This window comes from Pseudophryne corroboree, chromosome 1, assembly GCF_028390025.1.
Source record: "Pseudophryne corroboree isolate aPseCor3 chromosome 1, aPseCor3.hap2, whole genome shotgun sequence".
NCBI classification, from domain to species: domain Eukaryota; kingdom Metazoa; phylum Chordata; class Amphibia; order Anura; family Myobatrachidae; genus Pseudophryne; species Pseudophryne corroboree.
In genome coordinates, this window is record NC_086444.1 from 462,726,057 (window position 1) to 462,870,235 (window position 144,179).

The 144,179-nt window shown below is 45.3% G+C and overlaps 1 long non-coding RNA gene across 1 annotated transcript; it reads right to left on the bottom strand.

Moving 5' to 3' along the window:
- Positions 1–34,655: 34,655 nt before the first annotated feature.
- LOC134903492 (uncharacterized) lies at positions 34,656–87,660 on the bottom strand. The gene is made up of 3 exons (XR_010175751.1): positions 87,404–87,660; positions 70,927–71,043; positions 34,656–35,315 (listed from the first exon to the last, which is right to left on the bottom strand). It is a non-coding gene; the product is annotated as an uncharacterized LOC134903492 (long non-coding RNA).
- Between the last annotated feature and the right edge of the window lie 56,519 nt (positions 87,661–144,179).

Here is a 144,179-nt window from a genome sequence, read left to right on the forward strand (position 1 = left end):
AATGAGTTTCTGCAGGCCAATGAAGAATAAGGCAGCTACATAATGGCAGAAGTAGATGTTGACTGGAGTAAAGCAGACTGAGGAGCCTATTTACTAAGCGTTAGATGGAGATAAAGTGCACGGAGATAAAGTACCAACCAACCAGCTCCTAACTGTCATTTTTCAAACCCAGCCTGTGACATGGTAGTTAGGAGCTGATTGGCTGGTACTTTATCTCCATCCACTTTACCTCCATTCAAGGCTTAGTAAATAGACCCCTAAGGGGCCGATTTTGAGCAGAACACAGTCGCGTCTGCATCTTATGTTCATAGTACTGTGGCCAGTCTTTACAAAACTGAGATGCCCACTTGCAACGTGTGGAAAAATTGCATTTCTGTAACTGTGGGTCTTTAGACCTACCATCTGTGCACCATCGGTGGTATCACCAACACTTCCATCAACCCTATGGCAGGTGCAATTTCACTGTCTGAGTATGGACTCCAGTGTGCACAGCTGTGCATCCTTGGACAGGCCAAGCCCACGTCAGCTTAACCACCTCTCTGTAACCTCCTAGGAATGCCAATGAAAATGACAGAGCACACGTCTGATTCTATATTGCATCTCTGATCGCTGACAATCGGGACACATGTGCTGTGCAGCTCATACATTGTGCTAGCGGGTGGTCTTCTGTTTGCCAGTGGCTGGGCTCCCAACGACCAGCATACCGGCGCCGGAATCCCGACCGCCGGCATACCAACATCTTTTCTCCTTCTTGGGGGTCCACGACCCCCCTGGAGGGAGAATAGATAGCGTGGCGAGCGTAGTGCACCACCGTGCCCGCAGCATGGCGAGCGCAGTGAGCCTGCAAGGGGTTCATTTGCGCTCGCCCAGCTTTTGGTATGCCGGCGATCGGGATGCCGGCGATCGGGATGCCGGCGATCGGGATTCCGGCGCCGGTATGCTGGTCGCTGGGAGCCTGGCCAGCGGCATACCCTACTACACCCGTGCTAGCAGTGCAACACAAAACGTTTCTTGGACATTAGAGAATATGCAATGTAACATTTCTCGTTTTTATCAGAGCAATGGTCCTGGTGAGTATGTTGTTGGGTCATGCCTGGAATAAATATTCAAATCTTGATAGAAAATTCATTTTAACTTAGATAATTTGGACAATCTATGAAATAAATAAATTATTCCATGCTTAGAAGTCTGATTTGATGGCTAAGGGGAATACAATAAAGAGAGACTGCAATTTCTTAATTACATATATTTACAAATATTTAAATTTATTTGATTGCCAGTATTACTTCATTTCAAATAGTTATTTAGCAGTGGTAGGCAAAAATGAATCCAGGGTTTCAGTTTCATCAGAGTTTAAATTAGAGAGAGCTCCAAATTTATGAGGTTCTTTAAAAACATTGTGAAGCATAATCATTGACTAAAAGGTGGATAGTAGAATGGCACCTGGGTACACAGCTATATTATGCCCAGAGTGACCTACCATAACACTGTATATCAGGGTTCGGGCTAATTCTGCTAATCTGGGTTTGATTATAACAAATTTAACAAAAAACAAAGATCCAATATCCCATTCGAAAACTCACCCTCGAAACCAAATGACTGAGAAACCTGCAACATGAACGATATTTAATGATACCAAGATAGTCATTGATTAAATTGTAAAGTATAAAAATGTTGGGAAAAAGTTAAAAACATCTAGTTTTTAAGTAGTATTAGGAAGAATGAAGTGCAACAGACAATGTCATGTGGTCCTTGTTTCAAAGCAGCCAACAAGACTGGACTCTTCTTAAGGTGTGTACACGTGGTGAGATCCTTGCTATGCCCGATTTTGACTATGTGATTTCCCTTGAACACCCCCAGAGCCCAGATAGCACAGATTGTACAGATTTTGACTATCTGAACTTTCGATTTTGTCTATGTACGATTTTGACTAAGTGCCAATTTTGACTGTACTTTGTACTAGATAGTACACTAGATAGTCAAGATTGACTTGCCTGCACAGTCTATCTAGCCTTACGATACCGACCCCATGGGAGTGCGCATCGGGATCGAATCTGTATTGCAAGCTGCCTAACACCTTGAGCTATGCACTAACTTTCCTTAAGATTTTGACTATATAGTCAAAATCTTACAGATTTATCTCTCCGTGTGTACACACCTTTAGAGGAGTTAAGTCGATTCACATTTATTGAATGGAGCTTCAAAGGCCTTTAGATTAAAAAGGGGCATATGTGTGAAACCTTGGAGAAAGATGAAGTGGAGAGAGATAAAGTACCAAACAATCTGCTCCTGTAATCAAATACAACCTGTAAGATGGCATTTAGGAGCTGTTTGATTGGTACTTTATCTCTCTCCACTTTATCTCTCTAAAAGGTTTGCCTCATCTCCCCCAAAGTTGCATAGGCCTACCAAAATCTGACTGGTACAAGGATTTTCAGCAAAAGACAATCATAGCATCAAAAGTTGAAGTAGAGTATTGTCTAAGAGACAAGAAAGTACCTGAGAAATGGTAACGGAAGGAGGGGAGGTGAAAAAGATAAAATAATGGCAAAATGATGCTCTTGTAGTACGACTCAAACTTAACTCTGATATACCTGGGGCAGGAACATTTATCTTTCAGGGATAATTATAGGTGGACATATCGAGGGTGGAGGAGTGAGGAGCGTGCATATTATTTTCGAACATTAAGAGGGCCAGAAACCAGCCTCTATTTTTAAAATGTATGTAAAGGCTATAATGGGCAAAGTATAACCAACAATGGGAGAAACTACTGCTTTATCTAGCAGTTTGATATTGAAACACCTTTTAATATCTAGAAATAAAATAAAGACTTATAATGCTCAGTTACGAGAAAATGTAAATGCTGTGACCCAAGTGATGGAAAAATGGATGCTACTCTAAAAATGCATAATCAGGAAGTCCAGCACAAGTCCACGAATACTTAGCAGACATACGTTTCCACTTTCACCACACTTTTAGCCGGTCATATTTAATAAGTTCTCAGTCAGATACTACTGTGATACCTCTGTATCTGTGTCCAGCAACAGCTTATTCTTTGCAAATCCTGTAAAAGCCAAGTTCTACACCAGCAAAAAACATCTGGGATATGAGTCCTTACAAATGTTTTGAATATGTTCTCTTATCATTTATGGTGATCTTGTAATCTGCATCCATCTAGCGCTTATTTTGACTATAAAGCACGGCAGACTGCACGACACTCATACGCACACTATACATTCAATGTTTTCATTCACTTCAATACATATTCCCTGAAAACAACATTAAACCAGCATTAAGTGATGATAAAGCTAGTCAGAAAATGTGCATGGATGAAACAAAAACATGGAAATAGCAGATATATATTATATATACTTTGTGCTCGGTTTAGGTTAGACCATCCCTCCTTTACCATTTCACCTCTCCAGGCACAACTGGGCACAAGTGTCAGAATGGCATAAGTCCAACCCAACATCAGCCAGAGAGTGAGAGACTTAGGGCAAGTGGTAAGGTCATGCATATTTAATACTAAAGACAGTGGCTGAATGCACTAAATTATCAGCATAAATAAACATTTGATGCATAACTGGTTCTAAATATTATGGCAAGTGATTTTTGCTCCTTTTTTTGAAAGAAAATTTACATATAGATGTTGCATCAGGAAAAATCTGATGGTAATAAAGCATTGGATCAGAATAAATCCTCTTTGAAACAGTGTGAATCTGTATAATCCCTCCATTGTTAGGATTTTTCATGTTGAAAAGGAGAGCACACCAGCCAGCAGTCTGACAGGTTTCTCTATTTGTCTTGACTGATGTTTTGTGTAAAGTTTCATTAAGTTCGGAGACATCCTACTATAATCAGGACATATGGTAAGCGTTACACCTGTCCTGTACTCCACACCTGCTTGTTCTTCTGCAGAAAGGAAGAGAGCCAGCTATACATTACAGGCCAGGGGGCAAATACACGGTTATTTACATACTGGACATTAGTCATGCATTGGCCGGAAAGTATTCATGACTTAAGGGGGGTACACACAGAGAGATCCGTGTTTAAAATTTAAGCAATCTGAATAGATTGCTTAGATTTTAAGCACGGATCTGTCATGTATATGCCCCCCCAGTGCATGCAGGCTCAATCTAGCGGGTCGCTCACTTCAGCGTTGTGTGAAGTGAGCGGCCTCCCGTCATACCCCCACCTCGTCATACCCCCATCGCACTGTGCTGAGCGGGAGGTAGAGATGTGTGCTGAGCGGTCTGTGTTAAGATCGCTCAGCACACATCTCTCCCGTCAGTACTGGCCTTTAAGAGGGGTACTCACGGAGCGATATTCTAAGCAATCTGACTAGATTGCTTAGAATTTGAGCATTATCGCTCCGTGTGTACCCCCTACAGCGATAGCGATGCGCAGCCCCGCGCATCGCTATCGCTGGTACTAGATTGGCCTGCATGCAGGCCAATCTAGCGGGTCGCTCACTTCACCCACTGGGTGAAATGAGCGGCCCCCCATCTCCCCCCGCACGCTCAGCACACATCGCGCTGTGCTAAGCGGCGGGAGAGATGTGTGCTAAGCAGTTCGCTCAGCACACATCTCTCCCGCATCGGCCCGTCTATATGGGCCTTTAGAGGTTGTAAGAAAATGTTATTTAGCATTGAGAGTCCAGCAATACAAACTATGCACTCAACTTAAGGGTGGTACACACGGAGAGATCCTTGCTTAAATTTTAAGCAATCTGACTAGATTGCTTAGAAATTAAGCACAAATCTCCCCGTGTGTATGCCCATAGCAATAGCATTCCGACGCTAAGGGCTGCTGGGAGCTATAGTTTATTGAGTGCATCTTCTTCCCTGTAATGCGGCGCATTGGGACACCGGCGCTAACAATAGTGACTGACTGCTTGGCTGCTGTGCGAGTCTCTGGGAAAGCCACTGCCAAAGGGAGGACAGCAGTTTAGCTGCTTCCAAGAGGAGAAGCAGGAGAAGCACTACCACCCCTCCCCCACTCACAGTACCTCCGAGCCCCATTTTCGGCACCCCCACCCCCCCACACAACCCCATCGGCCACCCGCGGTGACTCCGGACCCCCTCCCCCTCCCGCAGCACCCTCGCACCCGCCCCTCCCCCACCCATGGCACCCCCGCAACCAATCCTCCCCCACCCGCGGTGGCTCCGGACCCCCACCCGTGGCACCCTCGCACCCGCCCCTCCCCCACCCATGGGACCACCACACCAGCCACTCCCCCACCTGCGGAATCCCCTCAACCACCCCTTCCCCACCCACGGCACCCCCGTCCCCTTTCCTCCATCTGTGTCTCCCCCGCACCTGCCACTCCCCCAACCACAGCACCTACTAGGTGATTCATCAGGCCCTGCGTGCTCTGTTCACGCCATTGCAAGGGGCTACAACCCCTTAACCACTGCATGCCCTTTGTCCGTGCAATATTTAACCACTCACACCATTATGATTGGAGGTAATACTCCATATAATACAAACATTGCACGCCGCAAGTGCGTGCAAGGGTTAAGGGGGCGTAGCCCCTTACGACGGTGTAAAGAGCACCCGTAGGGTGCGATGAATCACCTAGTATATTGTATGTAGCTTGTTTGTGTTCAATACTGATATATTAAATAGTGTCACTAGCAGTACCAGTTGTTGCTGTTGTTTTTTTAATTTTGTCCTGAGATCTTATTTAAAAAAAAATAATGACAAGCAGAGTATGCAAAATACAGTCCTCTAGCTGAGCAAATGTTTAGCATGTTCTGTCTACAATATCTTTTTCCCGTTCTGGTTTATTGATGCTGGCTATGGAGAACTGGGCTATTAGTGTGTGCCCCGAGGCTCCTCGCTAGACAGACAAACTCAGTCCCATCTGTCGCTGTATCTGGGGCATCTTGGCTGTATAATTGGGAAAGGCTTGAAAAGACTGTATAGACAAGGCCATGTGGTAACCCAGCAGAGTACAGAGAGGACAGTGCTGATAGGAGGATACAGAAAGCAATACTGTGACAAGGCACTCCAAACCTTAGTTAAGCATAGCAGCTGATAGCTGGAGAGTGTTGCTATACAGTACATCCACTTGTATCAGAGCCACTATTCTGGCCAGTCTACAGCTGCAATTACACATTCAGAGAAGTAGCTTTAATTTGAAGCAGGGATTAAGGCTTTTCTCATTTGGCCTCACTGTGGTTACAAAGGCAACAGGCAGGGCCATTGTAATACCATTAGTAAAGAACAAAGGGAAGCTGACAGGATAATCAGAGTGAAAAGAGGAATAAAAGTTGGCATGTGCCAGAAATCGGGCTTTAGCTCATTATGCATGACAGCAGATGGAGCATGGCCTAGTTGCCAGGCAGAATTCTGGCATTCACAGGGGGATGGTTGTCTGATCTTACAACTATCACTACTACAACACACAGTTCTGCTGGCCAATAGGAAACGCAGTGTTTGTCAACAGGTTTGTTTCCTGCAGATTTTAGTAAATCCTATTACTGCTGAATATTTTTTACACATAAGAAACTATGCAGATGGTAAATAGATTTATCTTCTCTTTAGTGGTGTAGCCATGGCATCAGGAGAAACTGTGTGCTGTGCCTCCAATACCCCAGCCCTGAAGCGTGCCCAGATATAGCCAGCTTGTAGGAGGCTGTTGAAGTGAAAAAGAAAAAAGCAGAGCAGTGATGTACAGGGCCATAGAGGCCCCACCGAAGTAATACAATAGCAGGGGCCTATGAAATAGTATGTGCACCGCCAATTTTGAAGGGGCATGGACTTTAAAGCAGGGTACATACTAGAGCGATGTCGGCAAGATATGCCGTTTTTTAACAACATATTGCCTACATTGCTTAATGAGTTCGGGGGATTGCACGCTCCCGCCGTCGCTAGTAACAGGCGCTTGGTTTGATGTGCGGCACGTCCAACCAAGAGTTGTCGCTAGCGTCCTATAGTATTCTAGTGCAGAACAGAACATGTTTGTTCCGTCCTTCATTAGTATCGCCCCAGTGTGTACACGTGATCTGGGCTGACGGGGATTCGTTCCGACAATGTATAGGTTGACAGTGATTAGGTTGATACTGTGTGGTTGACATGCATTAGGTTGCAGGTACAAAAGCGTGACAGGTACAAAAAGTTGACATGACAATTGGCTACATGAAAATGGCCGACATATATTTTAAATGGTCGACACATGTTTTTTCAATTTCGGCTTTATTTAAAATCCACATGAACATCTATTGGGAATAGTAACTTCTGGTGACTTTCTACTGATGATGGTCAGATAACAGAAAATATTTGGGACAAAATAACAAAAAAAAACTTGTGTCGACCATTTATTTAATTATTACCAGTTATTTATATAGCTCACACATATTCTGCAGCGCTTTACAGAGAACCCTTTGAACCTGTTGACCTTCCATCTGTTGACCTTTTGTACCTGTCAACCTAATGTATGTTGACCATTTAGTGTCAACCTAAGAACTGTCGACCTATACACTGCCGATGTGTTAATCCACACCCGACTTTAAGGGAGCTATTTATTAATGTGATCCATCGTGAAAATGTAAACAGCAGTTTAGTTTCATAAGATTTAAGTATGTCAGTTTAAGGAAAGCCTAGTTCAAGAGATATCAGAGATATATTACATAAACCAGGCATGTCCAAACTGCGGCCCTCCAGCTCTTGTGAAACTACATATCCCAGCATGCCCTGACACAGTTTTGCTGTCAGAGAATGCTAAAGCTGTGTCAGGGCATGCTGGTGTCATAGTCAAAAATATTACATAGAGAGAACATACAAACCACACACACATTTAAGTCGCTATACTTGCAAATATGCGCAGCGAGCACAGCAATATATGGAAACACACGCATTTGCTCGGACATGGCACGGAGATGGATTCGGCGCTTGTTTCATACAGTACATGGTTATAATAATGTCAAGCACCAGACATCATGGAGATTTAGAATTGGCTGATGAATTGATGTCATGAATATGTATTATCTGAACAGAACCAGATGCGCCCATCATGTTTGGTATTGAAGCAAGCAGAATGATGTGTGGGTTAGTTTGATGCTGGATGTGAAGTTGTGGGACATTGCAGCGGATAGATATGATTATATGTATAAAAGCTAAGATCACTTTGTTGAGAACAATGGATGATCAAGCCAACCTTTTACTAAGATTTTCAGGGCTGAACCTGATTAACATATACAAAGGAGAGAGAGAGACCCCTCCCCTAGGAACAGACACACAGGAGGATAGTTCCTGTCTGGGGGGGTTGGGGGTCAGTTTTGCTGGTGGCCTCAGAGAACAGATGTAATGAAGCTACACTCAGAACAAAGCTCTCAGAAGCATGGCTGGATCATCACCAGGCACCAAAGGCTAAGTATTGAATTCACATGGCTAGATAAGGAAATATAGACAGATTGCTTTCTGGTTTAAATAGGATATGGTAACTTGGTTGTGTGATTGTTGGGTGTTTGTGTGATAGATCAGGGAATCTGTGATGGTAGCTGGGACATTAGACAACCTGTAGCATAGCATTTGTGGTATTTGTTTGCCTATGGTGATTTAAAATAGATTGTACTGGTTAGTTATAATATATATCTTGTTAATCATAAATACCACCATGCAGTTGCGTTTGGGCATGTGCTTGTGGCAGTGGCGGGCTGAGATGTGTGGTTACATTGTGATCTGGTCTTGTGATGAATATGCTCTGGTTATTGAGATAAGGAAGTTGTTTGGAATGTGAAAGTGAATAAGATGGTTCTAGGAAGTTGTTTGGAATGTGAAAGTGAATAAGATGGTTCTAGGAAGTTGGATTGAAATTGTGAAAGGTGATTTAGATGGTTTGGAATTGTAAAATCAGAACATATGCATTGTTCTGAGGCTTGGACATTTTGGAATAAAATGGAGACCTGTGTCTTCTGCTATGTGATTGTGGTGTAGCAGAGAGTGCCATGTGTTTGGACCTGCAAATCTAAAATGGCTGCTGCCGGGTATTTTCCCTTCCCCCTTTCAACCATGTGGTGCAGTCTTTGGAATCATGGGAGCTTTAATAAAATGGAGTCTAGCTTCTGTCCCATGCGGTATTGTAGGGTTGTGTATATAGGGACTGACAGTATGGGTAAGGTCAAGTATTTTCTCCACAAAGATTCTCAGCATTGAATAACTGTGCAGCGATTGTTCCTCACATGTGTAAGCTTCGCTGCAATCATATTGTCTGTATTGTTATGGTGAGCCATTTCTCTCTCTCTCTCTCTCTTCTCTTTCTCTCTTATTTTCCCTTAAACGTAATTGTATTGTATTGTATTGTATTTCCTGTGCAGTTATCTGGTTAGTTAGTCTATGTTATATTGGTAGTGTATAATTGTATTGTATTATTCTTTTGCAAGCATACCATCCATAATATATATATAAGGCGTTAGACCCTAAGCCCAGGTATCTGTGTATTTCTTATAGTGTTAAGTACTCTCAGAGCGTCGGTGACGCTCAAACAGCTTTGAAGTTAATAAGGTTACACTGTGTTGCATTTACACTCTATCATTACACTAAGGTTTTACTGCATAATACACCGTTTATGGTTTAGATATAAAGGTTTAACATTGTGAGCGTCAGCGCCGCTGGTGATCTCCTCGTGGTCCAGAGCGTCCGCTACGCTATAGCGAATCATTACGTTAGTCGGCAGCCAATAGCGTGCCTGCCTGTAATCTCTTGGCCGTGAGCGAACGTGACGCTTGAGCGTCTCGACTACGGCTAAGCGATTGTTACGCAAAGTGCGTACCCTTACGGTACTCCATACATAAATAGCGTACAGTGTTCTTAGACCTCATAAAGGGTTTTATATACGATAAATATTTAGCTTTATCACTGGGATGTGTAGTTTCTCGACAGCTGGAGGGCCGCAGTTTGGACATGCCTGACGTAAACCAATGCTGTAAACTGCAGTCTCCATTATTCTCAATGCGGACTGTGATCTGGACTAATTTACCAATCTCTGAAAAGCTTTGTTTGTCAGAGCTTGGCCCCGAAAGCTGACACCATCTGTGCATTAGCCCCTATAAAGCTATGGGGAGAACATCACTGGAGAGTAAGTCCACAGCAGGCATGATGCTTCTCCTGTCCTTCAAGTTGCACTTTTATTCTGCACATGCACAGCCTCATACTCCTTACTTATATGTAGTGTCAAATACAGCACTAAAGTAGAGTAAAAATAGTGACAAGACCTTATCGAAAATGCTGTTCCAGCAAGTCACTGTTTTGTTAAATACCGCCCTTTCTGCAGCCTGACCCTAACAACCCCCCCTCCCACTGCTAAACCCTAAACTAACCCCCCTGCGCGGCTTACCTCTCCGCCGGGCCAAGAAAATCCGTGCTCGGGATCCCGGCAGTCGAAATTCCAGCACCGGGATAGTGATCAAGTCGAGATCCCGGCGCCGCCATTCCAAGTAGTGTTGGGATTTCAGCGTCTGTATTTTGATTGCCGGGGATCCTGACTGCGGGGATCCTGAACGGATCCCACGATAAATAGACACTAAAGTGTATTAATGTGACTAACTGTATACCAGGGTAACCTATTGATCTCCAGCTATTTTTGAACTACAATTTCCAGCATGCCCTCTAGAAGAGCAAGCTGTTCTTTGTAGTTCTAAAAGAGCCAGATGCACTAATAAAAGGAGAAAGCCACCGACTCATGTCCACCTACCTTATCCTGGTCAGTCTGCTTCAGATTGGAACAGTCAGGGCTGTCTCTACCATTAGGCAGCTTTAGTTAACTGCCTTGGGCACCAGGATCTGGAGGGACAGCCCTGAGTCTGCTCATAACAAAATTAAGGATAACTCTGAGTAAACAATGCAGGTGGCGGCTTTTGAACTTCTAAGATGCTACCACCACACTTTCACTTCAGGCTGGAAAGTTGGTATTGGTGTGTGGGATCGGTGAGGGAGGGAATAGGCTGAAGTTTTGCCTAGGGTGCCAAGAAACCTTGCACCAGCCCTGGGAACAGTACAGGGGTTACTTTGTAAAGAAAAGCATTTTTTCAGCGCAACACCCATATGGGAAGCTGCATCCCTTTACAAAGTAAATATGATATGTAATCGGAAGTATGATATTTGAAGCTCTTTCTATACTAAACAAGACATGCCACAATAACAATATTTAAAAAAAAAAATATTTATTGATTACAGGTTGAGTATCCCATATCCAAATATTCCAAAATACGGAATATTCCGAAATACAGGATTTTTTGAGTGAGAGTGAGATAGTGAAACCTTTGTCTTTTGATGCTCAATGTACACAAACTTTGTTTAATACACCAAGTTATTACAAATATTGTATTAAATGACCTTCAGGCTGTGTGTATAATGTGTATATGAAACATACATGAATTGTGTGAATGTACACACACTTTGTTTAATGCACAAAGTTATAAAAGATATTGGTTAAAATTACCTTCAGGCTGTGTGTATAAGGTGTATACGTAACATAAATACATTCTGTGCTTAGACTTAGGTCCCATCACCTTGATAACTCTTTATAGTATGCAATTATTCCAAAATACGGAAAAATCCGATATCCAAAATACTTTTGGTCCCAAGCATTTTGGATAAGGGATACTCAACCTGTATTTGTGTTTTTCTACCAACATTTTGGTACAATAAAAAATTAGAGATGAAAAACGAGCCTGCTGAACTTCAGGGATCCGAAGGAATCTGAGTGCTGACTTGGGTTTTCCTGCCCTGCTAACATGTTTAATACCAACATGCCATTCACCACAGTGGTAAGAAAAGACTCAGGCCTTGATCTTTATTTATGAGTGGTGGTTCTGTAATTGTCAGTGAGGCATCTTCTTCTGCCTCTCATGACATGAGTATAGAAGAGGTGTCAATAAAATGAAAAACATAAAATAAGTGCTTAAAAAAACTAGATATGAGCGGGTTCGGTTCTCAGAGAACCGAACCCCCCGAACCTAGGGGATCCGGGGCCATCCGAGCCACAGCTCGGATGTCCCTGCCTGCCCCGGATCCCCTATCGATGCAAAACCTCAGGATTCCACTGTTGGATCCTGAGGTTTTGCCTCGGACGCTGGTCTCCATAGTAACCTATGGAAGGCCACTGATTGGCTGAGAAAGCTGTCTGTCACGGCTCTCAGCCAATCAGCGTTTCCCCATAGGCTACAATGGCCCCAAGATGGATGCCCCCACAGCGCTAATAGCGCCACCGCCCGCACTGCCATCACCACTACCCACACCGCACTGCCGACACCGTTGCCTACACTGTTGACACTGCCGCCCGCACTGCCGACACTCCCGCACAGCTGACATTGACAGCACCCCTGCACTGAGGACACTTCCACCACTCCCATACAGCTGAAAATGCCGGCACCCCTGAACTCCTGCACTGAGGACACTTCCAGCACTCCCGCATTGCCGACATTGCAGGCACCCCTGCACTGAGGACACTTCCGGCACTCCCACACTGCCGACACTGCCACATCCCTGAACTCCTGCACTGAGGAAACCTCCAGCACTCCCGCATTGCCGACACTGCCGGCACCCCTGCACTGAGGACACTTCCGGCACTCCCATACTGCCAACACTGTCAGGACCCTGCACTGGGGACATTGCCAGCACTCCTGCACTAAGGACACCTCCCACACTGCCGACACTGCAGGCACCCCTGCACCGAGGACACTTCCGGCACTCCCACACTGCCGATACTGCCGGCACCCCTGAATTCCTGCACTGAGGACACCTCCAGCACTCCTGCATTGCCAACACTGCTGGCACACCTGCACTGAGGACACTGCCGGCACTCCTGCACTGAGGACACCTCCAGCACTCCCGCAACTGCCGACACTGCAGGCATTCCTGCAGTGCTGACACTGCTGGCACCACCACACTGAAAACACTGCTGACAACCCCACACTGAGGACCCTCTGTCACAGTAAGTGCACTATTGGTGTATCTAACCCGCACTGTTTCTGACCTGCACTGTAACCCATGCTGTATCTGACCAACACTGTATCCGACCCACATTGTATTTGACCTGCACTGAAACCCATGCTGTATCCGACGTGCACTGTAACCCATGCTGTATCTGAACAACACTGTATCCGACCCACATTGTATTTGACCTGCACTGAAACCCGTGCTGTATCCGACCTACACTGCACCCGACCCGCATTGTATTCGACCCGCACTGTATCCAACCAACACTGTATTTGACCTGCACTGTATCCAACCCACACTGTGCTGTATCCAACCCACACTGAGTCTGACATGCGTTGTATCCAACCCACACTGTATTTGATCCGCACTGTAACCTGCACTTTATCCGACCCACACCGTATCTGAACCACAATAAGTGATGAGCGGGTTCGGTTCCTCGGGATCCGAACCCCCCCGAACTTCACCCATTTTACACGGTTCCGAGGCAGCCTTGGATCTTCCCGCCTTGCTCGGTTAACCCGAGCGCGCCCGAACGTCATCATCCCGCTGTCGGATTCTCGCGAGATTCGTATTCTATATAAGGAGCCGCGCGTCGCCGCCATTTTCGCTCGTACTTTGGAGATGATAGCGAGAGGACGCGGCTGCGTTCTCTCAGTTTCTGTGTTCAGTGTGCTGCAAATATCTGTGCTCAGTGTGCTGCAAATATCTGTGCTCAGTGTGCTTGCAAATATCTGTGCTCAGTGTGCTGAAGATATCTACGTTCTCTGCCTGAAAAACGCTCCATATCTGTGCTGCATTGTAGTATATAGTAGGAGGACAGTGCAGAATTTTGCTGTGACCACCAGTATATATATAGCAGTACGGTACAGTAGTCCACTGCTCTACCTCTGTGTCGTCAAGTATACTATCCATCCATACCTGTGCTGCATTTTAGTTGTGCGCAGTATATAGTAGGAGGACAGTGCAGAATTTTGCTGACCACCAGTATATATATAGCAGTACGGTACAGTAGTCCACTGCTCTACCTCTGTGTCGTCAAGTATACTATCCACCCATACCTGTGCTGCATTTTAGTTGTGCGCAGTATATAGTAGGAGGACAGTGCAGAATTTTGCTGACCACCAGTATATATATAGCAGTACGGTACAGTAGTCCACTGCTCTACCTCTGTGTCGTCAAGTATACTATCCATCCATACCTGTGCTTCATTTTAGTCGTGCGCAGTATATAGTAGGAGGACAGTGCAGAATTTTGCTGACCACCAGTATATATATAGCAGTACGGTACAGTAGTCCACTGCTCTACCTCTGTGTCGTCAAGTATACTATCCATCCATACCTGTGCTGCATTTTAGTTGTGCGCAGTATATAGTAGGAGGACAGTGCAGAATTTTGCTGACCACCAGTATATATATAGCAGTACGGTACAGGAGTCCACTGCTCTACCTCTGTGTCGTCAAGTATACTATCCATCCATACCTGTGCTGCATTTTAGTTGTGTGCAGTATATAGTAGGAGGACAGTGCAGAATTTTGGTGACCACCAGTATATATATAGCAGTACGGTACAGCAGGCCATTGCTATTGATATATATTACTGGCATATAATTCCACACATTAAAAAATGGAGAACAAAAATGTGGAGGGTAAAAAAGGGAAAAATCAAGATCAACTTCCACCTCGTGCTGAAGCTGCTGCCACTAGTCATGGCCGAGACGATGAAATGCCATCAACGTCGTCTGCCAAGGTCGATGCCCAATGTCATAGTAGAGATCATGTAAAATTCCAAAAACAAAGTTCAGTAAAATGACCCAAAAAATCAAAATTAAAAGCGTCTGATGAGAAGCGTAAACTTGCCAATATGCCATTTACAACACGGAGTGGAAAGGAACGGTTGAGGCCCTGTCCTATGTTCATGGCTAGTGGTTCAGCTTCACATGAGGATGGAAGCATTCATCCTCTCGCTAGAAAAATGAAAAGACTTAAGCTGGCAAAAGCACAGCAAAGAACTGTACGTTCTTCTAAATCACAAATCCCCAAGGAGAGTCCAATTGTGTCGGTTGCGATGCCTGACCTTCCCAACACTGGACGGGAAGAGGTGGCGCCTTCAACTATTTGCACGCCCCTTGCAAGTGCTGGAAGGAGCACCCGCAGTCCTGTTCCTGATAGTCAAATTGAAGATGTCACTGTTGAAGTACACCAGGATGAGGATATGGGTGTTGCTGGCGCTGAGGAGGAAATTGACAAGGAGGATTCTGATGGTGAGGTGGTTTGTTTAACTCAGGCACCCGGGGAGACACCTGTTGTCCGTGGGACGAATATGGCCATTGAAATGCCTGGTCAAATTACAAAAAAAAATCACCTCTTCGGAGTGGAATTATTTTAACAGAAATGCGGACAACAGGTGTCAAGCCGTGTGTTGCCTTTGTCAAGCTGTAATAAGTAGGGGTAAGGACGCTAACCACCTGGGAACATCCTCCCTTATACGTCACCTGGAGCGCATTCATCAGAAGTAATTGACAAGTTCAAAAACTTTGGGTGACAGCGGAAGCAGTCCACTGACAACTAAATCCCTTCCTCTTGTAACCAAGCTCCTGCAAACCACACCACCAGCTCCCTAAGTGTCAATTTCCTCCTTAGACAGGAAAGCCAATAGTCCTGCAGGCCATGTCACTGTCAAGTCTGATGAGTCCTCTCCTAACTGGGATTCCTCCGATGCATACTTGAGTGTAACGCCTACTGCTGCTGGCGCTGCTGTTGTTGCTGCTGGGAGTCGATCGTCATCCCAGAGAGGAAGTCGAAAGACCACTTGTACTACTTCCAGTAAACAATTGACTGTCCAACAGTCCTTTGCGAGGAAGATGAAATATCACAGCAGTCATCCTGCTGCAAAGCAGATAACTCAGGCCTTGGCAGCCTGGGTGGTGTTAAACGTGTGTCCAGTATCCACCGTTAATTCACAGGGAATTAGACAATTTATTGTGTTAGTGTGTCCCCGGTACCAAATACCATCTAGGTTCCACTTCTCTAGGCAGGCGATACCGAGAATGTACACAGACCTCAGAAAAAGAGTCACCAGTGTCCTAAAAAATGCAGTTGTACCCAATGTCCACTTAACCACGGACATGTGGAAAGTGGAGCAGGGCAGACTCAGGACTATATAACTGTGACAGCCCACTGGGTAGATGTATTACCTCCCGCAGCAAGAACAGCAGCGGCGGCACCAGTAGCAGCATCTCGCAAACGCCAACTCGTTCCTAGGCAGGCTACGCTTTGTATCACCGCTTTCCATAAGAGGCACACAGCTGACAACCTCTTACGGAAACTGAGGAAAATCATCGCAGAATGGCTTACCCCAATTGGACTCTCCTGGGGATTTGTGACATCGGACAACGTCACCAATATTGTGCGTGCATTACATGTGGGAAAATTCCAGCACGTCCCATGTTCTGCACATACATTGAATTTGGTGGTGCAGAATTTTAAAAAAAATGACAGGGGCGTGCAAGAGATGCTGTCGGTGGCCCGAAGAATTGCGGGCCACTTTCGGCATTCAGCCACCACGTGCCGAAGACTGGAGCACCAGCAAACACTCCTGAACCTGCCCTGCCATCATCTGAAGCAAGAGGTGGTAACGAGGTAGAATTCAACCCTCTATATGCTTCAGAGGATGGAGGAGCCGCAAAAGGCCATTCAAGCCTATACATCTGCCTACGATATAGGCAAAGGATGGGGAATGCACCTGACTCAAGCGCAGTGGAGAATGATTTCAACGTTGTGCAAGGTTCTGCAACCCTTTGAACTTGCCACATGTGAAGTCAGTTCAGACACTGCCAGGTCATTCCCCTCATCAGGCTTTTGCAGAAGAAGCTGGAGAGATTGAAGGAGGAGCTAAAACGGAGCGATTCCGCTAGGCATGTGGGACTTGTGGATGGAGCCCTTCATTCGCTTAACCAGGATTCACGGGTGGTCAATCTGTTGAAATCAGAGCACTACATTTTGGCCACCGTGCTCGATCCTAGGTTTAAAGCCTACGTTGTATCTCTCTTTCCGGCAGACACAAGTCTGCAGAGATGCAAAGACCTGCTGGTGAGACACTTGTCAAGTCAAGCGGAACGTGACCCGTCAACAGCTCCTCCTTCACATTCTCCCGCAACTGGGGCTGCGAGGAAAATGCTAAGAATTCCGAGCCCACCCGCTGGCGGTGATGCAGGGCAGTCTGGAGCAAGTGTTGACATCTGGTCCGGACTGAAGGACCTGCCAACGATTACTGACATGTCGTCTACTGTCACTGCATATGATTCTGTCACCATTGAAAGAATGGTGGAGGATTATATGAGTGACCGCATCCAAGTAGGCACGTCAGACAGTCCGTACCTATACTGGCAGGAAAAAGAGGCAATTTGGAGGCCCTTGCACAAACTGGCTTTATTTTACCTAAGTTTCCCCCCCCCCCCCCCTCCATTGTGTACTCCGAAAGAGTGTTTAGTGCAGCCGCTCACCTTGTCAGCAATCGGCGTATGAGGTTACTTACAGAAAATGCGGAGAAAATGATGTTCATCAAAATGAATTATAATCAATTCCTCCGTGGAGACATTCACCAGCAATTGCCTCCAGAAAGTACACAGGGTCCTGAGATGGTGGATTCCAGTGGGGACGAATTAATACTCTGTGAGGAGGGGGATGTACACAGTGAAAGGGGTGAGGAATCGGACGATGAGGAGGAGGTGGACATCTTGCCTCTGTAGAGCCAGTTTGTGCAAGGAGAGATTGCTTGCTTCTTTTTTGGTGGGGGCCCAAACCAACCAGTCATTTCAGTCACAGTCGTGTGGCAGACCCTGTCGCTGAAACTATGGGTTTGTTAAAGTGTGCATGTCCTGTTTATACAACAGGGTGGGTGGGAGGGCCCAAGGACAATTCCATCTTGCACCTCTTTTTTCTTTAATTTATCTTTGCATCATGTGCTGTTTGGGGCCTATTTTTTAAATCTGCCATCTTGTCTGACACTGCAGTGCCACTCCTAGAAGGGCCAGGTGTTTGTGTTGGCCACTTGGGTCGCTTAGCTTAGCCATCCAGCGACCTTGGTGCACCTCTTTTTTTCTTTGCATCATGTGCTGTTTGGGGACTATTTTTTAAATCTGCCATCCTGTCTGACACTGCAGTGCCACTCCTAGATGGGCAAGGTGTTTGTGTCGGCCACTTGGGTCGCTTAGCTTAGCAGTCCTGCGACCTTGGTGCACCTCTTTTTTTCTTTGCATCATGTGCTGTTTGGGGACTATTTTTTAAATCGGCCATCCTGTCTGACACTGCAGTGCCACTCCTAGATGGGCCAGGTGTTTGTGTCGCCCACTTGGGTCGCTTAGCTTAGCCATCCAGCGACCTTGGTGCACCTCTTTTTTTCTTTGCATCATGTGCTGTTTGGGGACTATTTTTTAAATCGGCCATCCTGTCTGACACTGCAGTGCCACTCCTAGATGGGCCAGGTGTTTGTGTCGGCCACTTGGGTCGCTTAGCTTAGTCATCCAGCGACCTTGGTGCACCTCTTTTTTTCTTTGCACCATGTGCTGTTTTGGGACTATTTTTAAATCGTCCATCCTGTCTGACACTGCAGTGCCACTCCTAGATGGGCCAGGTGTTTGTGTCGGCCACTTGGGTCGCTTAGCTTAGTCATCCAGCGACCTCGGTGCAATTTTTAGGACTAAAAATAATATTGTGAGGTGTGAGGTGTTCAGCATAGACTGGAAATGAGTGGAAATTATGGTTATTGAGGTTAATAATACTATGGGATCAAAATGACCCCCAAATTCTATGATTTAAGCTGTTTTTGAGGGTTTTTTTGTAAAAAAAACACCTGAATCCAAAACACACCCGAATCCGACAAAAAATTTTCAGGGAGGTTTTGCCAAAACGCATCCGAATCCAAAACAGGGCCGCGGAACCGAATCCAAAACCAAAACAGAAAACCCGAAAAATTTCCGGAGCACATCACTACCCACAATATATACAACTCACAATGTATGAGACCCATACTGTATCTGACCTGCACTTTATCTCGCATTGTATCCGAGGCGCACTGTATTTGACCTTGCACTGTAGCCAACCCTCACTTATGCAACACACACTGTATCCAACCTGCACTGGAGCCTACACTGTATCCAACCCACACACTGTATCCAACCCACACTCTGACCTGCACTGTATCCGACTTGTACTGTATCTTGCACTGTATCCGACATTGCGCTGTAGCCAACACGCACTTTATCCAACCCGCACTCCGACCTACACTGTATCCGACTTGCATTGTGTGCGATCTGCACTATATACAACGCGCAATGAATTCCACCTACACTGTATCCGACCTGCCTTGTATCTACCTGCACTGTATCTGACCCACACTGTAACCTGCATTGTACCCGACCCGCTTTGTATCCAACCTGCACTGTAACCTGCACTGTGTCTGACCCGCACTGTATCCAACCAGCACTGTAACCTGGTCAATATTTAAGTGTGTGTCCCAAAGTATTCCGCACTGTCCTACGCAGGTACAGAATGCTGTTTTTTGTGATTAGGGAGAATTTGGGGAGCTGCTCGACAAAATGGTTGATTGGGGCTTTACATGGGCACAGGGTGCCAGTCATCAGTGACCCAGGGCCCCCAGGAGGGAGGTACAGACTGGGCACTGAGAATAGGCATGTGCTGGGGGCATGTGCACCTGTGTAGGGGGCATCAATGTCCACTGTTGCTATTTTACACATGAGTTAGGGTTTTTTTTATTTGCTGTTTGGTAACTACTTCAGAGCAATGATATTGTACACACGATTCTTACGAAATTTCTGTGTTGGATTGTTTTCTATTGGTTTGATTGGTTATTGCTAATACAGTAGTAATTTGTAAAACATTTTTAAACAGAAAAAAACTGCCGTGTGTTTGTGCCGTGGCTCTGTTAGTTTAGCCAGCCAGGCTTTGGCCTACATTGGTGAACAATATTGTGAGGTGTGAGGTGGTCAAAATTGACTGGAAATGAGTGGAGATTAATGTTATTGAGGTTAATAATACTGTAGGATAAAAATCACCCCCAAATTCTGTGATTTTAGCTGTTTTTATGTTTTTTTAAAAAATCATCCAGATCCAAAACCAAAAGACAAAATGGTGGTTTTGGCAAAATTAACCCAAAACCAAAACACGAGTGGGGAATTAGAACCAAAACCAAAACACAAAACACGAAAAGTGCCCGCCGCACATCTCTAAAAAAAAACCACTAAGATAGTAGAACAAACTGTGTGTTCAGAAACATCACAAATCCTGAGGAGCGTCTAAGCATGTCCTTAAGTGCTATGTGTGAGCCTGACCTTTCTAATACTGCTCTCGCAGAGAAGCATCCTTCCACCATTCTGCACCTCTGCAAATGTGGGAATGAGCCGCACAAGTATAGCTGCTGTCATAGAAACTGAGGATCCTACAGTGAAAGTGCAACAGGAGGAGAGAGATATTTCTGTAGCTGATGCCAGCGCTAATGAAGTTGAGGATGAGGATGTTGTTTGTGTAAGTCAGGACCCAGTGAAAACAGTTCTTGCCCGTGATAAGAAGGCCATTGTCATGATGGGGAATAAGACCAAAAAATCCAGCTCTTATGTGTGGAATTATTTTTATCCAAGTCCTGACAACAGTTATCAAGCCATCTGTAGCATTTGTAAAGCAACAGTAAGTAGAGGTAGGGATGCTAACCATCTACTAACCTCCTCCCTGTTAAGTCATTTGTGTTGAGTTCATGCAAGTTATTTAGCAAAATCTGAAAAAAATAGTTTTGTGGGGGCCCAAACAAACCAAGCAGTCAGACACCAAAGTGGCAGTCCCTGTCGCTTAAGTGCTTTGTTTGTTAAACTGTGCATTTCCTTTTTAATATCCAACATAAGGTTAAGTCGGAGGGTCCAAGGACATTTCCATCTTGCACCACTTTTTTTTTTGCCACTCCTGTGTGGCAATATTCCATAGATGTGTTATAAACTGCTGTATGTTTGTGACGCTGCTCTGTTGCTTAGTAATCAGCAAACTCTTTGAAGCCTTTGGCTGAGATTGGTGAAAACAATATCATGAGCTATGAGGTGGTCAAAACTGACAGGAAATTAATGTTATTGAGGTTAAGAATACTGTAGGAACAAAATAGGACCAAATTATATGACGAATCAGAACCAAAACCAAAACATGGGGGGCAGCACACATGTCAATAAAATATATTAGTGCATAAATAGAATACTGTAGTATCCTTAATTATATTATATTCTTTTTTTTTTTTTTTTTTTCATTTTATTAAACATATTTCAAGCAGATAAAAGTTTCATGATTTTTAAGATTTATTTAGAACAGATCATAGTGGCTCATGTAAGGCTGGTTGTACTGTAAGTCCCAAGTTTTTAGTGCAAAATGTTTTTGTTTTATTAAATACTGCTCATAAACAGTAAATTGGCAAGACACGTTTGTGTATGTTAAATCATGCATATCGTAAATCTATAACTCAATATTCTCAAATTAGAGGCCAGAACATGTAGAGAAGGTGCAGGTTAGTGTAGACTAAGCACAGTAGGGACATGTTACATACCTTATAGGGGTGTCAGCAGCAGCATATGCTCTTCTTAAAATATATATCTGTTCCGGCTGCTTACTCATAGCAATAATAATAAAATAAACCACCCTCTAAAAAGTGAAACCATCTGCGAACCTACTGCTGCCAACTATTATTAGCAGATTTAGGACAAAAAAGTATGGTGACATAGGCAAACGCAAGGGGGGGGGGGGGGGGTTTACGATTGCCCGGAGACCTCCCTCCTATTGGCCAGTGACTGAGATTATGACAACAATAGCAATAGAATATAATCCAATTACAAGATCTACTGCCACAACATGCAGTTTAAGAGACAGAGCGGAGCTTCTGCACAAGCCCAATGGTAGCAGCTTCCTCTATCCAGTTTGCTGTGTGTGGAGATCTGAGTGCTCAATAACTGCACTGGACCAGAGAGTAGCTGCCAGGAAGAAGAAACTGGATCCTTACCATGAGCTGGAAGGGTTTGGGGCTGCGTTACCGGCGGCCGGGATCCCAGCGGTCAGCATACCGATGCGGGGAATAGTGCCTTCTCGTCGGCATGCCAACTGTCGGTATTGTAAGGGTTCGGGATGCAGGAGGAGTTAATGTGACCGTCAGTCACATAACTACATCCCAGTGGAAAAATGTGTGCTTAGAAAGTACACTTTTGTCTCCTACTGGTTCCCTAATGTTTGTGTATTTATTCATTATGGGATGTTTAACCTTTTCCTGAGCACTTATTTTATTTATATTAGTTAAATATGTTTGATACAGCCTATAATATAGTCCGTCTATATTGTTAAATATGAATACTGTATTCCATAACGTACTCAGTGTATAATAATAGGTTCTTCTACTGCTCCCCCAGACTCCCGCACTTGCTCCAATGTTCCGCAGAGTGGGAGATTGTGTACTGCATTTGGAAACCCCTCTCTGGAAATCCTGCATTTGTCACTGGGTGTCCCTGAAAATGCCAAAACCAGCACAAAGCTATGTCAGCCAGGCCTAGTGCAATATAGCAGGATGACCCATACCCTCCAGCTGTACCTTTTTAGCAGGTACAGTACCTTTTTTTTATGGTCTGTACCGATTTTTGGCTCTCCAAACTTCCATTGGAAGTATAGGAAAAGACCCGTGGTCACGTTCCCTTTTCTAATTTGTACCGATTTTTATTTGTAAAATGTTGGAGGGAATGATGACCTGCAGTGTGCTGTTGCCCTGTCATAGTGCAAACCAGCCCTAGGTCGTACAGCATGTGGCTGTATTTCATAGGGGGTTATCCCCGCAAAACAAGTTTGAGTCCTTCCCTTACAAAAAATAGACTGATGCCGACTCTTCTCATATCCTTGTTGCAGTGGGTGTAGGGGCATAATAAAAAAATAAAATTTTGGGGCCTTATTCAGCCCTGAATGCAGCCGCACATTTATAAGCAGCGGCCGTATCCTAGAGGGTCTGCGCACGTGCATCGACTGCAGTGCGCGTGCACAGGTTGTCATAATGCATTGCATCCTGGTATATGCAATCGCATCAAACTCTGGGCGTCGGGGGGCAGCACCACAGCGTTTGGGGGATGTGGTCTGGACAATGTAGGCGTGATGTCACGCATCCGCTGCGAGACAGAAGATGATGAAAAACCGCATGCTAGTGTAGCCAGGCTGCACAGGCAGGGATCATCCACTAGTAAATACATTCACAATTAAATTGCGATCGCATTGCTGGGGCGGAGCAACACACATGATGGACGCAGACCTTGCTGCAGATGCAAGATCTGCGTCCATCTCTGAATAGCCCCCTAAGTGCAAATAAGTTTTCATTATGTACTACTGGTCCCAGAATACCCCGGTTACCGTAAACTGTACAAGTGCCAGCATAGGCGATTTTTTGGTCCGTTTTGTATTGTCTTCCTCATGCTTTAATGAATGTTGGGCTTTATTCTTTATTCCTCATAAGCTACTGGAGGAAGGGAGGGGTTGACACATAAAAAAAATATATATTTTTTAACATTTTTCTCGCTAAAACAAAACCAATTTGCTACATGTTGCTACAAAACAACACAATAGGACCAGCAAGCAGATTTTTGTGTTTTTGTTTTTTTTCAGAACTGGGTTGAACTTTATTAAGCAGAGACAGAAACGACACGTGACGAGCCAAGCTAGCTTGCATCACGTTGTACTATAAATCAGCTGACCGTGACTTGGCATTTTCAGGAATATAGTGCTTACAACACTTTGCATATTACATCACAGTTTTCTAAAACCAAATACAAAGCAATGGGATATGTTTTCACTTTTCCTGTTGTTGTACTACTAGCAGAATGGAATTGAATACACACACAGCACAAACATGTTTATATTTCCCAGTTTCTTCCAGGATACAAAATGTGCTGAAGTTTATTTTTAATTCCCTTTTTATAACATACATGGATTACAGAGTTAAAAGCTACTATGGTGTAAAAGGGCAGGCTAGGTAGGACAGAAGCAATAAAAAAGAAACATAAACGGTAGAAGAACCTAGTAATGACCCTGGACATTAATGTAAACATTGGTCTTTTTATACACTGGAATCTTTATGGAATACAGTATTAATAAATATGTAACACTATAAATGGTCTATAGCGTAGTATAGGCTGTATCAATCATTTAGATCAGGAGTGGTCGGACTTTTAAGACCAGGGACCTACTTTTTTTTTCACTTGCTTACCGGTGATTAACCGGCGTCAAATAACACCAATAATAACACTCACATTTAAAAACAGAATTAATAATGATGCCATCAAATAACAGCACCAATAATAATGCGCACATTTAAAAATAGCATTAAGAATGACAACATCAAATAACCCCCTCTGTGAAAATCTCCCCCTTTGCAGATACCCCCTTTGTGCAGATACCCCCTTCCAGTCCCCTGCATGATAGCCCCCCCGTACAATAATCCCCTCTGTGCAGATCCTCCACCATTTGCAGATCCCCCTTGTGTAAAAAAAACCCTTCTTGAAGATACCACGCTCTGTGCAGATCCCCCCCTTTGCAGATTGTCCTTCCCCTTGTGAAGATACTCCCCTTTGCACAACTTACCTGTCACGCTGCCTAGCTTCAGTCCTCCCTCTCCCCGCAGTCACGGCTCCCGCTTTCACCCTGCATGGCCTCCCGCTGGCTGCTTCTCCTGTCATCGCCACCGCCGGCTGGATCAAACTGGATCCAACTAGCGCCCAGGCTCCTCACATCGCGGGTGATGTCACTATGTCACCTATGTACCCACACACTGCATCCCTGAGAACTGTGACGAGAAGCAGCGGCAGCAGGCTCCTTACAGTTATTTTCTGGTAAGTCTGTTACGATCTACTGGCGAATGCTCCACGAGCTGCTGGTAGATCGCGATCTACCTTTTGGCCACCTCGGATTTAGATAGTATAAATAAGTGGTCATGAAAAGGTTATACTTTCCATAATAAATAATAGAACCAGTACCGCACTTTCTAAGCACACGTTCTCCTACCTCATGGTAAGGTTCCTGTCACTTCTTCCTGGTAGCTACTCTCTGGTCCAGTGCACTGATTGAGGACTCAGATTCACAAACACAGCAAACTTGGTAGAAGAAGCTGCTACCACTGTGCATGTGCAGCAGCTCTGCTCTGTCCCTTAAACTGCGTGATGTGGCTGCAGCTCTAGAAATCATATTATATACTATTGCTATTTATTTCATAATTTGAGCCATATACCATGAGCAGGGTGTTAGGCGCGGCGGGTCTCGCCGGCGCCCGGCCGTTGCTAGGCAACGGGGCCGTCGCGTCACGTCCGCTGCGCCTCCTCCTGCTCCCCGAACAGCACTTGGCAATGGGAAGACGCTGTGCGCAGAGAGCCACTGGGTCCTTGGCAGTGGGGATGACAGAGGCGGACAGCGTTCCCCATTGCCATGCATTTTATAAATCCACCTGTCAGCTCTGGGTCGTGCAGCAGGGTAGCTGCACGACATCACCAATTTAGGTTCTCTGCAGCGATTGGAGGAGATCCCTGTTATATTCTGCCTGACACAGACGCCGGTGATAGAATCTTGTGAGCTGCTTCCTGCTCTGGAGTATTCCTGTCCGGTATCCTGTGATCTTGTCAACCTTTGATCCAGTAGTCCTGAGTTCTGGTGGCCGGAAGCCTGTTATTGGAGTCTTTCCAGCTTTCCAGTCATGTGAGTCTGTGCCTGCGACCTCTGGGTTCCCGTTCACCTGCGTGTATCTACCCCGGTGTTGTGAGTAGCGGCTTTGCCGCACCTTACGGCTTTGGCCATACCGTTCTCTTTATTTTTGCCTTGTTGTTTTATGCGGAGGTCTCCGCTTAAGCTGTCCTCGCCGGTATACGACGGTGTCGTGTTGGCGGGCGGACAGCATCGCTTTTGTTGTTGTTTGTCTTGGCGGCCGCGCCGCACATACTTTTCGTTAGAGTTCTTTAGTCGCCCCTAACTCAGTGTTCTGTGTCAGTTAGAGGTTCCTCTTGTTTTCGCCCCGTCTCAGTTTACGCCTTGTCTCCATCTAAGACCATGGGGCATCAGAGTTGGGCAGACCTAATCCGCCCTCAAACGAGGCTGCCGTGGGCCCAAGCAAACATAGTCTCGCAGGCGTAGGCTGACCACGTGGGTGAGATAACGGAGTCAGGGTTTCTTAGGGGTTGCTGCTGAACTTTCTCCTAACTACAGCATCACGTTCTTGTGCTTGGGGTATTTCCACTCAGTCACTCACATTCCACGCACAGTGAACGTAACACAGGGGGGTTTCCGGGCAACTGGAAACACCCCCTGCATTTGCCTATGCATCTTTGGCCACCCGGGCCTACCATACGCTCAGAAATGTGGGTGGTGTCAGGAGAACATGACCAGCACCGGGAGACTTGGATACTCTTGTGGGCGGCCTGGAGCACCACCCGAGATTCACTAGCCTCCCGACCGTTCCTGGAGGGCAGGCAGGAATGGTTTACTTATGTTTTAGACACTGTACTGTACCAGTAGGAAACTCATTATCATAATTTTGCTGGGATGTCATTGTTGCAGTGTCCATACTGTGGTGGCGCTGTATGCAATTAGTATTGCATACAATCCAATATATCATTTATTTGTAAGGAGCCAAGAATCTCTAAAAATGCATCGCTGATAAAAAAAAAAAGAGGAACAAACACAGATGACACTGACTAGGGAGGTGCAAACATGACACAAGGATAAAGAGGATATGGCCGGAGAGCTCACAGACTACAGTCGGCTGTTTCTAAACAATTTGGCTCCCAGTGCGAGATTTAAAGATGTGACACCCCCCCCCCCAATTGGCATAAAAAAGCACCCCCCATAGATACACGCACGTGCGCTCCCAATGAGGGGGCAGGTCCTCACTAAAATGGGTGTGGTTTTACTAAAATGGGCGTTTCCTCACAGGAAAAGATTACCTTACACCCCAGTTTTTGACCCTCCACCATCAGACCTCGGCCACCACAGTGAAAAAACTAATTCTACCATATTAAGCCCCACAGTAATGCCCCCTGCACCATATTATGCCACACACCGCAATGCCGTGTTACATTATGCCCTACAATAAAGCGTCTAATTACTTTTAAATTACCAGCTGGTTGCCAAGGGTCTCACGCGCTGGGTGTCATGCTCATTGCCAGGGGTTTTATGCTCTGGGACCCATGCTTGTTTACAGGGTTTCATGCTCTGGGACGGGTGTGATGCTCATTGCCAGGGGTAATACTTGTTGCCAGGGGTGTGTAATGCTAGTTGCCAGGGGTATGTAATGTTAGTTGCCAGGGGTAATACTTGTTGCCAGGGGTATGTAATGCTAGTTGCCAGGGTTAATGCTAGTTGCCAGGGGTAATGCTCATTGCCAGGGGTTTGTAATGCTAGCTGCCAGGGGTAATGCTAGTTGGCAGGGATAATGCTAGTTGCCAGGGGTGTGTAATACTAGTTGACAGGAGTAATGCTTGTTGGCAGGGGTGTTGTAATGCTATTTGCCTGGGGTAATGCCTGCCTAGTCCCACCAGCTTCAAGTTCCACCCTGCCAGCTGCCGCCCTCCAGCTCCCACTTGCCAGCATCCTCCGCTCCACCTCTCCCCCTCTTCCCCGACATACTCCGCTCCGGGGGCGGAGTCTCGTGGAATAACGCGTTTGCATCATTTTGGGAAAGTCAGGGAGGAGGGGGAGCAGACTGCAGTTCAGGGAAAAGTGATGCGGCAGGCGCCCTGTGCAGTTGCATGGCGCTTCCGCCTCTAGAAACGGCACTGGCTACAGATATTCATTCAACCAATACCATTTTATCAGGGGTTGCTAAAATAGATTTCACTATGTAATGTAATATATATGAGTGCATTCACTACTTATCAGTGTTAAATGTATTTCAAGGATGTTTGTATGAAAAACATAATAACCAGTACAGCATGGTTCTATAAATAACTTAAGTGATTTGTCAGATAGTCGCAGTGGAAAACATAATCAACTGGATAATTAGTCACATGAGACAGCTAAATAGATAATATTCAGGAGGCCACCTACATAGTATTGTTTTAGCTAAATGTGAAGATGCTTGGAATGCCAAGATACTGTGAGATTCTAATGCGGAATGTTTAGACACTCTGAGACTCTAATGTGGAATGTAGAGATACAGTGAGATTTTCTGTTGCAATCTAGGGTGACATGCTGTATAATTAGGGTCTTCTGGTCTGATTACCTTTCACGTCCAACACATTCTAAAACATTTAATGGTACTGGCACAGAAATATTATTCATATATCTGTGGTGAATATCTGTTTTACCTAATAGATGCATTTATTTGCACGTGTTTAACGTTGGTCTTTAACATTGGAAAGCTGAACTGTTTCACACACAGAGCTCATTTCTGCTGTGTCATAGTCACTGTATGACAGTCCCTGGTTTTGGGAATTTATCTTGATATAATGAACATGTTCAGAGGCGTAGTAAATCCGTGTGCAGCAGCCCTGGCACAGTGTCAGAGTTTTTGCTTACACTATATGGCACATTCTTCTTGAAGATGTCACTGGGAAGATGGCGCTGTGGAGGCGGATGGACTTGAGAAATTACCCCAGCCCCGCATCTTACCTTTCCATGGCACACGAGTCCTTCTTCCTCCGTGGCGCCATCTTCCCAGTCATATTCAGGAAGATACTACATGTACACAAGAGAGCAAAGGCTCTGGCACAGTGTCATACTCTTTGCTTTCACTGTACGGTACCATTTTTCTGAAGATGTCACTGGGAGGCAGGGCCAGCTCTGCCATAAGGCAGCTTTAGCTATAGGCCTTCAGGCTTCCTGAGGAAGTCTGAAGGATGGTACACAGCTCCCTCCTGGACGAAACGCGCTCGGTTTGCCATTTGCTGACATTCAGATAAGATGTTCATTCTTTTTTCTGATGTACTGGCACTCACCTGGTTTTTATACCATTGTTTTGAAAGTGGATTACACTATGTGTTTTTATTCTGTTTTATAGTGTATGTGTATGTTGGATTCCCATTAAAACTTGTGAAAAAATTTACATGCTGTTGGTGATCCTGTGTGGACCAGCTAAAGACATGATAAGCTTTTGAAAATTTAACTCTATGGTACGGGTTCACTCATAAGCTTTATTCAGCACAAAAGTGATGCTGTTCCAATTACTCCTCTTTGTTATATATATATATATATATATATATGTATATATATCTATATATGTATATATATACATATATATATACATATATATATATATACATATATATATATATATGTGTGTGTAGTATGTATATATATATATATATATATATATATATGTATATAAGCCAGCAGCAGCGGCGGCACTCCAGAAAACGAACACTAGAGACAGTTACTTATAGCAATGTTTTAGCTGAAACGTTGCTATAAGTAATTGTCTCTAGTGTTCATTTTTTGGAGTGCTGGAGTGCTGCTACTCCTGTTATATGCTTGTGAGCACATCGTTTTCGGAGGGCACCCGCTCTGAAGCTTGTTTGTACCTGTGAGTGCCGGTATTGGTATATATATCAGCGAAAATGTGAAATTGCTATACAATTGTTAACATGCTAGCTAGCGTATACATAGGCAGAAAGAATGGTCGTCACTCAAGGATTTGAGAGTGAAGGTATATTGTGAACAAACTCAGTGGCGTAACTACTGCCCCCGCAGCCCTCGCGGTGGCTTGGGGGCGAGGGGCGCGGGGGCGCCACTGATTTACAGCAGACTGACATGCGGACGAGCGTCCGCATGTCAGTCTGCGGTCTCCTTCCCTCTGCCGCTTGTTGGAGGGACACGGAGGGCACAGCGCGCCTCCCTGTGTCCCTCCTGCATCATCTTCGGCGGCCGCGGGTCTAATAGGGGGAAGTGCCGTCCGTGAGCTCTAATTGGCTCACGAACTGGCACTTCCCCCTATTAGACCCGCGGCCGCCGGAGATGATGCAGCAGGAGGGACACAGGAGAGGCGAGCTGTGCCCTCCGGGTCCCTCCAAAAAGCAGCAGCAGCAGCGGCGCGGGGGGGGGGGGGATATCTGGCACTGGGGCATATATGGCACTGGAGGGGGGAATATCTGGCACTGGGGGCATATATGGCACTGGGGGGGGAATATCTGGCACTGGGGGCATATATGGCACTGGGGGGGAATATCTGGCACTGGGGGAATATCTGGCACTGGGGGGAATATATGGCACTGGGGGCATATGTGGCACTGGGGGGGTATATGTGTACCTGGCACATGGGGGGGGCTATATTTGGCACTGGGGCATGTGAGTACCTGGCACCGTGGGGGAATATCTGGCACTGGGGACATATGTGGCACTGGGAGCACAGCCCTAGCAACAAGGACTACCTCCTAGCAACGAGCATGACACCCAGTGCATGAAACACCTGTCAACGAGCATGACACCCAGTGCATGAAACACCTGGCAACGAGCATGACACCCAGTGCATGAAACCCCTGGCAACGAGCATGACACCCTGAGCATGAAAACCCCTGGCACCGTGCATGGAACCAAGAGCATGAAACCCCTGGCAACGAGCATGACACCCAGTTCATGAAACCCCTGACAACGAGCAGGTAATTGAAAAGTAATTAGAAGCCTTACTGTAGGACTTAATGTGTAATGGGCATTACGGTGTGTGGCATAATGTATCACGGACATTGCGGTGTGTGTCATAATGTGTCACAGGCATTACGGTGTATGGTATACTATATCGCGGGCATTGTGATATGTGGTATAATGTCTCAGGGTCATTGCAGTGTGTGGCATAATGTATCACGGACATTGCGGTGTGTGTCATAATGTGTCAGGCATTACGGTGTGTGGTATACTATATCACGGGCATTGTGGTATGTGGTATAATGTCTCAGGGTCATTGCAGTGTGGTATAATACATAACTGGCATTGCGGTGTGTGGCATAGGGTATAACGGGCAGGGCATTGCGGTATGTGTCACAGGCATTACGGTGTATGGTATACTATATCACGGGCATTGTGGTATAATGTCTCAAGGTCATTGCAGTGTGTGGCATAATGTGTCACAGGCATTGTATGTGCTATAATGTATCGGGCATTGCAGTGTGTGGCATAATGTATCACGGACATTGCGGTGTGTGTCATAATGTGTCACAGACATTGTATGTGCTATAATGTATCAGGGGCATTGCAGTGTGTAGCATAATGTATAACGGGCATTGCGATTCCTGTCATAATGTGTCACAGGCATTACGGTGTGTGGCATAATGTGTCACAGGCATTACGGTGTGTGGCATAATGTGTCGGGGGCATTACAGTGTGTGCATATTGTGTCATGTGCATTATTGTGTGCGGCATAATGTCTAAGGGCCATTGCAGTATGTGGCATAATGTATACTGGGCATTACTATAAGGAGGAAAAATGACAAATAATGTAAGGGGCATGAATCAGGATTATTTTTCTTTCCAGTGGTGGCCAACGTATGGGCGTGCAGGTTGCAAAACTGGGGTATAAGGTAGTCTTTTCCTGCAATGCCACGCCCCTTTATGCGTAACCACGCCCATCCCAACGAAACCACACCCCTTTTTGCCGCGCGCGCCTTCGGCGCGCGCATATTTATCCCTTTCTTGCTCCCAATTATGGAGCATGAGGGGGGGGGGGGGCGAAGAATTTTTTGGCTTGGGGGAGAAAAATTTCTAGTTACGCCACTGAACAAACTTTGTTTACAATATACTTTTTCACTTTAAAAGTTCTTGAGTGTTGTCCATTTTCTATGTATACTGTATGTATAATGATGCAGTTCACCCCATCTCACCTAGTGGCCACCTGCATCTCCCCTCTGAGAGTTGGTGGTGGTGGTGGGTATTGGTGGGGTTGGGATTGTAGGTTAGGGGGTGCTAGGTTGTCTAGGGTGCAGAGAGACCTTGCACGCACTGGCCCTGCTGGAAAGATGACGCCATGGAGGCAGAGGGACTTGCTTGCCAGCACAGGGTGATTATACTCTGATTGTGCACCGTACTCGCTGCATCCACTATAAATATATGCTTGCTCATGTAGAATATCATTATTTACATTTTTGTATCATATGTCTCTAAATAAGAAATACATGGACAATAATTATTAGAAGTACAAAAATGTATACACATTTCTAAATATTTAGTTCTGTATCTGCACACATATATAATCTAAATGGAGTTAACATGTCAGAGCGGAGCCACCAGAGCTATGCACAACTCAAATAAAAAAATTCTCTTCCTAGACATGGAAATATATACATAGACTAAGGAGCAGAAAGCTTGTCCCTGCATTGCTTACTGCTGGGTGCAGGACAGTGCCTAGAAATTAATAGATCAGCAGCCAGCAATATATAACATTTCTTTAGCCAAACAAAAAATCCCATTATATTTGATCTAATTAGCAGAAGAGATACCTAAGTTAGAGATACCTAATGACCCCCAGTTGACTGTAAAGTAGAGATGTGCACCGGACACTTTTCGGATTTTGTGTTTTGGTTTTGGATCTGGATCTCCTTTCGTGTTTTGGATCTGGATTGGTTTTGCCAAAACCACCCTTTCGGGTTTTGGTTCTGGATAAAAAAAAAAACAACCCAATCAAAACAGCTAAAATAACAGAATTTGAAAGGGAGGGTTTGTTCCCACAGTATTATTAACCTCAATAACATTAATTTCCACTCATTTCCAGTAAATTTTGACCACCTCACTGCTCACAATATTGTTCACCAACATAGGCCAAATAGTGGACATGCTACACGACTGAAATCCTAAAAAAAAACTGCAAATTGTGGTAAGAATATCCTGATTGGTAAGTATCTACTTTATATTTATACAGTGAATATAAGATGGGTAGGCATCATGCAAAGGCATAGGAATTCAAGATGGTGGGTGTAATTCAAAATGTCATCATATTGTGGAATTGTTTGCAATTATCTTACTAGCCATTATAAAAAAAAGTGTAATTGATGGCAATTTCGATGTTTTTAGGTCAACAATTTCATTTTTAATATCAGAAATATGCTTAAAATCAATATAGGATAATTATTAAAGTCGTTTTGTCGCTTATAGTGAGTAAAATTAAAGAAATGGATAAATAACAAAAATGTATATTTATTAATGCCTAGTTATACAAGATATTTAAAAAAAAACCTGAATATTACATTTAAAGTTATAGAATTTAAAAACTTCAGGTTGTATTACAGTATGTCATTTGTCACATTCGTTTTTGCAGTTGCACATTAATGTGCAAGATAGTCCAACCTTTCTACAGCCACACTTATTTTTACAGATTTTGCACATACATTTTATTAACTCTTGACAAGAATCTGCAATCTCTGGCAACTCTGACTATTTTATTTTCCATGATAAATCATTCAACCACCATCCCCATTCGTTTAGAGAGGGTGAACATACTTCACGCTCATCTGCTTGACCCCAAATGTGTCCATCTTGGAAAGCACTATGCAAAACATGTCGTTGTAGTGCACCCTTGGTTGGTGGCAGATTTTCAAGAGGACGATTTTTTGTCATAAACAATTCTTGTCTTGCATCATTGACACTTAGGCTGTTACTTGTTGAACAGTACAACAATACTACAAATTTTTTGAAAATATTTAAAATATTGTCAGGAACGGAAGTTTGTGGTTTTGATATGAATGAAAACAGAGTAGTAGCTTCTTTAAAGAGAATCCATGGCCCTCATTCCGAGTTGATCGCTCGCAAGGCGAATTTAGCAGAGTTGCTCACGCTAAGCCTACGCCTACTGGGATGTGTATCTTAGCTTCTTAAAATTGCGACCGATGTATTCGCAATATTGCGATTTCAAACTACTTAGCAGTTTCAGAGTAGCTTCAGACTTACTCGGCATCTGCGATCAGTTCAGTGCTTGTCGTTCCTGGTTTGACGTCATAAACACACCCAGCGTTCGCCCAGACACTCCCCCGTTTCTCCGGCCACTCCTGCGTTTTTTCCGGAAACGGTAGCGTTTTTATCCACACGCCCCTAAAACGCCGTGTTTCCGCCCAGTAACACCCATTTCCTGTCAATCACACTACGTTCGCCGGAGCGAAGAAAAAGCCGTGAGTAAAAATACTATCTTCATTGTAAAATTACTTGGCGCAGTCGCAGTGCGAATATTGCGCATGCGTACTAAGCGGAATTTCACTGCGATGCGATGAAAATTACCGAGCGAACGACTCGGAATGAGGGCCCATGTCTTCCAAGTTGACTTTTTTGTCTTTCCTGTGACAGCAGGATTGCCATCGCAGCCTGTGAAAGCATGAAATCCTAGTAAAGCCATAGCCTTTCTCTTCTAATTGCTGCAGCTATAGCATGAATGGGAATAAATCTGTATTTCTTCATTGTTTCAAATGCAATCCAAACAGTTTCCAGGCATTTATCTGACAGAGTAAAGAAGCATGCAATTGCTAAAACTAATACATCAGTATCTACAGAGTGTATGACAATATTTTTCAATCCGTTTTCTACCATGTCTTTGAGATGCAGTATTGTCCATGAATCAGCTTCTTCATGACCAGGACAAGTCACTCCAATTAAGAAACTTAGAGCAGTAATATTTCCCTTAACTGCACCTGAAGTGGTTAAAACGTGTGTATTTTTTATGGTATTGTGACAAGCATCACACACACGGGGACTCAGATGAACACTTTCGGTGTTTATTTTGCACAGCAGGTCACCACATAGAAAGTTGATTCCATACAGTCGGTATTACAGGCAGTAGCATACAGGTACTCACAGCATAGCAGACTCTTGATAGGCTCCAGTGGTACCTAGTCTAACCCACACAACCCGGCCTATCACTCGGGTAGCTATTCCACCGTCGAGAGCAAGGTGACTCTGTCCTGGAAACCCTTATATCAGGAAATCCCAGGTGCTGCTGATCTGACCTGGGAGTCTGCTACTGTTCTAAAACCTGGTCTGGATCCTCCACATTACTTTCACGTGGAAAACTGCTGTCTCTGCCACAGTATTTATTGCTAACGTTCCAAGTAGATTAAAGAGCTCTTCTTTGTTACTTGAATTTCTTAAGAAATCTTGCCAATTTCTAGGTAATTTGACATGCGGTATCACTTGTCTCCTGGTTCCTGCACCTCTCTTCTGTCTGGTTTCACCTTTAATGCTTGGTGTAATGTATCTATCCCAAATCAGGCCAGATAAGATTTTCATCACTTGGGTTTTGGCACAGTATACAAATTGTCCAATCAACACTTTTTTATTTCACCTCACACAAGTCACTCTCAGAAACTAATCGTAGCCGCTTTGCCATATTTAGTGTTTCACCTTCACGTTCTCAAACCTGAAACAAAATAAACACAGCATATTATATCTAAAAAGGCCTAAGTTCATTGTTTTAAAAAGTAGACTCTCTAACTCTAAAGTTGCGATAAGAACAGCCACTTGCACATAGGAAGGCCATCAATAGGTCCTCATGTACTGATTCTTAGCCTATTTTTAGCATGAAAAATGACATCCTTGACTGGAAAAACATATAAATTGATATCAAACACTCTCATGTATGATATGGATTAAGAAAGTGAAATGACAATCCCAATATGTGACGCCATTTTGGTTTACAGTCGCCATATTGAATTCATCTCACTTTGGGTGATGCTTCCCCATCTTAATTGCATTGTATATTCATAAATTGCATTCCTATCAAAAGGGGATATTCCTATCACAATTTGCTGGATTTTTTTATACCTAGCACCTCCACTACAAGCCTGGCTGGATAAACTAAACAACAGAGCAACGGCACAAACACACAGCAGTTAGTTCTGTTTAAAAATGTTTTACAAATTAGTACTATATTTGCAATAACCAATCAAACCAACTCACAAGTACCATCAATATAAAACAATCCAACACAGGTATTTCCTGAGAATCGTTTGTAGAATATCATTGCTCTAAAGTAGTTTCCAAACAGCAAAGAAAAATACCTGAAATCATGTGTAAAATAGCAACAGCAGACATTAATGCCCCCTACACAAGTGCACATGCCCCCATCATATGCCTATTCTCAGTGCCCAGTCTGTACCTCCCTTCTTGGGGCCCTGGGTCACTGATGACTGGCACTCTGTGCCCATGTAAAGCCCCGATCAATCAGCCATTTTGTCGAGCAGCTCCCCAAAATCACCCAATCAAAAAAAACAGCATTCCGTACCTGCATTGTACAGTGTGGAATACTTTGGACACACAGTTAAATATTGACCAGGTTACAGTGCTGGTCGGATACAGTGCGGGTTAGACACAGTGCGGGTTACAGTGCAGGTTGGATACAAAGCGGGTTGGATACAATGCAGGTTACAGTGTGGGTCAGATATAGGGCAGGTCGGATACAGTGTAGGTGGAATTTATTGCGGGTTTTATATAGTGCAGATCGCAAACAGTGCGGGTCGGCTACAGTGTGGATTGGATACAGTGTGGGTCATATACAGTGCAGGTTACAGTGTGGGTTGGATACAGTGCAGGTCGGAGTGCAGGTTGGATATAGTGCGCGTTGGCTACAGTGAAAGGTCGGATACAGTGTGAGATGCAGTGCAGGTTGGATACAGTGCGGGATACAGTTCGGGTCAGATACAGTGCAGGTCAGGGTTGGATACAGTGTAGGCTACAGTGCGGGTTGGATACAGTGCATGTCGCATAGAGTGAGGGTTGGCTATACTGCAAGGTCAGATACAGTGCGCATCAGATACAGTGCGAAATGCAGTGCAGGTCAGATACAGTACGGGTCACATACACTGTGAGTTGTATATATTGTGGGTCAGATACAGCGTGGGCCGGATAAAGTGCAGGTTTCAGTGCGGGTCAAATACAGTGTGGGTTGGATACAGGGCAGGCAAGATACAGTGTGGGTTGCATACAGTGTGGGTTGGATACAGCACAGGCCAAATACAGTGTGGGTTGGATACATCGCAGGCCAGATACAGTGTGGGTTACATACCGTGTGGGTTGGATACAGCGCAGGCCAAATACAGTGTGGGTTGGATACAGCACAGGCCAGATACAGTGTGGGTTGCATACAGTGTGGGTTGGATACAGTGCAGGTCAAATATAATGCAGGTCGAATACATTGTGGGTCGGATACAGCACGGGTTTCATTGAAGGTCAAATATAATGTGGGTCGGATACAGTGTGGTCAGATACAGCATGTGCAGGTTAGATTCCCCAATAGTGCACCCACTGTGACAGAGGTTTCTCAGTGTGGGGTTGTCAGCGGTGTCTTCAGTGTGGTGGTGCCAGCAGTGTTGGCAGTGCAGGGGTGCCAGCGGTGTCCTTAGAACAGTAGTGCCGGTAGTGCAGGGGTGTCAGCGGTGTCCTCAGTGCGGTGGTGCCGGCAGTGTTGGTAGTGCAGGGGTGCTGGAAGTGTCCTCAGTGCTGTTATGCCAACAGTGTCGGCAGTGCAAGGGTGTTAGTGGTGTCCTTAGTGCAGTGGTGCTGGCAGTGTCGGCAGTACAGGGGTGTAGCGGTGTCCTCAATGCTGTGGTGCCAGCAGTGTCGGTAGTCCAGGGGTGCTAGCGGTGTTCTCAGTGCGGTGGTGCCAGCAGTGTCAGCAGTGGAGGGGTGCCAGCGGTATCGGCAGTGCGGGGTGCCGGCAGTGCCAGAGTGCTGGAGGTGTCCACAGTGCAGGGGTGCCGGCAGTGTTGGCAATTTGGGAATGCTGGAGGTGTCCTCAGTGCAGGAGTGCCGGCAGTGTCCTCAGTGCAAGAGTCCTGGCAGTGTTCCCAGTGCAGCAGTGCCGGTAGTGTCGGCAGTGCGTGGGTGCCAACAGGGCAGGCGGCGGTGTCGACATGTGCGGGCGGTAGCGCTACTAGCGCTGTGGGGGCATCCATCTTGGCCATTGTAGCCTATGGGGACACAGTGATTGGCTGAGAGCCGTGACAGATGGCTTTCTCAGCCAATCAGCATTCTTCCATAGGTTACTATGGAGACCGGCGTCCGAGGCAACACCTCAGGATCCGACAGCAGGATCCTGAGGTTCTTCCTCGATTGGGGGTCTGGTGCAAGCTGTGGCTCGGATTGCCTCAGATCCCCTAGGTTCGGGGGGGTTCGGTTCTCTGAGAACCGAATCCGCTCATCCCTACTGTAAAGCCATAAGAAAATGTATACATTCAGCTTTAAATTGCAATCTGTTTCTTTAGTCACAAGTGTGTCACCAATCACACAGATCCGGTTCAGTAAAATAAGTAATCGTGTAGTAATTCAGTAAAATAGAACATTGTTAAGTACTCATATGTAAATGAAAAAAAAACATCATGGGCGGGATGTAATGCCGGCCAAACTCAGATTTTTTTTTAAGGGGCAATCACTTACAATGTAAAACCATGCCTTGTAAATGATTGCCCCTTCAAAAAAACCATCCAAGTTCGGCGGCGGCCTGCACAGCCGCCGAACTCGGACGGCATTACGTCCCGCCCAATATCTTTGTTAACTTATAATGTAGGATGGCATGTTTCTTGTCATACATGCTGTAAAATCAACAAGTACTGGATTACCCACAAGGCAATACATGCACCCACCTACTCATCCTGTGACATGCAGAAGTGACAGACAGACACTGTAACAAACTTACTAGATAAACTATTGCCAGCAGCCCAGCACCCACAGCATGCTAGTTTATTGTTCCTCAGAGTCCTGACAGTAATGTGCTGTACGTTCTCCGCTTGATGTGTGCACTGTCAGGAGATTCCCATGCAGGATGTTGAAACTGAGAGATCATTCTAATAAGGGATATCAATATGGTCAGTATGCTGGCAGCGGTACGAGTGTAAAGAGTCCCCTTGGGGACTTGGGGACACTCACGAGTGGGAATAGCCCGTTAGCTGGGATTCTGGCTGTTGATATTGTTAGCGGTCGGGATTCCGGCATCAGTATCCTGACCGCCGGGATTGCGACCGCCAGCAAATTAACTGCATCCGGTGGGGGAGTTGTAATAAGCCTTGAAAAGTGATAAATTGCACGGTGACAAAGTACCAGCCAATCAGCTCCTAACTGCCATGTTACAGGCTGGGTTTGAAAAATGACAGTTAGGACCTGGTTTGTTCGTACTTTATCACCGTGAAATTAATCACTTTTCAAGGTGATAGGGTAATAAATCTATTCAGGTCGGATTATGAACTCTCTTCAGTCATCAGTCAGAATGCTGTTCCCCTTTAGCAACCGGTTGGAGGTCAATGAATGATAAGATGACACAAATTCATGTGTAACCGAAGCAAATCATAAGTGACCCGCTCGGGGCCGTCATGGCTTTATTATTTATAGCTTGAACACAAAGGGTTTATGCTTGCCAATACATTTAGCCAATCAGAATACACCATGTATGTCTTGAAAATACATCGATTGTCATACAATGTTAGAAGTGGCAACTAGGACAGCCTTGAAAATGGTTATTGTTTCGTTTATCAGTCTTTCGGACATAAACTCAAAAGATTTCTTTCTTTATTCTTCTCAATTAGCCTTGGATATATCTGGTGTTGCTTTGTCCGTTTTGGATACATTTCCAATACATTTAATGTTGCATTTGTCTTGTACAAGTCATGCCTTAAAACAAGATTATTCAGCAAATATAGTATTCTGACCAGCTCTGCACATTTTTCTTAAGGACATATCAACTCATTTTGTGATTAACAGTAAATATCTTAATAAATGCAAAAAACGTGAATCAATATATATATATATGCTATACTGCGGAAGCTCCTACACTATCATTTCCCCTCTTTTTGATTCCACTTTTTCTCCCTAATATCTACCTACACTATCTAGGCCTGAACTATTCTCTTTCAGTAAACCAGTCCCCTGGACTTATAGTCCAAACCTTGGGGATTACCCCTAACAACAATCAAAGGATAAGCAACTTCATTCTTCTGGCTGGAGAGTCACTGTCAACTTCTTCAAGTGGGATGCATGTAATCAAGTATCACGACCTTTCACCTTAATTTAAGGTAGACATGGTTAGCAGCACTTGATATGGACCATCTTTAAATAGACCCAATCTCCTGGATTTAGCTTATGCATAGCTGATCCTTCTGGGTCTGGAATGGAAGAAAACACTCGGCAATGGAGGTTAGTCAATGTTTTACAGACCTCCTGTACATAACCTGTAAAAATCATCATGATTATGTTGTAATTGTTGTGGATAATAACAACCTGTACTATAGGTAGGCATTCTGGACAAGTTCTTTTGGTTTCTGTCATTTTCTGTAGTTTTAGCTTAAGGTCAAAGTTCTGATGTCCCCCCTTCCCACTCGCCTGGGGCTGGTAAAGCACATGGAAGGCCTGCTGTACCCCCAAATCTTTCATTATATGCTGCATGACTTCTCCCATGAAATGTGTACCTCTATCTGATTCTATAACCTCAGGTATCCCAAATTTACATACTACTTCTGCTATCAGTTTCTTTGCAGTGGTTTTTGCTGTGGCTTTGCTTACTGGCCAGGCTTCGGCCCAGTGACTAAACATGTCCGTTGCTACTAGTACCTATTCATATGGACTGCTTCGTCGCCACTGTATATAGTCAATTTGTAGTCTTTCAAATGGGTAAGAGGCTTTGGGTATAGTTCCTAGAGGTGTCTTGGTTCTTTTTCCTGGATTGCTGATTCCACAGATCCAGCATCCTGCTACAAAGTTTGTTGCAGCTTTATTGAAGCCTGGAGCTATCCAATGCTCTTGTACTCTATTCACCGTGGCTTCCTTTGAATGGTGTACTTGTCCATGAGCTACTTGTAACATAGGTGGAAATAGAGCTGCTGGTAGACAGTACTTCAATTCTCTTGACTTCCAAAGTCCATGTTCATCTTCTTCTGCCCCCAATCGTCTCCATTTCTCCTTTTCTCCTTGTGATGCTTGTTGTTGAATTTTGATCAGCTCCTGTTCACTAGGCATTTGCTTCACATCTTGAGCCACTAAGACTTGCTCAAGTTCTTTTGATTGTAAGGCAATTCTCTTGGCTTCTGCATCTGCAAATGCATTTCCTTTAGCTTCCATGGTTTGGCTCTTAGTATGTGCTTGTACCTTGATTATTCCAATTCTTTTAGGTAGTTCCAATGCTCTGAAGAGTTCCATAATCAAACTGGCATGTTTGATGGGTTTTCCGTTTGCACTTTTGAAGTCCCTACTTTTCCATATAACAGCATAATCCTGGGACTAGATGTTAGCTGTCATGTTTTCAGCATGTATGCAGGCTTTGGTCATTGCTATGAGTTCTGCTTCTTGTGCTGACATGCTTGGTAGCAATGCTCCAGAGTCTATGACTTCAGTTTCAGTTGTTACTCCATATCCTGTCTTTGGGGATCCATTATCATAATATCTTGATCCATCGACGAACAGGTTCATGTCTGGATTGTCCAATGGTGTATCTTGGACATTAGGGATAGGTAAAGTCTCTAATTCCATGAAGGCTAGGCAATCACTTCATATGTGGTAAGTCTGGCTGCAGAAAGATGCTTGCTATTTTCTTGACTTAATATTTCTGTTACAGCATGCGGTACTTGTATACACAGTGGATGATCAAACACAATGATGTCTGTCACCTGTTCCTTCATTATTGCTGCTGCTGCCACTGCTCGGACACAGGATGGTGCTCCTCTGATAATCGGATCCAGCTGGGCTGAATAGTATGCCACTGGTCTTTGTTTTGGTCCGTATTTCTGGGTGAGCACCCCTAAAGAATGCCCTCTGTTTTCATGGCAGAATAGGTTAAAAAGCTTTTTGTAATCAGGCAATCCCAATGCTGGGGCTGTGATTATGGCTTGCTTTAGTTGTCTTACTGCTTCTTCAATGGTGTCCCTGTTTTCTGCTGACGCCTCCTTTTTTATTAATTCATATAGGGGTTGCATCAGTAATGAGGCTGAGGGTATCCATTCTCTGCAATAACCAATAAGGCCCAGAAAAGCTCTGATTTCATTTAATGTTCTTGGGGTTTTTGCTTGAGTTATTGCCTTTGTTCTTTCATCAGTAAGATGCCTTGTTCCTTGAGATATGCAGTGTCCTAAGAAGACAACTTTTTTCTGTACTAGCTGAAGCTTGTCTTTTGACACTCTGCAATCTTCTTCTGCCAAAAAGATGAGTAGTGATACTGTTTCCTTTTTGCACTTCTCTTCTGTCTGTGCAGCAATAAGCAGATCATCGACATATTGAACTAACTGGGTGTCTGTAAAGTGTGGTCTCCATTTCTGCAGGATTAATGCCATTGCCTCTGAGAAATCTGATGGACTAGTGGCTCCCCCTTGGGGTAATTGTGTCCCACCATATTGTTTACCTTCGTGAGTGAATATTAGAAACTTCTGGCTTTCCCATTCATCAGTAGATAATCTGATTTTCCCTCCTTTTGAATCTTGAGATTCAACACCTTTATTGATTAATGTTGGAAAAGGGTTGCTGCGTTGAGGATAATACATCTTCTGATGGTTACTTGTCGCATTTTGGCAGTGCTACTTCATACATGGTCAGCCTTGCCACTGACAGGTGTTTGTTTCTTGCTTGTTGAAGCTTCTCTGTACCTGCATGTGGACCCTGGATGATAAGTTCATGATTCAGCACTATGCCTGTGCTCTTGTCCTCTTCTAGGACTTCTGATTCATCACTGTGTCTGTGCTCTTATACTCTTCTAGGGCTGTTGCTGCTATCACTGCTCTGATGCCGGTAGGTGCTCTTTGATTACCGCTGTCAAGCTTGCTTAAGTTGTAGGCCACTGGTCTTCACCTCAGTCCATGATTTTGCATAAGGACTTCTATGTATGGCCTCCTTCTTTAATAGTCAGGTAGTTCTAGGGCTTGAGATGAGGCAACTGCTGTTTCCAACTGTTCAATAGCCTAATTCATCTGTTGCTGTATGTAGGATGCGGACCCTCCTCCCTTTCAGTGTTGTCATACAATGCTTGCATGTAGACTGGTGCTAGAGGTATCCGTGTTCTGTAGTGTCCTACTAGGCCCAGGAATGATCATCTGACTTGCTTGACACTAGTTGGCATCTTAGCTTGCAGTCTGAATCTTTTCCTTTTCACTTTTGTTAGATGTCTGGTACCTTGAGTGTCCTAGGAAGATTAACTCTTGCTTGACTAGCTGCAATTTCTCCTTCTGAGGCTCTGCAGTCTTGGTCTTTCAGAAACTTCACTAAGGACACTGCCCCTTCTTAGTGCTTTTTTTTAGTAGTGGTGGTGGCAATCAGCAGTTCATTCACATCCTGTATTTAGCTGTGTGTTTTGTGGATAAATCACTTGGTGATATAGCCCCTCCACAAAGCTATCCTGGTCCAGTAGTATTGCTTCCTTTCTTCTACAACTGGTACTGCTGGAATGAGTCAATACTGAACTTCTGTTTTAACTTGCTTCTAAATGGCTTTTTGTTCTTTCCTTTGATAAGTTGCTGGAAAGTTAAACTTCTGCTGGTGTGTACTGTATTCTCCTTGGATAAGCTTTAGTACATTGTGCTTCAGCAAAGTCACTGGACATGTACTCCGAGGTCAAGAATTGGGCTGGTATTGGTGACTGTATTTCTTTCATCTCCTGTCCCTTTAAGAATTTCTGATATCACCAGTTCTTGTGGTATCTCCCTCTGCTGTCTTCTGCGTGTGCCGGCTCCAGCATTCATTAGGCACAAACGTATTTCTCCAGTGGGCAAGGTGACTGTAATCATACCTTCTGCTGTTTCTTCTGGAGACATTATGTTCACTGGGGAGTACCTGAAGAAGCTTGTACTTCATATTGGCAGAAGAAGCATCATTCATTTGTTTTCTGGAACTTTTTCTGTCTTGTTCCTTATTATTTGCTTTAAACCCCGGAGCTTCTGTTGCTTTAAATCATGGCATTATCTCTGTAATCTTGCCAGGTAGTACTGACCACTTGTCAGATGTCTTTCTTTGTCCTTCTTAAAGCAGACTTCCTTTAGTCTCCAAACTTTCATGCAACCTTCATATTGTTTCTCAACTTTTCTTTTTCCAATCACCTCTCTTTATGATTCATTCATTATTCTTCATACTTTGTCCTTTCTTCACTTGCATATTCTTTCTCACTGCTGCTGGCATGTCATTTTCTTAGTCCAAGTCCACCCAGGCTGGTGTTTAACATAATGATGTTTATGCTGGGAGTTGTTGTTCCTCTTTGTCTTACTTTTCCTGTGAGAGATAGTCTTGTATAGCAGCTTGTATTTCAGGTTACATCTTTGCTTTCTTGCAAGGGTAGGGCTTAACCTCCCAATCCAGTCGGTGCAATGGCTTGATCTGTAAGTAAACGTAGAGGAATCTGGTTGTGCATAAAAACAGCTCTTGAAACCCTTGGGTCTCCTGTGGGTAAAGTCACTTTTATCGAACTGCCAGTGGTGACTGAGTACACTGTTGCCGACACAGGAGTTGCACACTTTCATATTCTATCATCTTGTGTGTCGTATAGTGACTTTATCATAGTAAGTTCTGATGGACTCAGTCTTTTCCTGTTTCAAATCTGGGGCTGCTGGTGCCCTGAGTGTCTGTGCATGACACCATCTCTTAAGTCTTGTCATGTACATCTTTCCACTTTCAAACGTTGTTCTTTTTTTCTCTGTCGGAACGTCCGTTATGGCTGGGCAATCATCTACTGCATCTGCTTTTAACATGGTGCTTACTGTTTGGGCAGTTGCTGGTCCTAGTATAGCCTCACACAACTGGTGGTAGTCGACCCATGCCGGTGTCCATATGGTTTGAATTCTTTCCATATAGGCATAAACTGCTATTGGGTTTTATCTAGGATCTGGGGACTCTGCAACTATATTTGCGAGGTCATTGCCATACCATGGTTTGTGGTGTTGGCTCTGTACGATGTATGGTTCGTTCGTCCTGGCTGCATTATCTGGGTTGCGTATTCCCTGTACTTGTGCTGGATACAGAGAAACAGGCAATGATGACCTTCTTTCAGTATTTCTAGTCGCATAGATATCTTGGCATGGTGGTTCATGGTGTGAAATCCAGTTTCCACAATTTGGGCAATGTTCATATCCTTCTGGAACGCAAAACTGACATACCGGACACAATCTTTCTGGAAAATATGTCAGTTTATTCTGTACATTATGCACCTGGGCATGAAAAGCTGTAGAGGCTGTGTCTTGACCCCTTGCTTCTCCTCTTCACCTGATTTGCACCCTTTCGCCTATAGTTCCTGATTGTGGACAATTGTTTACTGGACTCAGCTTGATTGCAGGTGTCTACCACTCGTTTAAACATGAGGGAAGCATTAGGTGGCTAGTTTCTTTGGTTGGTCTTGTTGGGGTTTCTTGTGATAAAGTATCAGGACACTGGGGCATACTCTGTACACATAGCTCAGGTAAATCATTCGGATTTTCAACCACAGATCCTTCTAAGATAGGGCTGATTATTCGTCACTCTTTTCCTTGCTCGTATCTTTTTAATTTCACTGTTAGTGAGCTTGTAGGTAATTGCATTCTGTTCATACTAGGGTACCTTGGTGTGCATGCATGTCTGGGTATAGGGGTGGGGTATAGTGTGCAGGTGCTGTTGCTGCAATTACAGGCAGTGAGTTTAACGCTGGTTGTGGTGCTATTGAGTACTCTGGTACAATGGGGAAATCATTTTCCTCATCTCTTCTTATATTTTCATTTTCTAATTCTTGTGCTACAGTGATCCAGATGGATACTTGATCTCTACAATTATGCTTAATTATCCAAGGTCAAGTGTCCCCTCTGATGGGAAGCCTGCTCTTTTGAAATTCCTTTCAGAGATTTATTACCCTCCCTGTTATTAACAATATCCACGGGTTTGTCGGGCCCTGACATCTTTACAGACCGCGCTCCCATGCCTGGGTGAACGTGCGCGGAACCCCTCCTGATGTGGTATTTTAATAACTCCTTTTGAGGGACTTAAAATCTCCTTTTAAAGAATCTCTACCTAAAGAGCTTCTTCAATCCGTCGGTGGACAAATGACTGGGGTTGTCCCATTTCTCTACTTTTGTTACAGGAGGCAAATTTTTCTAGGTCAAGTGTCCCCTCTGACGGGAAGCCTGCTCTTTTGAAATTCCTTTCAGAGATTTATTACCCTCCCTGTTATTAACAATATCCACGGGTTTGAACCCATCCTGATGTGGTATTTTAATAACTCCTTTTGAGGGAATTAAAATCTCCTTTTAAAGAATCTCTACCTAAAGAGCTTCTTCAATCCGTCTGTGGACAAATGACTGGGGTTGTAGTGTTGCCCCTTCCTCCCTGCTTTTGTGGAAGATCTGTTAGTACTGCTCCCCAAGTGAGACCTGCATAATAGATTATTTCTTCTGGATCACTGAGATGCGTCCCTAATATTATTGTTAAGTTACTCCAAGGGTCTATCCCCCTGCCTATATGGACTCCTGCTTGTATCAGTATCCCTGTTGTAGTTTAATGCTTGTTTCTCTTCAGAAAGTAACAGCTAACACGGGGACTGCTTGGATGTGAGAAATACCTATCAGTGTGTGTAGGAGAATCTAGTTTCATTATTCAGCAGACAACCCGACTCCCCCCCACCTTTTCAAAAGCATATTGACAGAGTACATATAACAGTGCAAGGATACAAAAACAAAGATGACAGTAAATCCTATATCTGTTATCTGCGTGCATGGCAGCTGTTTGAGGCTGCACGGGCACATGGGTCTTAGACCTGGGATTATGTGGTTCCTAGGCCAATAGGTTATGATGTTAAATCAATCATTCTTAATGTAATGTTCCAACAATTCTCTTTTTAAAATGACAACCTTTTGTAAAATAAAATTCATCATCATTTTCCACATAACCAAATGAGACTTCAGTGCCTGTAATTGCCAGCAATCTTGGTGCTACAGACCCTTTGTATTTTCTTAACACAACAACACAGGTACAAGATTTGCATACACCTCTTTGGTTATTTATCAATTCAAACTGGTTATCAGCATTAGAACATATCTTGGCCATGCGCCACCTTTATAAAACGGCTCTATTTTCTTAATAAACATGCATTAGTACTTGCACAATTTAAAGTTTTCTGCATACTTGATTAATTCCCCCTGTGCACTTGTGACAATTTATCTGAAATTATTTACCCACAATTCAACAATATAACATAATTCAACAATATAACATAATTGTATGGTACCTTCAAAAAAATTTCTTCTGACTGACGCTGGGCTCTTTAAGATATCCTCTGACCTTCCCGACTGGACTTCCCCTTGATTTACACAGGAAGCGCTGAGTTCAAGTGAGCAGGTAGAAATCTACACAATAAATCTCACTTACCGTTTTTTTTGTTATCAGCGGTTCCTGAAAGATCAGAGGATTTATTGCCAGTGGAGGAGATGCTGGAATATCCCGGACGATGCTCCCAAAATGATAGGGTAATAAATCTATTCAGGTCGGATTATGAACTCTCTTCAGTCATCAGTCAGAATGCTGTTCCCCTTTAGCAACCGGTTGGAGGTCAATGAATGATAAGATGACACAAATTCATGTGTAACCGAAGCAAATCATAAGTGACCCGCTCGGGGGCCGTCATGGCTTTATTATTTATAGCTTGAACACAAAGGGTTTATGCTTGCCAATACATTTAGCCAATCAGAATACACCATGTATGTCTTGAAAATACATCGATTGTCATACAATGTTAGAAGTGGCAACTAGGACAGCCTTGAAAATGGTTATTGTTTCGTTTATCAGTCTTTCGGACATAAACTCAAAAGATTTCTTTCTTTATTCTTCTCAATTAGCCTTGGATATATCTGGTGTTGCTTTGTCCGTTTTGGATACATTTCCAATACATTTAATGTTGCATTTGTCTTGTACAAGTCATGCCTTAAAACAAGATTATTCAGCAAATATAGTATTCTGACCAGCTCTGCACATTTTTCTTAAGGACATATCAACTCATTTTGTGATTAACAGTAAATATCTTAATAAATGCGAAAAACGGGAATCAATATATATATATATATGCTATACTGCGGAAGCTCCTACACTATCAAAGGCTTAGTACATCTGGCCCCTTCTGAGGAGCTGCTCCTTAAAGTGATTGTAATTTGAAAAGACAATTATTTGCATAATATAACATAACAGGCTTTGTGAAGTTATTACCACATTTCAGTTCAGGAACTTGACACTGATAGAGTTGCCACAAATTAGTAAACTTGAAACATTTTACAGGGAGATCTGGCACAGGGTTTACCCCACTGCTATTTGAACGCGTTGCCTGATTCTATTAGCTGCAGGAACCCTGGGGGTCATTCCGAGTTGATCGCACGCTAGCTGTTTTTAGCATCCGTGCAAACGCATAGTCGCCGCCTATAGGGGAGTGTATTTTCACTTTGCAAGTGTGCGAACGCCTGTGCAGCCGAGCTCTGCAAAAACATTTTGTGCAGTTTCAGAGTAGATCTGAACTTACTCAGCCCTTGCGATCACTTCAGTCTTTTTGGTGCCGGAATTGACGTCACACACCCGCCCTCCAAACGCCCGGACACACCTGCGTTTTCCCTACCACTTCCAGAAAACGGTCAGTTGCCACCCATAAACACCCTCTTTCTGTCAATCTTCTTGCGATTGGCTGTGCGTATGGATTCTTTGTTAAATCCATAGCTCAGCAAAGGTCCGCATTGTAACCGTACGATGCGCGTGCGCATTGCGGTGCATACGCATGCGCAGTAGAGACCTGATCACAGCGAAAATCGGCAGCGTGCAATCATCTCGGTATGACCCCTCTGTGCGCTGAGCCCCAGCGGGTGAGATTTTTCCGTGCAGTCTCAGGAGCTGTGAGGAAAAAATCTGCATTTAGATGCAGATCCTTAATTTAACACGTGAGAAACCCATAGATTCCAGATGTGGTCAAAAGTGGCTATTATATGCAAATCGGTTAATGTTTGCTTACTGTGCATGCATCTGAACCACAGTGCGCACATGCAGCGAGTGAGCTGCGATTGCGATCTCATCAAGGAATTAGTCATAAAGAGAGTGACAGGACGGCAACGTTTGGCGGTGGTAATAGGGAGTGGATGGGTAAACGCAGGCATGGCAGACAGTGTTTTCTGGGCATGCATAAATTAGCAGTTGCAATCTTACTTGCTACTGGAGACAGTAGCGGTTCTTGCCACGGGCAAGCAGTCTTTTTGCCGGGGCGCCGCTGTCCCCAGGGCACCGCTGCCGCTGTGGCAAGAGCCGCTACTGAGCCCCGCTCCCCTCTCCCCGGCTGCAGCAGGCGCCGTGGGCTGTGTGAGCGCCCGCTGCAGCCGGCGCCACTGACAGACACTAGAGGTCATAATTGACCTCTTGTGTCAGTGCGGCGCTGCTATGGGAGAGACGTCATGACGTTTCTCCCATAGAGAGGAGCCGGCGACCGCAGCACAGCAGCGGTCCGGAAGCAGGAGCGGGGCTGGTAAGTATTGTGTAGTTGTTGTTTTTTAATTGTGTGTGTTTGTAAGCGGTGCTACTGGGGCACAGCTACTGGGGGCACAGCTACTGGGGGCAGAACTACAGGGGGCACAGCTACGGGGGGCAGAACTACTGGGGGCACTACTATTGGGGACACAACTACAGGGGACACAGTTACAGGGGCACAACTACTGGGGCACAGCTACAGCGGGCACAACTACTGGGGGCAAAGCTACTGGAGACAAATCTACTGGGGGCACAACTACTGGGGGCACAGTTAGGGGGCACTGCTACAGGGGGCACAGCTACTGGGGGCAAATCTACAGGGGGCACAGCTACAGGGGGCACAACTACTGAGGACACAGCTACAGGGGGGCACAGCTACTGGGGAGCACAACTACTGAGGACACAGCTACAGGGGGGCACAAGTACAGGGGGATAACTGTGGCCACGCCCCTATTTTTGGACGTGCGCCTTCGGCACGCACCAGCTCTATTTTGCCGGGGGGGGGGGGGGGGGACAGGAAACTTTCACCCTGGGCGCCACAAGGTCTAGAACCAGCCCTGACTGGAGAGCCCTCCGCATCCCAGGAGAGAAGCTCAGCCTGTGCATCTACAGAGGCACTCAGACTCTGTCATATGATCCGATTTGTGATGATGGTGCCGATGTATCAGCAATTATACTTCGTCAGACAAAAACGAGCAGTGGGTGTCCCTATGCTAAGGTTAGCTTCTGCCTATTTTAGCATATTGCAATTGAGTACCGCAAAAGATAGCAACAGCAATAGCAAGAACAAGCACTTCTAAGTTCTAAATGAGTCCCTTTGTGCAGAATATATGGGTCAGTGTGCGTTAATCCATGCTGTACCATGCAGGTGATGTGCTGAATAATTGAATAGCTCCATGCATGAAACCCAGAGCTCTTCCAACGCGTGACAAACCCTGCACCTGATTGACTTCCCCCCTTAATGTTTGATTCAGCTACAATGACTGTTGTAGACTGTGGTGTAGAACAAACATGTTGTATACATGACACTAAACAGTACACTACTAACATGCATCTGGTAATCTTGACAGCTACAATTTGAGTGTGATTATTAGTTTTTACTGTAGCTTCAGTACATGTAATGACCCTGTATTTTGCTACATGGTAAATTAGATACAAGAGAATATAAAGACGCTCACTAGCAAGTGCAGGTCATAGACCTGATGGGCAAATCACTTGGGCCCAGATTTATCAAGCCTTGGAGACTGATATATTGCACAGTGATAGCGTTCCTACCAATCAGCTCCTAACTGTCATTTTTCAAACACAGCCTGTGACATGGCAGTTAGGAGCTGATTGGCTGGTACTGTTTTTTTCTGTGTAATTTATCACTCTCCAAGGCTTGATAAATCTGGGCTTTATTGTCTGGATATGAGAGAGATTATAAGACTGAGAAAAACACACTGCATCAGGAGAACAATATAGTGATCTGGAAATTCTGAGATAAACTCTTGTTACCCTGACTTGAACACCAGAGAAAGCAACAAACGTATTTTTCCTCTTCGGGTCAGCAGACTATGTTTTGATCAGTATTCCAAGTAGCAATGTAGCATAACAAACATCAAGGTATGTTGCGCAATGTCCTTAGCTGTTGTAGGGAAAGCTGCTATCCTCTCTTGTCCCTGCAGAACTGCCCACTGCCCATCCACCTCTTTATCTGCACAGGATGCTTTTAACCATGCAAAACAACATGCCCTATTTAGCACATAAACAGAACTTGACCCTACTGTGTGTGTTTGCGTGGTAGAGAATTTATACTGTAAGCTCCACTGGGGAAGAAACTGATGTGAATGATGAAACATTTTTGTAGAGCACAGAGTATATGCCTATGCTGGGGGAGAAAGGGTCATTGTAATGGTGGAATAAGAAGTGAGACAGTATTACACAAAACATAGCTCTGTTATGAAGTATGTCTCACTGAAGTTTTCAATTAAGTAAAAGAGACAGCTCTGGTAGAGACTGATCACATGTTTTTCTGAGCACTTTGTACTAAGACCCGGGACGCCTGATACAGAAATGTTCTGATGTCAGATGATTTCATAGGAATATGTTCTGAACTCTGGCTGCGTTGTTGCCTTGAGCTTTCTTGGCAGAGATCCCTGCAGGATCTTTTTTTAAAAGACTGGACAGCAGCCAGCTAGAATTGTGTCACCCTGAGAAAGTCAACTGGGTTCGTTCCTTGCAGGCTTCTCTAGATGCATGACCTTAACATGTGCAAACACAATATTAACATCCCTTCATGGGATAGCAAACAAAGTCTTCTTACCTTACCAGACTATATAACGTGATAGCAAAGTGTGTGCAGTTTAAAGGCTTGTAACACAACGTTCTGCCAGACGTACACAAATATAAGTGCAAATACCTTGGCACAGATAAACAATAACTAATAAGAGAACGTTAACCACTTTCCGGAAAAAACGTATGTGCCCCTATTGTCTGTCTGTGTACATTTAGGGAAAGATCAGACTTTAGAATGAAACCATTGGAAGAGAACTATAATTAAAACAGAACACAATGTCCCAAACATAGTATAGTCTTACTTAGCCTTATGCTGAGGTTGAAGTAAAATGGGCTGAGTTATTATTATCATGGGTAAGTATCACCCCTGCTGCAGCAGCAGCAGCAGAATAAACTAGTGAATTCCTTGGTGTGGCAAAATTCCAGATGTGGTGCCCTAGTTTCAGGTGATCACAGAGCAGCACTGAATAAACTATTCATTTGTCGTTGTAATGGTAAGGTTATGCCCAGTCCTCCTATATTGTGCACATTGGGGGTAATTCCAAGTTGATCGCAGCAGGATTTTTTATAGCAATTGGGTAAAACCATGTGCACTGCAGGGGAGGCAGATATAACATGTGCAAAAAGAGTTAGATTTGGGTGGGTTATTTTATTTCTGTGCAGGGTAAATACTGTCTGCTTTATTTTTACACTGCAAATTAGATTGCAGATTGAACACACCCCACCCAAATCTAACTCTCTCTGCACATGTTATATCTGCCTCCCCTGCAGTGCACATGGTTTTGCCCAATTGCTAACAAAAATCCTGCTGCGATCAACTTGGAATTACCCCCATTGTCTGCTATGATTACAAGACTATCTGGCATATGTACTGTAGATGGCATTGCCCAGTAGAAGCCTATGGGCTTCTCTTCATATTTTGCTCTGAGCGGATCCCTCCTAGCATCCCCGCCACAAGCACATCACATTTTGATTAAGGAAGTCCTGTAATCAAAAAGGACAGATCTTATCAGGAGAGCTGTCCTTTGCTATTTTACAATTCTAGGTACATTACGGCATTATTAACACCACTATGTGCCCAGTAAGTGGCTGTATGAATCGCATCCAAAGTGCAATGCATAGTATATCCCACCCTTTGCCTGTTCTTTGTAAATTTTGTCTGTAATATTTGTAATACACAAAAGTTGTATAGAACAAAATTTGGTATATTTAGCTAGTGTTACACAATAAGAGACCTTGAGAGAAATGGTGGCAGGGCCTGAAGTTGGTGAGAACTGGACCAGTGACTAAATGTAGCTATACATGTCTCATTGTCAGCTATATTGGTAATGTCAGCCATTATATTGCTTAGATTCCATTGGACAAAGCAACCATTGCATAGACACCCATCTTTTGGGATGTTTTTCTCATTTGAGAAATGGGACTTCTCTGATCACACCTGCAAGATTCTCTCAGCACCTACTTATGGAGCCTATGGTACTGTATGTGCACTGCACTACAGCTGACAGTGCATGTTTTCTAGATCTCCTAGTTGTTGCACTGATGTATTCATTACTGACTTACATATTGCGATACTGAGGAGATCTGAAAAACATGCACTGTTAAGTTTGCCACACACCTAAAGATTATCATTCTAACCAGCCAACTAGCTGGTTGGTTGGAACAAAAATCTGGTAATCTACTGTATGTGAGCAAACGACAATTGGCCAGTTGCTCCCAAACACCAGAAAACAGATGAAAACTGTTGTTTACACTAGAGATGTGCACTTGAAATTTTTCGGGTTTTGTGTTTTGGTTTTGGGTTCGGTTCCGCGGCCGTGTTTTGGGTTCGACCACGTTTTGGCAAAACCTCACCGAATTTTTTTTGTCGGATTCGGGTGTGTTTTGGATTCGGGTGTTTTTTTCAAAAAACCCTAAAAAACAGCTTAAATCATAGAATTTGGGGGTCATTTTGATCCCAAAGTATTATTAACCTCAAAAACCATAATTTCCACTCATTTTCAGTCTATTCTGAATACCTCACACCTCACAATATTATTTTTAGTCCTAAAATTTGCACCGAGGTAGCTGTGTGAGTAAGATAAGCGACCCTAGTGGCCGACACAAACACCGGGCCCATCTAGGAGTGGCACTGCAGTGTCACGCAGGATGGCCCTTCCAAAAAACACTCCCCAAACAGCACATGACGCAAAGAAAAAAAGAGGCGCAATGAGGTAGCTGTGTGAGTAAGATAAGCGACCCTAGTGGCCGACACAAACACCGGGCCCATCTAGGAGTGGCACTGCAGTGTCACGCAGGATGGCCCTTCCAAAAAACACTCCCCAAACAGCACATGACGCAAAGAAAAAAAGAGGCGCAATGAGGTAGCTGTGTGAGTAAGATAAGCGACCCTAGTGGCCGACACAAACACCGGGCCCATCTAGGAGTGGCACTGCAGTGTCACGCAGGATGGCCCTTCCAAAAAACACTCCCCAAACAGCACATGACGCAAAGAAAAAAAGAGGCGCAATGAGGTAGCTGTGTGAGTAAGATAAGCGACCCTAGTGGCCGACACAAACACCGGGCCCATCTAGGAGTGGCACTGCAGTGTCACGCAGGATGGCCCTTCCAAAAAACACTCCCCAAACAGCACATGACGCAAAGAAAAAAAGAGGCGCAATGAGGTAGCTGTGTGAGTAAGATAAGCGACCCTAGTGGCCGACACAAACACCTGGCCCATCTAGGAGTGGCACTGCAGTGTCACGCAGGATAGCCCTTCCAAAAAACACTCCCCAAACAGCACATGACGCAAAGAAAAATTAAAGAAAAAAGAGGTGCAAGATGGAATTGTCCTTGGGCCCTCCCACCCACCCTTATGTTGTATAAACAGGACATGCACACTTTAACCAACCCATCATTTCAGTGACAGGGTCTGCCACACGACTGTGACTGAAATGACGGGTTGGTTTGGACCCCCACCGAAAAAGAAGCAATTAATCTCTCCTTGCACAAACTGGCTCTACAGAGGCAAGATGTCCACCTCATCATCATCCTCCGATATATCACCGTGTACATCCCGCTCCTCACAGATTATCAATTCGTCCCCACTGGAATCCACCATCTCAGCTCCCTGTGTACTTTGTGGAGGCAATTGCTGCTGGTCAATGTCTCCACGGAGGAATTGATTATAATTCATTTTAATGAACATCATCTTCTCCACATTTTCTGGAAGTAACCTCGTACGCCGATTGCTGACAAGGTGAGCGGCGGCACTAAACACTCTTTCGGAGTACACACTTGTGGGAGGGCAACTTAGGTAGAATAAAGCCAGTTTGTGCAAGGGCCTCCAAATTGCCTCTTTTTCCTGCCAGTATAAGTACGGACTGTCTGACGTGCCTACTTGGATGCGGTCACTCATATAATCCTCCACCATTCTTTCAATGGTGAGAGAATCATATGCAGTGACAGTAGACGACATGTCCGTAATCGTTGTCAGGTCCTTCAGTCCGGACCAGATGTCAGCATCAGCAGTCGCTCCAGACTGCCCTGCATCACTGCCAGCGGGTGGGCTCGGAATTCTGAGCCTTTTCCTCGCACCCCCAGTTGCGGGAGAATGTGAAGGAGGAGATGTTGACAGGTCGCGTTCCGCTTGACTTGACAATTTTCTCACCAGCAGGTCTTTGAACCCCAGCAGACTTGTGTCTGCCGGAAAGAGAGATCCAAGGTAGGTTTTAAATCTAGGATCGAGCACGGTGGCCAAAATGTAGTGCTCTGATTTCAACAGATTGACCACCCGTGAATCCTTGTTAAGCGAATTAAGGGCTCCATCCACAAGTCCCACATGCCTAGCGGAATCGCTCCCTTTTAGCTCCTCCTTCAATGCCTCCAGCTTCTTCTGCAAAAGCCTGATGAGGGGAATGACCTGACTCAGGCTGGCAGTGTCTGAACTGACTTCACGTGTGGCAAGTTCAAAAGGTTGCAGAACCTTGCACAACGTTGAAATCATTCTCCACTGCGCTTGAGACAGGTACATTCCACCTCCTATATCGTGCTCAATTGTATAGGCTTGAATGGCCTTTTGCTGCTCCTCCAACCTCTGAAGCATATATAGGGTTGAATTCCACCTCGTTACCACTTCTTGCTTCAGATGATGGCAGGGCAGGTTCAGGCGTTTTTGGTGGTGCTCCAGTCTTCTGTACGTGGTGCCTGTACGCCGAAAGTGTCCCGCAATTCTTCTGGCCACCGACAGCATCTCTTGCACGCCCCTGTCGTTTTTTAAAAAATTCTGCACCACCAAATTCAAGGTATGTGCAAAACATGGGACGTGCTGGAATTTGCCCATATTTAATGCACACACAATATTGCTGGCGTTGTCCGATGCCACAAATCCACAGGAGAGTCCAATTGGGGTAAGCCATTCCGCGATGATCTTCCTCAGTTGCCGTAAGAGGTTTTCAGCTGTGTGCGTATTCTGGAAACCGGTGATACAAAGCGTAGCCTGCCTAGGAAAGAGTTGGCGTTTGCGAGATGCTGCTACTGGTGCCGCCGCTGCTGTTCTTGCGGTGGGAGTCCATACATCTACCCAGTGGGCTGTCACAGTCATATAGTCCTGACCCTGCCCTGCTCCACTTGTCCACATGTCCGTGGTTAAGTGGACATTGGGTACAACTGCATTTTTTAGGACACTGGTGAGTCTTTTTCTGACGTCCGTGTACATTCTCGGTATCGCCTGCCTAGAGAAGTGGAACCTAGATGGTATTTGGTAACGGGGGCACACTACCTCAAGAAATTGTCTAGTTCCCTGTGAACTAACGGCGGATACCGGACGCACGTCTAACACCAACATAGTTGTCAAGGCCTCAGTTATCCGCTTTGCAACAGGATGACTGCTGTGATATTTCATCTTCCTCGCAAAGGACTGTTGGACAGTCAATTGCTTGGTGGAAGTAGTAAAAGTGGGCTTACGACTTCCCCTCTGGGATGACCATCGACTCCCAGCAGCAACAACAGCAGCGCCAGCAGCAGTAGGCGTTACACGCAAGGATGCATCGGAGGAATCCCAGGCAGGAGAGGACTCGTCAGAATTGCCAGTGACATGGCCTGCAGGACTATTGGCATTCCTGGGGAAGGAGGAAATTGACACTGAGGGAGTTGGTGGGGTGGTTTGCGTGAGCTTGGTTACAAGAGGAAGGGATTTACTGGTCAGTGGACTGCTTCCGCTGTCGCCCAAAGTTTTTGAACTTGTCACTGACTTATTATGAATGCGCTGCAGGTGACGTATAAGGGAGGATGTTCCGAGGTGGTTAACGTCCTTACCCCTACTTATTACAGCTTGACAAAGGCAACACACGGCTTGACAAATGTTGTCCGCATTTCTGGTGAAATACTTCCACACCGAAGAGCTGATTTTTTTGGTATTTTCACCAGGCATGTCAACGGCCCTATTCCTCCCACGGACAACAGGTGTCTCCCCGGGTGCCTGACTTAAACAAACCACCTCACCATCAGAATCCTCCTTGTCAATTTCCTCCCCAGCGCCAGCAACACCCATATCCTCCTCATCCTGGTGTACTTCAACACTGACATCTTCAATCTGACTATCAGGAACTGGACTGCGGGTGCTCCTTCCTGCACTTGCAGGGGGCGTGCAAATGGTGGAAGGCGCATGCTCTTCACGTCCAGTGTTGGGAAGGTCAGGCATCGCAACCGACACAATTGGACTCTCCTTGTGGATTTGGGATTTCGAAGAACGCACAGTTCTTTGCGGTGCTTTTGCCAGCTTGAGTCTTTTCAGTTTTCTAGCGAGAGGCTGAGTGCTTCCATCCTCATGTGAAGCTGAACCACTAGCCATGAACATAGGCCAGGGCCTCAGCCGTTCCTTGCCACTCCGTGTGGTAAATGGCATATTGGCAAGTTTACGCTTCTCCTCCGACAATTTTATTTTAGATTTTTGAGTCCTTTTTTTACTGATATTTGGTGTTTTGGATTTTACATGCTCTGTACTATGACATTGGGCATCGGCCTTGGCAGACGACGTTGCTGGCATTTCATCGTCTCGGCCATGACTAGTGGCAGCAGCTTCAGCACGAGGTGGAAGTGGATCTTGATCTTTCCCTAATTTTGGAACCTCAACATTTTTGTTCTCCATATTTTAATAGGCACAACTAAAAGGCACCTCAGGTAAACAATGGAGATGGATGGATACTAGTATACTTATGGATGGACGAGCGACTGCCGACACAGAGGTAGCAACAGCCGTGGACTACCATACTGTGTCTGCTGCTAATATAGACTGGATGATAATGAGATGAAATCAATATATATTATATCACACTAGTACTGCAGCCGGACAGGTATATATATTTATTATGTAATGACTGATGACGGACCTGCTGGACACTGTCAGCTCAGCAGCACCGCAGACTGCTACAGTAAGCTACTATAGTAGTATGTATAAAGAAGAAAGAAAAAAAAAAACCACGGGTAGGTGGTATACAATTATGGATGGACGAGCGACTGCCGACACAGAGGTAGCTACAGCCGTGGACTACCGTACTGTGTCTGCTGCTAATATAGACTGGATGATAATGAGATGAAATCAATATATATTATATCACACTAGTACTGCAGCCAGACAGGTAGATATATTTATTATGTAATGACTGATGACGGACCTGCTGGACACAGTCAGCTCAGCAGCACCGCAGACTGCTACAGTAAGCTACTATAGTAGTATGTATAAAGAAGAAAGAAAAAAAAAAAACCACGGGTAGGTGGTATACAATTATGGATGGACGAGCGACTGCCGACACAGAGGTAGCTACAGCCGTGGACTACCGTACTGTGTCTGCTGCTAATATAGACTGGATGATAATGAGATGAAATCAATATATATATATATATAATATCACTAGTACTGCAGCCGGACAGGTATATATATTTATTATGTAATGACTGATGACGGACCTGCTGGACACTGTCAGCTCAGCAGCACCGCAGACTGCTACAGTAAGCTACTATAGTAGTATGTATAAAGAAGAAAGAAAAAAAAAAACCACGGGTAGGTGGTATACAATTATGGATGGACGAGCGACTGCCGACACAGAGGTAGCTACAGCCGTGGACTACCGTACTGTGTCTGCTGCTAATATAGACTGGATGATAATGAGATGAAATCAATATATATATATATATAATATCACTAGTACTGCAGCCGGACAGGTATATATATTTATTATGTAATGACTGATGACGGACCTGCTGGACACTGTCAGCTCAGCAGCACCGCAGACTGCTACAGTAAGCTACTATAGTAGTATGTATAAAGAAGAAAGAAAAGAAAAAACCACGGGTAGGTGGTATACAATTATGGATGGACGAGCGACTGCCGACACAGAGGTAGCTACAGCCGTGGACTACCGTACTGTGTCTGCTGCTAATATAGACTGGATGATAATGAGATGAAATCAATATATATATATATATATATATATATCACTAGTACTGCAGCCGGACAGGTATATATATTTATTATGTAATGACTGATGACGGACCTGCTGGACACTGTCAGCTCAGCAGCACCGCAGACTGCTACAGTAAGCTACTATAGTAGTATGTATAAAGAAGAAAGAAAAAAAAAAAAACCACGGGTAGGTGGTATACAATTATGGATGGACGAGCGACTGCCGACACAGAGGTAGCTACAGCCGTGGACTACCGTACTGTGTCTGCTGCTAATATAGACTGGATGATAATGAGATGAAATCAATATATATATATATAATATCACTAGTACTGCAGCCGGACAGGTATATATATTTATTATGTAATGACTGATGACGGACCTGCTGGACACTGTCAGCTCAGCAGCACCGCAGACTGCTACAGTAAGCTACTATAGTAGTATGTATAAAGAAGAAAGAAAAAAAAAAAACCACGGGTAGGTGGTATACAATTATGGATGGACGAGCGACTGCCGACACAGAGGTAGCTACAGCCGTGGACTACCGTACTGTGTCTGCTGCTAATAAAGACTGGATGATAATGAGATGAAATCAATATATATATATATAATATCACTAGTACTGCAGCCGGACAGGTATATATATTTATTATGTAATGACTGATGACGGACCTGCTGGACACTGTCAGCTCAGCAGCACCGCAGACTGCTACAGTAAGCTACTATAGTAGTATGTATAAAGAAGAAAGAAAAAAAAAAAAACCACGGGTAGGTGGTATACAATATTATATATATATTATATACAATTATATATATATATATATATATATATATATATATTAAACTGGTGGTGACTGGTGGTCAGGTCACTGGTCACACTATCAGCAACTTGCAAGTAGTACTCCTAAGCAGACAATCACAATATATATTATACTGGTGGTCAGTGTGGTCACAATGGCAGTGTGGCACTCTGGCAGCAAAAGTGTGCACTGTACGTTATATGTACTCCTGAGTCCTGCTCTCAGACTCTAACTGCTCCCCACTGTCAGTGTCTCCCCCACAAGTCAGATAATATACAGTCACACTATCTATCACTTCAGCAAGTAACTAGTACTCCTCCTAATGCTCCCCAAAATTACTACTGTGTCTCTCTCTACTGTCTCACTCTCTTCTCTATAAACGGAGAGGACGCCAGCCACGTCCTCTCCCTATGAATCTCAATGCACGTGTGAAAATGGCGGCGACGCGCGGCTCCTTATATAGAATCTGAGTCTCGCGATAGAATCCGAGCCTCGCGAGAATCCGACAGCGGGATGATGACGTTCGGGCGCGCTCGGGTTAACCGAGCAAGGCGGGAAGATCCGAGTCGCTCGGACCCGTGTAAAAAAACATGAAGTTCGGGCGGGTTCGGATTCAGAGGAACCGAACCCGCTCATCTCTAGTTTACACCTGTTGGTTTAATCCGTTTGATTTACCCTACTTGTCTGAATGTCTGTTTTTGGAAATTTTTCTTTATTTAATAGCAAACAGACCATTATCAATTGCTCCCAGATTTTTCAGATTTTTGTTCCAAGGTCCCCTCTTCTCTAGCTGCGAGCGCAGAGACTCTGGGCACTGGGGTTACTAGGATAACCTAGTGCTATCCCAAAGTCTAGTGCACATGCACAGGTCTCCAGGAAAATGGCAGCTGCACCAGTTATCCAGTGATTTTCCTATTGCACATGCGCAAAACACAGGGACAATGGTAATTTTCCTAGTGATTTGTGCAGCGCGATTGCCGCCGGTGGAGGACTCTGGAGAGGCAAGTATTAAAATATGGGTGCTGGGTGTGCCCCCCTGGACCCAGGGGTCCATATACACCACACACAGTGGCGTCATGAGGTGGGTGCGGGGGGTGCGGCCCGCACCCGGGTGTCACCCTTCAATAGGGTGACACCAAAGCGAGTCGCACACTCACATGCATGCACCCCCATCCCCTCACTGACAAAGACAAAGTATGGTCCACGGCTATGGCCACACCCCCTCCTCCCAGGCCCCGCCTCCTAAAGCCCGACATTCTCACCTGTCAGTGAGATCAGCAGGCAGCAGCCACAGAGCCGTGCAGGCAGTGCTCTGGCCGCCCCTCCCCTCTCCTCCAGAGTCCACTCGGGTCCTGACTGAGCCAGACAGTGACACACACAAGCTCCGCCTCCCACACTATCCTACAGGAGGAAGGAGCAGCTGCTGCTGATATTGATGCATGATGCCAGGTAACTTCTGTAAATGCTCCACGATGAGCAGAATCGATTTATGAAATGAATGTGTGTGTGTGTGTGTGTGTGTGTGTGTGTGTGTGTGTGTGTGTGTGTGTGTGTGTGTGTGTGTGTGTGTCTGTATGGGGGTGAATGTGTTAATGGGCATTGGGATGTACAAATTGTTGGGTTTAGTGCTAGGTGGGGGAGCTAATTGGGGCTGTGTGAGTTAAGTATGAGTACTGTGTAGTATGGCTGCTGTGTGAGAGTAGTATGGGTGCTGTGTGAGCATAGTATGGGTGCTGTATGAGAGTAGTACGGGTGCTGTGGGAGCGTAGTATGGGTGCTGTGTAGTATGGGTGCTGTGTGAGTGTAGTATGGGTGCTGTGTGTGTAGTATGGGTGCTGTGTAGTATGGGTGCTGTGTGAGAGTGGTATGGGTGCCGTGTGAGTGCAGTATGGGTGCTGTGTGAGCATAGTATGGGTGCTGTGTGAGAGTGGTATGGGTGCCGTGTAGTATGGGTGCTGTGTGAGCGTAGTATGGGTGCTGTGTGAGAGTGGTATGGGTGCCGTGTGAGTGCAGTATGGGTGCTGTGTGAGCGTAATATGGGTGCTGTGTGAGAGTGGTATGGGTGCCGTGTAGTATGGGTGCTCTGTGAGCGTAGTATGGGTGCTGTGTGAGCGTGGTATGGGTGCCGTGTGAGTGCAGTATGGGTGCTGTGTGAGCGTAATATGGGTGCTGTGAGAGTGGTTTGGGTGCCGTGTAGTATGGGTGCTGTGTGAGCGTAGTATGGCCGCTGTGTGAGCGTAATATGAGTGCTGTGTAGTATGGGTGCTGTGTGAGAGTAGTATGAGTGCTGTGTGAGCATAGTATGGGTGCTGTGTGAGAGTGGTATGGGTGCCGTGTAGTATGGTGCTGTGTGAGCATAGTATGGGTGCTGTGTGAGAGTGGTATGGGTGCCGTGTAGTATGGGCGCTGTGTGAGCGTAGATTGGGTGCTGTGTGAGCGTAGTATGGGTGCTGTGTGAGCGTAGTATGGGTGCTGTGTGAGCGTAGTATGGGTGCTGTGTGAGAGTAGTATGGGTGCTGTGAGCGTAGTATGGGTGCCTCTGTGTGAGCGTAGTATGGGTGCTGCTGTGTGAGCGTAGTATGAGTGCTGTGAGACGTAGTATGGGTGCTGCTGTGTGAGCGTAGTATGGGTGCAGTTTGAGCATAGTATGGGTGCTGCTCTGAGAGCGTAGTATGGGTGCAGTTTGAGTGTAGTATGAGTGCTGTGTGACGTACTATGGGTGCAGTTTGAGTGTAGTATGAGTGCTGTGTGACGTAGTATGGGTGCAGTTTGAGTGTAGTATGAGTGCTGTGTGACGTAGTATGGGTGCTGCTGTGTGAGCGTAGTATGGGTCCTGTTTGAGTGTAGTATGGGTGGTGCTGTGTGAGGGGAGCTTTATGTGAGCTGATAGTGTGGGTGGATTAATGTGCTAACGGGTGTTGGAAGGCGGGATTGATAATGAATTGGGGAGAGATGGGGTAATGGATGCACGGAAACGGGGGGGGGGGGGGGGCTTCAGTAATGGGTTCTTGGACAGGGATATGTCTGCGGTTGCTGTTTAGGGGAAATTGGTTAATCAGTGCCACCACCAAGTAAATCCCATGCCACCTCTAAGACACCACATAATACCCCATGTCACCTTTAAGACACCACACGATACCCCATGTCACCTCTAAGACACCACATGATACCCCATGTCAGCTCTAAAACACCACATGATACCCCATGTCACCACCAAGACACCGCATGATACCCCATGTCACCACCAAGACACCACATGATACCCCATGTCACCACCAAGACACCACATGATACCCCATGTCACCACCAAGACACCACATGATACCCCATATCCCCACATGATACCCCATTTCCCCACATGTCACCACATTTCACCAGATGAGCTGCGGTTTAGTATGCTAAGGGGGCTATTCAATTGTTTGAAAAGTCAGTTGGGAGTCTGTTTTTTCCTATCTAATAGACAGGAAAAAACAGACACCCAACCGACTTTTCAAACATTTGAATCTCCCCCTAAAAGTAGCAAAACTACAACTGCTTTCTCTAGCATGAGGGGGGCCGCCCAGCACAGGGCAAGGCCGCCCCACATGCTGCGTCCGCCCCCCCCCCCCCCACTTATACACGAGTGCATTGCTATACAGAGATGCGCTCGCATTTTAAGGGTAGCCCTCTGCTTCTGCAGCCTAGCTGTGAAGGCAGTCGCCGGGCCGCCATCTTTTGGGTCGCAGCTGCTGCGTGTGCCGTCATGCAACCGCTGCGGCCCACCCAACAAATGGTCCAGAAACGTCTGCGTTGTCCGGACCACGCCCCTCAAACGGTGCGTCGCCGCCCCATCACCTCCCCCGCCAGGATTCCTTATGGTGTGATAGGGGAGGAGGTCCATGGGGGGTGACACCATGAGTTACCACACCGGGTGACACCAACCCTAGTGACGCCTCTGACCACACACACTACACCCAGTATAGATACTCTACGGCCTCCCTCCAGTCATGCTGTCCCAAGCGGAAACATGGTCAAACATTGATATGAAGCGATTTCTGCACATCTGCGCATGCGCGTACACCGGTGCGCGCATGTGCAAGGTCCTAAACTGTGTTGTCTTCAGATTGCAGTTTTAGACCTTGAGGAGGGTGGGAATGGGGCGTCAACACCGCGCTTTGTGGGCATCGAAACTACATTTTAGGGGCGCGGTCCGGGCAACGCAGGCATGTCTGGACCGTTTGTGGGGCGGGTCACGGTGGCTGCGTGACATTACATGCAGCCTATGTGACCTTTAACATTGCGGGTAGCCATCAGACTTTGCAGCTAAGCTGCGCAGGCAGAGGGCTACTCAAAACATGCGATCAGGTCTGAATTAGGCCCTAAATTGCACTTGCAGGTTATTACATTTGGCCCACAAACTGAAGTTTAATGATTTCAGGAAATTATTGCGAACAAGACAATGGCTTCTTATATGCCAGGAAAAAAAAAATCTATCTATTGATTTATTTAATTAGACTTAAGTTTGTTATTGTAATTAAGTTTGCTAGTTATTGTGATATGAAATCTCATTTATGAGCCTAAGCACAAATAAACACTAATAATTGTACCAATATTTTTATTCGGTTAATTATTTTTAGTCATTTTACATCTCATGAATTCTGCAATGCAGTACAGCACTTAAAGGGCTACAATAATTGTTCTTCTGTTTGGTTTTCTTTATTTAGGAAAGAAAATAGTTTTTAACTGGTTATATAGATATGTGATCCTTTGGCCACTGGCGGAACTAGCGAGCGGTGGGCCCATGTGCGACAAAATGGCTTGCCCCCCCCCCCGCCCCATCCCATCCAAGTACACCCCCTCACCCCTGGAGAGGATCTGGTGAGGGGGACCTGCTCAGGGAAGTGGATACCTAGCAACAGTGCCGTAACTAGACATTTTAGCACTGTGTGCAAGAAACGGCATTGGAGCCCCACCCCTGCATGCAAAACAGGGGCAGTGCGCGCCGTAGGCGCACGCAAAAATACATAGTGGCGTGGCTTCGTGGGGAAGGGGTGTGGCCACAAAATAATACCAATTCATAAAACGGTGCACAGTAGTCTCCATTATTCAAATTACGCTGCACAGTAGCACCACTACACCAGGTAGAGACCATACACATAACGGCAGACAGCGTGCCCTTTTTACACATAACGGCAGACAGCGTGCCCTTGTTACACATAGCGGCAGACAGCGTACACTTTTTTCACATAACGGCAGACAGCGTGCTCTTGTTAAACATAGCGTCAGACAGCGTACACTTTTTTCACATAACGGCAGACAGCGTGCCCTTGTTAAACATAGCGGCAGACAGCGTACACTTTTTACACATAACGGCAGACAGCGTGCCCTTTTTACACATAATGGCAGACAGCGTCCCCTTTTTACACATTACGGCAGACTGCGTGCCCTTGTTACACATTACGGCAGGCAGATTCCCCCTTTTTACACATTGCGGCAGACAGCGTGTCCTTGTTACACATAGCGGCAGGCAGATTCCCCCTTTTTACACATAACGGCAGGCAGATTCCCCCTTTTTACACATTACGGCAGGCAGATTCCCCCTTTTTACACATTGCGGCAGACAGCGTGTCCTTGTTACACATAGCGGCAGGCAGATTCCCCGTTTTTACACATTACGGCAGGCAGATTCCCCATTTTTACACATAGCGGCAGGCAGATTCCCCATTGTTACACATTGCAGCAGACAGCGTGTCCTTGTTACACATAGCGGCAGGCAGATTCCCCGTTTTTACACATTACGGCAGGCAGATTCCCCATTTTTACACATAGCGGCAGGCAGATTCCCCGTTTTTACACATTACGGCAGGCAGATTCCCCATTTTTACACATTGCGGCAGGCAGATTCCCCATTTTTACACATTGCGGCAGGCAGATTCCCCGTTTTTACACATTGCGGCACACAGTCCCCCTTTTTTGTAGGAAAGAAAGAGAAAGAAAGAAAGAAAGAAAGAAAGAAAGAAAGAAAGAAAGAAAGAAAGAAAGAAAGAAAGAAAGAAAGAAAGAAAGAAAGAAAGAGAAAGAAAGAAGAATTATACTTACCCTCTCCACTGGCTCAGGCTCCTCGGTGCAGCGTCAGACGATTCCTGGGCAGTAGAGAATGAGGAGGAGGGAGGTGGAGGAGGGAGCCGCAGCATCACTGTGTTATTGGTGGAGGCGCTGCTGCTGCTGCCCCTCTGCTTCACTATAGGCTGTTCTCTGAAGACAGCCTATAGTGAAGCAGAGGGGCAGCAGCAGCAGCGCCTCTACCAGTAACAAAGCACTGCTGCGGCTCCCTCCTTCACCTCCCTCCTCCTCCTTCCCCCGTCCGTGCCGCTGCTCCTCTCCTCTGTGGGCGGCTGTGCGCTGCGGGCAGCGGTTGCCCGCAGCGCACAGCGGCATGTAATGAGTCAATTTGACTCATTACATGCTTGGGCCCCTGGACAGAGGCGGGCCCCAGTGCAACGCACTGCTTGCACTGGCGGTAGTTCCGCCTCTGCCTTTGGCCCTTGGCCTAAAACTTAAAAGAGTGCACCTCATTTAAGCCTGTAATGCAAGTGTGCACAGCAAGCAATAACATCTGAAAATAGAGTTTTATCCTATATGTCCATGCCCCTCTGAGATTGGAGGCTGCTGGAAGATTCTCTTCCCACAGCTGCCCACTGGGCGTTTCTGACTGGTTGCATCAGTCATGTCAGGTAAACCCAACCTGGTGTGGTCATATCTGATGCGACCATGCCAGGCAAGTGGTTAAGATGCGTCCGACTCAGGCCTGATTCGGATTTGGAAGTAAAGCAAAAAAAGCACTTTGTATCTGGAACAAACCATGTTGCTTTAGGGTAAATACCGGCTGCTTTTGCATTCAGACCACAAATATTAGACAGCTGTATTATTATACTGTAATGCAGAATTTAATTTGAACACACTCCACCCAAATCTAAATCTCCCTGCACAAGTTAAGGCCCATACACACTGGGCGATTTTGAGCTGAAAGCAGATGACTTTTGGTGTGTTGAGTTGCTTTCAGCTCAAAGCCACCCAGTGTGTATGCCCAAACGATGAGCGGTGATCGCTAAGGCGCGCTCCTGCTTCATCGCTGGCGGCCGCCGTTCATCTACTGGTATTACCAGTAGTTGAACGGCGGGGTGAGTGGCTTTCCATAGCGTCCTGCTATGGAAAGCCGCTCACCAACGCTGACATCGCTGGGCAGGGTGGGAAAGCGCTCAGTGTATATGCACCTTAACTTCTGCCCCACCTGCAGTGCAACATGGTTTAGCCCAGATGCACAGTTACGATATTCATTTGTTTTTTCTCGCTTTTTTTCCAAATCAGAATCAGGCCTTCTGCGTATAATTTGTGTCTTGGGACCCATCTGCAAACTGGAAATGGTAAATGAGTCTTTTGCTGTATTATTATTAGTACCATTAGGTGCCATCCCTTTACAAAGCACTGAACAATCTGTGAGAAGTACATAGCCGTAGCCTAAAGTTGAAAGCAGCCTAAAGTATAACCTGTTTTTTGTTCGTTCTAGTCTGTATCTGCTCTGCAGCGTTTTCAAATTGCATGTACCCATTAAATTAGCTACGTATGCAAGTTGAACAATCTATCAGGAGCACTATGGACCAGTAAACTACCACCTGTTAGACCACTAGGAAGGTGGATGACCTGAATTGTCTGTTTCTCCACAGAAGTGGCAGTTGTACCAGCTGTTCCTATTACTCCATGGAGATTAGGGAATGGATGGTACTGTGATAACATGAAAGGAAGAGAAATTTATTTGCCTGAGTTTAGAGTGTCCTCATTTCACCTGTTAAATACTAGTTAAATATTACAGTATGATCCAAAATAAGACAATAGCACATCAAAACGGCTAATCAGTAAATTGCAATTTTTTTACATAATGTATTGCATGTGGTTTCATAGTAGGGAGTATATGACTGTGTTAGACTATGGAAGATGACGTACAATTTCATTGTCTCACAGTGATTTCTAAATGTTGCACATTTTTTCCGAACCCTACCTCCAAAAAATCAACAAGTGACAGGCACGCGTTATTTTCACCTCCCGTTACTGTCCTTAGAGCTTGCAGAGAACAGAATGTATGTTCCTGAAGGCAATTAAGACTCCCAGTTAAAAAACTAAAGCAAATAGCAATCGGCAGTAATAAAAGCAAGCACTATTATACACTAAAGTCTAAAACACAACATGCAATTGTGTTTGGCTCCTTAAGGTAATTATTTTGTTCACTACGCTATTTATGACCTAGTTAATTCACAAAAAAGTAAAAGCGACAGCAAGTGGTGCTTTTTTCCATGGAAGCCTGCTGAATAGCGTGTGCTGATGCTGCCCGCGTGCGTGTCTTATTGTGTTGTGTTATCCACAATGTTGATTCCCGATTAGCTTATCTTTTGAAACATTGCTGCGTAACTATTTAGCAGTTCAGGTATTAAGGCACACACAGGCTCCTGTTAGGATGTATTTACAATCACTGCAATGACTAAATGTTCAGTTTAAGGCAAGGTACAAAGTACAGTATATGTCTCCCAAAACAATAAACATGCGTTGCTGGTTGAGAAATAAAACGCATGCACTCCCACAAGGACAAGGGCGAGTACATACGTTGCTGGTTGAGAAATAAAACGCATGCACTCCCACAAGGACAAGGGCGAGTACACTGTGAAAGGCTGTCCTTCATATGGCAGAGCCAGGGCTACACAGCAAAAATGATTTTAATGGCATTTAATTCGTTTTATTTTATTGAATAGCCTATGCCATGGGTCTGCAGCCTGCGGCTCTCCAGCTGCTGTGGAACTATACATCCCAGCATGCCATGCCACAGTTTTGCTTTTAAGGCATGCTAAAACTGAAGCAGGGCATGCTGGGATGTGTAGTTCCACAGCAGCTGGAGAGCAGCAGGTTGCAGACACATGGCCTATGCCCAAGGGCATAGTCAGAACTTTGTGGGCCCCATAGCAACATTTGAAGGGGCCCCTGACCCAATGCTCTCCAAAGCAGTCCATTTTATATTATGTTATATTACAGTGCCCCCAGTTTATATCATGTCATACTATAGTGCCTCCACTTCATATTGTGCCACATTACAGTGCCCCAATTCATGTTATGTAACATTACAATGCCATTCTGTTCATTTATATACCACATTAAAATGAGCAGGTAAGGGGCATAACAATATATATTGTAGGCAACAAGGCAAACATTTGTAAATGTATATAACAAATGTAACTGTGACAGGGAAGGTGGCCCCTCTCAGCTCTGCGCCCCATAGCAGCTGCACTCCGTGCACCTATGGTAGCCACGCCCTTGCCTATGGCAATCCAAACTTACCGACTTTTCAAATCTCCTCTCCGGGCATCTCCCGGAGAGGAGAAGCAGGTGGGCGGCACTGAGGGCGGGGCTGACATAATTACATCATTAAGCCCCGCCTACTCACAGGAAAAGTGCACAGTTGGGTAATATTTGCATAGGGGGTGGAGCTAAAATGATGCGATTAGCATATAATTGCGTCATTAGGCTCCGCCCCCTCCGCCAGTCCGCGATTTCGCTATGTCTTTTTTCACATTCCGCCCACTTCACTAGGAAGTGGGCAGAATGCGGGAGGTGTGCCCACTCTTCCGGGGCTGCGGGGGACTACTCGAAAAACCGGGTGTCTCCCGCAGAATCCGGGAGAGTAGGTAAGTATGCATTAAATTCCCACAGCATTATTTAAGGTTTGGCAGCATATGGTCGTACCTGGCAGAAGAGAGTAGCAGAGGAGAAGTGGATGCATTGGCGCAGAAGCCAGCAAAGGGGTGATGCAACCCCCCCCCCCCCTTCCCTTCCCCTGGAGCATGGACTACTCCCTCCCCCCCTCTCCTGGACAGAGACCGCTGAGCAGTATGTATCCAGGAGGGTGGGATGGGGGATGGGGGGGTAGTCCATGATCCAGTTGGAGCAGGGAACATTGCATCTACCCCTTCACTGGCTTGCATCTACACATATGAGAGGATGTAAGCCCATCATGTGACACATCCACTCATGTGGCCCACTCTTGGAGCAGGCCTGACATATTGTTTTATTTTTTAGCTGATACCAGTAAATAAAATAATACAGTTGCATTCCTTTGAAAGGGTACATAGTATAATGTACAATTACTAGTTCACATAATGCACTAACTAGGAACCGGGTGATAAATCTGACCTGATACCACAATATATTTTTCTTTTTTGAATATTAACATTTTCTTAGAAACAAAAAATATATATAAATAAAAAAATAAATTGCACCCATTCTTTGTGTTAGGTGAATTTTAATAAAATAATATGAATATATTACTCCAGTATCATACTTACAAAGAATGACTAATCTCAGATATTTCCAACTAATGTATACAAGCACATTGGTATAATGATACAATATGAAATCTGCAAATTTATTACTAATACCATATTTTCCTATGAATAAATCGAGCATATATGTTGGACAAATCCCTAATAGCACAGGTCAGAAGCCCCGCCTGAATACTGAATACGATGTCAACCTGTATTACAGATCTTACATTGTACTTTGGAACCGGGTTATACCCTGGGTCGGCCGACCCCTTTCACACTAACCCAAGTTAGCCCTGCAAAATGTGAAGTCATTAGAAGTTGACTTTCTTTGGCACACAAAGATGAGGTCATGAAAAGTGGGTGGTGACTGCCATTTCTCTACTTCTCTTGCACAAACCTCTGGGAAAATGACTGGCATTCCACTTTCACGGTGATTTGAGTAGGCGCAGGACTCCAGAGAGGTGATTATAATATATGGGTGCAGGGTGTGCGGTGTGGACCTCCCTGGACCTGTGTGCACTGCACACCCTGCACCTATTACAGATATGCCACTGGACTATAGGCTTATTAATTATGGTGCATACTTAAATAAAAATATGACAATATAGTCCATTAATGCAAATGTTTCGCGCAAAGCAGAGAACTGAGTTGGGAAACGTAGATTACAGAAGAAAGACAATTGTTATTGTTAGTGATCTTTACCAGAAGTTTAGTAACAGTTTAGGTTCTTTTCCAGTACACGTGAGGCCTTTGTCAGCTTGTTTCCCCTTTGGCACAGTACAACAGTAGAACACACAGTACAAAGTCACCAGGCTCCATCTGCATAAAAATGTTACATACAGTCACTGACAAATAATTCAATACATCAAAAAAGAAAGTTGGTGTGCTAACATATCACAGTGACTTTTCTGTTTTACCTGCAACACAACCTACCTTTATATCATGTAAGGCTTTTATTACAGTTTTCTACAACTGTTATTATCTCCTGTCTCTTTACCTCTACTTGTGCCAATAGCAATGCATACATATTAGTTCAGATGCAGAATGGAGTGTACTTTATAGAATGAAAATAGTCTCTGACGCTGCAGCTTTTGGGGTCAGTTTATCTTTGATGGCAGTGGGGCCTGGTAAACTGATATTTTAGTTAGTGTATATTTCGGGTTGGGGCTGAAATACTGACAGTTGGGATGCTGGCAGTCAGGATACCGACCGCGGCAACCCGATGTTTAGAATCCTTCTAACCTCCTACCCCTCACTTTCTGCAGCCTAAACCTAACCAACCTCCCTCAAAGCCTAACCCTAACCCTCCCCGGTGGTGCCTTAACCTAACCCCCCCTTCCCAGAGCCAAAACCTAACCCTCCCTACCCCCTCGCAGCCTAACCCTCCCCGTGGGTGCTTAAACCTAACCCCCCCTCACCGCAGCCTAAACTTAACCCCCCCTTCCCACAGCCTAACCCTATCCCTCCCCCCGCCCCCCCCCCCAAAAAAAAAACCTAAACCCCCCCCCCATCCCCCCCGCAGCTTACCGTTTGGCGGCCTGGCAGTCACTCGAGCGGGATCTTAGCTGTCTGGATGCTGGCACCAGGATTGTGATCTCAATCGGGATGCAGGCACTAGCTTTCGGGGCAGTGTTAGGATTCCAGCATCAGTATTTCGACAGCCGGAATCCTTACAAGATCCCTATATTTTTTGTGCCAGGGTGAGTTTGTGCTGATAAGAACCTGCATGTAGTAAAGTGATAGCAATAGATCAGAAGGGAGGAGCATGGATGCTGCTGGGAAGGGATCAGAAGATCTTTAGATAACATTAGATTTCTGTGTCCAGAAGAGTAAAAGAGTCTCACTTTTCTGCAAGATAATAGGCCCACTCAAACCACTAGATTAAAGGAGAGGAGGCCTAGCTAAAGTATTCACATCCTGCCGTTTCCAGGTCATAGTGCTTTCCACTCAGTAACGGCTAGACTGGGATTTGACAAAGCAAATTCTGCAAAAATGTTCGGGATATCAAGTAGTTTAGATTGGGTGGGATGGAGAATTGTTGCCAGTGACAAATTTGTACAATTCCATCAGATGCAAAGTTACCGCTCCCTTGTCATGCCAAGTAGTGAGCTGTAGATTCAGGTGTAATCTGGCTATACCAATGAGAGAGAGATTATGGGCAAGCAACACTTCTTTTGAGCAATGTATGTACTAATGTATTACAAGCTTTCATAATAGCCAATGCGGCTTTAGAGGTGGTCAGAAAGTGCACCTTGACAGACTGGGAAGCCACAGCAGGTCTGTCATAGAGGACAAGTGGAACATATTCCATTCTATAAGGACCAACGGTTTTGGGGAGTCAAGCATAAAACAGACTCTCAATTGGCTAAGCACACTGGCACTGGCACAAATTAGGGAATGCCAGACCACCTTCTGTTTTCAGTAAGTAGTAGATCTCGCTCACCTAGGTTTTTTAACATTTCAAATATATTTAAACACATCATGTCACTCATGTGTACTGTACTGGTGGTACTTGCGGCTTTACAATATCGTTTCAATGTCAAGTTTTCTGAATTTGATTATAATTTTTCTGTTTAAACACCATTCAGTAATGAATGAAAATAAGAATATATGGTAAGAATTGCATCAGAAAATTGGGACTAATGACATTTCTAAAGACACAAAACTTTAGACCTATGTCTGTATTTAGAAATTACACATTTTAACTTGTGAGACAAAATCTTAGCCTCTGTTAATGAACAAGCCTAATGGTATAATCAGCCACAAAGCAAATACCAGTGTACCAATTTATACCTCACTCTGCCATGCTGTAATAAGTCCTTCACTTTCTAACACAAAATATATCAATAAATATCAAATAAATAACAATAATATATAATACAGCATATCAGAACAGCAGCATAGTTCTTGACTACCAAATCAAGTATGTTTAGCATGTGCGATAAGACAGAGTAGACGTTGTTAACCATCTGGCTGTGTATTGAGTTTCTCCTCCTAGTTTAACTGAATTTCAGTGCAGGCTTTGTATTGCATATAGTGGCCAATTAATCATTCATATTTGTGGCACATCTCACATTTCACAGGATACCCGCAAATATTGTGCATCACCCTACAAAGAGGGACTGCAGCAGATTTGTCTGACAGGAGCTACACACCCCATAGGTTTCAATGGGGACTGCAAAGCTGAAGATAGTGCTAGCCGCTGTAGCCCATGGGCTACATTCTGCCAAATATACCAGGAGAGGGTTCCTCCGCAACCATCCCAGCAATGGTCGTCACACATTCATAGTCAGCAGACACTTCACTTCAAACACATTGCGGGGTCAGGATGCTTTCTCTAGATGTGATTATTGGTACATTCGGGCAGAGGCATCACCGGGTGTGGTGACACCCGGTGCGCACCCCTGATCTCCTGCCGCGCTCGTGGCAAAAAAGGGAGCATGGTCTTACACGTAGGGGACGTGGCTTTGCGGGGATCCCGGAATCGCCTCTCTGGGGGCATGCCCAGCATCTCCGGAGATGCTGGGCTTCCCCCAGAGACAGTCTCCGTGCGCTGTTGGCTCCTCTTCTATGACAGGAGCCGGGTGCTTGTAGGAGACTTTCTCACTGCAGCACCTGATTCCTGTCAGTGCGGAGGAGCTGACATTTGGTGTCATATATACATAAGAGCAGTGTTCTCCTGAAAGGAAGGACACTCCACCCAGCCCTCTTACCTCTGTGTCCCAAAGAGCCACTGTACCCTCTGCAACAGTGTTCATTTAACCACTTATACTACTGTTATTTTTCTTGTCTGAATTTTCAACTCAAAAAGCATGTAAACACTGGCCTTCCTCAGTACCAGTGATGGCTAACCTTGACACTCCAGCTGTTGTTGAACTACACATCCCAGCATGCCCTGCATCAGTTTTAGCAAGGCCAAATAGCAAAACTGTAGCAGGGCATGCTGGGATGTGTAGTTAAACAACAGCTGGAGTGTCAAGGTTAGCCATCACTGCTCAGTACTATGATCTTGGCCTTTGTTGATTGGAAGCTGCCATGATTTTCTCTCTCAGTAAGATTGTTAGTAAAAGCTACATGGCTGACTACAGAGGGAACTCAATCTACCCAAAACGTTATGCACTGAATTTGTGTTTAAGAAAAGAATGAAAATTATTGACTTCATAAACTTATCTGATAAAAAATTTTTCAAATAAAACAAAAAATTGTTGATTTATTTTACTTATTGAAGTCAAGAATATCAGTTTAAGAATATATTTAGAAGTTTTTTGGAAAAAAAAATTTTTTCATGGAATTCTTCTCCCCTTGCCTTGAGTAATTTACTTACTAAGAGGAGAAGTCAGTTATCTATGGTAAATTACCGTGGGTGAAAAAAGGGTGGTAGACTCAAGCTTTAATGCCCGGGGCTAGTCAATCCCAGCCCTTTTTCACCCGAGCCCCTTGTTAACACCAGTTAACTTAGCCTGTTAACGGAAGTTAACACGTTTTAATGGGTGTTATCACACAGAATCCGTGAAAAGTTAGCAGATTTGTGTGTTAACAGGGTCACAGCACCCGTTAAACCCCAAGTTATCAAGAGATTTTTTTTTCACATCTGTTCGGACATGAAAAAATACCCCAGATAAGTGCTGCTGACAGGCTTACTTCTGGGCTAATTAAATAGTCCTGGGGGGTCAATTAGCCTATGGTAAATTACCAGTACTAATTGAATTCCCCCCTAAATTTCATGGCGTTGTGCCTATTAGAACTACAGACAAATCTAAATGGGGAAATTTTCATTATGGTCATGTTGTACATTGAAAAGTAATGTCATGGCATGAAAACTATACTGGGTGGATGTTAGCTTTTATCCGTCAATGTATTCTAAGAAATATTTATCATTTAACAAAGTAGTTAAGCTAAAAATAAATCTGCTAATCAGCTTTCTACCAGTTTCCTATTTTCCCGACAGTATCGCACAGTTGTATTGTCCTGCAATGAATGAGTGTAATCAGACATCAAGCTCAATCATACATATGCAAGAAAACCCCAGTTATTCCTCATTTACTGGAGAGTTTCAAATTCCCCTAAATAAGAGTTATATTTGTTCCAAAACCAATACATAAGAGAGACGTGCTCAACTGCGATAGATAAACAAGAGTTCTCCTGTCTCCTAAATCTATTTCCTTCTTATGTAGGGGTGTTTTTGTGTCTTTCTGGAAATCATTATAGCAATAGCCCAACTAAACGGCAATGGCATTGAAATTCAGAGGACAGGGAACAAGATCTTACATTTGTCCAACCTCAAACACTGCAAAGGATACTCTATACCCCGAGCTGGGTTTGCGTGACCGTCGGTCAGGAGACCACCGGCCACCACACTGATGTCAGGATCGAGGCTGCGAGATGCCCGGCTGGGGGGGCGAGCGCAATGAAGCCCCTTGCGGACTTGCTGCGCTCGCCACCGCTTCACCCACGAGCGAGAATATTCCCTTTAAGTCGACATGCCGACTATCGGGATTGTTAGGAGGTTGGATCCCGGTATCGGTATTGTGAGGAGACCACCGGTCACACAACTACATCCCTATACCCCATATGCACCTGAAGCATCCACATGAAAAAGTATAGTAGAACTGTTGATTTATACAACCTACATTAATGGGCTTAGGGGGAGATGTACTATGCAGTAATAAAGGTGGAGAAGTGAGCCAGTGGAGAAGTTGCCCATGGCAACCAATCAGCTGCTCTATATACTTCTATGTTATGCTAATTATAAAGTTTACATCAATGCTGAGTGGTTGCCATGGGCAACTTCTCCACTGACTCACTTCTCCACTTCTATCACTACTTAGTACATCTCACCCATTGTAAAGTACAGTACAGTACTGCACCGCAAAATATTTTCGATTTAAAATGAATCACAAATATATGATAAATCGAACTTTGTGTATTTAAAGGGTTTCTGTCTAACATTACCGACTCTTGTGCGAGGTAAGGGAGGACATGTTTCTCTTTTCTGACGTCTGACTCCCTGCACTGAGTCATCTGCCCAACGTCAGTAAGTTTAAAACCAACAAAAGGTATTCATGTTATTTCAAAGCTAGTGAGAGTGGAATGATGACGCAGCAGTAGTGTCTAGACCTATGCAGAGATCTGCATACATCACTTTTCTTCTGTAGGGAAGGGTAGATACAGTCTGCTATTGTTTCTCCAATAGTATAAAATAGGCAGGGTGGTATCTGTAGTAAATATGGGTTTATTATATCTATATCAGCTTATGAAGTCAACAAAAGTACATTGATCCCAAAATGAATATAGAATTATGTACCCTGTTTCTTTATTTATAGTTGGGGCCTCTCTATGTACTGCATGTGAAATTCCCCTAAATTAGTAGTTGTGTATCCTAAATATTCATGATCTTCTGGTCAACACAAAGTAGAAAATTAAAAGGGAAAAAAAAGTCAATAAAATAAACAGTATAATTGTAAATCTAAAGAAGAAAGGTATGACAACAGACAGCATATTATACTGGTTGGATGGGCCAGTGGATGTAGCTACCCAAGTATGAGTACTTTGTGACCCTGGTTTAAGGTATTTCCCTAGCTTGTCTGCTATCAGGATTTGAGCTAAAGATCCTTTACTTATTCACTACAGCACTTCAAAGAGACTTTGTTATTGGCTGTTTTCCTGACGCAGAAAAAAGAAAGAAATTACATTTGTAAACCAAGTCCCAAGCCTTATTGTACCCATGACACCTGCCTTTTCTGTTGAACTCTAATATTGCCTATGCTATGCACCGAGATAACTTGGGTGTTTACAAATTTACATAGTAATATCCAGAAGAAAAAAAATATGGGGGGTATTCAATTGTTTGAAAAGTCAGTTGGGTGTCTGTTTTTTCCTATCGAATAGACAGGGAAAAAACAGACACCCAACCAACTTTTAAAATAACTGAATTCCCCCCATGGAATTTAGTGGAACTGTTGGTGATGGGCCCCCATTGTCTTATTGCACTATCAATCAAGGGTGTTACTTACTGATGGTGATAACCCCATTGTCGTCAGTTTTATACCTGATGGATAAAAGGACACTTCTGATTTGCTGGCCACTTATGAAGTAGGCGGGTGTACTGCACAGTAACTCACTTTGTGTTAGAGGCTCCTCTGCTGCAGTCCAAGTCACTTCTATGTGTTATTTTATTTTCTCCCCAATATTATATCAGTTGGGGAACTATTATTAATTGAAAACTATACAGGGGAACTATTACTGCATTAAAATGATAAGGGGCACTTTTTTATTAAACAATATGCAGGTGCACTATTATTAAATAATGACTATATGGGGCAACATTCTTTATTAATACCAGCTAGTAGTACCGGAAGGGTCCCAATACAATGTAGCACCTAAGGAATACAAATTAATACAATGTTAAAACTTGGAACATTGTCGAAAGCGTAAATAGAAAATTCCACGCAATGGCAGGAATACACTGTAGATTTCCATTTTAAGATCTGAATGACTCAAAGCTGCAGACTCCAGTAGGAATTAAATGTGGAATCAGATGTGCATTGTCAAATTACTAACTCCCTAATACCCCCTCCAGTGAAATAGTTTTCATTCCTCCAAGTCTCTCATATATATCTGTGAATATTACAGGCATCTCTTTCTAATAAAGTAACTTGAACTTAGATTTAATGAACCCTGAAATAAATGTGAGAAAAATAATAAATAGATAATGACGTTGGAGTTATGAGCCTTGCTGAAATGTAAGAATATTAAGAGCACTGATTCAGATTTAGCCTTCAGTGTTCCCGATAACTGGCCGCAGTAACGCACTTTTTCTATTAGCCAACTGTCTTATTCTTTTAATCTCACAGCAACTGTTGACAGTAATGTGCTACCAAAGGAATATGGTATTCATGGGTGGCTGCTGGAAAGAAATGAAGCTTGCATTGAAAAGACCCATGACGACAAAACTATGTTGGTACTGAGAACATGATGCATTGAAAGTATGTGTCAGGTTCTAATATTAGAAAACAGCCACCGCATGCCCCCTTGCCTGAACACATGTTTATATAAACATCCACGGCTCTCTCCACTCCTATACCTAGGGTGCAAGTGGTATGTACAGGCTTGGACTGGCCCACAGGGGTACAGGGGAAACCACCGGTGGGCCCCACTGCCTGGGGGCCCACCTCCTGCTCTAAGGATCAGGTTCCAGACTGTGCACTTGAATTATACATTATACATATGTTACCTTATACTGGACTATGGTGTATTTTCTACAGTGCATTGCTGTTATTATTCTGGTACATTATCATGCACGCAGCAGCTGAATTTACTGTATATATTTATGTAGGGGCCCAGACGTTGTACTCTCTAATGGTTAATCAAACCAATGAGGTGGCAGGCCACACCCCCTCTGCAGACTGGCCACACCCCTAAACATGGGCACCTACCACTGCATTCTCCCGGTGGGCCCTACATACCCCAGTCTGACACTGGGTATGTAACTACTTTGTGTAAATCATGGAAACTCTGCAATCGCCTTACACTAGAATGCAGTTTGGTATGTTGATAGTATACAGTCTAGGCTTAGTGCAGAGTTTCCATGATCTTTTGTTTAAACAAAGTAGTCACATACCACTTACTCCCTAGATATGGTAGTGGAGAGTGCAGTGGAACAGTAGTTATGTGCATTTGTGTTTCCCACCGACATCCTTAAGCCCTGGGAAATCGCCTTCACCCTTCTGTGCAATAATTAGCTACTGCCAGGCTGATGCCCAGTCCGGTGATTGTGACCAGGCTCACTGCCTGCACCGCTGGACTTATCGGCTGGGCGCAGGCCTAGAGGGACTGGGATCACCCGGCACAGTGATGTTTTTTTCCCCCCGTGTAACATCATGAAGTCACGCGCACTGAAGAACAATGTGTGAGGAGCCTGCCGCCACCGCTGCCTTACAAAGGAGCAAGGAGAAGTAAGTGGTGATGCGTGGAGGGATAACCCAACACAGGCTGCTGCAGAGATATAGGGGTGAGAGACACAGGCTGCTGCAGTGATACAGGAAGGGGGGACACAGACTGCTGTAGAGACATGGGGGGGGGGGGGGGGGCAGAAATCCTAGCTTCGGCCCTGGCTAGGCACCCAAGACATGTTTGGCAAAGTTCATTTGCATATAGCTCTCCCCCGCTAAACATATGCATTCTGGCCATTCTTCAAATAACATTAAATTACCATTTTTGCCCTTAACGGGAAAACTTAAGTGGCATAATTGCAAATGTAGTTATTATTAGTAATGTGAATAGTACATGGTGCAGAGACACGGAAACACTTTATAGGTACTGTTCTGTAACTTTATGGTCGTGGCCTTATACCAGCTTAAGACAAAGGGTCAGGAGTATAATGAATATCATTAATGTTTATTTATAAAGCCTTGATATACTATGCATCACTGTCAGGGCCATATTAAAGACCACATGGGCCTGAGGCTTAAAATGTTCAAAGGCCTATAATGAGAAGAAGTAGGAGGTGTGACTAGTGCGGTGAGGGTGTGGCCAGTGTCATGTAGTCATGTACACCCTCTACACTATATGTAAAGTATACAAATTGCATCATTTTGTGAGGAAAATATATAATCTTAATACCTATGATTTAGGACCAACCTTGTGGCCAGCTGTGGCTGGTCATCATAATACTATCATGATAATTGGCCTATTTTTGTGTAGAGGCCTGCAGCTATATCTCCATCCACCCCATTGTTAATCTGGTCTTGATCACTCTACATTGAGTGGATCAGAGCCAGCCCTAGGCATAGCAAATGCCTAGGGCACTTGGTATTCCTAGGGGCACAAGCAGCTTCTGCTAATTAAAATGATATGCGGCATGCCTATATTCTGTGTGTGAGTGCGGCTGTATTTGCATACTAAATGCTACGTTACAATGTATTCCTGTAAATCAATGTAACGTAGTATTTCGTATGCAGATACAGCCACAGTCGCACACAGGACACATCTGTATCCAAGCTGAGGCAGAGGTCACAGTGTTACTGTGTTAGCGGCCATGTGAGTGCTGTGTGCGGGTAGGTTGGTTGTGCAGTAGTGTTCGGCATATGTGTAAGGGGCATAATGTGTATAAGGGCATTAATAAAGGTTGGCATAATGAGTAAGGCACATTATGTTTATAAGGACATTAATAATATGTGTCATATGTGTAAGGGGAATTACTGTGTGGTATAGTGTGTATAAATGCATTACTAATGTGTGGCATTATGTGTATAAGGTTCTCTACTGGGTGGCGTAACATATAGAAAGGGCACTACTGTGTGGTCTAATGTGAATAAAGAGCAATATGATGTGATGTAATGTGAATAAGGGGCACTACTGTGAGGAACAATGTATATAAGGTAAATAGAGATGAGCAGGTTCGGTTCCTCGGAATCCGAACCCCCCCGAACTTCAGCCTTTTTACACGGGTCCGAGGCAGACTCGGATCTTCCCGCCTTGCTCGGCTAACCCGAGCGCGCCCGAACGTCATCATCCCGCTGTCGGATTCTCGCGAGGCTCGTATTCTATCGCGAGACTCGGATTCTATATAAGGAGCCGCGCGTCGCCGCCATTTTCACACGTGCATTGAGATTGATAGGGAGAGGACGTGGCTGGCGTCCTCTCCGTTAGTAGATAGAGACACTTGAGTTGATTACTTAGTAATTTTGGGGAGCATTAGGAGTACTCAGAGTGCAGAGTTTTGCTGATAGTTAGTTACTAGTGACTGACCACTTTATTATTTAATATAATCCGTTCTCTGCCTGAAAAAAAACGATACACAGTCACATACCATATCTGTGCTCAGCCTCAGTGTGCTGCATGATAAATTATAATATCATCTATGTATATCTGACTGTGCTGAGTGCTCACTGCTCACACAGCTGAATTGTGGGGGAGACTGGGGTGCAGTTATAGCAGGAGTACAGTGCATACTTTTGCTGCCAGTGTGACTGACCAGTGACCACCAGTATATTGTCTGCCTGAAAAAGTTAAACACTCCTGTGGTGGTTTTTTTTTTTATTCTATAAACGCATTCTGCGGACAGTGTCCAGCAGGTCCGTCATTCATTATATTATATAAATATTTATCTGCAGTAGTGTTATATTTTTTTTGTTCATCTCTATCATCTTTATCATCTCTATATTAGCAGACGCAGTACGGTAGTCCACGGCTGTGGCTACCTCTGTGTCGTCAGTGCTCGTCCATAATTGTATACCTACCTGTGGTGGGGGTTTTTTTTCTATCTTCTTCATACTAGTAGTTTAGGAGTCTGCTGACAGTGTCCAGCAGGTCCGTCATTATATTATATATACCTGCAGTAGTGATATATATATATTTTTTATATCATTATCATCTCTATACTAGCAGACGCAGTACGGTAGTCCACGGCTGTAGCTACCTCTGTGTCGTCAGTGCTCGTCCATAATTGTATACCTACCTGTGGTGGGTTTTTTTTTTCTATCTTCTTCATACTAGTAGTTTAGGAGTCTGCTGACAGTGTCCAGCAGGTCCGTCATTATATTATATATACCTGCAGTAGTGATATATATATATTTTTTATATCATTATCATCTCTATACTAGCAGACGCAGTACGGTAGTCCACGGCTGTGGCTACCTCTGTGTCGTCAGTCACTCGTCATCCATAAGTATACTAGTATCCATCCATCTCCATTGTTTACCTGAGGTGCCTTTTAGTTGTGCCTATTAAAATATGGAGAACAAAAATGTTGAGGTTCCAAAAATAGGGAAAGATCAAGATCCACTTCCACCTCGTGCTGAAGCTGCTGCCACTAGTCATGGCCGAGACGATGAAATTCCATCAACGTCGTCTGCCAAGGCCGATGCCCAATGTCATAGTACAGAGCATGTAAAATCCAAAACACAAAATATCAGTAAAAAAAGGACTCAAAAATCTAAAATAAAATCGTCGGAGGAGAAGCGTAAACTTGCCAATATGCCATTTACCACACGGAGTGGCAAGGAACGGCTGAGGCCCTGGCCTATGTTCATGGCTAGTGGTTCAGCTTCACATGAGGATGGAAGCACTCAGCCTCTCGCTAGAAAAATGAAAAGACTTAAGCTGACAAAAGCACAGCAAAGAACTGTGCGTTCTTCGAAATCACAAATCCACAAGGAGAGTCCAATTGTGTCGGTTGCGATGCCTGACCTTCCCAACACTGGACGTGAAGAGCATGCGCCTTCCACCATTTGCACGCCCCCTGCAAGTGCTGGAAGGAGCACCCGCAGTCCAGTTCCTGATAGTCAGATTGAAGATGTCAGTGTTGAAGTACACCAGGATGAGGAGGATATGGGTGTTGCTGGCGCTGGGGAGGAAATTGACAAGGAGGATTCTGATGGTGAGGTGGTTTGTTTAAGTCAGGCACCCAGGGAGACACCTGTTGTCCGTGGGAGGAATATGGCCATTGACATGCCTGGTGAAAATACCAAAAAAATCAGCTCTTCGGTGTGGAAGTATTTCAACAGAAATGCGGACAACAGGTGTCAAGCCGTGTGTTGCCTTTGTCAAGCTGTAATAAGTAGGGGTAAGGACGTTAACCACCTCGGAACATCCTCCCTTATACGTCACCTGCAGCGCATTCATCATAAGTCAGTGACAAGTTCAAAAACTTTGGGCGACAGCGGAAGCAGTCCACTGACCAGTAAATCCCTTCCTCTTGTAACCAAGCTCACGCAAACCACCCCACCAACTCCCTCAGTGTCAATTTCCTCCTTCCCCAGGAATGCCAATAGTCCTGCAGGCCATGTCACTGGCAATTCTGACGAGTCCTCTCCTGCCTGGGATTCCTCCGATGCATCCATGAGTGTAACGCCTACTGCTGCTGGCGCTGCTGTTGTTGCTGCTGGGAGTCGATGGTCATCCCAGAGGGGAAGTGGTAAGACCACTTTTACTACTTCCACCAAGCAATTGACTGTCCAACAGTCCTTTGCGAGGAAGATTAAATATCACAGCAGTCATCCTGCTGCAAAGCGGATAACTGAGGCCTTGGCATCCTGGGCGGTGAGAAACGTGGTTCCGGTATCCATCATTACTGCAGAGCCAACTATAGACTTGATTGAGGTACTGTGTCCCCGGTACCAAATACCATCTAGGTTCCATTTCTCTAGGCAGGCGATACCGAAAATGTACACAGACCTCAGAAAAAGACTCACCAGTGTCCTAAAAAATGCAGTTGTACCCAATGTCCACTTAACCACGGACATGTGGACAAGTGGAGCAGGGCAGAATGAGGACTATATGACTGTGACAGCCCACTGGGTAGATGTATTGACTCCCGCCGCAAGAACAGCAGCGGCGGCACCAGTAGCAGCATCTCGCAAATGCCAACTCTTTCCTAGGCAGGCTACGCTTTGTATCACCGCTTTCCAGAATACGCACACAGCTAAAAACCTCTTACGGCAACTGAGGAAGATCATCGCAGAATGGCTTACCCCAATTGGACTCTCCTGTGGATTTGTGGCATCGGACAACGCCAGCAATATTGTGTGTGCATTAAATATGGGCAAATTCCAGCACGTCCCATGTTTTGCACATACCTTGAATTTGGTGGTGCAGAATTATTTAAAAAGCGAGAGGGGCGTGCAAGAGATGCTGTCGGTGGCCAGAAGAATTGCGGGACACTTTCGGCGTACAGGCACCACGTACAGAAGACTGGAGCAACACCAAAAACGCCTGAACCTGCCCTGCCATCATCTGAAGTAAGAAGTGGTAACGAGGTGGAATTCAACCCTCTATATGCTTCAGAGGTTGGAGGAGCAGCAAAAGGCCATTCAAGCCTATACAACTGACGACGATATAGGAGGTGGAATGCACCTGTCTCAAGCGCAGTGGAGAATGATTTCAACGTTGTGCAAGGTTCTGCAACCTTTTGAACTTGCCACACGTGAAGTCAGTTCAGACACTGCCAGCCTGAGTCAGGTCATTCCCCTCATCAGGCTTTTGCAGAAGAAGCTGGAGACATTAAAGGAGGAGCTAACACTGAGTGATTCCGCTAGGCATGTGGGACTTGTGGATGGAGCCCTTAATTCGCTTAACAAGGATTCACGGGTGGTCAATCTGTTGAAATCAGAGCACTACATTTTGGCCACCGTGCTCGATCCTAGATTTAAAACCTACGTTGTATCTCTCTTTCCGGCAGACACAAGTCTGCAGGGGTTCAAAGAACTGCTGGTGAGAAAATTGTCAAGTCAAGCGGAACGCGACCTGTCAACATCTCCTCCTTCACATTCTCCCGCAACTGGGGGTGCGAGGAAAAGGCTCAGAATTCCGAGCCCACCCGCTGGCGGTGATGCAGGGCAGTCTGGAGCGACTGCTGATGCTGACATCTGGTCCGGACTGAAGGACCTGACAACGATTACGGACATGTCGTCTACTGGCACTGCATATGATTCTCTCTCCATTGAAAGAATGGTGGAGGATTATATGAGTGACCGCATCCAAGTAGGCACGTCAGACAGTCCGTACGTATACTGGCAGGAAAAAGAGGCAATTTGGAGGCCCTTGCACAAACTGGCTTTATTCTACCTAAGTTGCCCTCCCACAAGTGTGTACTCCGAAAGAGTGTTTAGTGCCGCCGCTCACCTTGTCAGCAATCGGCGTACGAGGTTACTTCCAGAAAATGTGGAGAAGATGATGTTCATTAAAATGAATTATAATCAATTCCTCCATGGAGACATTCACCAGCAGCAATTGCCTCCACAAAGTACACAGGGAGCTGTGATGGTGGATTCCAGTGGGGACGAACTGATAATCTGTGAGGAGGGGGATGTACACGGTGATGAATCGGAGGATGATGATGAGGTGGACATCTTGCCTCTGTAGAGCCAGTTTGTGCAAGGAGAGATTAATTGCTTCTTTTTTGGTGGGGGTCCAAACCAACCCGTCATTTCAGTCACAGTCGTGTGGCAGACCCTGTCACTGAAATGATGGGTTGGTTAAAGTGTGCATGTCCTGTTTATACAACATAAGGGTGGGTGGGAGGGCCCAAGGACAATTCCATCTTGCACCTCTTTTTTCTTTCATTTTTCTTTGCGTCATGTGCTGTTTGGGGAGTGTTTTTTGGAAGGGCCATCCTGCGTGACACTGCAGTGCCACTCCTAGATGGGCCAGGTGTTTGTGTCGGCCACTAGGGTCGCTTATCTTAGTCACACAGCTACCTCATTGCGCCTCTTTTTTTTCTTCTTTGCGTCATGTGCTGTTTGGGGAGTATTTTTTGGAAGGGCCATCCTGCGTGACACTGCAGTGCCACTCCTAGATGGGCCAGGTGTTTGTGTCGGCCACTAGGGTCACTTATCTTAGTCACACAGCTACCTCATTGCGCCTCTTTTTTTTCTTCTTTGCGTCATGTGCTGTTTGGGGAGTATTTTTTGGAAGGGCCATCCGGCCTGACACTGCCGTGCCACTCCTAGATGGGCCAGGTGTTTGTGTCGGCCACTAGGGTCGCTTAGCTTACTCACACAGCTACCTCATTGCGCCTCTTTTTTTCTTTGCGTCATGTGCTGTTTGGGGAGTGTTTTTTGGAAGGGCCATCCTGCGTGACACTGCAGTGCCACTCCTAGATGGGCCAGGTGTTTGTGTCGGCCACTAGGGTCGCTGAGCTTAGTCACACAGCTACCTCATTGCGCCTCTTTTTTTCTTTGCGTCATGTGCTGTTTGGGGAGCGTTTTTTGGAGGGCCATCCTGCGTGACACTGCAGTGCCACTCCTAGATGGGCCAGGTGTTTGTGTCGGCCACTTGGGTCGCTTATCTTAGTCATCCAGCGACCTCGGTGCAAATTTTAGGACTAAAAATAATATTGTGAGGTGTGAGGTGTTCAGAATAGACTGAAAATGAGTGGAAATTATGGTTATTGAGGTTAATAATACTTTGGAATCAAAATGACCCCCAAATTCTATGATTTAAGCTGTTTTTTAGGGTTTTTTGAAAAAAACACCCGAATCCAAAACACACCCGAATCCGACAAAAAAAATTCGGTGAGGTTTTGCCAAAACGCGTTCGAACCCAAAACACGGCCACGGAACCAAACCCAAAACCAAAACACAAAACCCGAAAAATTTCCGGTGCACATCTCTAAAGGTAAAGTGGTACTACTGTGTGATGTAACGTGAATAAGGGACACTATCACAGGATAAAATGTGAATAAAGTTGCACTACTGTGTGGCATTACTTGAATTGGGGTACTATTGTGTGGCCATGCCTCTTCCCAGCAAGAACACTATCCTTTTTGAGCTGTGCGCCAAATGTGCACACTGTTGCTGTTTAAAATATAGGGGGTAGGAGCACCAAAATGAGGACTGCTCTGGGTGAGGGGTGATGGTGCTGGTGAAGGGATGCAGGGTCAGAGGCGGAACTAGCGGTGGTGCTAGGGGGCACCAGACAAAATCTTGCCTAGGGCATCATATTGGTTAGGGCTGGCTCTAGAGGGGATCATAATGCAAACAAATTACATGCAATAATAACATGAAACAGAAGGTAAAGATGACCCTTCCCAGATGAGCTTACAATCTAACAGGTGTAGGGAATACTTGATACAGTAAATAACAAATGTAACAGCTGCTGTATGGGAAAGTGTGTATTGTTATTATAAAGTTCATGGGTATGGGTGTATACAAGACAACATACTCATGTGATGTTTTCAGTGTGTTGACAACACAACTAAATTTAGACAAGATAGGCTATGACAAAGACAAAACACTTGATTCCTTGAATCACTAGGTTGTTAGTAGAGAGCAGAAACATCTAAGTGGATATCACCACAATGGGGGGAATTCAAATGTTTGAAAAGTTCTATCTAATAGACAGGAAAAAACAGACTTTTCAAACATTTGAATTCCCCCCAATGAATCAAAATGTTGCATACAATAAAATACAAGAAGATTACATGGGCAATTACCACTGAATTAACAAAGTCAAAGGGACACCACAATTTTCTGGGCAGTAATACCCCTTTTCCACCAAAAACCTGGGTTTTCAGACACTCTTGCAACCCGGGTCAGACCCTGTTTCAAGAGATAATTGTTAATAGTTTCATTAATAGTTTCAGTAGCGCACGCGGGAAGGGGGGGGGGGGGGGTTCACTTTCTGAGTACCCAGAAACCCCCCCTGATGTACCAATAATTTTTTTTACTCAGCTGCTGACCTGCCAATTTCGACGATCCATGACTGGAGCCTTGCACGTGAAGCTGGCTTGCCTTTCCTCGCAGCACAGCCCCCCAGCTATATTCAGTGCCTTCCTTGATGAGGTCTCGGCACCTTCAGTCACGGGAACCGGAGCGCCGGCTAGCCATAGCCTGCCCCTTTCCCCTCATGTACCTCCAGAAATAGCAGTGTGCCCATATGTACTGCAGCGCATGCGGCTCCTACCCGACCACTAGGGCTGACAGTTCTCCTCCAACGGTGCTCGCTAACTGCCTGTCCAGGCATGCCTCTTTCCAGTGGCTTGCACCAACCTTCTCTGGCTGCTGGCTACCGTGTGAATCACAAAATTGTCCTCGAAATGCCCGGCTTGTGAGCCCCTGCAAACCCGGCAACAGCACCAGCACAGTGCATTCCATCGGGTTTGTATGTGTAGGTTGTGATGTGTTATATGTTTTCTATTTGTGTAATATATGTAGGTGTGTACAGTATGTGTTTTATGTGTGTGTATACTGTATATATATATATATGTATAAATATATAGATTTATATATATATACACACACACACATACATATATATATATATATATATATATAATGTGTATGTATGTATGTGTTATATTCAATGTCTGTGGAATCCCCCTCACCGAAGAATCTTGTGTTTGTCCTTGGCAAACATGTACGTCGGAAACCCCCGCTGGAAAATCCTGCGTTTGCCCCTGAGTTTGTATGAAGAACATCCAGCATAAATAAAATGCACACTCTCTATAATGGGTGCAGTGTGTGCGGTGCACACGGGCCCCTGGGTCCAGAGGGGGCGCACACTGCACACAATGCATCCATTTCTCTTATACTTACCTTTCTGGTGTCCATCGGCGTCTCCGCGTGTGGGCCCCCTCCTCCTCCTTAGCCGGCAGCGCAGTTAGTGCTCTGAGCACTAGGGAGACTCTGGTACTGTGCCAGAGTCTAAAGCGCTTGTGCAGGTCTCTGGAAAAATGTCCGCCTTATTTTCCCAGACACCTGCGCAAGCGCTGTTGTCTCTGGCACTGTGCCAGAGTCTCTCTAGTGCTCAGAGCACTAACTGCGCTGCCGGCTAAGGAGGAGGAGGGGGCCCACACGCGGAGACTGCACACAGGTTCCCTCCTCCGTAGATACGCCCCTGCCAAGCATACTGCATTGCTATTATAGATTGACCAGCAAGCTTTGCATTCTTGTTTACTGTGTGTCTGTAAAGCTAATGAAATAAGCACACAAAGTGAAAACAAAATTGTACATTAACACCATGGTCATATTTCACATGGCTGCTGCTCCTATGAATATTTTAAGTAAACACTTATCTTTACTTCGCACATTTACCATTTTGACCAAGCCAACAAATTCTTGTAATGATATAGTACAAAATAAGTATGCTTTTAAATAGCTTGCAGCCGTCACTGCATGCCAAACTATGAAGTTACATTTAGATGTTGGTAAAGTATCGGATGGCATTATAAATGCTGTGTTTGAATGCTTGTCTAGATTGTATGGTGGCACAGTGATTAGCATTGCTGCTCAAAGTGCATATCTATGTGAAATTTACTTTTTGGTAAATGGACGCTTTATGGGGGTAATTCCAAGTTGATCGCAGCAGGATTTTTGTTAGCAATTGGGCAAAACCATGTGCACTGCAGGGGAGGCAGATATAACATGTGCAGAGAGAGTTAGATTTGGGTGGGGTGTGTTCAATCTGCAATCTAATTTGCAGTGTAAAAATAAAGCAGCCAGTATTTACCCTGCACAGAAATAAAATAACCCACCCAAATCTAACTCTCTCTGCAAATGTTATATCTGCCCCCCCCCCTGCAGTGCACATGTTTTGCCCAATTGCTAACAAAAATCCTGCTGCGATCAACTTGGAATTACCCCCTATATGTTCACACTTTTTAGCAAGTTACAGACAGAAGTGTAGCTAGGTGCCATGGTGCCTGGAGCAAGGGTATGTTTCGGCGCGCCCTCCACTGTACTGAATTGGGTGCATGTTACATTTGAAAAGAAAGAATATTTAAAAATCCAAAATTGGTGAAAGGGACGGTTTTAGACATTGTGGACCTTAGAGCATAAGTTTCCTTTGGGCGCCCCCCATGTTAAAAATAGGGACAGTGTGAGGCGAAGACGTGCACCAAAAATATGGAGGTGTGGCTTCATGGGGAAGGGGCATGGTCACAGAATAGTACCAATTGAGATTACACCACATAGAATTGTCCGTTATTCACAACACACCATAGTAGTGTCCGTTATTCAGATTACACCACACAGTAGTACCCCTTATACACTTTATGCCACACAGTAGAGATCCTTATACACATTACATTACACAGTAGAGCCACTTATACATGTTATGCCACAGTAGAGCCGCTTATACACGTTACACAAACATTAGAGGGCCCCTGATTTACGTTACACCACAGTAGAGCTGCTTATATATGTTACACCACAGTAGAGCCCCTTATACACATTACACCACAGTAAAGGCGCTTATACACGTTACTCCACAGTAGAGCCACTTATACACGTTATACCACAGTAGAGCCACTTATACACATTACACCACAGTAGAGCCACTTAAACATGTTATTCTGCAGCTTGTAATGCACAGTGAGGTGCTGCAGCAGCTAGGGCAGAGAGAGGTGCTGCAGCATCAAAGTAGAGAGAGGTGCTGTAGCAGCTGGGGCAGAGAGGGGCGCTGCAACAGCCGGGGCAATGAGAGGTGCTGCAGCAGCCAAGGCAGAAAGGAGTGCTGCAGCAGAAGGGGCATAAAGAGATGCTGCAGCTGCTGGGACAGAGAGAGGTGCTCCAGCAGCAGGGGTAGAGAGTGGTGCTGCAGGACAGAAGTAAACCTGCTGCACAGCTACAAGTAGACAGAAAAACACAGTATAAAGAGGACAGGCAGAGCTCCGGCATGTGCTGGCTGTCAGTGTCTCCTGCTGTCGCCTCTGTCTGCCCTGTTCCCTATATAGGCTTCGAGTCCAAGTCAGTGTGCAACCCCTCTGTTCCTCCTCCTTCTGCTCTGCAGCTGCCTGTATAGCAATCCGCGGTAAAGCAAGCAGAGGGAGAGGCAGGTGGCACACCCTCTAATTTTTCCAGTGCCTGGAGCTTGTGCTCCACCGAAGCCATCCTCGCTACACCCCTGGTTACAGATTTCAAAAGTTGTGTGGTGAGGGGGGCTAGACTGTACTCCCTGATTTTAAATATAAGAGGTGCTACATTGCTGAGACGTATAGTGCCATGCATGGAAAATGACAATGCAAGTGCACACTTTAAGAACTAAAAATACTGATAATTAAAACAATTATAATAAACTCTACAATTTAAAATGGAGAAAAATTGAGGTTCTTAGCATGTTTGGCCAAAAATGCAGGTCCACCTACAACGTCATGGTGACCTCATCAGCTGGGTCCCTAACATCCCTAATACTGACATATTATATAAATCAAGGACGTGCAGTCAGGGGAGGCAGAGCCTCACCTGTCATATTCCAGTGAAAATAGCTGTTTTTTTACACTGATCTGTGCAGTGGCGGAACTAGCGAGCGGTGGGCCCAGGTGCGACAAAATGCTTTGGGCCCCACCATCCCTTCATCCCATCCAAGTCCACCCCCTCACCCCTGGAGAGGATCTGGTGAGGGGGACCTGCGCAGGGCCAGAGAAATGGATACCTAGCAACAGTGCAGTAACTAGACATTTTAGCACTGTGTGCAAGAAGCGGCATCGGAGCCCCCCCTTCATGTAAAACAGAGGCAGTGCGCGCTGTAGGTGCGCGCAAAAAATATAGGGGCATGCCTTCTTGGGGAAGGGGTGTGGCCACAAAATAATACCAATTCATATAACAGTGCACAGTAGTCTCCATGATTCAAATTATGCCACACAGTAGCACCACTACACCAGGTAGAGCCCCTTTTTACACCTTACGGCGGACAGATTCCCCTTTTTACACATTACGGCAGACAGTGTCCCCTTTTTACACATTACGGCAGACAGCGTCCCCCTTTTTACACATTACGGCAGACAGCGTCCCCCTTTTTACACATTACGGCAGACAGCATCCCCCTTTTTACACATTACGGCAGACAGTGTCCCCCTTTTTACACATTACGGCAGACAGCGTTCACTTTTTACACATTACGGCAGACAGCGTCCCCCTTTTTGCACTTTGCGGCAGGCAGCGTCCACTTTTTACATATTACGGCAGACAGCGACCCCTTTTTACACATTAAGGCAGACAGCGTCCCCCTTTTTACACATTACGGCAGACAGTTTACAGCAGACCGTGTCCCCTTTTTACACATTAAGGTAGAAAAGAAAGAAAGAAAGAAAGAAAGAAAGAAAGAAAGAAAGAAAGAAAGAAAGAAAGAAAGAAAGAAAGAAAGAAAATAGATTATACTTACTCTCTCCGCTGGCAGTCAGGCTCCTCGGTGCACCTTTTGGCAGAGATCCCGGGCAGGGGAGAAGGAGGAGGAGGGAGGTGGAGGAGGGAGCCGCAGCAGCGCTGTGTAATTGGTAGAAGCGCTGCTCTGCTGTCCCTCTGCTTCACCATAGGCTGCCTTCCGCCGCTGTGAATGCTGGGATGCGCTCCTCTCCTCGGCGGCAACTGTGTGCTGCGGGCGGCAGTTGCCCACAGCACACAGCTGCATGTAATGAGTCAGTTTGACTCATTACATGCCGCGCTGCTTTGGGCCCCTGGACAGTGGCGGGCCCCAGTTCAAGGCACTGCCTGCACTGGCGGTAGTTCCGCCACTGGATCTGTATTGTAACACAGATCAGTATAAAATGATGCTATTGTCATTGGAATATGAAATTGCAGCCCTCTGCTGCAAATGCAGAAAGTAGAGGAGAGGCACCGAGAGATCTGCCTCTCTCTAGCAGTCAAATGCTGCACAGAGCTGGGGGCGGAGCCACGAGTCAGGCTTTAACCCTGCATTGAAAACAGCACCAGCTTGAGGCAGCTCTGACAAGCCTGCCTTGGCACAGGCTCAAGGCACGCACCCTCAGTTATGCATATGCATTAGCTACCTCACTCGTCCCCCTTCCCCTGTGCTGCACTGAACGTGGGATACAGCTATAAGGAGACAGCTTCCTCATAAAGATCATCAGGCAGGTAAACAACAGTGAAATGGGGTGATGGGTGAGGTGAGGTGGAGAGAGCTCAGGTCTCTGCCAGGAAGAAAGCTCAGCCACCTTCCCCCTGTATTGACATGTTGCTGCTGCAAGACTCATTCCACTTTCACATTGCTCATACCACTTTCACCCCTTTCAGACTGACGGCACCAACCCGGGTGTGTGGAGGCGGTGCTTGGAGATCAGATCACCTCCAAGTGCCGCCTGTCCTTATAGTGTGAACGGGTCCTGGATCACATCATGTCGGCAACCTGTTCACTCTGTGGACCTGACCCGGTAACAATCCGGGAATAACCCTGCTTTATTTCCGGGTTGAAATACCAGGCCATGAGACCCAGGAAATCGGAATATACCCCTTTCACACCGCACGTAAACTAGAGATGAGCGGGTTCGGTTTCTCTGAATCCGAACCCGCCCGAACTTCATGGTTTTTTTCACGGGTCCGAGCAGACTCGGATCCTCCCGCCTTGCTCGGTTAACCCGAGCGCGCCCGAACGTCATCATGACGCTGTCGGATTCTCGCGAGACTCGGATTCTATATAAGGAGCCGCGCGTCGCCGCCATTTTCACACGTGCATTGAGATTGATAGGGAGAGGACGTGGCTGGCGTCCTCTCCATTTAGATTATAAGAGAGAGAGATTTACTGGAGTTTAGGACTAGGAGGAGTACTGTAGAAGTGTAGAGAGTGCAGAGAGTTTACTAGTGAGTGACCACCAGACAGTGCAGTTTATTTAATATATCCGTTCTCTGCCTGAAAAAAGCGATACACACAGTGACTCAGTCACATACCATATCTGTGTGCACTGCTCAGGCTCAGCCCAGTGTGCTGCATCATCTATATATATTATATATCTGTCTGACTGCTCAGCTCACACAGCTTATAATTGTGGGGGAGACTGGGGAGCACTGCAGTGCCAGTTATAGGTTATAGCAGGAGCCAGGAGTACATAATATTATATAGTGAGTGACCACCAGACAGTGCAGTTTATTTAATATATCCGTTCTCTGCCTGAAAAAAGCGATACACACAGTGACTCAGTCACATACCATATCTGTGTGCACTGCTCAGGCTCAGCCCAGTGTGCTGCATCATCTATATATATTATATATCTGTCTGACTGCTCAGCTCACACAGCTTATAATTGTGGGGGAGACTGGGGAGCACTGCAGTGCCAGTTATAGGTTATAGCAGGAGCCAGGAGTACATAATATTATATTAAAATTAAACAGTGCACACTTTTGCTGCAGGAGTGCCACTGCCAGTGTGACTGACCAGTGACCTGACCACACTGACCACCAGTATAGTTAGTAGTATACTTATATTGTGATTGCCTGAAAAAGTTAAACACTCGTCGTGTGACTTCACTTGTGTGTTGTTGTTTTTTTTATTCTATAAAAATAAAACTCATTCTGCTGACAGACAGTGTCCAGCAGGTCCGTCATTATATAATATATAATATATACCTGTCCGGCTGCAGTAGTGATATATATATATTTTTTATATCATTTATCATCCAGTCGCAGCAGACACAGTACGGTAGTTCACGGCTGTGGCTACCTCTGTGTCTGCACTCGGCAGGCAGTCCGTCCATAATTGTATACCACCTAACCGTGTTTTTTTTTTCTTCTTTATACATACATACTACTACGACATCTCTTTATCAACCAGTCTATATTAGCAGCAGACACAGTACAGTACGGTAGTTCACGGCTGTGGCTACCTCTGTGTCTGCACTCGGCAGGCAGTCCGTCCATAATTGTATACCACCTAACCGTGGTTTTTTTTTCTTTCTTCTTTATACATACATAGTTACATAGACATCTCTTTATCAACCAGTCTATATTAGCAGCAGACACAGTACAGTACGGTAGTTCACGGCTGTGGCTACCTCTGTGTCTGCACTCGGCAGGCAGTCCGTCCATAATTGTATACCACCTAACCGTGTTTTTTTTTTCTTTCTTCTTTATACATACATAGTTACATAGACATCTCTTTATCAACCAGTCTATATTAGCAGCAGACACAGTACAGTACGGTAGTTCACGGCTGTGGCTACCTCTGTGTCTGCACTCGGCAAGCACTCCGTCCATAATTGTATACCACCTAACCATGGTTTTTTTTTCTTTCTTCTTTATACATACATAGTTACATAGACATCTCTTTATCAACCAGTCTATATTAGCAGCAGACACAGTACAGTACGGTAGTTCACGGCTGTGGCTACCTCTGTGTCTGCACTCGGCAGGCAGTCCGTCCATAATTGTATACCACCTAACCGTGGTTTTTTTTTCTTTCTTCTTTATACATACATAGTTACATAGACATCTCTTTATCAACCAGTCTATATTAGCAGCAGACACAGTACAGTACGGTAGTTCACGGCTGTGGCTACCTCTGTGTCTGCACTCGGCAGGCAGTCCGTCCATAATTGTATACCACCTAACCGTGGTTTTTTTTTCTTTCTTCTTTATACATACATAGTTACATAGACATCTCTTTATCAACCAGTCTATATTAGCAGCAGACACAGTACAGTACGGTAGTTCACGGCTGTGGCTACCTCTGTGTCTGCACTCGGCAGGCAGTCCGTCCATAATTGTATACCACCTAACCGTGTTTTTTTTTTCTTTCTTCTTTATACATACATAGTTACATAGACATCTCTTTATCAACCAGTCTATATTAGCAGCAGACACAGTACAGTACGGTAGTTCACGGCTGTGGCTACCTCTGTGTCTGCACTCGGCAAGCAGTCCGTCCATAATTGTATACCACCTAACCGTGGTTTTTTTTTCTTTCTTCTTTATACATACATACTACTACGACATCTCTTTATCAACCAGTCTATATTATTAGCAGCAGACACAGTACAGTATGGTAGTTCACGGCTGTAGCTACCTCTGTGTCTGCACTCGGCAGGCAGTCCGTCCATAATTGTATACCACCTAACCGTGGTTTTTTTTTCTTTCTTCTTTATACATACATAGTTACATAGACATCTCTTTATCAACCAGTCTATATTAGCAGCAGACACAGTACAGTACGGTAGTTCACGGCTGTGGCTACCTCTGTGTCTGCACTCGGCAGGCAGTCCATAATTGTATACTAGTATCCATCTCCATTGTTTACCTGAGGTGCCTTTTAGTTGTGCCTATTAAAATATGGAGAACAAAAATGTTGAGGTTCCAAAATTAGGGAAAGATCAAGATCCACTTCCACCTCGTGCTGAAGCTGCTGCCACTAGTCATGGCCGAGACGATGAAATGCCAGCAACGTCGTCTGCCAAGGCCGATGCCCAATGTCATAGTACAGAGCATGTCAAATCCAAAACACCAAATATCAGTAAAAAAAGGACTCCAAAACCTAAAATAAAATTGTCGGAGGAGAAGCGTAAACTTGCCAATATGCCATTTACCACACGGAGTGGCAAGGAACGGCTGAGGCCCTGGCCTATGTTCATGGCTAGTGGTTCAGCTTCACATGAGGATGGAAGCACTCAGCCTCTCGCTAGAAAACTGAAAAGACTCAAGCTGGCAAAAGCACCGCAAAGAACTGTGCGTTCTTCGAAATCCCAAATCCACAAGGAGAGTCCAATTGTGTCGGTTGCGATGCCTGACCTTCCCAACACTGGACGTGAAGAGCATGCGCCTTCCACCATTTGCACGCCCCCTGCAAGTGCTGGAAGGAGCACCCGCAGTCCAGTTCCTGATAGTCAGATTGAAGATGAAGATGTTGAAGTACACCAGGATGAGGAGGATATGGGTGTTGCTGGCGCTGGGGAGGAAATTGACCAGGAGGATTCTGATGGTGAGGTGGTTTGTTTAAGTCAGGCACCCGGGGAGACACCTGTTGTCCGTGGGAGGAATATGGCCGTTGACATGCCTGGTGAAAATACCAAAAAAATCAGCTCTTCAGTGTGGAGGTATTTCAACAGAAAAGCGGACAACAGGTGTCAAGCCGTGTGTTGCCTTTGTCAAGCTGTAATAAGTAGGGGTAAGGACGTTAACCACCTCGGAACATCCTCCCTTATACGTCACCTGCAGCGCATTCATAATAAGTCAGTGACAAGTTCAAAAACTTTGGGCGACAGCGGAAGCAGTCCACTGACCAGTAAATCCCTTCCTCTTGTAACCAAGCTCACGCAAACCACCCCACCAACTCCCTCAGTGTCAATTTCCTCCTTCCCCAGGAATGCCAATAGTCCTGCAGGCCATGTCACTGGCAATTCTGACGAGTCCTCTCCTGCCTGGGATTCCTCCTATGCATCCTTGCGTGTAACGCCTACTGCTGCTGGCGCTGCTGTTGTTGCTGCTGGGAGTCGATGGTCATCCCAGAGGGGAAGTCGTAAGCCCACTTGTACTACTTCCAGTAAGCAATTGACTGTCCAACAGTCCTTTGCGAGGAAGATGAAATATCACAGCAGTCATCCTGCTGCAAAGCGGATAACTGAGGCCTTGACAACTATGTTGGTGTTAGACGTGCGTCCGGTATCCGCCGTTAGTTCACAGGGAACTAGACAATTTATTGAGGCAGTGTGCCCCCGTTACCAAATACCATCTAGGTTCCACTTCTCTAGGCAGGCGATACCGAGAATGTACACGGACGTCAGAAAAAGACTCACCAGTGTCCTAAAAAATGCAGTTGTACCCAATGTCCACTTAACCACGGACATGTGGACAAGTGGAGCAGGGCAGGGTCAGGACTATATGACTGTGACAGCCCACTGGGTAGATGTATGGACTCCCGCCGCAAGAACAGCAGCGGCGGCACCAGTAGCAGCATCTCGCAAACGCCAACTCTTTCCTAGGCAGGCTACGCTTTGTATCACCGCTTTCCAGAATACGCACACAGCTGAAAACCTCTTACGGCAACTGAGGAAGATCATCGCGGAATGGCTTACCCCAATTGGACTCTCCTGTGGATTTGTGGCATCGGACAACGCCAGCAATATTGTGTGTGCATTAAATATGGGCAAATTCCAGCACGTCCCATGTTTTGCACATACCTTGAATTTGGTGGTGCAGAATTTTTAAAAAAACGACAGGGGCGTGCAAGAGATGCTGTCGGTGGCCAGAAGAATTGCGGGACACTTTCGGCGTACAGGCACCACGTACAGAAGACTGGAGCACCACCAAAAACTACTGAACCTGCCCTGCCATCATCTGAAGCAAGAAGTGGTAACGAGGTGGAATTCAACCCTCTATATGCTTCAGAGGTTGGAGGAGCAGCAAAAGGCCATTCAAGCCTATACAATTGAGCACGATATAGTAGGTGGAATGCACCTGTCTCAAGCGCAGTGGAGAATGATTTCAACGTTGTGCAAGGTTCTGATGCCCTTTGAACTTGCTACACGTGAAGTCAGTTCAGACACTGCCAGCCTGAATCAGGTCATTCCCCTCATCAGGCTTTTGCAGAAGAAGCTGGAGACATTGAAGGAGGAGCTAACACGGAGCGATTCCGCTAGGCATGTGGGACTTGTGGATGGAGCCCTTAATTCGCTTAACAAGGATTCACGGGTGGTCAATCTGTTGAAATCAGAGCACTACATTTTGGCCACCGTGCTCGATCCTAGATTTAAAGCCTACCTTGGATCTCTCTTTCCGGCAGACACAAGTCTGTTGGGGTTGAAAGACCTGCTGGTGACAAAATTGTCAAGTCAAGCGGAACGCGACCTGTCAACATCTCCTCCTTCACATTCTCCCGCAACTGGGGGTGCGAGGAAAAGGCTCAGAATTCCGAGCCCACCCGCTGGCGGTGATGCAGGGCAGTCTGGAGCGACTGCTGATGCTGACATCTGGTCCGGACTGAAGGACCTGACAACGATTACGGACATGTCGTCTACTGTCACTGCATATGATTCTCTCAACATTGATAGAATGGTGGAGGATTATATGAGTGACCGCATCCAAGTAGGCACGTCACACAGTCCGTACTTATACTGGCAGGAAAAAGAGGCAATTTGGAGGCCCTTGCACAAACTGGCTTTATTCTACCTAAGTTGCCCTCCCACAAGTGTGTACTCCGAAAGAGTGTTTAGTGCCGCCGCTCACCTTGTCAGCAATCGGCGTACGAGGTTACATCCAGAAAATGTGGAGAAGATGATGTTCATTAAAATGAATTATAATCAATTCCTCCGCGGAGACATTGACCAGCAGCAATTGCCTCCACAAAGTACACAGGGAGCTGAGATGGTGGATTCCAGTGGGGACGAATTGATAATCTGTGAGGAGGGGGATGTACACGGTGATATATCGGAGGGTGATGATGAGGTGGACATCTTGCCTCTGTAGAGCCAGTTTGTGCAAGGAGAGATTAATTGCTTCTTTTTTGGGGGGGGTCCAAACCAACCCGTCATATCAGTCACAGTCGTGTGGCAGACCCTGTCACTGAAATGATGGGTTGGTTAAAGTGTGCATGTCCTGTTTTGTTTATACAACATAAGGGTGGGTGGGAGGGCCCAAGGACAATTCCATCTTGCACCTCTTTTTTCTTTTCTTTTTCTTTGCATCATGTGCTGATTGGGGAGGGTTTTTTGGAAGGGACATCCTGCGTGACACTGCAGTGCCACTCCTAAATGGGCCCGGTGTTTGTGTCGGCCACTAGGGTCGCTAATCTTACTCACACAGTCAGCTACCTCATTGCGCCTCTTTTTTTCTTTGCGTCATGTGCTGTTTGGGGAGGGTTTTTTGGAAGGGACATCCTGCGTGACACTGCAGTGCCACTCCTAGATGGGCCCGGTGTTTGTGTCGGCCACTAGGGTCGCTAATCTTACTCACACAGCTACCTCATTGCGCCTCTTTTTTTCTTTGCGTCATGTGCTGTTTGGGGAGGGTTTTTTGGAAGGGCCATCCTGCGTGACACTGCAGTGCCACTCCTAGATGGGCCCGGTGTTTGTGTCGGCCACTAGGGTCGCTAATCTTACTCACACAGCTACCTCATTGCGCCTCTTTTTTTCTTTGCGTCATGTGCTGTTTGGGGAGGGTTTTTTGGAAGGGACATCCTGCGTGACACTGCAGTGCCACTCCTAGATGGGCCCGGTGTTTGTGTCGGCCACTAGGGTCGCTTATCTTACTCACACAGCGACCTCGGTGCAAATTTTAGGACTAAAAATAATATTGTGAGGTGTGAGGTATTCAGAATAGACTGAAAATGAGTGTAAATTATGGTTTTTGAGGTTAATAATAATACTTTGGGATCAAAATGACCCCCAAATTCTATGATTTAAGCTGTTTTTTAGTGTTTTTTGAAAAAAACACCCGAATCCAAAACACACCCGAATCCGACAAAAAAAATTCGGTGAGGTTTTGACAAAACGCGTTCGAACCCAAAACACGGCCGCGGAACCGAACCCAAAACCAAAACACAAAACCCGAAAAATTTCAGGCGCTCATCTCTAACGTAAACCCATGTTAACCCGGCAATATACTGGGTTATTTGTGCGGCGTGAAAGGAGTATTACAGAGGCAGAGCTTCTCTTTCCCTTTTTGCTGGGTTTTATTAGTAGCTAATATGGCATCTATTAGCAAAATGGACAGAACCAAAAAAAATAAAAAAATACAAGTGTTCCATAAGAAACTGGACACAAAGCCTACTTATAGTGTATGGTACAATGACAATGGGCCTAATTCAGACCTGATCGCAAAAGCAAAATTTTTCTCTAACGGGCAAAACCATGTGCACTGCAGGAGGGGCAGATATAACATTTGCAGAGAGAGTTAGATTTGGGTGGGTTATTTTGTTTCTGTGCAGGGTAAATACTGGCTGCCTTATATTTACCCTGCAATTTAGATTTCAGTTTGAACATAATCCACCCAAATCTACATCTCTCTGCACATGTTACATCTGCCCCACCTGCACTGCACATGGTTTTGCCCATTAGAGAAAATTTTTGCTGCTGTGATCAGGTCTGAATTAGGCCCAATGTCACTGGTTGCCTGACTGTGTGCCAGAGTTGCTGGCCACTATATAATGTACTGTACTGTAAGTGACTCTGGCCAGTGTGTACTGTGTCCCTTATGGCATATGCCAGTAGTCTGCAGTGCACAGTCTACAACATAGTGCAGCCCTCCCCGACATGCTCTGCTATCGGGTTCATATACATGTAAATCTGTCTTTGATACTAGCCAGTGCCTGCCCAGCCATTTACCTCACCGCACGTCACTGATGTGCAGAGAGAGTTAGATTTGGGTGGGTTATATTGTTTCTGCACATGGTAAAAACTGGCTGCTTTATTTTTACACTGCAAATTAGAATTCAGTTTGAACACACCCCACCAAAATCTAACTCTCTCTGCACATGTTATATCTGCCCCACCTGCAGTGCAACATGTTTTGGCCATTAGTGTGCTTTTTTGGTTTGCTAACAAACCTGAAAAAGGTTATTAATGTGCTAAGAGTTTGCAATGTACAATGTATTAATGTACATATTAGGAAAATATACTCATCATCACCAGTGCACTGCCATCAGTGGCGTATCTATAATGGGTGCAGTGTGTGTGGTGCGTACGGGCCCCTGGGCCCAGGGGGGCCCACATTGCACACTGCACCCATTTCTTCTATACTTACCTTTCTGGTGTCCGTGCATAGACCCCTCCTCTCCCGTCACCGTAGCCGGAAGCAGCGCTCTTAGCGCTCTGAGCACTGACATTCTAGCACACCGCGCCATTTTTTCGGAGACTTGTGCATGCGCTGTAGACTCTGGCACTGTGCCAGAGTCTCTATTGCTCAGTCAGAGTGCTAACAGTGCTGCTGCCAGCTACGGGACAGGAGAGGAGGGGGCCCACATCCGGAGACTGCACACGGGTCCCCTTCTCTGTAGATACGCCCCTGACTGCCATATTATGTGTTATTCCACAGGGTTCTATCTTATCTCCCATACTCATTGGCGTATCTACAATGGGTGCAGCTGGGTGGTGAACACGGGCCCCTGAGTGCAGGAGAGCCCACACTGCAATACTCTCCACCCATACTGTACATAGTTATACTTATGACTCTGCTAACTTTAGGGTACCGTGTCAGTAGAAATCAGAGGGATAATGGTGTATGCGCTGTAGAGAAGTCCCCGGACACAAGGCGCAGGCACCATGTTCTCGGAGACCTGTTTATGTGCAGTAGACTCTGGCACATAGGAGGAATCTGGCACAGAGCCTGTACAGACACCTTGTCCTTTCTTAAAATGCCCCTGCCCATACTACTTGCAGTACACATGCTACCACAGGGTAAAATAATAAGATATCATGGTCTTGTCTACCACTGCCTGCACCATGATGTTTGGTACTACTCCTCCAAAATGAACCTCAGAACCTCCTCAGTAAATTCAGATCTATTTACAGCATGTAGAAAAACAAGTAACTCCCTCCTGAGCATGCCCTAGTCTACACCCTCAATTTTTAACTATACTTTTTTAAATAATCCTATGTATGCCAAAAATCAGGCACCTAGCCCACAATCAGCAAAGAATACTTTCCCATGCAGAGGTCTGCTGAAAGGTGCTAGAGACAGGAGAGTGTAGCATTGTTTACCAGCAAACTCCTTTGTAATAATACTTTGTTAATAATACACTGGAGTTCAAATGGTCTTGTCTTGTAAACAGGTAATGCTCGCTAAACAGCTAATTCCCACTAAACAGGTAATCATAGTTGCCTACCCTCCCAAATCCTGTGGGAGACTTATGTTTCACTCTCTAGTATCCCACTGCCCAGCATTGTAAATCAAATCTCTTGGATTCTTTGGATTCCTCACTACAGCTCAACTCAGCCTGCCAGGGGACCACCAAGGAGTTTCTGAGCAAGTGCAGTGATTTGCTGCAGCCACACTATGACAACCGAAACTAGTTTTCAAATGTAGGCAAGTAAGCAGGAAACGCCCACCAAACAGGGACGTAGGTAGCTATATTATTATTTAAGCACTTAGGGCTTGATTCAGAGTGGACAGCAAAGCCAAAAAGCACAGACCTGGGCAAAACCATGTTGCAGTGCAGGTGGGGCTGAAAAAACATGTGCAGAGAGAGTAAAAACTGGTGTATTTGCTCACCACGTCATTTGCATTACGCATTTGCACTTTTGTAATTTTGGAAAATGACCTTTTGAATCTTTCCTTACTAATGTGACACAACTCACGCTCTGACGATCAAATAAGAGACATTGAGCAATGTGTGTATATGTATAGCAGGAACAGGTTCCTTTTTTTCTCTTTTTCTTCATCTTCCTCAGTGTAAGCAAATATTTATTGGAAGAAAGGTGGGAGGGGCTGTGTCTCTGTCACCCGTTGGCTTTCCTTCCTCTTATATGCAGACTTGGCTCTTTATACCTAGATACTATTTTATGTTATTTGTTTATTGTCACATGGTCATGATTCAAAAGAACAAGTGACAGAACAAGTGACTTGTAAAAGCTGGATATTGAAATGGATCACATGAATAGTGACATTATGCATTTGACTCTCTTTTTATACTAACTTGTAAAAAAACAGGCTGCACACCGGTATACTGTATATTCCATGCAATGTATCTACAGTATGTGCTTCCATATGTACTTACAACAGTGCATCAAGGTTTATTATGGGGAAAGTCTCATTTAAGACAAAACGTTTTGAGTTTTATAAAACAAAGCAAAAAGGGGCCAATTTATCATAGTATATCTGCGGCTAGATCACCAAAAACACTTGTTTTCGGGGTTAGCCACAAATATTAAGTAACACCTGCTTGTAAGAAGGAGGAAAGGCAGCAGGTGTGATCCCTCCACATCCTTTCGGAGCCCCTGTCCCTGCATGTGCTGGATAATACATCCAGCTGTTAAAGATCCCGACCCAGATCACACTGAGTATGCAATCTATGATAAATGTGCCCCAGAGTGATTTGTATTAGGAACAACCAGTTCTGCTGTAAAGGGCATTATCCTCCCTATGCTAACACTGACAGCGCTACATTCTTGCTCCCAATGAGGAAACACATTCAAAATGATAAAGGGGGTAATTCCGAGTTGATCGAAGCAGCAAATTTGTTAGCAGTTGGGAAAAACCAGGGGGGTCATTCCGAGTTGATCGCTCGCTAGCAACTTTTTGCTGGCTTGCGATCAAATAGTCTCCGCCTATGGGGGAGTGTATTTTCTCTTTGCAAGTGTGCAAACGCGTGTGCTACCGAGCGGGCCGAAAACGTTTTCTACAGTTTCTAAGTAGCTCTAGACTTACTCAGCCCTTGCGATCATTACAGCGTGCCTGGTCCGGATTTGACGTCAGACACCCGCCCTGCAAACGCCTGGACACGCCTGTGTTTTTCCAACCACTCCCTGAAAACGATCAGTTGACACCCATACAAGCCCTCTTCCTGCGTTTGGCTGTGCAAATTAATTCTTCGTAAAATCCATCGCTCAGCAACGAACCGCTTTGTAGTCGTACGACGCGCCTGCTTATTGCGGTGCATACACATGCACAGTTTAGGCGCAGTTGAGATGATCGCTGCGCTGCAAAAAGTTGCTAGCGAGTGATCAACTCGGAATGACCCCCATGTGCACTGCAGATGTGGCAGATATAACATTTGCAGAGAGAGTTAAGGTGCATACACACTGAGCGATTTTCCCCTCTGCTTAGCCATGTCAGGGCTTTCCATAGCAGGACGCTATGGAAAGCCGCACACCCCGCCGTTCATCTGCTGGTAATACCAGTAGACGAACGGCGGCCGCTGGCGATGAAGCGGGAGCAAGCATCAGCGCTCACCGCTCATTGCGTGTGCATACACACTGGGCGGTTTTGAGCTGAAAGCAGCTCAACACACCAAAAGTGAGCTGCTTTCAGCTCAGAATCGCCCAGTGTGTATGGGCCTTTAGATTTGGGTGGGTTATTTTGTTTCTGTGCAGGGTAAATACTGGCTGCTTTATTTTTACACTGCAATTTAGATTTCAGTTTGAACATACCACACCCAAATCTAACTCTCTCTGCACATGTTATATCTGCCCCCCCCCCCCCCCCCCCCCTGCAGTGCACATGGTTTTCCCAACTGCTAACAAAGTTCCTGCTGCGATCAACTCTGAATTACCCCCAAAGAACGTATATGGGGCATACTTACCTACTCTCCCGGATTCTGCGGGAGACACCCGGTTTTCGGGTAGTCCCCCGCAGCCCCCGGAAGAGTGGGCACCCCTCCCGCATTCTGCCCACTCCCTAGTGAAGTGGGCAGAATAGGGAGAATAACACAGTAAAATCACGGACCCGGCGGGGGCGGAGCCTAATGACGCGATTAGATGCTAATCGCGTCATGTTAGCCCCGCCCCTAGCAATATTTCATCCAGTTACAGTCGTTTACCGGGGAGTTGGCGGAGCCTACTGATGTGATCAGCTTGGCTCCTCCCTCATCCCCGCCCACCTGCTTCTCCTCTCCGGTCATCTCCCGGAGAGGAGATTTAAAATATCGATAAGTATGATATGGGGGGTAATTCCAAGTTGATCGCAGCAGGAAATTTTTTAGCAGTTGGGCAAAACCATGTGCACTGCAGGGGGGGCAGATATAACATTTGCAGAGAGAGTTACATTTGGGTGGGTTATTTTATTTCTGTGCAGGGTAAATACTGGCTGCTTTCTTTTTACACTGCAATTTAGATTGCAGATTGAACACACCCCACCCAAATCTAACTCTCTCTGCACATGTTAAATCTGCCTCCCCTCTGTGCACATGGTTTTGTCCAATTGCTAACAGAATTCCTGCTGCGATCAACTTGGAGTTACCCCCCATGATTTAATAACCGCAGTTTTAGCACAGCTGCATACTTTGAACATAGAGATCCATAAGTCATTAGTCCGCAATGCTGAACAGTATGATGGGGGCATATATAAACCTAAAGACCGGAAGCTCGATATGCTAAGCTAACAACTAGTAGTTGATCCGAATAGTTGTGTTTCAGGCTTTTGCTAATGACAAGAAAGGCTCAGACAGTTTTGCAGATGAGTCTTATGTGTGTTTGCATTGCTCGTGCTCTGGTGCCAAGTATACAAAATTTCAGGCCATGCTGAGGGGTTGGGGCTGGGAGACCGGCAGTGGGGATCCCAGCGGTCAGCATACCATGGGGGGTACCCCAGCAGCAGAATGCCGGCGGGTGCCAAGCACAACAAAGCCCATGCGGGCTCGCTGCTCTCGCCGCACCGCAAGCTCAGTGGCTCGCTGCACTCACCACAGGTTCTATTCCCGCTTTATGGGTGTCGTGGCCACCCACAACTGGGAATAATCCCTGTGGGTCGGCATCCTGTATGCCGGCATTTTGAACGTTCGCGATCCCGGGGGCCGGCATGGTGACTGCCAGGATTCCGAGCGCCAGTAACATGACCACATCCCAATGGTGAATCCACCTCCACTTGCAGCTGAAAAGGCATAGCTTGGCATAACGGAGCGCCCACACATAGGGCGGGATGTACTAAAGCAAAAATGCGGTAAAACCCCCGAAAACGGGGGTTTTACCGCATTTTCATATTTACTAACACCCTACCGCCGCGTTTTCGGCGTCCAGGGTATCGCCATCTCTGGATGGCGATACCCTATAGAAGCCTATGGGCTTCTTTTCGCCGACCGACGCAACCCGCCGACACTGTCGACACCGCCGCAGACGCCGACCCCCCTCCCCCCCAGCTTACCTTCCTCCATGATGCCCCGGACCCGGAAGGTAATCTCCTCCTCCCCCTAGCAACGCAGCCGGACGTCCTTCCGGCTGCAGGGGTGAGGAGGAGGCGCCGGGGGCAGCCTGCTGCTGCTACCCGGCATCAAGGCAGTGTGGGGACCCCATGGAGGTGACGGAGACCCCCCGTAGACCACCTAACAGGTATCGCGGGGGGCCTCCGTCACCGCATCGCGATGTTGATCGCATATGTTAGTACATACGCGATCAACATCGCTGCGGTAACCGGCGAGGTGCGGCGATGTATGTTAATACATCCCGCCCATACAGTGAGAGTGTATCAACATAATTGTGGTCTATGCAGAGATGTGTGTATCTGAATTACAGATGGGTCCTTCCTCATCTGACCGCAACTGCTAATAGTCGCAGATCGTTCTCATAAAGGTGCCGCTGTGATCTTGCCCGCAATGAGGATTTCAAGGAGAAGTGATATCACTGGTAAGTGACTGTTTGGAGGTGGTAACGGGGAGTGGTTTGAGAATCGCAGGTGTGTCATGGATGTTTATGGGGTGTGTATTTGCTGACGGCTGTGAGCTCATACGTGCAAAACATGGCGTCTGTGTTGCTAGTACCGCTGTCTCCAGTCTGCAAAGCCACAGACCAGCTCTTTAACCTTGATATTCGTTTTTATGCATATAGGCTTCTACGGCTCCGGTGGATGTCTCTTTTATTCCTGGGCGGCAGATTCACTTGCTAACACTGGGGGTAATTTAGACCTGGCGGCTAATTCAGACCTGATCGATAAGCTGCGTTTTCGTACAGGGGGCGGTCAGGTCTAAACTGCGCATGCGTATGCACCGCAATGTGCAGGCACGTGGGCGCTCAGCGATGGGATTTAGCAAAGGATCCGTCCGCACGGGCGTTGGCAAGGAGATTGCCAGGTAGAAGCCATTTGTGGGTGGTAACTGACCGTTTTCTGGGAGAGTTTGGAAAAACGCAGGCGTGTCCAAGCGTTTGCAGGGAGGGTTCCTGACGTCAATTCCGGTCCCGAACAGGGTGAAGTGTTCGCAGCGGCTGAGTAAGCCCTGGGCTACTCAGAGACTGCACAAAATCTGTTTGTACAGCTCTGCTACACATGCGTTCGCACACTTGCAAAGCGAAAATAGACTCCCCTATGGGCGGCGACTATGCGAACACAGGACTTCAAAAATCCCTAGCGAGCGAACAGGTCTGAATTAGCCCCCTGATCATGCAGCATTTGTTAGCAGTTGGGCAAAACCATGTGCACTGCAGGTGGGGCAGATATAACATGTGCAGAGAGAGTTAGATTTGGGTGGGTTATTTTGTTTCTGTGCAGAGTAAATACTGGCTGCTTTATTTTTACATTGCAATTTAGATTTCTGTTTGAACACACCTCACCCAAATCTAACTCTCTCTGCACATGTTATATCTGCCCCCCCCCCTCCCCGCAGTGCACATGGTTTTGCCCAACTGCTAACAAATTTGCTGCTACGATCAGGTCTGAATATGGCCCATTCGCAGCGCCGTAGCATAGAGAATTTGCAATTGCATTTGTATTTTGGCGCAAACATGAATTAGGCCCTTAGTTCTGCGCAAGACCTGATCGTAGCAGCAAATTTGTAAGCAGTTGGACAAAACCATGGGGGTAATACAGACCTGATCGCTCGCTAGCGTTTTTTGCAGCGCTGCGATCAGGTTAGAACTGCGCATACGTATGCACCGCAATGCGCAGGCATGTAGCACGGGTACAAAGCAGATCGTTGCTGTGCGATGGGTTTTACGAAGAATCCATTCGCACAGCCAATCGCAAGGAGATTGACAGGAAGAAGGCGTTTGTGAGTGGTAACTGACCGTTTTCAGGGAGTGGTTGGAAAAACGCAGGCATGTCCAAGCGTTTGCAGGGCGGATGTCTGACGTCAATTCCGGGACTGGATAGGCTGAAGTGATTGTAGCGGTTGAGTAAGTTCTGGGCAACTCAGAAACTGCACAAAGTTTTTTTGTACTGCTCAGCTGCACATGCGTTCACACACTTGCACAGTTAAAATACACTCCCCGGTGGGCGGCGACTATGCAAACGCAGGACTGAAAAAATCAGCTAGCGAGCGATCAGGTCTGAATTAGAGATGAGCGCCTGAAATTTTTCGGGTTTTGTGTTTTGGTTTTGGGTTCGGTTCCGCGGCCGTGTTTTGGGTTCGAACGCGTTTTGGCAAAACCTCACCGAATTTTTTTTGTCGGATTCGGGTGTGTTTTGGATTCGGGTGTTTTTTTCAAAAAACACTAAAAAACAGCTTAAATCATAGAATTTGGGGGTCATTTTGATCCCAAAGTATTATTAACCTCAAAAACCATAATTTACACTCATTTTCAGTCTATTCTGAATACCTCACACCTCACAATATTATTTTTAGTCCTAAAATTTGCACCGAGGTCGCTGTGTGAGTAAGATAAGCGACCCTAGTGGCCGACACAAACACCGGGCCCATCTAGGAGTGGCACTGCAGTGTCACGCAGGATGTCCCTTCCAAAAAACCCTCCCCAAACAGCACATGACGCAAAGAAAAAAAGAGGCGCAATGAGGTAGCTGTGTGAGTAAGATTAGCGACCCTAGTGGCCGACACAAACACCAGGCCCATCTAGGAGTGGCACTGCAGTGTCACGCAGGATGTCCCTTCCAAAAAACCCTCCCCAAACAGCACATGACGCAAAGAAAAAAAGAGGCGCAATGAGGTAGCTGACTGTGTGAGTAAGATTAGCGACCCTAGTGGCCGACACAAACACCGGGCCCATCTAAGAGTGGCACTGCAGTGTCACGCAGGATGTCCCTTCCAAAAAACCCTCCCCAATCAGCACATGATGCAAAGAAAAAGAAAAGAAAAAAGAGGTGCAAGATGGAATTGTCCTTGGGCCCTCCCACCCACCCTTATGTTGTATAAACAAAACAGGACATGCACACTTTAACCAACCCATCATTTCAGTGACAGGGTCTGCCACACGACTGTGACTGATATGACGGGTTGGTTTGGACCCCCCCCAAAAAAGAAGCAATTAATCTCTCCTTGCACAAACTGGCTCTACAGAGGCAAGATGTCCACCTCATCTTCACCCTCCGATATATCACCGTGTACATCCCCCTCCTCACAGATTATCAATTCGTCCCCACTGGAATCCACCATCTCAGCTCCCTGTGTACTTTGTGGAGGCAATTGCTGCTGGTCAATGTCTCCGCGGAGGAATTGATTATAATTCATTTTAATGAACATCATCTTCTCCACATTTTCTGGATGTAACCTCGTACGCCGATTGCTGACAAGGTGAGCGGCGGCACTAAACACTCTTTCGGAGTACACACTTGTGGGAGGGCAACTTAGGTAGAATAAAGCCAGTTTGTGCAAGGGCCTCCAAATTGCCTCTTTTTCCTGCCAGTATAAGTACGGACTGTGTGACGTGCCTACTTGGATGCGGTCACTCATATAATCCTCCACCATTCTATCAATGTTGAGAGAATCATATGCAGTGACAGTAGACGACATGTCCGTAATCGTTGTCAGGTCCTTCAGTCCGGACCAGATGTCAGCATCAGCAGTCGCTCCAGACTGCCCTGCATCACCGCCAGCGGGTGGGCTCGGAATTCTGAGCCTTTTCCTCGCACCCCCAGTTGCGGGAGAATGTGAAGGAGGAGATGTTGACAGGTCGCGTTCCGCTTGACTTGACAATTTTGTCACCAGCAGGTCTTTCAACCCCAGCAGACCTGTGTCTGCCGGAAAGAGAGATCCAAGGTAGGCTTTAAATCTAGGATCGAGCACGGTGGCCAAAATGTAGTGCTCTGATTTCAACAGATTGACCACCCGTGAATCCTTGTTAAGCGAATTAAGGGCTGCATCCACAAGTCCCACATGCCTAGCGGAATCGCTCCCTTTTAGCTCCTTCTTCAATGCCTCCAGCTTCTTCTGCAAAAGCCTGATGAGGGGAATGACCTGACTCAGGCTGGCAGTGTCTGAACTGACTTCACGTGTGGCAAGTTCAAAGGGCATCAGAACCTTGCACAACGTTGAAATCATTCTCCACTGCACTTGAGACAGGTGCATTCCACCTACTATATCGTGCTCAATTGTATAGGCTTGAATGGCCTTCTGCTGCTCCTCCAACCTCTGAAGCATATAGAGGGTTGAATTCCACCTCGTTACCACTTCTTGCTTCAGATGATGGCAGGGCAGGTTCAGTAGTTTTTGGTGGTGCTCCAGTCTTCTGTACGTGGTGCCTGTACGCCGAAAGTGTCCCGCAATTTTTCTGGCCACCGACAGCATCTCTTGCACGCCCCTGTCGTTTTTTAAAAAATTCTGCACCACCAAATTCAAGGTATGTGCAAAACATGGGACGTGCTGGAATTTGCCCATATTTAATGCACACACAATATTGCTGGCGTTGTCCGATGCCACAAATCCACAGGAGAGTCCAATTGGGGTAAGCCATTCCGCGATGATCTTCCTCAGTTGCCGTAAGAGGTTTTCAGCTGTGTGCGTATTCTGGAAAGTGGTGATACAAAGCGTAGCCTGCCTAGGAAAGAGTTGGCGTTTGCGAGATGCTGCTACTGGTGCCGCCGCTGCTGTTCTTGCGGCGGGAGTCCATACATCTACCCAGTGGGCTATCACAGTCATATAGTCCTGACCCTGCCCTGCTCCACTTGTCCACATGTCCGTGGTTAAGTGGACATTGGGTACAGCTGCATTTTTTAGGACACTGGTGACTCTTTTTCTGAGGTCTGTGTACATTTTCGGTATCGCCTGCCTAGAGAAATGGAACCTAGATGGTATTTGGTAACGGGGGCACACTGCCTCAATAAATTGTCTAGTTCCCTGTGAACTAACGGCGGATACCGGACGCACGTCTAACACCAACATAGTTGTCAAGGACTCAGTTATCCGCTTTGCAGTAGGATGACTGCTGTGATATTTCATCTTCCTCGCAAAGGACTGTTGAACAGTCAATTGCTTACTGGAAGTAGTACAAGTGGGCTTACGACTTCCCCTCTGGGATGACCATCGACTCCCAGCGGCAACAACAGCAGCGCCAGCAGCAGTAGGCGTTACACGCAAGGATGCATCGGAGGAATCCCAGGCAGGAGAGGACTCGTCAGAATTGCCAGTGACATGGCCTGCAGGACTATTGGCATTCCTGGGGAAGGAGGAAATTGACACTGAGGGAGTTGGTGGGGTGGTTTGCGTGAGCTTGGTTACAAGAGGAAGGGATTTACTGGTCAGTGGACTGCTTCCGCTGTCACCCAAAGTTTTTGAACTTGTCACTGACTTATTATGAATGCGCTGCAGGTGACGTATAAGGGAGGATGTTCCGAGGTGGTTAACGTCCTTACCCCTACTTATTACAGCTTGACAAAGGGAACACACGGCTTGACACCTGTTGTCCGCATTTCTGGTGAAATACCTCCACACCGAAGAGCTGATTTTTTTGGTATTTTCACCTGGCATGTCAACGGCCATATTCCTCCCACGGACAACAGGTGTCTCCCCGGGTGCCTGACTTAAACAAACCACCTCACCATCAGAATCCTCCTGGTCAATTTCCTCCCCAGCGCCAGCAACACCCATATCCTCCTCATCCTGGTGTACTTCAACACTGACATCTTCAATCTGACTATCAGGAACTGGACTGCGGGTGCTCCTTCCAGCACTTGCAGGGGGCGTGCAAATGGTGGAAGGCGCATGCTCTTCACGTCCAGTGTTGGGAAGGTCAGGCATCGCAACCGACACAATTGGACTCTCCTTGTGGATTTGGGATTTCGAAGAATGCACAGTTCTTTGCTGTGCTGCTTTTGCCAGCTTGAGTCTTTTCATTTTTCTAGCGAGAGGCTGAGTGCTTCCATCCTCATGTGAAGCTGAACCACTAGCCATGAACATAGGCCAGGGCCTCAGCCGTTCCTTGCCACTCCGTGTGGTAAATGGCATATTGGCAAGTTTACGCTTCTCCTCCGACAATTTTATTTTAGGTTTTGGAGTCCTTTTTTTACTGATATTTGGTGTTTTGGATTTGACATGCTCTGTACTATGACATTGGGCATCGGCCTTGGCAGACGACGTTGCTGGCATTTCATCGTCTCGGCCATGACTAGTGGCAGCAGCTTCAGCACGAGGTGGAAGTGGATCTTGATCTTTCCCTAATTTTGGAACCTCAACATTTTTGTTCTCCATATTTTAATAGGCACAACTAAAAGGCACCTCAGGTAAACAATGGAGATGGATGGATTGGATACTAGTATACAATTATGGACGGGCTGCCGAGTGCCGACACAGAGGTAGCCACAGCCGTGAACTACCGCACTGTACTGTGTCTGCTGCTAATATATAGACTGGTTGATAAAGAGATAGTATACTCGTAACTAGTATGTATGTATAAAGAAAGAAAAAAAAACCACGGTTAGGTGGTATATACAATTATGGACGGGCTGCCGAGTGCCGACACAGAGGTAGCCACAGCCGTGAACTACCGCACTGTACTGTGTCTGCTGCTAATATATAGACTGGTTGATAAAGAGATAGTATACTCGTAACTAGTATGTATGTATAAAGAAAGAAAAAAAAACCACGGTTAGGTGGTATATACAATTATGGACGGGCTGCCGAGTGCCGACACAGAGGTAGCCACAGCCGTGAACTACCGCACTGTACTGTGTCTGCTGCTAATATATAGACTGGTTGATAAAGAGATAGTATACTCGTAACTAGTATGTATGTATAAAGAAAGATAAAAAAACCACGGTTAGGTGGTATATACAATTATGGACGGGCTGCCGAGTGCCGACACAGAGGTAGCCACAGCCGTGAACTACCGCACTGTACTGTGTCTGCTGCTAATATATAGACTGGTTGATAAAGAGATAGTATACTCGTAACTAGTATGTATGTATAAAGAAAGAAAAAAAAACCACGGTTAGGTGGTATATACAATTATGGACGGGCTGCCGAGTGCCGACACAGAGGTAGCCACAGCCGTGAACTACCGCACTGTACTGTGTCTGCTGCTAATATATAGACTGGTTGATAAAGAGATAGTATACTCGTAACTAGTATGTATGTATAAAGAAAGAAAAAAAAACCACGGTTAGGTGGTATATACAATTATGGACGGGCTGCCGAGTGCCGACACAGAGGTAGCCACAGCCGTGAACTACCGCACTGTACTGTGTCTGCTGCTAATATATAGACTGGTTGATAAAGAGATAGTATACTCGTAACTAGTATGTATGTATAAAGAAAGAAAAAAAAACCACGGTTAGGTGGTATATACAATTATGGACGGGCTGCCGAGTGCCGACACAGAGGTAGCCACAGCCGTGAACTACCGCACTGTACTGTGTCTGCTGCTAATATATAGACTGGTTGATAAAGAGATAGTATACTCGTAACTAGTATGTATGTATAAAGAAAGAAAAAAAAACCACGGTTAGGTGGTATATACAATTATGGACGGGCTGCCGAGTGCGGACACAGAGGTAGCCACAGCCGTGAACTACCGCACTGTACTGTGTCTGCTGCTAATATATAGACTGGTTGATAAAGAGATAGTATACTCGTAACTAGTATGTATGTATAAAGAAAGAAAAAAAAACCACGGTTAGGTGGTATATACAATTATGGACGGGCTGCCGAGTGCCGACACAGAGGTAGCCACAGCCGTGAACTACCGCACTGTACTGTGTCTGCTGCTAATATATAGACTGGTTGATAAAGAGATAGTATACTCGTAACTAGTATGTATGTATAAAGAAAGAAAAAAAAACCACGGTTAGGTGGTATATACAATTATGGACGGGCTGCCGAGTGCCGACACAGAGGTAGCCACAGCCGTGAACTACCGCACTGTACTGTGTCTGCTGCTAATATATAGACTGGTTGATAAAGAGATAGTATACTCGTAACTAGTATGTATGTATAAAGAAAGAAAAAAAAACCACGGTTAGGTGGTATATACAATTATGGACGGGCTGCCGAGTGCCGACACAGAGGTAGCCACAGCCGTGAACTACCGCACTGTACTGTGTCTGCTGCTAATATATAGACTGGTTGATAAAGAGATAGTATACTCGTAACTAGTATGTATGTATAAAGAAAGAAAAAAAAACCACGGTTAGGTGGTATATACAATTATGGACGGGCTGCTGAGTGCCGACACAGAGGTAGCCACAGCCGTGAACTACCGCACTGTACTGTGTCTGCTGCTAATATATAGACTGGTTGATAAAGAGATAGTATACTCGTAACTAGTATGTATGTATAAAGAAAGAAAAAAAAACCACGGTTAGGTGGTATATACAATTATGGACGGGCTGCCGAGTGCCGACACAGAGGTAGCCACAGCCGTGAACTACCGCACTGTACTGTGTCTGCTGCTAATATATAGACTGGTTGATAAAGAGATAGTATACTCGTAACTAGTATGTATGTATAAAGAAAGAAAGAAAAACCACGGTTAGGTGGTATATACAATTATGGACGGGCTGCCGAGTGCCGACACAGAGGTAGCCACAGCCGTGAACTACCGCACTGTACTGTGTCTGCTGCTAATATATAGACTGGTTGATAAAGAGATAGTATACTCGTAACTAGTATGTATGTATAAAGAAAGAAAAAAAAACCACGGTTAGGTGGTATATACAATTATGGACGGGCTGCCGAGTGCCGACACAGAGGTAGCCACAGCCGTGAACTACCGCACTGTACTGTGTCTGCTGCTAATATATAGACTGGTTGATAAAGAGATAGTATACTCGTAACTAGTATGTATGTATAAAGAAAGAAAAAAAAACCACGGTTAGGTGGTATATACAATTATGGACGGGCTGCCGAGTGCCGACACAGAGGTAGCCACAGCCGTGAACTACCGCACTGTACTGTGTCTGCTGCTAATATATAGACTGGTTGATAAAGAGATAGTATACTCGTAACTAGTATGTATGTATAAAGAAAGAAAAAAAAACCACGGTTAGGTGGTATATACAATTATGGACGGGCTGCCGAGTGCCGACACAGAGGTAGCCACAGCCGTGAACTACCGCACTGTACTGTGTCTGCTGCTAATATAGACTGGTTGATAAAGAGATAGTATACTCGTAACTAGTATGTATGTATAAAGAAAGAAAAAAAAACCACGGTTAGGTGGTATATACAATTATGGACGGGCTGCCGAGTGCCGACACAGAGGTAGCCACAGCCGTGAACTACCGCACTGTACTGTGTCTGCTGCTAATATAGACTGGTTGATAAAGAGATAGTATACTACTAATATTATATATACTGGTGGTCAGGTCACTGGTCACTAGTCACACTGGCAGTGGCACTCCTGCAGCAAAAGTGTGCACTGTTTAATTTTAATATAATATTATGTTCTCCTGGCTCCTGCTATAACCTATAACTGGCACTGCAGTAGTGCTCCCCAGTCTCCCCCACAATTATAAGCTGTGTGAGCTGAGCAGTCAGACAGATATATAATATATATAGATGATGCAGCACACTGGCCTGAGCCTGAGCAGTGCACACAGATATGGTATGTGACTGACTGAGTCACTGTGTGTATCGCTTTTTTCAGGCAGAGAACGGATATATTAAATAAACTGCACTGTGTGTCTGGTGGTCACTCACTATATAATATATTATGTACTCCTGGCTCCTGCTATAACCTATAACTGGCACTGCAGTAGTGCTCCCCAGTCTCCCCCACAATTATAAGCTGTGTGAGCTGAGCAGTCAGACAGATATATATAATATTATATATAGATAATAGATGATGCAGCACACTGGCCTGAGCCTGAGCAGTGCACACAGATATGGTATGTGACTGAGTCACTGTGTGCTGTGTATCGCTTTTTTCAGGCAGAGAACGGATTATAAATAAAACTGGTGTGGTCACTATCAGCAAAACTCTGCACTGTACTGAGTACTCCTAATGCTCCCCAAAATTAGTAAATCAAGTGTCTCTCTAATCTATTCTAAACGGAGAGGACGCCAGCCACGTCCTCTCCCTATCAATCTCAATGCACGTGTGAAAATGGCGGCGACGCGCGGCTCCTTATATAGAATCCGAGTCTCGCGATAGAATCCGAGCCTCGCGAGAATCCGACAGCGTCATGATGACGTTCGGGCGCGCTCGGGTTAACCGAGCAAGGCGGGAAGATCCGAGTCGCTCGGACCCGTGAAAAAAAACATGAAGTTCTGGCGGGTTCGGATTCAGAGAAACCGAACCCGCTCATCTCTAGTCTGAATTACCCCCATGTGCACTGCAGGTGGAGCAGATATAACATGTGCAGAGAGAGTTAGATTTGGCTGGGTTATATTGGTTCTGTGCAGGGTAAATACTGGCTGCTTTATATTTACACTGCAATTTAGATTTCAGTTTGAACACACCCCACCCAAATCTAACTCTCTCTGCACATGTTATATCTGCCTCACCTGCAGTGCACATGGTTTTACCCAACTGTTAACAAATTTGCTGCTACGATCAGGTCTGAATTACCCCCAGTGTTCAGTATCATCTATGGCCTTAACCAGAGCTAGAGGTCTTGGGATCACTGGCATATCTATAATGGGTGCAGTGTGTGCAGTGCACACGGGCCACTGAGTCCAGAGGGGACCCACACAGCAGATACTGCACTCATTTTTTAAATACTCACCCCTCCAGAGTCCTGCACCGGTGTTAAACACTGTGAAAATGGTGCAGCGCCCATTTTCATGGAGTTCTGCACATGCGCAGTACAAAAATCACTGGGAAAATGTCAGCCACGTAATTTTTCTGGAGATCTGGGCATGCGCAACAGAGTCTGAGCGCTCTACTGCTCAGACTCTCAGCACTGCAGGCAGAGAGGAGGGGGCCCAATTCATACTGAATGATGAGTGCTATCTGGGGGCGAATTGGCATGAAAAAGCACTTACAATAGCAATCTGAATTTTAATAGCCCCCTGGTAGTTTGATGACTGGGCATGAAAGGCGTGCGTATGTTTTCAGTCCAACAATGCTTCTGCTGTGTAATATATAACTTATTTTATTTACAGAAGCGCATTATTTCGTCACAGTGGTACAGCATTTTGCCCAAGCACACCGATAATTCATCAACTGCTTTTTAAATGTTCAATAACTCACAGACATATTACCACCTATAAATAAAATGTGTCTATAAATAAATCTGTTTTATTTGTATACAACACATAGAGCGTAGAGCCTAAAAGTCACTGTTATTTCTATTTCTGTTCTGTTATCTCTGTTTGAGCTTATATAAATCCATTACAGCAGGATATTGTGCTTCTTAACGCAATCTCACGGCTGCTGTGAAAGCTTTGTATGTGTTCCACCTTGTACTTTCACCTGAGGGCTAGCTTTGGTATATTAGCGTACACACGCATACATACATCTACTTGTTTTAGCATTAAGTTGACTTTTAAAAATCACACTGAGCAGAAGCAGCAATATACTTCCAGTCGCTTCCAGAAAAGTCACAGATGCTGCGTAATCATGAGTAAGCATAGCCACATGCTGTCCCAGTCAGGCTGAATTCATACTGTGTGGTCACATGATTGAGAGGCTGGTGCCCTGGTTTCATAACTGCTGCTGTAGGTAAGGTCAGGTAGTGTGCAGTACTATAGCTATTGCTGAACTACAATCAGTATTGGGAATGGGATAAATCATTTTTTGAAATGACCCTTCAGATACAGGGGGTCATTCCGAGTTGATCGCTAGCTGCATTTGTTCGCAGCGCAGCGATCAGGCTAAAAAACGGCAGTTCTGCGCATGCGGCACAATGTGCACGGGCGTCGTACGGGCACAACGAACAATGTCGTTTTGCACAATGTCTAGCAAAGCATTTCAGTCGCACTGGTGGCCGCAGTGTGTTTGACATGAAGTGGGCGTTTCTGGGTGTCAACTGACCGTTTTTTCAGGGAGTGTTCGGAAAAACGCAGGTGTGCCAGGAAAAATGCAGGCGTGGCTAGGCGAACGCAGGGCGGGTTTGTGCTGTCAAAACAGGAACTAAACAGTCTGCAGTGATCGCAAGCGCTGAGTAGGTTTTGAGCTACTCTGAAACTGCAAAAAAAACGTTGTAGCCGCTCTGCGATACCTTAGTTCGCACTTCTGCAAAGCTAAAATACACTCCCAGTGGGCGGCAGCATAGCGTTTGCACGGCTGTTAAAAACTACTAGCGAGCGATCAACTCGGAATGACCACTCCAATACATGTCACTTTTATGCATGTAAAGGTGCTGACTTTCACTACCAAGGTGTTAGATGGAATGAAAAACACATGTGACTGTAATGGGAGAGGCGAACAGTGAGGCTTATGTCAGCAGCACTGGGAGCAGCATTTCCTTAGGAAGTGCACATGATGTCGTCATATTCTCTGTCTCAGTTACTTAACATTTCTCACCATTACAAAGTTCACGCTGACTCCTCACAGGATGCAGACACTGTATTGCAGAACTGACGGTTTTACCTTTTACTTTAACAGCTCTTTTGCGATGTTGTGTACTATGCATTCATTACACATAACTGTTATTTCCCTCTCAGGGGCGTAAGTTATTACCAGACGCCCGGAGGCGAAAAAGTTTATATTGACCCCCCTCGGCCCAGTACAGGTATACACTCACAGCCACATATACACGCTTACACGCACTCACATATATACAAATACACACCCAACCACATACACACACACACACACACACACACACACACACACACACACACACACATTATGCCACTTATACACACATTGCCACATATCTACATACTCACAGCCACATACACATCTAAACAAATACACACATACATTACATACACACACACAGCCACATTGACACACACACTGTCCCCATCCTGACACTTTCCTCCACCTCTTCTCACCTGCCTTAGTGTCAGCAGCTGCGTTGTGGGCAGGAGCTGGGCAGCGGCGTTGTGGGGCAGGAGCTGAAGCCGGGCAGCTGTGCTGTAGTGCAGGAGCCGGAGCCGGGCAACTGCACTGTGGGGCATGATGTCATCAGGCTGAAGCTGAGTAGCTGCGCTATCAGGGGGCGGGATCTGACGAGACGCGGTAATATAATCCGGGAGCTGGGCAGCCGCACTTCTCAGCCGGGGTGTCATTCGGGGGATGGGAGTCGCAGCCGGACAGCCGCACTGTCAGAGGCAATGGAGAAGGCGACCCTCCATTGCTGGAGCCCGGCGGCATCCGACTCCATTGCCTCCCAGACTTCCGCCACTGCTCCCTCTTAGTTTTTCACATTGTTTGGAGCCATTTCAGTTTAAGCGGTGTGCCTTGAAGTGCCTTCGGAAAGCACAGCGCAAAAATATATATATATATATATATATCAGTACAGAGCGGTGTATCTGTGACCATGTGTCCTGACAAGCAGTATAGAATTAGAAGCTATAGAAAAGTATATATATTACTGTATATCAGTACAGAGCGGTGTAACTGTGACACGTGTCCTGACAAGCAGTATAGAAGCTATAGAAAAGTATCTATATTATTGTATATATCAGTACAGAGCAGTGTAACTGTGACACATGTGTCCTGACAAGCAGTGTAGAAGCTATAGAAAAGTATATATATTACTGTATATCAGTACAGAGCGGTGTAACTGTGACACGTGTCCTGACAAGCAGTATAGAAGCTATAGAAAAGTATCTATATTATTGTATATATCAGTACAGAGCAGTGTAACTGTGACCATGTGTCCTGACAAGCAGTATAGAAGCTATAGAAAAGTATATATTATATACTGGTGGTCCCCAGTCCCCACAATGCAGTACACTGATCAGATATTTGCAGCACACTGAGCACAGATATGGAGCGTTTTCAGGCAGAGAACGTAGATATTTTCAGCACACTGAGCACAGATTATTTGCAGCACACTGAGCACAGATATTTTCAGCACACTGAGCACAGATTACGGAGCTTTTCAGGGAGAGAACGCAGCCACGTCCTCTCAGTTCAATCTCCAAAGCACGAGTGAAAATGGCGGCGACGCGCGGCTCCTTATATAGAATACGAATCTCACGAGAATCCGACAGCGGGATGATGACCTTCGGGCGCGTTCTTGTTAACCGAGCAAGGCGGGAAGATCCGAGGCTGCCTCGGAACCGTGTAAAATAGGTAAAGTTCGGGGGGGGTTTGGATCTCGGAGAACCAAACCCGCTCATCTCTAATATATATACTGGTAGGTTAATTAGCTACCAGCAAAAATAAAAGCCGGGTACACACTAGACGATGCTGAAATGCCAGCGATGATCGGCTATATCGTTGAATGATATAGCGTTCAACGATATAGTGCGTACACACTGAACGTTATCACTCAACGATAACTTTCAGTGATGTTACTGCCAGCATGCAGCTCAGGCCAACATTGACGGGTTGAACTGCATGTCAGCTTAATATTGGTGATCGCTGAACAACGTGCCGGAGTAGGCATGTTTCATCATTCAAACCCGGATCAACCCTAGCGTGAATGTGTGTGTACGTGTGACAGGAATATAGATTGTAATGTAAATGGCCATAATGTCTGTAAAGCGCTGCAGAATATGTGTGTGCTATATAAATGACTGGTAATAAATACATAATGTATTGCAGTTTTGCCCTGATTTTAATACCATCTGCATCTTGTAATGCGATGTAGTCATGTGACCAGCGGTCAGGAGACCGCCGGTCACAATACCGGCACATACATCCTGAACCCTCACTATCCCGACCAACAGGGACTATTCCCACCCATAGAGTGTAAATAGAACCCTGTGGCGAGCACAGCAAGGGGCTCCGTTGCGCTGCCCCCCCCCCCCCCCCCCCATTCCCCGCTGGCCACCTAACTGGCGGAATCCCCACGTTGGTATTGACAGTCACACATACCCAACCACTTGTAATAATTTGTTAATAGTGTCAAAGTCAGAAAAATATCTCTATGCACACTACCATATTTGCACCTCACACAGGTCCGTGCTGCGCATGCGTACGCTCTCCCGTACGTGCGCATACTCACAGTCGCGGGCACCCGCAGGCGCATGGTATGCGTATTTACGGTAGAGTTTATGCGATCGTAGCGTGCGACTCAATCATTACATATTTTCACTATATGATGTATTTTGTAGATCATGGTCCCTTTGATAGATTCTGCAAGTTTGGTTAATATAGAATGTTCATGAACAGAGAAATCCCTCTTTGTTTGATACGAAGGGTCAGACAGGAGTAATACAGTGGTGTTTAGTATCCATCGGAAGAATATTTAATTAGAAATATTCCGGTGTTGGTTTGAAGCAGATCAATCGCTCGTGCGAATAGTTATGGACATAAGAAGTTTATGAACATTTACTTTATTTGCACTTTATTACCCATGCGGCGGGAAACCCAGTTTCCCTCCCACCTGAGCTGTTGGAAATAGTCACAGCCCACCTGTATGAATCAACCTATGACCTTTTGTTATAATGCGAAGCCGAATTCCTGTGTCCAATGAACAATAAGATTGTAGGGACCATTGAATTGCATTGTGTGTGGGGCATAAATAGGCAGGCCGACCATATCCAGTTCACTCTCTTCAACGGTTCTCATTGCTGATAATCGGGAGCTGGATATCGAGGCGCATGCGATCGTTTCCCCTTGTGCGTAAGTGTTTCTCCGCAACTATATTGATCTTCTTGTTATTGTGGGCCAATCTCTCTCAATTTCTCTCTCTCTCTCTCCTTCTCTTTCTCACTCATTTTCCCTTAAATTGTATTGTATTGTATTTCCTGTGTAGTTATCTGGTTAGGTAGTCTATGTTATATTGTAGTGTATGACTTGTATTGTGTTTAACTCTTTTGCAAGTATAGCATTCATAATATATATTTTAGGCGTTGGACCCTGAGCACGGTATCTGTGTGTTTCTTATAGTATTAAGTATTCTCAGAGCGTCGGTGACGCTCAAACAGCTTTTAAGGTAATAAGGTTATACTGTGTTGCATTTACTCTCTAACATTACACTAAGGTTTTACTGCACAATACACTGTTTATGGTTTAGATACAAAGGTTTAATATAGTGAGCGCCAGCTCCGCTGGTGATCTCCTCGTGGTCCCGAGCGTTCGCTACGCTATAGCGAATCATTACTTTAGTTAACAGCCAATAACGTGCCTGCCTGTGATCTCTGGGCCGTGAGTGAACGTGACGCTTGAGCGTCTCGATCACGGCAAAGCGATTGTTACGCAACTAGCGTACCCTTACGGTACTTCATACGTAGATAGCGTACAGTGTTCTTAGACCTCATAAAGGGTATTATATACGATAAATATTTAGCTTTATCAATTGGCGGCTCGCCCTGTCCTTCACATATCTGCACTAGGTAATTTCAGCAGACATTATCCAGCAGCAAAGGGCGGGAGATCATATTCCTCGTAGTGCTGTTTGGATAAGCGTCTGCTTCTCTTAGTAAAGGGTGCTGAAGGAATCCGGGAACCGGAGGTAAGAACAAAACAATAGTGTCTTTTTAAAACTGTTTATTTTTCTGTCTTGCGTACACACGCACGCACACACATATATCTGCATTTCCTTTTCATTGGTGTATTTTCGTATGTCACTCTCCTGTTTGCCAGTTCTATAGTTGATAAACGTATAAATTGTGTTACGGTGGATCTTTGCTTTGCGTACACGTGTCTCTAACAAAAGACTGAGACTTGCGTACGCAATCCAAGGGCCGACGCACGCAGCGTATATTACGCAACGGAGCGTACGGGTACGCCCACGTAACTCAAATCACAAGTTTTTTTCTCTCCTCTCAACGCGATAAGTAGCGCCACGCGGTAAATAACGCCAGGCGATAAATCGCGCAAAAAAAAAAATTTTTTTTTAATTCCAAATTTAAATTAATAGATCCTTCTCCTAATTTGTAACACATCTGGTCTAAAGAGAAATTTCTGCGCAGAAATAGAAACAAAAGTGTACATGTGGTGAGTGAGTGTGTTGTATACAATTTTACAGGTTGAACCACAAGAAAAGTCGAGTACTCGTGAGGTACATGCGTGTAAGTGACGTACATGGTGGCTAGGGAGGCATCCCTGGTTAAATATACAATTTGAGCATTAGAGTGTAGCAGACCAGGAGGTCATACTGTAACAGACCAGGAGGTCATAGCAGACCAACAGGTTCAGGTACAGCAGACAAGGAAGTCCGCTATACAGTCCACAGGCACAACACCAAGAAAGGGTTGGTGCAACACCCATATAGGCCATATAAGCTCTGGCTGAAGGAATTCGCAGCCGAAATTTTCGATTCCACTGGTCGCTCAGTACATAAGATTAGTTGCTTGTGTACTAAACGATTGTACCGCACGTAATTGTGTGCATTAGTAAACCTGACCGGTACTATTTGTGTACGAAGGTCATAAACGCTATTTGTACATTCTAACGTGATTTGTGTAATTTTTTTATTTTAAGGGAAGTTCGCTGCTCACTCAGGAACTATCCAGCAACCAATAGTTACTGGAAAGAGTAAGTGTTCTTCGGAGCACCCTCACAGGTTCCAGTAAATAGAGGTTCAGGTCGCAGGGGCCCTAGGTCGAGTACGCCAGCACCATATCGGTGTGATCAGGTCGTATTGGTCGGCGTGGGCGAGTGAGTGGGGTACTCGGTAAACCGCCACCGTCAGCCTATTTTGGACATTTGGTTTGCGTAAGGGTTGGTTAAATAAAGCAACACCTTCGAACTATGGGGGCCACTTGTTCAGGTAGGGGGCGATCAACCTCGGTTCGGGTTGATTCAGTGAACCGACCAATTGGGTCGGCAAGGTATGTAATGTGTGAGAAATACGGAAGTCACACAGAAGCTTTATGTGATGAATGGGAGAGAATGACAGTACATAACGGGGAGAAATTCCCAAGAGTAGGTAGCTTCAGCACAGAAGTGTTAACGAATTTAAGGAGAAGGATATGTCTCATTAAATCAACAAAGAGACGAATCAAACATTACGATTATTTGCAGTTGTGGCAGCAGGAAGGTGACATACAGAGAGGATTGGCTCAGGCGGCGGGATCTGGCTCAATCAGAAAACTGATAGCCACGGCCCCACCGCCACCATACATATCAGGAGAAAAATTGGTTGCGGAGAATGACGCACTAAGGTGTAACACACAAACACTTAGCAACTGTATAAATGTTAAAGATAATGTTAACCAATTAACCAACGCAAGTATTAACCCGTGCAAGTTGTACCCTGTTTTGAACTTTCCTCAGGAGTGTGATCAAGAAGACGAATCGGCAACAATTTCAGCGCTCTCTCTAGCAGCCACCATAGCAGAGACCACAGTAGGCACAGCTCCACCCACGAGATTAGTAACAAAGGCCCCTAGCGGAGGGATAGGTGAGGTCGTGTCTACAGGTAAGTACGGCACCATACACTATGCTGAAGCCATTTCACCACAGGCTGTAGAACCCACACAGAGTGATGTTGTTAGAGTTACTCCTGTTAGGGTAATAGCTGTTCCAAATGGGAAAACTGACACATCAGGAGTCACCCCTGTGAGGAACATTGCCATGTATAGCCCATTTTCCAGAATGGCATTAAGGACCATCGTGTCTGAATTCCCTGACCCTAGAAAAGATTTAGTTGCCAGTCAAAAATACATCAGAGACTTAGGTAACACTGTAGAGCCCAACAATAAAGACTGGCAGATATTGCTGAGAGCATGTTTACCCTCCAATGTTGACGCAACTCAATTTTTAGCTGATTGCGGATTAGATCAGGATGTACCTCTTACAGATGTGTACAACAAAGACAATGTAAAAAGAATAAACTTACAGTTAAAAGAATATTTCCCAGCGGTAGTCAGATGGAACAAGATATTCTCCATTAAACAGAAGGAGTCAGAGACAGCTGCAGAGTATTTTCACAGAGCATTATCAGAAATGGCAAAATACACAGGCATAGAGGACATTAAAACAAACATAAACCATCGAGAAGTAGCAGTATCGGTACTGATGGATGGTTTAAAAGAGTCATTGAAGACTAGGGTACAGACCACACAACCATGTTGGCGAGGTCTGTCTGTGGCTACTTTGAGAGAGGCTGCTATTGATCACGATAGGAACATCACCAGACACAGGGAACAACAAAGTGATAAGTTAATGGCCGTAAGTATACAGGCCCTGACCACAAGGCAGCCTTTGTTTGTATCACCAAACCCTGTGGGTAAGTCAAGTGTGGTTACTTGTTATTCTTGTCATAAACAGGGACACATGGCACGAGATTGTAGAGTAAAGAATGTACGAAACTCATACCAACCCCCTAGACAACGACACGACACACGACATTGGGAGCAAGGTCCGCAGAAACGGAGTTATGAGCCACATGCAGGGGAAACAAAAAGATACCCCCCAAACAGAGATTGGCAAACCTCTGGTAGTTCCCAGCTAACTCCCTCACAAGTAGTTGCTGCCAGCGGGATTCAGGGAGGTCACCATACCCAATAGGGGTGTGGCCATACCTGTAATCTGCAGCCAGTAAAATTGATTGCAAGTCTTGGAAGTGAACCAGAAATTGCAATCAATGTAGCTGGTAAATCATTAAACTTTCTTGTAGACACAGGGGCGGCCAAATCAGTGATAAATTCGACAGTGGGCATGAGGACCACTGGTAGGACAATTCCAGCCGTGGGAGTAACAGGAGTAGTCCAGCATTACCCTGTTAGCAAACCAGCAGAGATTACAATAGGGCCTTTACATACCAAGCATTCCTTTTTGCTGGCTGCATCGGCACCGACCAATCTCCTGGGAAGAGACTTACTGTGTAAAATGGGGTGCGTCATTTATTGTACTCCTGAAGGTGTATTCTTGGACATACCTGAGAATCACGCTCAGGAAGTACGAGACATGTTAGACTCCCCGTCAAAATTAATGTCACATACCACCATGACAAATAGGACTCCCTCCCAAGTAGAAGAAATGACATCTCAGATACCAGAGTCACTTTGGACTAAAGATGGACAGGACACTGGATTAATGGCAAACGTAGCTCCGGTAGTTGTACAAGTAAAAGATGGTAGGATAGCTCCAAAAATCCCACAGTACCCTCTGAAGCCAGAGGTGGAGTTAGGAGTTTACCCAGTAATAGAGCGCTTGCTACAACAGGGCATTCTGGTAAGAACGTCCAGCACTGCTAATAGTCCCATCTTCCCTGTGAAAAAGAGTGGGGGGAGGGGTTACCGGCTAGTGCAGGATCTAAGGGGGATTAACAAAATAGTTGAGAGTCAGTTCCCCGTAGTGCCAAATCCAGCTGTCATCCTAATGCAAATCCCTCCCACTGCGAAATTTTTCACTGTTATTGACCTCTGCTCCGCTTTCTTTTCGGTACCTCTGCACCCTGACAGTCAATATTTGTTCGCATTTACATACAGAGGAGTCCAATACACATGGACTCGATTACCACAAGGATTCATAGATAGCCCAAGTATATTTTCTCAGGCTTTGCATGATTGTTTACAGTCTTTCCAACCAGTGAGTGGATCAGTATTAATACAGTACGTGGATGATCTACTACTGTGTTCTGATTCACTGGAGGCATCCCTGAAGGATACGAAACAGCTCCTGTTTCATCTTTCAGACACAGGACACAAGGTTTCCAAAGACAAGTTGCAATTATGCCAAACTAAGGTAAAATATTTGGGACACTGTTTAACACAAGGACTGAGACACCTGACCGCTGATAGAATTCAAGCAATTAGAGACATGACTCTGCCACAAACCCAGCAACAAATCAGAACATTTTTAGGAATGTGTGGGTATTGCCGTAATTGGATCCCAGGGTTTTCCATTTTAGCGTTACCTTTGCAGGAAATGGTCTCCTCAAACAAACCTGATCGGATTTCGCATACAGACGAGTCTGAGGCAGCATTTGAGAGACTTAAACAGTGCCTAACGCAGGCACCAGCATTAGGTATGCCGGACTATGGGAAACCCTTTGAACTATACGGAACAGAAAGTGCTGGTTGCGCGGCAGGCGTACTAACCCAAAAGCACGGTGATGCCAGCAGGCCAGTAGCATATTACAGCGCTCAGCTAGACACGGTAGCGCGATCCCTCCCCACATGCTTGCGAAGCGTTGCTGCGATAGCATTGCTAGTAACGAAAAGCGAAGACGTCGTGCTAGGCCACAACCTCACAATTCATACACCGCATGCAGTGTCAGCCTTGTTAAATTCTGCCCAAACCAGGCACGTCTCATCAGCGCGGTTTACAAGATGGGAATTGGCACTAATGGCCCCCGTAAACATCACCATAAGGAGATGCAGTGCATTAAATCCTGCAACATATCTCCCAAGTGTGTCTGAACAGACCCAAAGGGTGGAGGATGAGAGTACTGGGGAAGGAGGATTTAATACAAAGGAAGACACTCATGATTGTATAGAATATTTGACCCAAAATTTCACCGCAAGGCCTGACATCAGTGACAACCCACTGGAAGATGCAGAACTTACGTTCTACACGGACGGTAGTTGTCATAGACAGTCAGACTCGGGAGACTTGTGTACTGGATACGCAGTCGTAGATGACCAAGGCACCATAGAAGCGGAACCGCTAGGCCCACCTCACTCAGCCCAGGTTGCTGAACTGGTCGCCCTAACCAGAGCATGTGAATTGGCTAAGGGCAAATCAGCCAATATCTACACCGATTCTAGATACGCATTCGGGGTAGTCCATGATTTCGGAGCCCTATGGCGCCTCAGAAATTTCATGACGGCAGCTGGTACACCGGTAGCGCATGCAGCTCACATAAAAAGGCTTCTAACAGCGATACAGGAACCCGACAGAGTGGCTGTTATCAAATGTAAAGCACATACATATAGCCAAGACCCAGTATCGCTTGGTAACAGCCGAGCAGACGAAGCAGCTAAGTTAGCAGCTGCTACCCCCAGACAGACAGACACCACACAACTGATGGTATTTAATACCATCAACACACAGAAGTTGTGTGAGATGCAAAATTTGTGTTCCACACAGGAAAAGGCAGTCTGGAAGGCAAAGGGATATGGCCAGGAGTCCTCAGGACTCTGGACGGATGGACATGGTAAACCAGTGGCCCCCAGAGCATACCTTCCATGTTTGGCTGAGGCAGCTCACGGGCTGACTCATCTAGGCAAGGAAAGGATGTGCAAGTTGGTAAGAGCATATTGGTGCGCCCCAGGATTCTCCTCTCATGCGAGTAAAAGAGCCATGTCGTGCCTTACCTGTTTGAGAAAGAATATTGGAAAGGCAATACCTACAGAACCATCCCATATCCCACCTGCCGGCGGCCCTTTCCAGGTAATACAGATTGACTTCATTCAATTACCCCCTTGTCGAAATTTGAAATATGTACTTGTTTGTATAGATGTTTTCTCAAATTGGGTCGAAGCATTTCCAGCGGCCACAAATACCGCTATGTTTACTGCGAAGAAAATTGTGCAGGAATTTGTATGTAGATATGGTATCCCTAGAATTATCGAAAGTGATAGGGGTACCCATTTTACAGGTGATGTCTTTCAAGGAATGTGTAAATTGATGGGAATTGATAGCAAGCTGCATACTCCATACCGTCCACAGGCGAGTGCGAAAGTGGAAAGAGTGAACAGCACTATTAAAAATAAACTGAGTAAAGTGATGGCAGAGACAGGATTGACATGGCCAGAAGCTTTACCCATTGTACTGTACAGCATCAGAACCACTCCCAGGTCCCCTCTTAATCTGTCTCCCTTTGAAATCTTGTTTGGTCGACAACCGCATGTTATGATTAACCCTCAGGATGATTTGAAGTGTAACAATGAAGTAACTGTAAAATACTTGATTAACATGAGTAAACAGTTGAGGAATCAAAATGATAATCTGAAGTTAGTGATTCCTGATTTACCAGATAGTAATTGTCATGACATTGAACCTGGGGATTATGTAATGATACGGAATTTTCTACGCTCAGGTTGCCTTATTGACAGATGGGAAGGACCATACCAGGTCTTATTGACTAGCACTACAGCATTGAAGGTTGCTGAGAGACTTGGGTTCATTCGTCCCACTGTAAAAAGGTCGTTGATCCAGAGAAGTCCTGTGATAAGGAACAGACGGTAGAGGTTGTATCACTAGAGTGTCTGTTCCAGGAGGACTGAGGCGGCACCTGAGCATTGAAAATCACAAGACCAAAAGCAGTTGTCGATCCCCTGTTCCCTTTTATTGTTTTTCTCCAATTTCCCATCCCATCTCCCTCAATTATTTTTTTCCCCTCTCATTTTTCTTCGTCTCCTCCTATAAGATGGACTTGCCCCAAGAGACTGTGATCCGGATCTTCCTGTTGACCATGATGTTGACCAGAGCAGTCTGTTCTGGCGAGAGTACCATGGAGGTCGAGAGAGGTTCTGGAATGGGTTCTGATGATAAAGATGGAGGCGTAGTTTTCCGAGAACAACATAATCAACAAGCAAAGGCGAGTATCAGAAAACGATCCGATAGCATTGACCATAGAAGGAATTGTGAAGGATTGTTAGCTGAAGAAAACTGTATCTGTAGGCTCTGTAACAATGTCATTGAGGATGGGTGCATTAAGAAATGCCAATCCAGTTTTAATATCCATATGGACCGGCATCCATTGAGTGACTATCACTCCTTAGTGGGTAATGTGTTAAACAAAACAGATTGTTGGGTATGCTCTCAAGTACCTCAGGGTCATAGCAAATCAGGGCTAGTACCATTTCCTTTAACGATAGAGGAGGTACTTGAGTTAAATGGTGGGAGACCGGTGGACCGGAGGTTTAATATCTCCAGCCCTCCTAGTTTGAAGCTCCACCAATACCATGTGGATAGGTCCCTATTATGTTTCAACATCTCCAATCCCCGAAAACCGGGAAATTGGGAAGTGTCATGGAGTAACCACACCATGACCTTTTCGCATAGAGCAGATAGAATGCCTACAGATACAGAGCTTGTACGCCACATAGCCAGTAGAGGAAAATCTTTCCGGTATAGGTATACCTTAGGAAATAGGATTACTAAAGTTGGAGAGGTATCACCAGGATACTGTGCACATATCGTACAACCTGATACGTGTACTAAGCAGATGGAAGAATTAGGGTTAGGAGATTTCACATGGAAGGTGTGTAATATGGTTATGTCCTACTCCATCCCATATGTTCTCCCCGATGATGCATATTTCATATGCGGGAGAAAGGCGTACAAGTGGCTTGCCCCAAACTCTGAAGGATTGTGTTATATTGGAAAAGTACTGCCTGAAGTAATGACTGTATCACATGACAAAATGAAAGACATACACCGTGGTGCCCAAGCTCCTTATACTCACACCCATTACGAGCACGTTGTTAAAAGGCACCTGATAGAGAAGACAGAGCATCCGGCCTCTGATCTGATAAGTGAATCCACCGGGATTCAATTCTTAATCGCGTTAGATTTCACCCGCACCGCTAGAGGAGTGCTGAATTATAAATACATTTCTGCGCTCGCCAATTTGTTAGATAATATCACTGAAATGTATGATGACACGTTTAGGTATACTGGAAGAGAACTTCAGGCTTACAAAACAGAACTGGTACAGCATAGAATGGTTCTCAATTACCTCACAGCAGTGACAGGCGGATATTGTGTCACACTGGCAACACAATACGGCGTGAAATGTTGCACATATATTACGAATAGCACCGAGGATCCGGTCGAGGTCATAGACCAAAAGATGGACGATATTCTCCAGTTGAAGTGGGAATTTCGCAGGAGACACAATCTCACTCTTGTTGCTGTAGGTAATGAGCTGACTGGTTGGGTGTCATGGTTGAACCCGCGAAATTGGTTTTCTGGTTTAGGAGACTGGGCTCAAGGAGTCATAATGGATGTTGGGAAGTTTCTCCTATGTATCTTAGGTGTTGTCATATCGATTGGATTGATATTTAAATGCGGTCAGGCTTTAATGAAGTGCAAACACCGTACAAGGGTAATGAGTTTAAGGAGTGAGGAAACTGTAATTAACCTGGACTTGATTTATGACCCAAATGTAGAAACAATGATGTGATGAAAATGCGATTTCTACGGTCCGTTTCTTTCACCTGTTTTTCCGTTTTCTCCAAGGTAACAAGACCCACTTGGACGAGGAATTTGATGAGCCGATATACAGACAACAGAGGGATTAAAGAAGAAGTTTGACAACCTGATACACAGATTTTTGATGAACTATGCCATGGATCCCCAGTTTCCCTAGAAATTTTAAAATTACGCTAGCCCAACACTTTTGTAAATCTATGGACATTGACAGCTTTTGCTCGCACCTTATGGGCAAAAGCACAAAGAAGACTGAATTCAACAGACACCAAACAAGACCTCAATCGACGACTGTACATTTACCTGACATAGAATACCACCGCATTTACCGTAATTATGTCTTTTCTTCATTTCTACAACCCTCAGGTAATGACACACATAGTCGATAGGGAATACAGGCACAGATATCAGCAATCACATATCTCCCCCATTCACGTATCATCAACTAAAATGTGCTCCCCCATTTTGTTACAACCAAAGCCAAAAAGAGCTCGGTAAAGTTTGACAGCCCATCCACAGACCCGTACCACGGGATAAGAAGGAATTCACATGTATACTTCGCAATACCTCGAAGCTTGATTTAAAACACGTACGGCACAATGATACATGACCCCCAAGCACGGATTCATACACACATGCTTCTGCTATCTCACTAGGTCATACCCTTTTCCTACCATCTCCTCTCCTCCCTTACCCAACCATGTAAATGTATTAACCCCTAACATATATTTTTCTCCTTTTGAAATGTTTTCAGGAAGTGGCAGTTATTGTTGACTGCCAAAGGGTGGACTGTCAAAGTCAGAAAAATATCTCTATGCACACTACCATATTTGCACCTCACACAGGTCCGTGCTGCGCATGCGTACGCTCTCCCGTACGTGCGCATACTCACAGTCGCGGGCACCCGCAGGCGCATGGTATGCGTATTTACGGTAGAGTTTATGCGATCGTAGCGTGCGACTCAATCATTACATATTTTCACTATATGATGTATTTTGTAGATCATGGTCCCTTTGATAGATTCTGCAAGTTTGGTTAATATAGAATGTTCATGAACAGAGAAATCCCTCTTTGTTTGATACGAAGGGTCAGACAGGAGTAATACAGTGGTGTTTAGTATCCATCGGAAGAATATTTAATTAGAAATATTCCGGTGTTGGTTTGAAGCAGATCAATCGCTCGTGCGAATAGTTATGGACATAAGAAGTTTATGAACATTTACTTTATTTGCACTTTATTACCCATGCGGCGGGAAACCCAGTTTCCCTCCCATCTGAGCTGTTGGAAATAGTCACAGCCCACCTGTATGAATCAACCTATGACCTTTTGTTATAATGCGAAGCCGAATTCCTGTGTCCAATGAACAATAAGATTGTAGGGACCATTGAATTGCATTGTGTGTGGGGCATAAATAGGCAGGCCGACCATATCCAGTTCACTCTCTTCAACGGTTCTCATTGCTGATAATCGGGAGCTGGATATCGAGGCGCATGCGATCGTTTCCCCTTGTGCGTAAGTGTTTCTCCGCAACTATATTGATCTTCTTGTTATTGTGGGCCAATCTCTCTCAATTTCTCTCTCTCTCTCTCCTTCTCTTTCTCACTCATTTTCCCTTAAATTGTATTGTATTGTATTTCCTGTGTAGTTATCTGGTTAGGTAGTCTATGTTATATTGTAGTGTATGACTTGTATTGTGTTTAACTCTTTTGCAAGTATAGCATTCATAATATATATTTTAGGCGTTGGACCCTGAGCACGGTATCTGTGTGTTTCCTATAGTATTAAGTATTCTCAGAGCGTCGGTGACGCTCAAACAGCTTTTAAGGTAATAAGGTTATACTGTGTTGCATTTACTCTCTAACATTACACTAAGGTTTTACTGCACAATACACTGTTTATGGTTTAGATACAAAGGTTTAATATAGTGAGCGCCAGCTCCGCTGGTGATCTCCTCGTGGTCCCGAGCGTTCGCTACGCTATAGCGAATCATTACTTTAGTTAACAGCCAATAACGTGCCTGCCTGTGATCTCTGGGCCGTGAGTGAACGTGACGCTTGAGCGTCTCGATCACGGCAAAGCGATTGTTACGCAACTAGCGTACCCTTACGGTACTTCATACGTAGATAGCGTACAGTGTTCTTAGACCTCATAAAGGGTATTATATACGATAAATATTTAGCTTTATCAATAGTATTTAAAAATGCCTCAGATGAGCTAGAGGATCAATGTCTTCTATGTTGTAATATGCTCATACAATTATTGCACGCCAAGTTTCATTTAATAACTGTGGTGAGCACAAAAAAAATCCCAGTTGTAAACACAATTTGTAGCAACCCTCCAGCAGTGTGACCGGAGCTTCATGAATGTCCACAGTGCCACCACTCCATCAGGGCTGACTACCTTCTCAATCACTGACCACAGCCCTGAACCCCTCTTCTGCAGTGCCAATAACCTGGGCTCAGACCTCTCTGGCACATATCTTCTTCAAAGGCAACCACACCCCCACTTGGTCGCTATCCACACCCAGTGTTGTGGCATGCCAGAGCTGTGGGTACTGATAACCCAGGTCCAGGCCTGTTGAAGGAGCCCGAGCTAGCTGATGATGATGATGACAAATGACCCTCTTTGCAGCATGCAGTGCCTAACAGTGGGGGATATTAGGTAAGGAATGTGGCTTTAGTTCCTGGATTAGCCAAGTCCACCCCAGTATCCAGGCCCCATTGATCGCGCAACGGCCCTGATGGCTACCTGTACAATTGTCTCTTTATACCAGTATTTATGCCAGTATTATGTCAGGGATTTCCTTTGCTGTCAAATAGAGCTGCAGTTCTTCACAGCGCACTTACAGTGTGCAGGTAGGGCTCATCTGATTTAATAAAAACAGCAAAATACTGAAATACTGATTGAATACATTGACTGTATTACAATGTATTGAACTACATTTCCTGTGTTTGGTGATGGCAGAGAATCTATGTGTCTGCACTAGAGAAGTCTGTGTCAGCAGCACGGGGCCAGCCTTTCCTTAGTAAAAGTACATGATGTTGTCCTGTTCTTGGTCTCAGTTCCTGACAGTTACACTTTTACAGTAATAACACTTTGCAATGCTGTGTAATGGGTTTTACTCATATAAATGTCATCTCTATCAGTTGTTCACAATGCTTAAGACTATCTTTCCTCAGATGTCTAGTCCCACTTAGAGCTATTTCTGTACAACATATGCTACATGATGATGTTATAAGAAAATGTCCAAAAAAAGTTATAATTTTGAATAAGTAAGAAATATAAAAATGAATATTGGTAGTATCAATAGATTCATAGAGGATGAATTATGTTTTGTCTTCCTTAAGTGTCTTAATGCCTATTTTAACATGGAATATTTTTTAAATGTTGCTCACTACGGCCCTCATTCCGAGTTGTTCGCTCGTTCTTTTTCATCGCATCGCAGTGAAAATCCGCTTAGTACGCATGCGCAAAGTTCGCACTGCGACTGCGCCAAGTAACTTTACTATGAAGAAAGTATTTTTACTCACGGCTTTTTCTTCGCTCCGGCGATCGTAATGTGATTGACAGGAAATGGGTGTTACTGGGCAGAAACACGGCGTTTCAGGGGCGTGTGGCTGAAAACGCTACCGTTTCCGGAAAAAACGCAGGAGTGGCCGGAGAAACGGTGGGAGTGCCTGGGCGAACGCTGGGTGTGTTTGTGACGTCAACCAGGAACGACAAGCACTGAACTGATCGCACAGGCAGAGTAAGTCTGGAGCTACTCTGAAACTGCTAAGTAGTTAGTAATCGCAATATTGCGAATACATCGGTCGCAATTTTAAGAAGCTAAGATTCACTCCCAGTAGGCGGCGGCTTAGCGTGTGTAACTCTGCTAAATTCGCCTTGCGACCGATCAACTCGGAATGAGGGCCTACGTTCTGCCCTAATTCTGTGAAAATCTGTCTCTCGACCCAGGTCACTAATTTGGCCCTCATTCACTAAGAGACGCAATACTCAGAGTATTGTGCATGTGCTGCGGCCGCACATCGCATGTGCCACCATTTACAGAATGATCGTATCCCAGAAGGATATGATCACACTCAGTGTCAGACTGGGGCATGAAGGGCCCACCGGGAGAATGCAGTTATAGGGGCCCATACTTAGGGGTGTGGTCGCCTACAAAGGGGGTGTGGCCAACCCCCACAGAGGCTTGAAATACACAATAGACTTGTGCAGTGTAATGCAACATATCTACCATGTGTAATACAAGTGCACAATCTGGAACCTGATCCCTAGAGGAAGGAGTGTGCCCTAAGGCAGTGGGGCCCACCGGTGGTTTCCCCTGTACCCCTGTGGGCCAGTCCGACCCTGAACACACTATGATTAATAGTGGTGGCTGTCGGGGCAGCGACGATGCAGTGTTGTGGGAGCGTGGTTCGGACAACGGAGGCGTGTCCGAATAGTTTTCAGGGAGTGCTGCGTGACGTCACACGCGGCCACTTTGACCTGCAAAATCGCGGCAGTCCGCCTGCATATGCAGCTTAGCTGCGTATGCATGGGGTAACCCTTATTTCTGTCTCAGCGATGCGATCACAATTGTTTTGTGATCGCAATGCTGGCCGCCGATTAGCAAGCTGTACAGCCTTGCCCTGTACTGGGCAGCCCCCAGCATGAGCTTTAATCAGAAGCAGATTCTGATTTTTAGTAGAATCTGCAACTGATACTGAATAGGGTCCTAACTGGTAAACGTATTATAGCGGCACGATCGTGGCTCTATAACACTTCCTGTTCCCCTCACTAACGAGGTAAAGCGGGAAGGGACATCGACAAGATGTATAAACATCTTGTCTGCTGAAGCGGGGGAGCAAAAGCTCCCTCCTCCGGCGATGTCCCCTGAGCACACAGCGCATCAGCCCAGAGCTAACGTGCTGTGTCTCTCTCTCTATTTCAGCCGGCTCCTCTGCGCATGCATGGGATCTCGCTACTCACGCGAGATCCCCAGCGCAGTCTGGAGCCGGCACCCGCCACAGGCAAGGACAACTCTGTCCCTGCTGTGGTGAATGGGCATCGCCACCTGCAGCTGTCAAAATTGACAGCTGAAGGTGTCGGAACGGTCAGAGATGCTGACCATTCATACATTGCCCGCACATCTCGACCTGCTATCTTTTAGATAGCAGTTCCGATATGGACAGAGGCGCATAGCTCTCCTGTCACTGTGCCCACACCGCAGCCATCATACATGGAGGAGAAGCGGTATAGCGCACATAACGTCTGCTGATACTGCTTCTCCCCCATATCGCAGGAAAATACATTTACCCCTAAGTGCCCTGTATACTGCAGGACATGTCTTACCTATTTAGCAGTAAAGCATTACTATTATTGCAGGCATTCCCAACCTCAGTCCTCAAGGCACACTAACAGTGCAGGTTTTAGTGATATCCAGGCTTCAGCACAGATGGTTAAATCAAAATATCTGTAGTACTAATTAAGTCACCTGTGTCCAAGCATGGATATCGCTAAAACTTAGACTGTTAGTGTGCCTTGAGGACCAAGGTTGGGAATATCTGTATTATTGTGTCTTGATTCTTATATCCACAGCATATGATATCAGGGATGCGTCTATTCTGCAAAACCTGACTTTGTAGAATTGTGATTATTAAACAATCTTTTAACGCTTACAACAAAGAAATCTTATTGTTGAGGTCACTTTAATGTGTTCACTTTAATTCATTTATAATCCATCTAGTGAATGGATTGACAGGAATTTTTTAACATATATATTTTCTTTAAACTAAAATACAAGATGAGCTACTACCATAGTTGCCTACTATCCCATAATGGAGAAGGGAAGGTGCATTCATTCATTGAGGGTTTAGATATCAATGGTGGTTAATGGGTGGCGGTCAGAGCCGGTGCAAGGTCTCTCTGCACCCTAGGCAAAGCTTCAGCTCAGCCTAGCGCCCCCTAACCTGCAATCCCACCACCAACAGCTCTCATAGGGGAGATGCAGGTGGCCACTAGGTGGGCTGGGGTGAATTGCATCATTATAGATAGAAAGAGAAAATGGACAGCACACAATGACTTTTAAAGTGAAAAAGTATATTGTAAACAAGATGTAATCACGTTACCGGCAGTCGAGTTCCCGGCGGTCAGGATACCGACACCGAAATCCCGCCTGCTAGAAACGCCAACAGCAGACCCTCCAACATGACCCGCCCCACTAGGTACAAAATGCTCTCTTTCTGGACTTCCCTCTTAATTTATGATTTCCATCACCTGTGTTGAACTAGTTAAATGATAAGAAAGCTGTTTCTTCACAGGTGTTGGCAATCATAAATTAAGAGGGAAGTCCAGAAACAGAGCATTTTGTACCTAGTGGGGCGGGTCATGTTGGAGGGTATGCAACAGTTGGCATACCGACTTACAGGTACTATTCCCACATGTGGGTGTTCACGACACGCATAGAGTGGGAATAGAACCTGTAGTGAGCGCAGCGAGGCATTCTGGTGGCCGGGATCCCGTTGTCGGTATGCTGACCGCCAGGATCCTGGCTACCGGAATCACATACCCAACCCATTGTAAACAAGTCACAAAGTTCACAATATACTTTCAAAATCTTGAGTGACGACCAGTCTTTCTGCCTATGTATACACGCTAGCTGGCATGTTAGGAATTGTATAGGACACTGAGGCCAATTTCAAAATCTTGCTGAGTGCTGGAATAATATATAAATATAAAGGTATGTACTGTATTGGATTGTTCCCCAGTGCCTGTGTTTTCCCTATTATGCTGTTTACAAGTCTGTTAGATAGGGAAAAAAAGACTCCCAACTGACTTTTCAAGCATTTTGAATCTCCCCCCAATGTCTGTGGTCCCGCAGAAACCCCAAAGGGTTACTTTCCTTGTGTTCCCTCATAATTCGCATAGTTCCTCTTACAGGTGGCAGCGGCATTACAGCGTCGCTGCTGGGCAGACATGTAGTCAGGAGATACGGAATCCAGGGGCCTAGAGGAGGTGCATCAGGGCTATGAGGAATGGCTATGGGGGGAACCCCTCAGAAGCTATAGTAACACCCGCCTCCTATGTGCCTTCACATGACTTGATGTTACATGTGTCAGCATGGAGGAAGCGCTGAGACACTATGGGGTATATTCAATTGCAGTCAAAAACTGCCATCTGTCGAAAAGACGGCAGTTTTCGACTTTTTGAGGTCGAATCCTGATTCGACCTATTCAGAGCTTTTCGACAAGTCGAGGCACTCGACTTGTCGAAAAGCACGTGGATCGGCGGAATTGCTGCCGATCCACGTGTTGATGTCGAAAACGGGGCCAAACCCGACGGGTTTTGCTCCCCTTTTCGACTATCTCAATCCGATATCAAAATGATGTCGGAATAAGATGGACCCGGATGAGGTGAGGGAGGGGGGGCCGCAGGGAGACGGGGGTACAGGCGGCGGGCATACAGGAGATCAGTGTTACGATCAGCGCTGCAGCTGGATGTCACTCACCCGCCCGACCTCACGGCAGCTTCCACCCGGCTCCAGCACGCTGTCCCCCCGCGGCTCGCCCCCCCCTCTCCTCCTCTGGGTCCCATCTAAATTCGACTTGAAAAAGTCGAATTTTAGATGGGATTGAATAGGGTTGTCGGATCCATTCCGACAAATACATGTCGGAATGGATCCGACTTTAATTGAATATACCCCTATGTGGTACAGCTTGATAGCAGCGGCTGCACCTGATTAGACCAGCGGCAGAAGCCAGCGCAGTGCAAAAGGAGGAGGCTGCATACAACCTTCAGTTTTTGTTAGATTAATTCAGTGGCACCCTCCAGGGGATGGCACTCTAAAGCATCTGCCTAAAGGTACCTATGGTAGAGCCGGCCCTGGCGGTGATAGCTGTCATTCTGTATCGCTATATATCACAGCGCTGCTATTTAACATGCCAGGCCAGCCTTAGTACAATTTGTCCTCCTAAACGTTATTACAGATCCATTTGCTGCATGGAAAAGAAAGATGCGCTATTGCTCATGTGTAGCCAATGACTGTGCAGTGTGCACGTGCATGATGATTAGGCTTGGCTGGTGATCCAGTGAAACCTCTCCTACTGGATGATATTGGCAAGGTAAGCTAATGCCATCCTGAGAACTGTGCAATAAACCTTTCTTAAATCGAAACAGATAACAGAGTCTTTTGCTGCCATTTTGTCTATTCATTGCGTATTAAATAAACCTTTTAGTTATACACCCACATGAATGATGAAATTAATGAAATGAGATTCCAGTTGTGAAGAATATGTTATTAGGTGGAAGTACCCTTTCTTAGCAGGGGGTGATATTTCTCCATACAAAGTCCCTACATGTCCTCTGAGATGGTGGAAACCTGAAGTCCATAGTTAGGTGCACTATGGGCCTCATGTACCATTCTTTTTTAGGGGGCATAAAATGAACCTGTTCTGAGCTGCTCATGGGCACATACAATTGTAGGCATGCATCTGTATGCATACCAGACTGCATCTTACACCCTATTTGCTGATGTTATCCTGCCCAGCCCAGCATTTATCAGGACCACAACTTAACTATAATAAAGACACATGACACTTAAATGTTGGGGAAAAGGGTCAGCTTTACTTTTGCAAGTTCGAATAAGGTATGATGGCAAAGAAAGAACAGCGAGAGCTCAGTCAGGCCATCTGCAAACAATCCTACCAGGTCTAGATGAAGGCCAACTACCAGCCCATCAGCAGTGGCTCAAGGTGTCCAAACTCTCCTCCCAATGACACAGAAAGGGCCATCTGGTCCAGTGGTGTGGTTGACCGTAATAGGGTAAATCAGCCTAACCCATTTATTGGTAGGGAGAGCATTACACCCAGGTGGCCACTGTTACAGTTCTTTGATGCACCAACAATATCCATTCTTTCCTGCACCCATAACAATAGCCGACAACTACAACAGTGCTCAATTGAGGGAATCTCCATAGGAAAAAGAGACAAAACCTTATCACAACATATAAAAATAAATCCCCACATATAACCCCATCACCAACTACCACACACAGACACCTAGAAACATCCTTTAACTGCCTACTGCATCTTGACTAGCCTGGGTGTCTAACCACTCCATGCATACAATTTACCTTATATAATTCTTACACTTACACTCTTTGAACATAAAGAAGCGGAGCATATTTTTGATGCTATCGGGGATGATGCAGAGCTGATTTGCAGAGCATATTTCACACCTTGCAGATGTTCTTGAACTAAGTGTATGCACGTATGGGCAATGCGCATAGCTGTAAGCAAGGTTCAGTGACGCAACTACCAGCAGTACAGATAAGCATGTTTGGTGGCGTATCATAGAGTGTGTCAGTGGCATGTTAAGAGTGGAGGGGACCCATGTGCACTCCTCCTCTCCACGGCGCCGTAGGCTCCAGCATTGTGCCGGAGTCTACTGCGCATGTGCAGGTCTTCAGAAACATGGGCAGGTCTACCTTACTCAGGACCGCCATGTTTTGGGTCGCAGTGGCTGCGTGTGATGTCACACAGCCGCCACAGCCCGCCCCTCCAATGGCCCAGACACGCCTCTATATTGTCCAGACGGCGCCCCCAAAATGGAGTGTTGACGCCCACAAAACACAGCATTAATGCCCCATTCCCACCCCCTCCAGGTCTTAAACTGCATCTGAAGAGAACTCAGTTTAAGACCTTGTGCATTCATGCATGCGCTGATGTGCAGAAATTGCTTCTTAGCGATTTTTGCACATTTGCGGCCGAAGCTGTATCGGCCCCTCAATGCGTGCTGCTACATGTGCATTAAAACAAGTGTATCTCAACATTTGTATTGTATTGTACACATGCATTTGGAATTAAGCCTGTTGTTCTTCAACATGACAGAAAAAACACCCTCTAATATTAAATATAAAATCTTGATGCAATGATGGGGCATTGCTGTGGTACGGATGGTGTAATGGTTAGCATTACTGCCTCACAGCACTGAGGCCATGGGTTCGATTCCCACCATGGCCCTAACTGTGTGGAGTTTGTATATTCTCCCCGTACTTGCGTGGGTTTCCTCCGGGTACTCCGGTTTCCTCCCACAGTCCAAAAATATACTGGTAGGTTAATTGGCTCCCAACAAAATGAACACTAGTATGAATGTGTCTGTGTACATGTGGTAGGGAATATAGAATGTAAGCTCCACTGGGGCAGGGACTGATGTGAATGGGCAAATATTCTCTGTACAGCGCTGCGGAATATGTGTGCGATATATAAATAACTGGTAATAAATAAATAAATAAATAATATTGCAGGTCATGGATTTACCCCCTTTCTCTTAGCACCATTGCCCATGGATTGACTGACTGCCCCTTATCCCTAGTAGTACATTCTGGAAGCAGAGGAGAATCTTACTGAATATAAGGCCTTATTCAGGTTTGTTAGCAAACCGAAAAAGCAAGCAACTAGGCAAAACCATGTGCACTGCAGGGGGAGCGGGGGCAGATGTAACATGTGCAGAGAGAGAGAGATATTGGTGTGGTGTGTTCAATTTGAAATCTAAATTGCAGTGTAAAAATAAAGCAGCCAGTATTTACCCTGCACAGAAACACTATAACCCACCCAAATCTAACTCTCTCTGCACATGTTACATCTGCCCCACCTGCAGTGCAACATGTTTTTTTGCCCAGTTGTTTGCTAACAAACCTGAATAACCCCCATGATGTCACTTGCCTCTTCCATAATTGTGTACTTTCAGGAATAAATGAGCATGATGTTTGGGACAGATTTCAAAATATGATCCTACAGAAGAGAACATCTTTTGTTTTACTACCTCATCTCTAAAACAGAAATAAGTATTGGTCATACTTTGTAAAGATAATTGCTTTGAAAGTGATTTTGATCTGCAAGTCAAAAAAGTGTAAACCATAGCAACGGTACAAAAGCATGCTTGCAATGAGCACAAAGGTTTTGCAGCCTTATATAAGTGTGCTTCCTGTGAAGCCGTCAGTGTGAATGGAATCTAAAATTAAATATATTATGACCCTGTTCTCTTATTATAGCTTTTACTAGGTTAGCTTCTAGGGGGTCATTCCGGGTTGATTGCTCGCTGACGATTTTCGCAGCGCAGCGATCAGGTGAAAAAATGACATTTATGTGCATGCGTATGGCCCACAATTCGCACGCGCGATGTACGGGTACAAAGCTCTTTGTGGTTGTGCTCAGGTTCTACCGAAGTTTTCCTTCGCACTGATGGCTGCAAGAAGATTGACAGGAAGGGGGCGTTTCTGGGTGTCAACTGACCGTTTTCAGGGAGTGTTTCAAAAACGCAGGCGTGGCTGGGCGAACGCTGGGCGGGTGTGTGACGTCAAATCCGGACACGAATAAGCTGAAGCAATCTCTGAGTAGGTTCAGAGCTACTCTGAAACTGCACAAACTGTTTTTGCAGAGCTCGGCTGCACAAGCGTTCGCACTTCTGCTAAGCTAAAATACACTCCCCAGTGGGCGGCGGCATAGCGTTTTCACGGCTGCTAAAAACTGCTAGCGAGCGATCAACTCGGAATGACCCCCCTTGTGTTTACAATCGCTTCTATAAATCTGTGCAAGTATGTACAAAGCAAACTAGACTGTTCAGTGCCTTTTCTACTATACGGTTCACCATGACATAGTTGCTCATTTTCTAAAACAGTTCTAGGTATTAAAGATTTTTTCTTGGAATTTGTTTGTGTTGTTCTTAACTTTTAAAGGTCTTGTACTACTCATTGAGGATAGTATTATTTATGGAGAGAAAGTGAAATAGCAAAAATCCTGGCAAAAAGGACATCTAATGATTAGGGGGCTTATTTATTAAACTACTTTTATGGCCAGTCCTCTGAAACTGGCAATTTTGGGGGGATGGGTGCATTATAAAAGAAGTGTGACTATTTATTTATGAGGGTTCTGTATATAGATCAGAGCGATCCGAGACGGATCCCAAAGGGGCCTATTTACTAAGCCTTGGATGGAGATAAAGTACCACCCAATCAGCTCCTAACTGCCATGTTACAGGCTGTGGGGCAGATGTATTAACCTGGAGAAGGCATAAGGAATTGATAAACCAGTGATATGTGCAAGGTGATAAACGAACCAGCCAATCAGCTCCAATATGTAAATCAACAGTTAGGATCTGATTGGCTGGTGCATTTATCACTTTGCACATATCACTGGTTTATCACTTTCTTATGCCTTCTCCAGGTTAATACATCTGCGCCTGTGTTTGAAAATGACAGGATCTGATTGGCTGGTACTTTATCTCCGTCCAAGGCTTAGTGAAAAGACCCCTAAGTCCTCATAGCTTTTTATAGGGTCTGTGAAAAAGGCCAATTTACCACACTCCACAAATCGTAGCTTTTTCGGCACTTGGCATAGCTATTTTAGCATATATACTACAGTACCGCATTCACATAGGGTTTAGTGTAAGCTATCACTTTAATTTTTGCTTTTAGGGTTTGAAAATGCAAACTCGCATCATAAAACTTGCATATTTCGCAGGAATACACTCACCAGCAAAATGTGAGAATTACTTAGAAATGGCTACTCACAGGACTCACGACGAGGTTGTGTAACTTTTCTACAAAAGGTGACCAGGCAAAAGTTAATGGAACATGGGGAGATCATCCTGGACCACAAAAAAGTGGCAAATAAGATAACAAAACAATATAGAAGGCTATTAGGGACCATAAGGAAAAAGTGGAGGTTTTGAAATGTTGTAAAATGACTGATATTTGCCTTTTTACTAATGATGTAAAAATGATGAGCAGCAAGTGTTTTTCAGCAAATTATTATTATTACTAGTTATTTGTATAGCGCACACATATTTCGCAGCACTTTATAGAGAATATTTGGCCATTCACATCAGTCCCTGGCCCAGTGGAGCTTACACTCTATACTCGCTACCACATGTATATACACACACACACACGTTC